The sequence below is a fragment of the Anas platyrhynchos genome, chromosome 3 (assembly GCF_047663525.1).
Source record: "Anas platyrhynchos isolate ZD024472 breed Pekin duck chromosome 3, IASCAAS_PekinDuck_T2T, whole genome shotgun sequence".
NCBI classification, from domain to species: domain Eukaryota; kingdom Metazoa; phylum Chordata; class Aves; order Anseriformes; family Anatidae; genus Anas; species Anas platyrhynchos.
Genome location: NC_092589.1, coordinates 84,489,600 through 84,611,495, shown reverse-complemented (window position 1 = coordinate 84,611,495; position 121,896 = coordinate 84,489,600). Strand labels below are relative to the sequence as shown.

Sequence of the window (121,896 nt, the reverse complement as noted above, 5' to 3'; positions counted from 1 at the left end):
CAGTTCCTTTTTACTACTACCTTTGGTAATTTCTTACATCTATAACTGCATTAACAGATACCTTGTGCAAAAGAGCAAACACCAGGCTTTTCCTTCCCATGTGGTTTGCAGAGTTTAATTAAGGGGAAGCAAAAAGGAGTTGAAGCTTTAGTAGCAGCAATGTAGAACAGAGAAAAATGCAGTGATACCTGCTTTAAAATATGTATAGCCCACTCTCCTTCTGTAATCTCTTCTCTAAAATTCTTGTTTAGTTCCTTCATTACCACTCAGTGTCTGCCACTTCCCACATTGCTCACAGTACTGGCAATACACAACATGTAGGAAAAAGGGTTTTTCTTTTAATAAAGTTTCTGATATATTGTATGTTCTGGAACAGATGGATCAGTAAATTGGTGCATCATCTTTGTGTCGCTGCCACTGTTTCTATCATAGGAAGTTTCAGTTGGCTTTTCTGAGCATTAGGAGTTTGTAGGTCTGCACTGCTGTTATTCTTCAGGGAAAAAAAGACTCTAACAAATTGTATAGCAGGTAGGTCTCATTTTAGTCTGAGGGACTGGAAAGGAGGAGCAGGAACAAATAGCCATACCAGAAAAAGAAAACAATGTCAGCTATGGCTAGTGGCCATTTCATGCTGCAAATGCTGTCATTCACCAATAATACTCCATATTACCAAAGCAATTTGTTTTTCCTTCCAGATACATTTTTATTGCTTTAGACCTCCCTGATATACCTTTTTAAGGCAAGTTGCTAACTTGCAGTTGTCTTACTAAGTTTGAGGAACAGAAGTTTAGGCAGCAGCATGATTTTGCAACTAGCCTGAAATAAGAAGGTGGTCCCCAGGATCTTGTAAGACAAGAATTTAGTTGTATACTTCCAAGTTTTCATCTGTGGTCATGGTGGAACACTAGATTAATTCCAGGAGAAGTCCTCAAATCAAGTTACAGTATGTTGAAAGACACAGCTAAAAATATATATAAATAAATCACAAATAAAGCTAATCAAAATGAATGATGAATGGGGAGACAGTGTGAGACACTACTAACCCCAAGCATTCAAAAAATGAGTAAGCTCTGAAGAAATACAAAGTTTTTGTGTTGTTGTTCAGACCTCTACAGTAAGCCGAGTTCATGGTCTCCAGGTATTCACCAGCCCCTAAAGCACTCATGCTTAAAGAGGAACTGTACATTTCTCTTGTGACTAGAGGTGCCAGCTTCAAAGGAAACCACCACACAGCAAGAGCTTGGGTAAAGGATACATCAGCTTTTTTGAAACCTGTTCTCCCCTCATGAAAAGCAGAGAGGAAGGGGATGGTTGCTGCCGCCTACAGATGGGAGCCATCCTGGGCTACTGTACAGCCTGCATTGAGACACAGCTAGTTGCAGTAGGACACAGACACATTCATGCTTGGGTGATGCAACTCAGGTGATACCAAGAACATTATGAGGAGCGGCTGAGGGAGCTGGGGTTGTTCAGCCTGGAGAAAAGGAGGCTCAGAGGTGACCTTATCATTCTGTAAGTACATTAAAGGAGGCTGTAGTGAGGTGGGGTCTATTCTCCCACGTGCCTGCTGACAGGACGAGGGGGAATGGGCTAAAGTTGCGCCAGGGGAGGTTTAGGTTCGATGTTAGGAAGAACTTTACTGAGAGGGTTGTTAGACATTGGAATGGGCTGCCCAGGGAAGTGGTGGAGTCACCATCCCTGGAGGTCTTTAAAAGATGTTTAGATGTTGATGTTTAGATGTATGGTTTAGTGGAGAACTTGTTAGTGTTAGGTCAGAGGTTGGACTCAATGATCTTGAGGTGTCTTCCAACCTAGACAATTCTGTGATTCTGTGATTCTGTGTTCTTATCTTCAGACCATGAGACAACCACTTCTTTTCCTGTGCAATGCAGATGCTATAGCTTCTTTTTTATGGGCAGCACAATAGTCACTTTTGTCTAGCCTTATGCAACATACTGAGGAAATTTGCTGGTTTTACTTCCCACAGTGCAAAAAAGCATCTTGATCTTCCAAGTTTGCTTTCTGTCCATCCAGGCCATCACATTGAGGTTTTGTCCCTTGAAACCTGTAGCTGTGTCCTGGAGAAATCACTGAACTTGGTTATAGCAAGGTTTATTGGCATCAAAGTGCACACAACTAGTTTGGCCTCACCTTAATTAGAACAACACACCAATGAACTGGTCTGAAGACATCTTGTATGCAGTGCTTGGTTATGACTGTCCTCTGAAGAAAGTATGCTTGCTTTGAGAAAGGATGCACAATATGGTGGTCAGAGATTTATTGCTCCCTGCATTCAGGCAACACAGAGCACATAAGAAGGATGAGCAAAGAAAACCAACTGGCCAGAGCCAGAGAGCATTGTGAGCCTTTCTGGACGTACATTTACAGAACTTGTTTAGGTCTTATTGCTCAAATACTGAGAAAAGCCAGGGACCTGCAGAGCCTTACAGGCTCATAATCCAGACCAGTCTGAATCCACAGGGTATGTGCATAAAAACAACTTTTCAATAGCCAAATTTGACAGACTCATAATACCAATGTTAGCAGCAAATAAGAGGGAAAACAAACAAAGAAACAAACAAACCAAAAAAAAACCTCTTAAGCAATGGCACTCCCTTACTGGTTGCACAACTTGGAAATTTATTTAAAACCCAGTTCAAAATTTCAAACTTCAGACCTTACTAGAGATGATCACGTTGTTTCAGTATTTTGTTCTTTATAAATTGCTTTAAAGCAGCCTTCAGTACTGCTTCATCACTTCATCATGGTACTAAAGCAAGAAGTCGCTTGTTAGGTGAATAGTATCAGAAAGACCTTAATATAGCTAAATTGTATGAAACATTTTCTCCTCTTTTCATCCTGCTGTAAGATGAACCTTAGCGCAAGCAATTCCTATGCCATCGCAGCTGTGCTAGCTCTCAATAAGCCATATAATGATACCTCCTGGGAAAGAAATCAGGACAAGTATTGTAAGCTCTCACAGCCACAACTATTCCACTAATATTCTAATTTAAGGAGATGAACATCTAGTGAAACCTTCCTAGGTGTTAAAGATCAAACAAGAGAATTCACCTCTCCCTCTCACAAGGACCTTCTCAATACTTTTTTCCCCCTCAAAGTATATTATTATGATCAACATCTGAATAATCAGAAAAACGGCAACAAGGTATTTACTTTGATCAAGGTGTTTATTGCATCTCAGAGGGCACACATGCACTGGGGTTTTCTTTTTTTTTTTCTTTTTTTTTTTTCTTTCTTTTCCATTTTTTTATTTTTTTTAAACTGAAATACAAAGAAAGAAGAGCCATTTTGAAATTAGCCTTTTATAGAACTTTCCCATTACGGTGTATGTTATCCCCACAGTAAATTCAGATACAACCACTTTTAATGGTACCATACATTGATTAAATAGTTAATTTGAAAGACTTCAGGTGAAGATCTTTCCAACCCAGTATGCTTTTACAGAGAACTGCCAAGCCACTTGTAACACTGATCAACAGTGACCTCATTTAAGAGTCAAGATCTTAAGCCAAGCCATCAGCAGAAACAGTATGAGAACAAATAAAAATTAAAGAAACACATTATGTACAGTAAAGGGCATGGATCTCTGGATCAGAATTAAATCTAATCACCAATAGTACAAAAGCTACTCACAGCGCAATTGGGGAAATGGAGAAAACACTAGCCTATGGCATACACAGGTAAGCACTAAATTAAGAGATGTACATAAGAACTAAACAGAGGTGAGTAACATCAATTGCAATGTTTTGACTACAGATATACCAAAGAGTGCTCTCAGATTCGAAATCCCTTAATGCCAACACAACTATGGCTGCTTTTTTTTTTTTCAACTACATTGAGAGAAACTGACCCTTTACTTATTTTCAGTGCATTTAGCAAGAACTGAAAGATAAATATGCCAATTTAAAATGCAAAAACTTAAATAATTAAAATATATTTTAAAACCAAAATGGCAATAAATATGATATTTCTTTCAGATATGATCTTTCATTCTTGGAAAATCATTGAAAAAGTATTTGTTATGGAAGTTTACCTTTATATTACTTTAAATTATCTTAACATATACAGTGCCACAAAAATAAAACATTTTTTCACGACAATTGAGATTCCTGTGACTGGAAAAAAAATGTATTCCACACAATTTCATAAGTGTTTTCCTTACTATCTGGTATTATCACACTATATTTTGTAACAGATAAAGGAGAAATTGAATCTTAGGGAAATTTTAGGTGTCCTCAAAAAGTTATATACATTGAAACCTTCAAAAAACACAGACATCGCTCCAAATGGCTCACCAAACAACAGCTGCATAATCTGCCCCTGTGGGATAGGTTCAGAAAAGCACTAGAAGGCATCAGAAACATACATCCATTGTTTAAATTGTAAAACACAAATAACCCAAGTACACAAATTTAGAGAGAGTAGGGATAACAGCTAAGGTAGTACACATTCCTAATGTTCACTTTCACAGCTGTGCTACACGTTTCAGGAGTAAGAGAAAGTCTGAGTAAGCGCTGGGTTTGGTACTGGTGGCTCACTTCAAAACTCTGAGCATCGATTTGCAGACTCCAAACTCACATTTTTGTCATCCAGTCAGAAAAACTGCAGCTGTGAAAGCAAAGTGTTAGATGAAAACTGAAATAATGAATCAAATAAAGCATGCTCTAGAAAAATTAAGGTGAAAACACCAGATACACGCTTCATTGCACCTCAGAGAGGTTACCAGCTTTCAGTAAAGCAGTCCCATAGACATTTATGAATCAATCTACTATAAATTCAAGCCGAAAGCAGTGAATCCCAGCAATAAAAATGCATCTCCACTTCTGGAAGTCTCCACAAAGCCCCAGGTACACCTTCAGTGTTGGGATTTGGTGACATGGACAAAGTGGAACCAGGTGGTATTTGCTAAGATTAGCTTGATCCCTTCTGCTGCTGCTAATTCAAGCATAGAAGCCTAGAACAAGCCTTAAAATTAAGTTATGGGTAGAAAGAAAAGGGACTTATAAAGAAGGCCTCAAAGATATGTAATTATTGTCTCCTCCTCACATGGCAAATTATTCTAGGCTTACTTACAAAATGCTTACCTCACTTCAGCCAATTGAAAAATAAAATGCAGAGGTGTTCAGTCTGATCTGATGTTTCTTTCTAGCCCTATTTTTTTTTCTTTTGATCTCTCCACACCTCTGATACAAAATTTGTTTCCACACACATGAGACCTGATATAAGATCTATCACAATTTACCAAGAGCTCTCAAAAGCAACCTACAGCTCCTGTAACACCATGGAACAAGCCTCTCTGGCACGGTTTTGCCCCCAGTATTTGTGTGCTATTATGATTCTATTTGTTTCAACATTAGTTTCATGAAAAAAAGCAAACCCTCAGATTGAGTGGAAGCAGGTCAAAGTAGAAATCATAGACTGAAGATAACTTTTCTGGTCAGCAACTTTCAGAAAAGAAAAAAAAAAAAGTAGTAAAGAGTCAAGCTTTCAGGCTAAAATTAAAAATACAGACATAATTCAGTTTTCTGCTTAAGCCACCACACTACCAGTGCGTGTTCCTGCCCATCTCTGAAGCTACAATTCTATCAGCCATGTTTAACCTACCAGACTAACCAACATCTGTGTGCCAGATATGTACTACAGCGTAACATGCAGGCAGCCACAGAATACCTTATCGTTTACAAGAAATCCTTGATGTTAAGATCCGCTAATGGGTCCTTTGTTGGAGGTTTCTTGGGACTCTGAGTAGCAGGAGTTGGGCTTGGAGAAAGCTAACAGATGCCAGACGGGAAGGCAGAAAAAAAACAAAGCAGACAAGGATATACAGTCATTAGGTAAGAATAGCTGGGTCTCGACACAAACACACTGCAAGCACATGAAGCTCTATGTTATTGCTAAATTCAGCATGTTGCCATTTTTCCCAAGCATTGTTTAATCTCTGTCCTTACTACAGAGCTAACAATGCTTGGCTGATGTAATGCACAAGGCCAAAGACATTGCATATACTAGTCAGCACAGCTGTAAATCACTCTCAGCCTGTAAGAAAGAATGCTGTTAGGATTATCAACCCAGACAGAGGTTAAGCAATTGTTAGATATTAAACACCAAGGCCCAGAATAAGCTGAGTGTGTGCTGCAGAGTACATCTGAAAATCCCAGCAACTGGCATTTAAATACAACTTGTTCTACATTGGTAAATCGTTCTCTCATCCTGACTTACTCCCCACCACTGCCACCTTACCCAGGACACTAGGCACCTTGATTACCACCCTACTCTGAGAAAAAAATGTGTCTTCCATAATACTATTCTTGATATCTACGTGAACAGACAGTTTAAGGTGGCAGGAAATGACCAAGTACATGAAAGGCATAGCTTTAATACCTACAACTTCTCAATTAGAGCAGTTTCAAGTTCTTCCCATGTCTACAAAGAAAACCCGGAGATACTTAAACAGGAATGTGTTTCCTTACTTAAGGAGTGTAGTTTGCTAGAGGATGATTGTTTGATTTAAGGTTTGGAAAAACAAAACAAAAACAAAACAAAACAAAACAAAACAAAAAAAAAGAAGGTTGAGTAGTTTTAAGTGTTAAAAATCATATTTTAGAGCCAGAGCATGAACTTCTACCTCCTACCTTATTTCAAAGATAAGATGGACTTCTGACTTGCCCAGAAGCAAAGTACTGCAAATAATTTGGTCCCTGCCTCCACTCTGGAAAGGGCCTTTCCTTTTCAGAGTTACGGCAAACTAAACTCTACTTTGGAGAAATAGCCTGGAACAGCTATCATGGCTTATGTTGCATCACCTAGTGGCCATCCATCAGCTAAAAGCTTTGCTTCGGTATGGATACTGAGTGCTACATTTCCAATCTCATTAGCTTCCAGTTAGAGGGAATCCTTGGTTCAACAGGATGGATGTCATGTCTCCATTCACTCAACCTACTTCATCATTAATTACTCCATTATTTTTTGTTATATTAATGAAGGACCCTGGCAGCTGGTAAGTCTGTGTTTCCTTGTTACTAGCCTATTGCATTTTGATAAGGGCAATCACACTACAATCCGTTCTTGAAGATTACCATAAATTTATTATTTTTTTTGATCCATTTTTAAGCCTGCTAAGATTGTACTCTTTGGTGGCAGCATGGTAAATAGGCAGCTGCATGACGTGGAACAGGCTGCAGGACAGATGGTTTTCTAAGTGACAAATGTAATGTGAGAGTACTACAGCAGTTCTCTACCTTGTTTTGGGAGCTAGAGACCACTCTGCAGTCATTCACTATTTTTTACCTCCTTATTAATAATCATCTTCTCAGATTATGTTGTTCTGCTTTAAAGTATCAGTACATACAAATCTGCAGGATAATATCCAGAGGTAACTTCTACATATATTGATCAAGCGTAAAACAGGATAGGTGACAGAAAAAGAGGCAATGGGAACAATCTGAAACACAGGAGGTTCCTCCTAAGCATGAGGAAGCACTTCTTTATTGTGCAGGTGATAGAGCACTGGCACAGATTGACCAGACAGCTCGCGGAGTCTTTGTCCTTAGACAAAAAGTGGTCTACACATGGTCCTGAGAAGCCTGATTGAGCAGAGAAATTGGACAAGAAGACTTCCACAGGGTCCTTCAAGCTTCAGCTATTCTGTGATTCATGCAGAATTGCTGCTAAGCAAATACCTTCTCATTAAACGAATAAGGAACTCCCTGCACACAACACATACCAGAGAATTCTTATGCACAGAAATTTATGCTAAAGATTCTCCATCTGTCAAGCAATTTAGAGACCCAACACATAGTTTAATTACTATGCTAGTTCTCTAAGAACAGGTTTGCTTTGGTTGTGTGTGTCCAAGTTTAAGTCCCCTGTAGATCTAAATATGTGATAGTCACAGTGTCGGCCTAGATAAAGTACATACTTTAAGTACATGAAAAATGAAGCATTGCCATGTATCTCTCACTTAAAAAAAAAAAAAGAGTAACTGAAGTTCAAGACCTTTCATTCACATTCTTCCACATTAGTCTAGGTTAGAGGAAAAATTCTACCCCAAATTATTTAAATTTGCACACTGCAGTGAAAAACTTGCTCTGAACTCTCCAATTTTATGTACACTATGGTAATTCATATTTTAATGCAGTCATTTTGCAGTGAAATAAACCCAGCATGCTACTAGCCTAAAACAGTTCAACTTGCATTTGCTAAGGAACAGCTTTCAAAGAACTTGAGACCTCAGCTTGCTCATAAGCAGGTCAGTTTTCTGTAGAATCCTCTTGGTGGGCTCGGAGGGAAGATGCAGAGCATACCTCTAGTAAACGTTGTCAAGCTCTGTACAGAATACAATTGTCAAACAGCTCCACTTTCAAGTTTACTCAGCCTCCCCCTCCCCCTCCCCCCCAAAGACATCTTGGATGTAGTTAGGTGCAGGAGACTTTCTGAACCTGTTCCATTGGTCTCATAAAAAGCAATAGAACAAAAAAAAAGAAAAGAAAAATCAAGGTAGTTCATGTGATCAATTGCAAGTCAGGCAGCTGACACTGCAAGAAATCCCATTTACAAACCTACAGCTAGAATTTGAGCTGAGATAATGTACACACAACTCCCTTCTAGCGATACGGATAACAGTTAAACATTCATCTAACACTAACACCCACCTGTACACCAGGGCCAGTGGCAGCTCCAAATGGTGGCCTCATCATAGGCTGCCCATACATAACTGGCTGCTGGGGCATCATGGGTACGCCTGCTCCTGCTGGGGGCTGTAAATTAAAGCAGTGTGAGTAGGTTACTGGATAAAGAAGGGAGAGCCAGGTAACGAAAGAAAGAGACTCACCATCCCAAATGCTGCTCCTGGCTGTGCGACAGGTGGAGCACCTCCTGTGGGAGGAACACCACTTGCTGGAGGCACGGCTCCTGTCTAAAAATAAAAATAAATTAAAAAAAAAAAAAACACCGTTAAAAAAAAAAAAGAAGGTAAGAATGTCTGTAACACATAATACCTAATCTCAAAACCATGATGCTTCTGAAGAATGAGAGAATTGAATCAGTCCTTACACTGATGTTCAGTTTTCTTCATCATAAGAAAGCCAATGTGACAGTCTCAATTCTCTCAATGAATGGAGTTCATTTTCTGAATACAACTCAAAATAGACCCAAGAAAATTCATACTTTTCTCCTTCTTCTACACAAGGTAAAAAGCATTCCGATTTTGTAATTGATAGCCAACACAGCATTGCACTTGCTATAGCACTGATTTTAATATAACTTTAAGCTAGCAATGCCTAGCTTAAGCAGAGTGTAAAGTTAAATGAAGTAATTGCTATATTTATTAGTTTCCAGTAAAAAAGTATAGTATTTTTATGCAGTGAGATTCATTTAGTTAAAAATTAAATTTGCACACTTAAACCAGAATCACAACTGTTACAAACTTTACACAGAGAAGTTGAACTTGTTATGCAATGGATTTTCAAATAAAACATAAGCGTGGAAAAGCAATATTTTACCAGGATTCAGGAAGAGAGAAATGTTAGTTTAGTAGTGGACATACAGCACAATTAAAACAGTACCTTTGTACTTGGCCACCTCAGTTACCTAGCAGCACCTATACATCATCCCTTTTGGTTCCCTTGCCTGTAATTTCCCATGCACAGTCTCCCTATGGCCTGGAAAGCAGGCAAGTCTCTCCTTTTTGCAGAAGTATATTCAATACAAACAGTGCTTAAACTCTTGCTAAGAACTTTAAAGAGAGGCAGGAAACATTCAAAGAAGGGATTTAAAGATGGTGGTAGGATTTTTAGGAACCTCATTACTGCTACCATGCAGCCTAATTAAGTATACTGGCACAATTTCCCAAGCTATTACAGAAGTCGTAATGCCATGACTGAGCCTCTAAATCCTGAACGCCTACCTTGAGTCAGTTATGTCCCACCATGCTTGCAGAGCTGTCAGCATGCTTACAGTTGACAGCACAGAAACGTCTCTGGATATATGCAAGAATTATTCACTACACAATCCACTTCTATAAAGGCTGCATTTAGTGCCCTTCCCAGTTTCTTAGGAAACATTAGACTAGTCAGGATAACCCATTCCAGATTTATTGAACAATAGTAATTGGTAAGAAAGGGTTGAATGCTTATGAACCTTTTTCCAGTTTTACTGGGAGCACTTCAATTATTGCACTATCAGTTCAGCTGTCCTCAAGCTAAGAACAAGATCTGGACATTTGGATATGGAAAGCAAGGAATAGAAAGACATGGGCTAATGACATCAGTTGAGCACCCTAAAGCCATCTGAGTACAGCCAAAGAACCACATTTTAGTTCAGAATTCAGTCCATCACATGCCAAGACACAAACTGAACCTCCTTTTGCATCAAAGTGCTCAGGTCATTCAAGAGAATGGGTTTTTGTGAAATTCTGCTGATTTTAATCCAGAAGCTGAAAGGTCATAAGGAAGGGAAGAAGTGATCAAAATTCAAGTGTCACAAATTCAAGGTTCAACTATGATGTGAAGGAATAATTCATTTTGGTCTTAATATTTACGTTTTTCTGTGGTTTTCAAAAACACCTAGGTGCACAGATGTAGAAGAAATGCATGTAGCATGCAAATTTCACAAAATACTATCAAAACCAGCATTCCAGAAAGGATAGTTACCTATCAGATGGTAAAACTACTACCAGATGAGACTGATATTACAGGAGTTAGAAAGTTCAGATAGTATAGGTCACCAGATCGTTCACATCTAAGTATAGCACAGATAGTTTGAAGCCATTGTTTTTGAGATTACTGAGCGTGAACAGTTAAGCACCCACTAGTACCATTCATTGCCTGAAGGCTGTCTGCTGAATGGACAATCCAAAAAGAGCCGTGTTAGGTAGCTTCTAGATAGTTTTAAGCCAGCTGTAATAACTGCAGTGCTGGTGAGCTGCTGTTAGTATCTTCATGTTTAGTAAGTATAAAAAGCGATCAAAAAAAAAATTTTCACTTACACTGTACAGTATTGTCCAGCCTCTCTATTAAGAAAAAAAGTTAACATTACAACTAATACATTCAATGAAGTATCAACCTCAGGGAATTCTTGCACCTTCCATTAGGTCAAGGAACAAACTGGAACATGCTTAGAGTTGCATTAACCTTTGAATGTGTCAGCAGGAACTGAGCCGGTCATGCTCGCCCTGACAGTCCTCTCCTTTCACCTCCACCCCACTTTTTTCCAACAGAGGCTGTTTTATGCCCTGCATAGCTTTGATGATGTATGACCTTTCTTTAGATTACCACTGTAGATCACTCAAGATAAGTTGCTCTTGAGCCAAGTTAGTGTCTTCGGGTATATTCTACAGGGGAATCTTAACCTTTCCAAAAGACTGATCTCACTGGGCTAAAGAAGCTACACCCTTCAACTACTCTAACAAAAAACATCTGGTTAGTCTGAATACCATGTAGTCTTTTGTTCTACTTCATTCAGGAAAGCTTGAATCAAGAACAAGCTTGAGAAAAAAATTTCTCTCCTTCCAGTACTTCAGCTTTGGATAAATATCATTGTGCCTTGGACAGTCTACCTGGACCTGGTGCTGGTCAAGACCTATAAGGGTAACCACACACTGTTCTTAGAAATGTCCACAGACATTAAAAGTATATGTAAAGTCATATTTTGTTTGTTTGTTTGTTTTGGAAAACACACAAAAAAAAGCAGTCTTTATTTACAGCCAGTTATCACTGGGTTCAAGTCAATCTGGTCTTAAAAACATTTCTTGACACAACCATATAATTTATAACAAAGCAAACTCTTTAGCTGAAACAAACAGGAGTAGTGTCTGCACACACATTTGCATAGTCTTAAAATAGTGAGGTTTCATACTGGTGGTATTGATGGATTAAGCACCTACCAATGGACCACTTGGGACGCCGCCAGTTGACCATGTTGCAGGTGCTACCTTTGGTTGCCAGTTGGCTCCTCCTGTTAGCTTTTTCTCTCCAGCATTCCACTGAAGATCTCCCCTAGTAGAGAGGGAGAGAGACAGAGCTATTCTTTGCATACCCTCACAGTGAAAATGAAAATCAATTGCAGTGTACGTTAACTTTAAGCCTGCAGCTACATTAGTTTATGGTATATGCAGTTTAAGTTATTAACAGAAAGATACACTTTTAGTACGCAGTTTCAAGGATTGTTAGTGGTAGACACCACTGCATTCTACACTGAAGTCAGTTACATGGTTATGGCCTTTGTGGTGAGAATTAAAGAGTTGTTTTACTTAGTATTGATTGAACGTAACATATTATTGCATATACCCTTGTAGGAAGTAGGAAGAGGGACTGCTACTGCCTATTCTACTGGGGCCAGGCAGTAGAGCTGCCTGATAGAAGTCTTTGAAAGGTCATTTCATTGCTGGAAATCTTGCTCAGACAGAAGAAGGAAGAAAGCATTCAGTTCTGAAAAAAGTTGATAGATACAAGAAAAACAAATCATTAACAGAATAAAAGGTCTGTTTCAAAACCGGGTTTTGCTAGAGGCTGCTTTATCCGGAATAAGCTACACTCTTTGAATGAAGTAGACTGAGGGAAGCTAAGTATGGGGAATAAACTTTATGATGTGTTTACTTATTTCCCTCCTATCATCTCTGCAGAGATGCAAGACATCTTGAAGTACACACATCATAAAATAGTCTTAGATACAGAGGAAGACTCAGCACAGAAGTAAGCAATTGGTTAGCTTAAGACAATCAAAAACAGTGTAATGTTTTCAATATTTCTTCTTGCAAAAAGAAGCTTTTCACTGCATGGAATCAACTTCTTTTCTATTTTACAAATATTCCAATGCCTACACGATAAGCACATCCAGCGTCTGTAAAAAGATAACAAAACTATTACATATTAGCCTAAATAATGAGGAGAGCTATTCAATTTATTATCTGGACAATTCATTTGGAAATCAACTACCCAATATGAAGACAGTGATTTATATATACATATATATTTTTAGAAACTCAGGTTAAAGCCAGCAAGTTTAAAAGCTATGTCAGGAACAATTAACATTAATTATTCATTGAATCTGTACAGAACAGAATACACTTCCCAGAATTTTTATGAAGTGCTTATTTTTGGGTAAGGGGGCTGGGAGGGGAGTACTGGCATGTGACCGATTCATTGATCCTAATAAAATGGAAATCAATGTAAGACTACAAAACAGACTTGAACATCTTTTTTTTTTTTTTTTTTTTTTTTTAATATATATAAATTATATATATTTAAATAAATGTTGAACTTACTTTTTTGAAGTGGTACCAGAAATTCCAAGATCTGAAAGTTATAAGAAAAAAAGAAAAAAGGAAAGTCACATGTCTAGTAAATTAAAGTGCATTAAAGTAATAGCTCACGTTTCATTGTACATGGGCTTATACAGAATAATGGCGTTCTGGCTATCTCCATTTAGACAGCACTAGCACAGCATAAGACACAGCTAGGTTTGTACAGGTGCTGGTGCTACTGATCTCTAGTTATAAAGGCTATCTCTATTATAGGAAAGAACCTGTTGTTGTTTAGCATTTCAAGAACATTTTTTGGGAAGTTCACTGTCTGAGAGACCATCTGTTCTTGGCTATTCTCACTTCACCCCACTGCTACTCCTGTTCTCACTAAGCAACAAGTCAGCTATTGCCTTCATGAACTTTTCTGACTAAATTCCATAGTGCTACCAGATGCTTTGGACAGTTTTCACCACTCCAGCTGTTATTACTTGGGGGCCCACCCATCAAGAGTCTGATGTGCCCGTTAGTGTCCCAGGATGCTCACATGTTACCAATCATACTTAGTAAATAGATCCTACTATTTGGCTCAGATTCTGGAGACAACGAGGGACGAGCTATGACCCCAGCTACCCAAATCAGGCCCTACTTCTGCCTATAGCTGCCCTGATCTTCCTAGGGAAATAAAAGGGCACTGGTAGAAGAAAGATAAAATGGGAAGCTGTTTGGATCTACAAACAAAAACTATCATTGTATGCCACATCACTTAAAACAGAAATGTGTCACTTACTGCCTACTAAGTTTGCAAGAGATGAATCAAGATCACTTCCGAGTCCTTTGCTTGCTGCTGAAGGAGTGACTGTTGCTGTGGCTGCAGGAGCTATAGACTGACCAGAAGGAACCATAGTTGGCATAAGAAGATCACCTAAGCCATCAAACACTGGAAGGGAAAGGAGAGTTGTTAAAGCATAGCAGCTCTGGTAAGAAAAACACTACCAGCCACTTTGATGTTGGTCAAACAAATATAGCACAGACAACAATGTCACAAGTCTTACCAAAACATAGTTTGACATTAGAAGTAATGCCAACAAGGGCATGCATGTCATTTTACTATACACTGAATGTACAGTAACCCTGAAAGAGCTATACCAATGAAAACTAATATGACAGGACATGCCTGAAAGCACTTTAATTGGAGAGCTGAATCTACAAAGATACAGCACTGCTTCCACATAACACTATTTTTCTTACAGACATCCTTAGAGAGATGTCAGATGCACACACATTTGTCAGGAGATATTCATTTAAAGGCTTTTAAAATGAACATCTTGCCACAAACACCAGTCAGATTTATGGCAAAGGCAGTCTTATACCTTGACATTTTATGGCAACAGGATTAAAACAGTCTCAGGATATTACTATTCACTTGCAAGCAGCGGGGAGTTAGGAAAGCCTACTAACATCTCATAAGATCAGAAGGAATGAGAACCATCCACACTGACAGAGCTAGTCTCCTTAGTCCACCCATCTATCTCTGAAACTCATTTTTTAGATCTCTTGAAGTCAAACAGCCTGGTACATCTCATGCCAGCATTATCTTCTGATCTGTATTTGAGGTACATGCTAATGTTAAGTCAACAGAAAGGGGTAGCATGTGCACTGGCAAGCAACCAAATAACCAACCACGCAGCAGTACTACTTTGACCTTTTTCTTGTAAAGTTGCAGAACTCACCAATTTTAAGTTTGTAGCAAGGACCCAGCATGGAAAGTACAGAATGGAAGAGATACAAACAAAATGATAGCAGTGATGAAGGTTTAAGCTTATAGTCAGGCAAAGAACATGACCTTGGTCTCAGTTTTGTGTAACTTCAGGTGCCATGCAAGCTTAAGAACAGCTTCAGCAGCAACAGCAAGATGACTTGGCTATATAATTGATTTACAGAAAAGTATTGTCCTTGAGTAATTCCTGATTTGTGCCATGAAGCGCATGCAAGGATGATGTTCAGACTAGTTTGGTTTGTACTGTCATGGTAGAATAAAAGATGGGTACAGAGAGCTCTTGGGCACACGCTTGTCTAAACACAACCTTGAGTTCTTCCAGCAGAGAAAGAAGAGGGAAATTGTTTTTATTGTTTGCATTCAGAACCTAAATGTGGTGTCATCAACTCATCTAACACACAAAACACATTAGGAAATTAATAGGAAGAAAACCTTCAGCTCACCTGATGCATCAAATGAACTGCCAGTCGTTGGAGCTGTTGTTCCAAAAGCTGCATCAAAGTTAGGCTGTAGTAAGCTTGTTTGAGCTGGAGTGACCGGGGATGGTGATGGAGAAGGAGCAATAAAAGACCCTCCAAAGCCTTGAAAAAGTTACATAAGAGAGATGTGGACATTAGAATCAGTCTTGATGGGCTGTGTTTAACAAAAGCTCAACCTGTAGAAGGCAGAATTATAAAAGGAGTGCTTACTAGACCATTGCGAACAGCTCGACTACACAAGCATCCTTTGTATGCCAGATATGATCCAAGAAATTTATGCTTTTTTTCAGGAGTTACCAGTAAAAATTTTAATGTCCATTGTTTAGGTATCTGCAGAGGCAGACAGAGTACACAGTTCTTCTAGTACTATACGCTACAGTTTTAGTTAAGTAAACTCTCAGGTAGAAAGCAACAAAAAAGAATTAGTTCAGAAAGGAAAGAGAAAGAGGAGTAGCCTGAGAAGAACATGATCACAGTTTAATGGACACAACTACTTTGGAATCCCAGTTCAGAAGGCAGTGTTTTAATCATCCAGTTTAGCCTCTCACTATCTTATAACATACTGGTCTGCCTGAAGATGTCTTCGCACTGCCATCTACCAATCCCTCCTCCTCCCAAAGCAGGATCAACAGTATCCACCAAATAAATAAATCCTAATCATGCAGATTCTCCAGCCTTTAGCAATTTATTCCCTTGCTTTACTATTCTTAAATTCCCTCCCTTGTCCACTATAAAATTTGATCTCCCTTGAAATTTAAGCTTATTTGTATTATCTACAGACTCTAGAAACTGTTTAAACATGCAAAGATTGTAAAAAAAAAAAATCAAACAAAACCAAAACAAACAAGCAAAAAAAAAAAACAAACAAAAAAAAACAGACATATGACACCTCCTCAATTCTCTTTAGTCTACCAGCCAGTCCTCTTTCTTATTCAATCTTTTATTGACTGATTCCTGACACCTCCATACTCCTTCAGTCTCTCAGCCTTGCTTTTTCCCAGCTGCCCTGCTGCCCTCGCATTAGGTGGATCAGTTCTGAGCTCACCACTCCAACTGAAACTATGATAATACATGAAGAAGACCATTGCACATTCTACAGGCTGTAATTTTCCCCCTATATCAGAGTAGGAAGCATATTATTTTCCCACAGCTGAACATAAGATGGTGACGTGCCAGTGCTCTACCACTGCCTGTAGCTTCTTTTCAGGGACATTCCTGCCTTTGCAGTCTACTGTCATTTCCTCAGTTAATCATCATCGCCCCAAACCAGAAGCTTGCATGTTTACCCATTTGAAAATCCTTCTTCAGATCATTTTCTCTAATATGCAGAGACCATTTTAAGTTCTCATCTGACAAATACAGCTTTTTTCATGTGTGAGGAATCTCATAAATTAAGGATGCTATTCCAACAATCCTATTGTTGAAATTAAATACCATAAAGACATCAGTTTAGAAGGGATTATCTAATTACATTTATTTTCCAATGCTGCTTTGACTTTTTACTTAAATAGTTAGTATCACTCACTTAAGCAGTCAGCTAATTCCTTTCTTCCTCATCTTTCTTCAACTTACATTTAGTGGTAACCAAACACCAGTTCAGTGGGGAAGAAAGCACTGAAGACATTCTAACCCCTTGTTAGTTTTTATCCAAAACCTCTTTCCATGATCACAGGGTCTATTAACTACAGCATATTATGCAGACATCTCACAAGCTGTGACAATAGCACATTTCCCATCTATGAAACCAAGCACCTCACAGACATTTAGCTACAAGACAGGTTAGCACTCAATGTAGAGGATTTATGCACAAATTGTGAATATCAATTATATCAAATGTCACTGTGATACCTTAAATCATCTCCCCCCAAATTATGGTTTCTCAGAGATTGAAAACTAAACACCAAACATTTAACAAATGTAGAAAGCACAGGAAAAAAAGTTTATATATGCACCTGATGAACCATCCCTACTTACAGGCAGATTCATATTTTAGAAGAGAAAGGAATTAATAGCTAATCCTGTTCAAAATAAAATCCTCAGCAGGGAAACGAGTGCTGTGCCATCACTTGGTCCTGGCTATATACCGGCAGCTTGCTGTACCATCAGAAGAAAGGCTTTAATTGTAAAGCTATGCTAACAACTACACTGGCCCTGGACACACCTGGGAAAGTTCAGCAAACCCAACTGTGCACTGCTGGCCCAGGAGAGCACAACCTGATTAGAAAGACCTCAAAGAACATCATCCTTCAGCTAAAGTTTGCCAGATTGCAGGCAGTGACACTTTGGTCATAACTTAAACTAGATGACTAGATGACTTAAACTAGTCCCTTTAGACTAGTCCCTAATCTATTGCATTGGATGGAGACAGGGAAGCACGAGCAAGACACAGAGCAGCCTGTTTTCTGCAGCCTGAAGTAAAGAGCATTTCACATGCCTCCATGAGCTTCCCTGGGCTTATTAGGCCCACTTCAGCGTTCTGGCACCAAGAAAACCTTATTACCCAAATCCTACTCTGTGGAAAGCCACGTGTTCACAGCTGCTAAATCGGAATCTGGGCAGACATAGTGGATCAGAGAACTACCCTCAGCTCAGCTCTCCAGGGTCTGTGCATGAAGCAGATTTGCCTCTGGGTAATTTAGGTTGGAAGGGATATCTGGAGACCACCCAGTCCCAGTCCCTGGTAAAAGCAGGTCTCATCAAATCAGGTGGCTCAGGGAGGTTTTTGGAGCACTTTTACAAGATTCTTAAATTCTACCACCTCTGTGGGCAGCCTGTTCTAATATCTGACCATCCTGGTGATCCTGTGCTCGGTTAGACCCATTCCGCCTCCACAAGGAATTTGGCAGCAATGTAATGACATCATACATCACTTTCTAAGCAGAATTTTATAAATGACTAAGCTTTTGCAAAGCCCTGCAAAGTGCCTGTTTCTCCAGCTACAGAACTGAGTCCTCCCCAGCTTCAGGTGAAATTTGCATGACAATTGGTCTTAGTTCCATAGCTTTTAGCCACTTGTACAATCTAACAGCAGTATTGGGCACAGAAGACATAGATAAGCTTTAACAGATTAAAATCTTAGTCATCTAGTGCTTGCACAAGACCCAGAGTGAGTCTGCAGAAACAGCAGCAGCTGTTGCTGAGCTGTACTGAGATACGTTGTCTGGACATCCCCAGCTGTCTGATTTTGAACTTGTTTTTAATTACACAGTCATGTAAAATTTCTTAAAAAAAACATGCCTTTAGACTACACACTGGGATGCATATGCATGCACCTTAATTGGATAGAAAGATCTAGAAGGGAAAAAGGATAGACTATTGCATTTATTGGCACAGTTCTATTTTTGTTTGCTGAGAAGCTTAGAGTATGAAGAAAAAAAAAAAATCTATCACCTTTTCTAAGTAAGCCAAGTATCTAGGCACTTACCTGACAACAGAACACTTAAGACAATGATGCATGGTGAGTATACTTGTAATACCGTGCATATAAACACTTAGTACAACGAAACATTCGTAAACCATGAAGGACAAACCTTCTACCACCACATGAAATCTAGACAATCTTAAATATAAAACTGGATTGCACTGCAGGCTATACATCTGCCATTATCTAGGGTGAACAAATGCTTAGCAATATGCTGTGATGTTTACATACCCTCTGTGTCTGCCAAACAGAGATTCACATATAACTTGGAGTATTTTGAATTTATGTAAACAACAAAAAAATATATTCACCCAAACAGCTTCAGGTCTGCTTGAGCATTCAGGCTTATGACATCCATTTTATAATTTAGGTTTTGATTTAATGTGACTCAGATTCAGAGAGCACATCGATGAAGCTTAAACCATCTGGAGCATAGTTCTTACTATAATTTAAGCTTAGTTATAGATAAGGACAGAAAATATTTTCTAACATTTGCATAAGCAGGATTAGCTTCTTCCTGACAACATCTTTGCACCCAGATCACAGATAATGCACACAACTAAGGGCAGCAGCTCTTCTTTTTGTAATCTTTTTTCCTTGTAAAATTACCGGTATGTTTCAGGACCTACTGGCTAAAGCATAATCTCCATCTTAAAGCCATCCACAGGCTGTTTAACTAATACAGAGAATAATGGAACCAGTATTAAAACCAAAGGAAGTCTTCTAACTTAAAATCCTGGAACTGCTGGTACTAAGATGTAACATGAATTTACACCTGTGTAAGCCACCAAGTAGCCAGCTTGGCAGCACTGGAACAGATTCAGAACACACGCATTATTCTCTAGAACACTTTTAGTTTCTTGATGCCTAGCTAGGAGATACCTACACATACAGCAGGTACTAGCAGTTTGTCACCGTCTAAGGTGGCTTCAGAATGTAAGCACCCATTTATAAGAACTCTGAGCACTTACAGCAGATCACATACTCAGATATCTCATTTGTGTTACAGGTTTCTCACACAGTGGGGAATCTCTCATGAGCATGCAAACACAAAAATATACTCTATATCAGAAACCAAGCCCCATGTAAGTCGACATGGGAAACCTTCAGACAGCAAATGACAACAGGGCCCATCGCACCTAGAATGGTTAGCTGTTGCATAAAGGGCAAACTTCCATTCTGGCTCAGAAATGGAGACAGAAGTACAACATGAAGCTAGTAATCATATACATTTGCTAAGGGTAACCTCCTGACAAATTCACCTTTCAGAAACATGAGGAAAAATGACTCAATACCTCCTTCAAAACAGACGTTTTCTCAAATCCCAAGAAAAACATGCTGGGATCTTGCTTTCTGTAAACTTCAAACTAAGATGGGGAAGAGTCATGACTGTTTAGCACAATTACTATATCAACTAAAATACATGGTGTATCAGGAATTTTGGAGAATGGTAGAAACAATTCAGCTGAAGTGGCTTAAGTTGTAGGATGCAGACAAGAATTTCACAGTTATTCAATCTCCTAAACAGGCATGAGAGTCTGATGCCACATTCAGCACTAGCATGAGCCTTATCCTATCCACTGTAAGGAGAGGGTCTCCAACAATTCTAGGCTTTTGCACTCAAAAAGGCTGTCTCCCATCACCCCACTCTCTTTGGCTAAATCCATGACTGTTTCTAAATCATTCAATTTTCTAACCTTTATGTCAGTAAACCGTCTGAATTACACCAAGCGAGAAATAAAGATGGGTTAGAAGTGATAGATAAAGAGCATAGCCTCCAACACTGTTTAATTCAAGTACTGCTACAGTCAGTCAGCGAAACATTATGGAACCACTACTATTCAGTAAATGTTAAAGAAAAATAAAGCTTGTGTAGGAAGCAGAAAATGAAGAGTAGGGAAAGAACATAATCAAGGAAGCTAATCTGTACTTTGGTATAATGCCTTTGATTTGCCATTACAAATCAAAGTAATTTTAAGAAATCTAAAGTATTAAGAAATCTTATGAAAAAACTATTTTATTTGAGTGTGAAAGCCCATTTACACCCAATGAACACAGAATATTTCACAAAGACAGTTTCTTAGATTTTGCATGACAATAAAGTGTTTTGTTCTGTTTTTTAATGAAAAAAACAAAAAACAAACAAACAAAAAAAAAAAAAAAAAAAAAAAAGTTCTTTATTACCAGCCAGTAGGTCTGCAGAAGCTGAGGAACTAGAAGTGGCCTGGGCTGCAGGCTGGGGTTCAGGAGTACTACTTCCAAAAGCATCTAAAATAAATTCCAGAAGGCAAAGAGTTCAAAATTAAATGCATAAATTCGTCACTTATTTTAAACAAGAGATGACATAGGACAACCATTTCATTCATCAAAAGAAGAAAATGAAAGTGCTTGACCATCTTTCTTGCAGAGCAGTACCATGGATGCAAAACTCAGGTGGAAAAAAGGAGATGCAACAAAGCAGTGCTTCAAAAATAGCTGTTTTTTCTATAGGGAAGAATAGCACTAAAGAGGATGAGATATTAGGTCAGAGAAGCTTGCAAGTCCTTTTATTTGGGCCTCTTCTCAGAAAACCCATAAAAACAGCATTCTAGGCTAGAGGGTTAACCTCTGATCTGACTCGTTCACCTCCAGAGTTTGGAGTAATTCCAGACAGAATTTACTGACTAACATTAAGTCTTTTCAGATGGATATTTCACTAATGTTTAGAAATTCAACACTTGTAAGTAACATTCATTTTCTACAGCACTTCTAAAGCTGGTTGTGCTCATCCTAATTTCCACCTTGTCAAATCTAACAAAGATCCTGTAATTCGGCTCTCTGGTTTGAGACAAGTCACCCTTAAATCTTTAGCTGCTTTGAGAAACGGAACTGACAGAAAACAATGTGAAAGTGCAGAGCTGCAAAGAACAAGGAAGAAAAAACAAAACACATAACATACTTTCATCAGGCCTCTGAGGAAAAGTGTCATACATGCATTGACTGCAGACAAACTGGCAAACTTAAGAACAACAAAATGGCAACAATGACAGCTCATTTGCAGTTCATTATTTTGCAATATGAAGAACTGGACATGTTATTCTTAGCTGTAATGCCAGACAGAAAAGCTGTAAGAAGGGAAAACTGCAGCTTTAGAAAAGCGCAAAGGTAATTGAGATGAAGTGATTCAACTCTGAAGTGGTGAGGAAAGAAAAATACCCACCACCAAATAGGTCAATCACACCTGAAGAATCCACCTTTGCTGGAGAGGCAGTGGGTAGAGGAGAGGGGGCTGCAAATGCATCCACTGCAGTAAGCACAGGAAATATAATATTTAGTATCAGCAAGGCAACAATGATAGCTAAATATTTCAAAGCCATGTGGGCTTTATCAGAGAGAATCATGGGATACATAAATTCAGGTAACGGTCTGCAGAACTGCAAAGTTTCTCACACAGCAACTGAACACTAGAGTACTTTAAAGAGTTGTTTATTACTAACTTTCTTATTCCTACAGCAGGATATACTCTCTCAACAGCCACATCACTTACTTGACATAAGTGTCAGCTACTTCATGATCCACATCTTTAACAAGTGCTAATCGTATGACGAAAGTGTCAACAAACCCACAACTTAGTTTTTCAGCTTAAAGATGTAAATTGACAATAAGTCTTATTTTTCACTCTTGAGGGGAAAACAATAAAATCAAAACCATAAGCCTGTGAAAACAAGCACTCACCAGATAAGAGATCAGCAGTGAGAGAACTCTCAGGCACAGGAGAAGCTCCATGCGGTGGAGATGAAAAAGCATCTTCCAGAAATGAAAGAAAAAACGAGGAGAAGTTAAGTATCATTCAATGAGTTTACACTATTACAAGGCATCAAAGCAGCAGGGTATTTGAAGATTTCTCTCTTTACCTGTACCAAAGAGATCTATGCTAGGAGTAGCATCTGGTTTAGGTGCTGCAGGTGCATCAGGGACAGACTCAAATAAATCTAAGACCAAGAACATAACACGTCTTTAACTCATTTTTGAAAGGCAGGACTGAAAGTGAACTTTCAAATTTTGCACAGCATCTTTGGAGTTAATAGGCTCTCTGGTTTGAAAGCCTAGCACATGCATGCACGCAACAATTTGTTAGTTCAATACTCCTGACAGATTAATCCACCAAAGAGTTAAAAACAATATTACCACCAAAGATATCTAGAGCAGGAGGAGCGGAGGTGGTGGCGGTAGCAGAGGTGGTGGCAGTAGTGGTAGTGGCAGTAGCTGTAGTAGCAGTAGCGGCAGCAGCAACAGCAGCAGCTGGAGAAGGAGTTGTTGCAGGAGCTGGAGTGGCTGCACTAGTTGTAGGGGTAACTACAGGAACAGCAGTCTCTGTTGGCTTCATAGCAAAGAGGTCCAGCTCGGGAGCAGCCTCTGCACTACCTTCGGATGGGGCAAAGGGGTCTTGTAAAAAGGAGAGGGGAAATATATGTGTATGCATACTTAGGATTAGTGAGGGAGGAAGTCAAAATCAAAGCAACTATCAGCTATGCACATACTGCAAATACACTCACGCACACAGATGAGGTTGCTCTAACATCTAGCCTACTTATCCAAACACGTTACTTATGTTTTTCCAAAATAAAGACCATCTGAAAGGCTGAGCAGTCTAGTTACTAAAGGGCAGAACTTTCAAAGGCTGTTTGACAAGGCCAAAACAGAAAGATGATGAAAGTACATCTAGTTTAACAGGTTACTGCTCACAAAAGTCAGCACTGCCAGAATAATTTATTAGCACTACTGAACAAGCACAAAGATATTGGAACTCAGAAACAGGCCATTTTGGTAAGCATGCTCTTCAGTCTAAGTTTATTTTTTGACCAATTGCAAGCACTAAAAAAATTTCAGAAAAACACACTGCCATGTAGTTTAAGGAAAACAAAACAAAACAAAACCAAGACAGCAAAGCAAGAGACCATCTAATGATATAAAACCCACCATTTCCTGAACATGCATCAAGAGCTGCTGCTACAGGGGTTGGGGTAGCTGGTGCTGCTGCCCCTTCTGTTGTTGCAGGGGCTTCCCCAGGAGAAGCTGCAAAGGCATCTTGGGTGCAGTTTTAGAACAGAAATTAAAAGGAAAAAGGATAAAGAGAAGAAAAATATAGTAAAAGAACCAAGTTAAATTGCACAGGTAGATCCCCTTATACAACATGAATGTTGTTACTCTGACAGCAAGGCAAGTCATGCAGCACATATGCTTTTTCTCCCCTAACCCCACACAAGCAGGTTCTAGACAGGATTTGAAGAAGGAACTTCTCTGTTGCCTGAAGTACAGCAAGTGTAAAAGGTATTATTCTCATTGTATAAGGGTTCAGAGCATCATGGTCATGGACTACACAAAATTAACTAACGAAGAAAGAGCAGAGGTATGGCAGTAAGTTAGTGTTAATAACAACACTGAAATTTCATGCTCAAAGCCCACAGTATGTGTGGTTAATCTGTACTGAAATTTACTTGCATAGTGCTCTGCACACTTCAGTGATGTTATGAATAACAATCCAATTATATTGGAAGAGATCTGTGGCTAACATTTCTGGCTTTTAAGTCAAGTCAGTCATGCAACATCTGAAAAATTGAACTTACTTTTTTCTTAACAGTATTGCAATAGGATCTTTCTGAAGTCAGAAAGACTGATTCATAGGTCATATTTACTCGACTTGCTTCTGACAGACCCAGAATTTCATCTTCACTACTGGCTAGCCATACTTAGTCTCTCCTTCTTTGAGGATCTAAGGCCAACCAGCCCAGTCAAGTCAGGGAAAAAACTACTTTGGGGTTTTGGAATTACTTGCTCACGTTTTGTTTGACTTACTTTTTGTATGCCAGTTGCTAATTGGAATGCTTAAACTTCAAGCTCTGAACTTTTACAACATTATTCCTAGGTTTAAACCACCATCTGTAGCTCTTAATTCCATGGAGTAGTCCTAATGGGCACTTCCATTTGGACTATCCTTGTAAGCAAGCACTTTCTTCACAAACAAGATGGTACAATTAAGATTAAATGGTTTAAGATGCTCATAAAGGCCGTTTTTCTACTGCTACAAAGTTAGCATGTTAAAAAAATCTGTTGGGGAATACTGCAATTGCAGTATCAAACTAGCATAGGAAAAAGCTTAACATGCTTTAACTGGAGTATCAATTTTAAAATGAAAACAAACATTTTAAAAACTAGTTTGCGCCAGTTAATCTAAAAAGCTCAAAAGAACATGCACTGGAACTTCAACAGAAGAGATCAAAGCCAACTATTCTTGTACAATAGAATTGAAATGAGTTAGTAGCAAAAAAAAAAAAAAAAAAAAAAAAAGAGGCCTGCTAATAAGCCATTTCAAATACAATTCTATTTTTCAGGTATCAGGGTTCAATAACAAAACTGGATGGCAGTTGTCCAAGTCAAAATAATAATTAGCCAAAAGTCACCTTGTTGTATGCATACCAGGCACTAGCACATACCCCATAGAAGAAATTCAACACAGAATTGGACTGAAGAGTTTTGAATTGTACAACTTCAGAATTTGATAGTAGTTGTGTGTTTGTTCTACCCTGGTAGCTTTCACATGGAACATCACCCTGGGTTCTTTCAAAAGAACATAATTCTAGCTACACATGCCTGTAGACCAACAACACAGAAGTCAGTAGACAGTACTTAATTATTTCCCAGCATGAGGGAACAGACTCAGTATTTTCTATGAAGAGGGATTTCAGAATGCACAGAGGTAGTAACAGCTTCGATGGTGGGATGACTTCAGCCTCAGAACAACACCTGTTCCTGGCACAATGTAGACTAAAGTTCCATGTGCAATAGCCTCAACAATTCAGATACACATGAATTGCTCCCAGCTCACAGACAGAAAGGAACAGCTAACCTGATACAGGCTTTACTATCTATTGCTAGTTCTTAATAGGGTTACAGTATTATTTTATTTATCATTGCGCTGGGGTTAAATGGTAGGTGGTGAAAACAACAGAAGCTCGTAATGGAATTTGAAAGAAAAACTGCATATTAGGAACTTCAAATATTAGTTACACTGAGAAGTTCAGGGGACTTCTGAGTGTAGAGACAGATCACAGAATGACACAATCACAGAATGGCAGAGGTGGGAAGGGACCTCTGAAGATCATCTACTCCAATGCCCCTGCTGAGCAGGATCTCCTAGAGCACGTTGCACAGGATGGCATCCAGGCAGGATTTGGGTATCTCCAGAGAGGGAGACTCCACAACCTCTCTGGGCAACCTGTCCCAGTGCCCTGTCACCCTCACAGCAAAGAAGTGCCTTCACATGTCCAGATGGAAACTCCTGTGCTTCAGTTGGGGCCCATTGACTCTCATCTTGTCCCTGGGCACAACTAAAAGAGACCGGCTCCATCCTCTCAACACCCTCCCCTCAGATATTTACACACATTGCTGAGGTCTCCCCTCAGCCTTCTCTTTTCCAGGCTAAACAGGCCCTGCTCTCTCAGCCTGTCCTCATACAACAGGTGCTCTAGTCTTCTCATCAATGTCATAGCTCTCCTCTGGACTCGCTCCAGTAGCTCCATGTCCTTCTGGTACTGGGGAGCCCAAAACTAGACACAATGCTCCAGGTGTGGCCTCAGCAGGGCTTAGCAGAGGGGCAGGATCACCTCTCTTGGCCTGCTGGCAACACTCTTCTGAATGCAGCCCAGAATACCGTTGGCCTTCTTGGCCACAAGTGCACATTGCTGGCTCATGGACCCAGACTCCCAGGTCCCTCTCTGCAGAGCTGTTCTCCAGCAGGTCAGCCCCAGCCTGTACTGGTGCTTGGGGTTATTTCTCCCTAGGTGCAGGACCCTGCACTTGCTCTTGTTGGACTTGATGAGGTTCCTCTTGGCCCATCCCTCCAGCCAGTCAAGGTCTCTCTGAATGGCAGCACAACCTGAATAGGTTGTACTACAAAGCACAGTTCAAACAAAAGGTTTTAGATATGTGCCTCCCAAAATGTGCTGCAGAGTTAATGCTTATTGAGACCTTTGTAGCCTTTTGAAAAATTCTGCTGTACCTGCACAGATGTCTTCTGTAAAAGTCTGGCACCACATGCAGAGATGGATACAACACATCATGGTGAATGTAACATATCACAGAGATGGATGAAGCACATCAACAGTGTCCAAAAATACTGTGTCTGAATTCTACTATTGAAATACAGGGCATATCAAGACATTTCTTTTATCTTTAGACTTCTCCCTCTCAGGAATGATTCCACTTGCACTTTGAAAACTGCCTGTAGACCAGGAATTCTTCACATTGGACATGTTAACTGAAAGCTTGCCCATTGTTCAGACTGACTTTTGCAAAAAGCTACGCTGAATTAACCCTGCATTTCTCATCTACTTTCCAAGTCTATGTTAGGTGAAGATGTAATGTTGAACTGCTGTTCTTCCTAAAGTCAAAGTCCAGCCACAGGTAGCATACAGGCTACCTACCAGCTAAAACATCAGTGATAACATGCAAGAGAAAAACAGTCAACATTAATTCCTGCAGTCTTTTCTTTTGATACTTCCAGCTTATTTGCTGCTTTTTTTTTTTTCTGTAGCTTTCAGTCTCTTTTTCCTCCCTTGTCGCTCCTTGCAGATTCTACATTCTTTCACCTGAGATCACTGTTCTTGATCCTTCCTGTACTGCACCTCACCACGAAGTGTAAAGCAACTAAACTAACTGAAACTAACTAACTAAAACTGTCAAGCCATAAAAAGTTAAAATCACCTGGCAACTACATTTCCAGCTTCTATCAGACCTTGAAGGTCAAATACCTGTTTATCAAGGTTAAGAATGAATGTCCCAAGACAGCAAAAGTGTCTGCCCAGAAGTGCCACTTCTTGTGATTAGTAGTCTTAAAGTAACAAGGAATGTTAGTATTGGGCATTACTTACAGCACAGGAACCTTCAGGGATGAAAAACAAACAAACAAAGAACATGAGTAGAGAAATGGAAGCTCAATATGGACTCCATGATTTTAAAAGGTTCAGTCCTGTGAGTGTCTTGAAGGTACTGCAAAAGAATCTTCACTGCTGAGCATACTCAAATCTTCCTTTGAAAGATTTAGAAGTTTCTAGAAGTTTCCAAATCTAGAAATTTGATGCTATTGTGAATAATAAAAACTTTATTTTTTCCTGTAGTGTTCCAGGAAAGAGTCAGTATTCATTTAATCATAATTCTAATCCACTTGCAAGTTTACACTGGTTTCTAGCTATTTAACTACAGATTATTTATTTTTAAGGTCATATAAATCTATTCTAAATTAACAATACAATTTGAAAGTGGAGTATCTAAGACTGGCTTACCCCCCACAGTCTACAGAACAGAAGTACGCACCACACGCTATGCATCTGAGTGGGTGCTCATGAGTACAAGCCTTGATTTCTTTGAGTAACCAATGCCAGATTCTCTCTTGTTCTTAGCAGTGTCCTGAACTGCTGCCTAGGTTAAAATTCTGAACTGCCTGATTCTGTGGTATTGGAATCTTTTCCATCCTTTTAAAACAAGGTATTCAGTAACAGTTCTACTCCTTCCTCGCAGCTTCTCAGCAATTTTACTGGATGTATCCTGAAGGCATCTGTTGATGCCAAACCTAAACAAAACTTTTAACTACGAACTACCAGTCTTTAGGAAATACCTTTGTTGTAAGACAGTTTGTATATGAGACCTCTCCAGCACTCCTGTCACTGGAAGCAATAGGTAAACACACCCACACAGAGAACATACAGTAAATTTCTGGAATGAAGTTCTGATACCAAGTAAGTTATTACTAATTCTTACATACACTGTCCCATGGGAAGTACACTTCACAGGAAGAGACAAGTAGAAAAATACATGGTTACTGGGTGATCTTAAATATGTTAGTAGTTTGTAATTTGGAAGATTTTTCCATCAACCTGGGCTGGTACCATGTTGAAAAGAAACAGTAATTTTTGACTTGCCATTGAGAAAACTCCTGCTCCATTAGACAAGAAAGCTGACAATGTATGGGGGAGTGGGATGATCCTTATTCTTACTTGAGTTTAGCAGCTATCATTAGAGACTAAAAGAGCATATCAAAAACAAAGGAAAATGTTTCTTATACATTAGTCTTATAGTTGGTATTCAGTACAAGTTCATTACCAATTCAATTTACTGTTATGCTGTGCAAACTAAAAACACAGATTCAAGAGTACTGAAATAGAGTAATTTCATCTGCTTCAGTATTATATTTACAGGAAAAATCCTAATGACATAAGAGCTCAAGCATGATATGTAATAAAGATGCAGGAAGCTGCCACATCCACCTTCTGCAGTGCAATAGCTATTTTTCCAGAAATCATAGTTACTGAATAATGTGGAAAAAATACCTGTTTAACCCTGCACAGACCTGCAAGCTAATGTTCTTAGCTGTTCACCGTAAGATACCTTAGTCTGAAGTGTATACATTTTTCCATTTCCAGACAGTTGGGCATATGCAAAGGACTCTATTAGCTAATATCACAGCAAACCAAAAGGTAGTTTACATTTCCTGTTCCATCTAGTAGCCAACATGCATGCATCTCTGGTAGAGTTAAATCAGAGGCCTTGTTTCAAATAGCTGAACTCATCTTGGTTCATCTACCTCATGAGTTGGTGCAGAGTACAAGAGCAACCAAACTAACCTCCAAAGAGATCCACTTCAGCAGTGGCAGCAGTAATAGTTGTAGTTGTAGCAGCAGCAGCTGAAGTAGTTGTAGTATCAGTAGTTGCAGCAGTAGTTGCACTAGGCTCTGGGGCAAATGGATCTGAAATCTGTGGCTCAGAGGTAACACCGGAAAGTGCAGCCAGATTATCTATATGCAACCACATAACGAAGATCAAACAGGAAAAGTAAGGGGAAGAGGGAGAGAGACCACAAACACTCAACTGCAAAAAAATAATTCAGAGCTCCAAATAAGGAGTCTTAACATTCAGAAGTCTTAGAAATAAAAAATACTACTCACCCTCTCCCAACAGGTCTAGCGATTGTCCATTAAAATGACAGCAGTATAAAGAAACAGACCAATTAGTAGAACTGCCAGACTGAAGATGTTCATTAGCCATAAGTTTATTCTCTAAGTGATATGTCTATTTTAAACAGTTTCACAAATGCACTTGATTTTCTAACATTCAAAGTTTTTCAAAATTATTGTTACATGACAAAGTTCTTTCTGTTTAATATCTCTGTCCATATCAGAATTGGTGCATAAATTCCATGTATTTGATAAATTCATATCTAATTACCAAGTTATTCACATACAAGTAGCATTTTTCACTGTTTCATTACAGCTGATTTTCTGTATTTTACCCTGCAACAGAGTGGACCAAGTAGTAACCTATAAGAGCTGGCAGGAAGGTCTCTTACCTTTCACTATGCCAGGGCAGAGCAAAAACCCCATTCTTTAGAGCGCTCAGTTCAACACTATACAAGTCCTCCCCTTCTCCTCTCCTCAAACTTGCGCTTGGCTTAGCAGTGCAAGAGTAGCACCAGAAGTTGACAGGCTTCTTTAAAGTTTATAAGTAGCTAACATCCCAGAAGAGCAATGACAATTTTAAATGCAAGCCCACTGGCCTAACTAAACACAGATTCAAGATTCTCACCAAATAAAAGTTTATTTGGGAACAGCAAAGCCCAGTGAACCCCAGTGCTCATATAAGTATAATAAACCATCAGAAGTAATTGAATTCAATAGAAATCAGTAAACAAACAAACAAACAAAACTATTACGCTATTAGCAAAATAAACTTAGATACCAGAGAACCTCAAGACAATTCTGTTTAGCTGTAAGTATTTGCTAGATCAGAGTAATCAGGTAGCGGTCAAAGTCAATGTTACAGTTATTAGAAATAAAATCTGGCTTATTGTTTTGCCAAGATTAGCTGTTTTGACCCACATATCAGCCATCAAACCCTTCACAAACCTGGCACCAAACCATTGCATTTGGACAGGTAACAGTTGGTAAATACAGTCTCAAGTTACTTCAGGAAACAAATCATTGTATCCCTACTGCTCAAAAGTATATTCCAAAAGGCAGACTGGTTGAGGTTCTTGTACTTAACTGACTTGTGGGAAAAATAAAAAAAAGTAATGGTATAGAAGAGCAGCTACTCTTTGAGGGTTTTTCCTACATTTGTGATGGAAGAAGCATATTATGCACAAACAACCACCCTTGTTAACACTTCTTATGAGGACTATGAGTTACTGACAGCATAATCAGGCTAGCTGTGTCCCAACTTTGTTTCCTTAATCAACTTTACAGAAGCCAATGAGCATCTTTGTTAATAGACTTTTCTATAATTTAAAGTCCTCTAAGACCAGTCAGATTATTGAGCCCAAAGGCAAGCAGAGGAAGTTTTGCCTACAAAACAAAACCAAAACCAGAACACACACACATAAAAACAACCAAGAAAACACTACATGCTGTAAAAATGTGAGAAAACTTGGCAGTTTGTCCCTGTTTACTAACCACTAGCTCAAAATTGCTCCTAGATTCACTGTACATCTAGCAGGGTCATGGGTTCATCTGATCCATACTGAACAGCCAGCACACAGTCTAGATGTTTATGTAGGAAGCAAAATGCTTTGAGTAAGCAGAGGTTAATCTTCGTAAGTTTGTCTTTATTTTACAGTACTTGTTAAAAAGGGACCAAGAAACCACATGCATGCATTTTAGTAACTGGTTCTTTGAGAAAGCTATATTTGAGACTCACTTCACAAGGTAAGCTACATCAAAATACCATTCTAAAAGAGTGCAACAGTATATTAAAAATGCAGCAGCACTCTGGTATCTCATTACTGCACACCAGGTGGACGCCTCACAGCTAGACTTGAAATAAACAGCTGTTGGCAAACTTCTACCTTTCAATAGCTTACTCTTCAACATATTTTTGTTACCCAGTTATGTTATAGATCTTAATGAAGTGAAATTACAATTATCCAGCACAACAACGTGTAGTTACTCTTAATATGGGAAGAACTAAAACCTATGTTTTATTGTGTAGTTAATATTAAAGTAAGAATACTGCTGTCAAATCCATGTTCTAAGATAAACTGCAAGGTAGTTCAAAGTAGTTCAAGTCTATTTGCTTTTATATCTGAGAGACATCTTGCAAGGGTACAAAAAGTACAGCAGGTTGAATTCTGTAATACCACAGCCTAACCTGCCTGCCAAATGCTTACCTTGCAGTATGCTGCAAGCAGCTTATTACCCTACCTTGATCTTCTACTGTTACCACGGAAGTGTAGGTTTCACAAGTTGCAGCTTATTTGCTAGACAACTTGTGTTGTACTCAGAAATATACAGGGTATACAACAGAATATACAGTGTACTGTATATACTAGTAAATATGAACCTACACTGAGACTAAGATTGAGAAAGAAGGACTGTTTGTTAGGGACAACCTGAATTCCTGAGGCTTATGTGACATTCAAAGTGCCAGTTTGATGCTGCCTCTTGAAATATTTGGTATTTATATCCTCCTAGCTTTTCTGAACTACAGCGATTTTTCTAGCTTCCTCCTCTTACTACTACTGTCTCACAAGTTCCCACATTAACTTTCTGTGTGTGAACAGTTTTGCGGATGAGGAAGAAGCTGAGGTACCAAGGAACCTACTGGTACACTTCCTCACAAATATCCTGCGTGGAAGTGAACATGAGGTTGCCTAGTCCAGCCTCCTGCTCAGAGGAAAGAAGAACCAACCAACCAACTCTGAAACTGCAATGTGTTGCTGTTACCCCTCATTATAATCAATTATCATTGCTAAGAAAACTCTGGCTCCACTTTGCAAGTTCCCTTCAAGTAGTTGTAGGCCACTGTCATAAATCCTCTTTAACCTCCTCTTTGCTGGACCACAGAGACCCAGCTCCCTCAGCCTCTCTTCTCTGTGACAAGAAAAAATTCTTTGCTTTACATCTCTGGATAGCCCCCTACCAAGATTCTCCACAGCTTTTCAAGAGTCTCCCTTGACTGCAAGAGCTCAGAACTGGACACAGTATTCCAGATGTGGCTTCACCTGCACTAATTAGAAGGTTCTGTAATACTTATGAGAGTGTACAATTTTTAATAAATGAATAAATAAAACCTCTTAGGCTCAAAGGTTTCCTCATTATGAAATAAAACATGAATGGACGTTTTTGTATTTTCACAACAAATCAATTCCAAATCTCAATTTATTCTTGTCTGACACGGTCTTTGGCAATTATTTAAAAAGTTTCTTGTTGCTGTTGTTGTTTTTTTTTTGTTTGTTTGTTTTTAAGTAAGCTTCCAGTGTGGTAACAGGTCATCCATAACTGAACTCCTGCCATCAGCAAAGCAGACAGATTTGAAGCTTACTAAGTAACCAAAATGCTGAAAGATAAGTCTGAAGTATACTTGAGGTTAGTAATAATCCTGGCCAAAGGAATAAAAATTGCTGTCCTTTTCTGTTGTGCAATAAGACAACTAGACATACTACTAAGCAATTTTTAAAAGTTTTCAGTAGTTCAAATGAATACACATACAACACCTCTTCTAAATATATCTACTCTCCAAAGTCTAGGTGTTTTGTCCAGAAACACAAAACAGATTGTCAGCTGTCAATTGTAATGTGAATCAATATTTTAAAATGTTAATGGATACTTATTCTGCATGAATGAGCAACTGCTTGGAAGTGAAAAAAAAAAAAAAAAAAATGTTAGCCAAGAAACCTGAGTTCTTCTGAAATGACTCAGAAAAGCTTGTGTTCCTGTACCTGGGGATGTCAGAGAAGGACAACAGTGGTAACTACCAGCTGCTAAGGCATAACTACAGAGAAAATAAGTAGGATGCTACCAAAAATCATGGAATAATTAGTCCCAAACCTCCTAGGAGAGGTGACCCTGTGGTCTTGTTTTCTGTATAAGTTTAGATTTCAGTTAATAAAACTGACACTTCTGAGAAAAAAAAAAATCTACAGATTAAATATGAATATGCAAAGCATGGTCTACATGACAACCATCACTACACTTTCATAATGAGGTTGCTGAGAGACAATGTCATTTTTAATGAGCTAAAGATGAGAACAGAAACAGGGTATGCAGAAGTCACTAGTACCCAGCATTAGCATTCATAATGGAATCAGCATGACTCAGTGTAGCATTCCTACCGTAAGAAGGCTAATTAGTTCATTAAGCTGCCACACAAGAGAAGATCTAAGACTGCACCACAGTGGGTTTACAACTATACTACTTAAATCATCATTTATTGGCCTGATTCCTTGTCCTCATAGAAGAGAAGTGAACTTTGCCTACATTTATTGTGGTCCTCTTTACCGCATCAGCTGGCAATGTTGTCTGGAACAGACACAGTTCTGTGTGCGCTGCACCACAGAGTTTAGATTCCAGAAAACTGATTCCAATCTGAAGACAGTTAGCCCTCTATTTCTATTTTCATTTTATAGCTCTAAACAGAAAATGAAGTTTTTCAATTGTTAAGGGATGTCTATATTAAGCGACGTCAGAGGTAACTGCACTTGCAGCAGAATCATTTACCACTGTTGGCATGCACAGCCTGTTAGACACATTTTTGCTTTAAAAGATATTTTTGGTTCTTCCCCTACTGGTCTGTGGGCTTTGCTTTATGAATGGAACAGCTGATGTCTGCCCACACCTTGCCAATAGACACGTGAACAGTTCTAATTCTACTTCCCCAACTATTTTAAAGTGTCTACCCTACCTGTTCACCTTCAGCCATTCCCTTCCTGCTCACGTTTAGCTACATAATCCTGCCCTCCCCCCAGCTTTGCAGTCAGGTCTTCATAAGCAGCTTATACTATTATGCATATCCCTAGAAAAAGGAGTAGTCCTGTTCTGCAAAGGAATGCCTGCCTGTCAGGTCAGCAGAACCCAGAGAGTGAGCTGGGAACATCCTGTGCTAGTACAGAAAGGGATAGGTTTCAGTTCAGCCAGCCAAGCAAGAAAAGGGAGATAGCAAAAAGAGTTGCTGATAGCCAGTTTTCTCTACCTCCCCATGAAGTTGCTCCAGCAGGGGCTGCTGGAGCCGCTTGCCCAGCAGCGGCAAAATCTGGCTGAAGATCCAGGAGATCACTGGATGGTTTGGAAGAGCTGCCAAGAAAGGAAGAGATATTAAATATTGGCATAATTTTTCTATTACAATCAAGTTTAAAAAAAAAAATCATGACTAGATTTTATGAATCTTAGAATTCAGGAATTAGATTGTATAAAGCCAGTCTTAGATTGGATGACCAACAGAACCATTAATATATATATATATATATATTTCACTGCATCAGAGCAGTGGTCATGAGCATGTGCACTACAATAACTGCCAAAGAACACGTTACATCTTCAATGGGCAACATTGGTGGTAGGTGAAAAGCTGGACTAGATGATCTTAGAGGGCTTTTCCAACCATAATGATTCTATAATTCTATTATTCTACAGGGGAAGTAACTGCTGCAATAGAAAATAGCTCCATTCTACTTCAATACATCACCGTGACGTGTCAGAAAACAAGAAACCTGCATTTCCAGACAATGAATAAACAAGAGGTAGAATGAGTTTGGTAAGACTTTAGTGGCTTAATCCAGCTGGATATTTCCTTAGGAAACAAGGTCTTTTTAGTTAGAACATTTAAATAATAAACTGTAGAAACTTTCTTCAATGAAGCGTTTCAACTTGACATTTAAATCAAGTTAGTCACATCTTCATACTTTTGGTTCAGGCTTACAACTTTTATATGTTTAGAGTTCTTTCTTTTCTGCTCATTACAATGAACAGTAGTGGTTTGTTCTGACTTGAACAAACTTGAAAGTATAGGTCAGAATTTCTCTTTGACCAAACTTGAATGTTGATTTCTGATTTCAGCCTCTCAAAATTCGTTTCATTTTTATGTGTTTTATTAACTAATTTGCACAGAAAGAAAAAGAAATCTTAATTCAGCAATTTTAGAAACAGTACTGAAGGTCAAAGACTCCTTTGAATTCGTATATATTACTTCAGTTTATTTGATTATAATTTTATGTTGTTATATTACGAATTATACAACATCACTACTATACTGAAAGCAAATAAGAGTAGACACAAACTCAGCGTGATTTTTGTTTATTTGGCTTTTGTTTGTTTGAGTTCATTTGTGACCTAGACTGCCAGAATTATCTGCTACATTCAATATTGCAAAGTAAGCGAAATCTTGCAGGCAAGTATCCTGTTACAAGTGTGACTTTGGCACCTACATCAAGTACAGTAACTCAAATATCCTTTTCAACTTACCTGACTGGAGCAGCTGTAGATGAAGTTGCAAAAAGATCAACTGGAGGAGATGTATCGATACTTTTTGCTGGAGTAGAATTGGGAGATGTAACAGTTGTAGCTGGAGAAGACTGGAGAAATATTTTAAACACACATTCAATATACCAGCATTTTTCTACAAATAACTTATTCACAGATTCACATACTTAAAAAGCCCAATTTACACATTAGGTCCTTTCATTGTGAGTTGTTCTTCCTTTCAAGAGAATTTAAGGAAGACTGGGCTATTTTTTCAGAGGTCTAGCAATTCACAAAACCTGAATATTTTATTTCCTCACTAGAAGTCACGAGTATGTTGTATGGTCATGGGATACATTCCTAAGCCAACATAAAACAGTCCTTCCTGTTCCTCTCTACCTAACCACACACAGGTCCCTGGTGCTTGTGATACCCATCTCTTCCCAGTGTAAATCTTTTCTTGTTCCAAGGGGAGCAAAGCAAGACCTCCCCAGAATGGTGGCTGAGATGAGGAACTGCAAGGAGACTCCTCCTTGAGATGCCTGGCTCAAGAGGAAATGCCTACTTCAGGTGCTCTGAGTGCATGCAGGGACACCAGCAGCAAGCCTCACGTTAGCTTTAGTCTCTTGGGTTTTGTACTTGCTCAGTGTCTACATAACTAACTCAGACTCATGCTCTGAGGTTGCATGACCTGCCTTTTCAAATCCCAACCAGGACAACTAACAGTGCATATGTATCAAAAGATTCTCAGTAAGTTCCAAGACAATTGTGTGCTCCTCAGCAATTGTATGCTGCCCCGTCCCTGGAAGTGTTCAAGGCCAGGCTGGATGAGGCTTTGAGCAACCTGGTCTAGTGTGAGATGTTCCTGCCCATGGCAGGGAGGCTGGAACAGGATAAGGTCTAAGGTCCCTTCCAATCCAAACTATTCTGTGATTCTATGATTCTAGACTCTCCTCAAGACTTTACTAAGGTCTGAGACTAGACTGGTCCAAATTCTTGACATAAATGGGCGAGAAGGGCTTCACCTAAAGTTGTAAGAACACTTCCTGAGTCATTATGTAGTTCTTGCTAACTGCTAGAGTGTTAGGAAAAAAAAATTAAAAATGGCATTTTTAAAAACAACTTTTGGGGTTTTGGGGAAGAAATGTTAGAGCTTTCTGTAGAATCAAGTATTGAACAGTCTCCCTCAGATTCAGAAGTTTTCATTCAGTTCTTCCTGTACAACACTTGTTACTGACCATACAGCTATGGTGTGATAATGTTTCAGGTGCAGCAGGAACCAGTATTACTAACATCATAAAGCTCATTAGTTTATCTGACACTCTAACCAAGCTGTTTTCACTGGCAACTCTTGCTTTGGATTAAGGTGAGCAGTCTCACTAATGAAGGTCAATTCTGACACTAGGTACATCAGATTAAAGTTTAAAACTATATTCATGTTTAGGAAGAAAAAAAGTCAGCATTTTCAAATAAAAAGCTGAAAACTGAGTGAAGAATCTGGAGAAGAAAGAATACATAGCAACTCTCTCACTGACAGGAAGATTAAGAAAGATATTGAGACAAAGATATGAGTGTCTTATTCTTTCTCAAAGCATGACCATGAATTCCCAGCAAAGCTGCTTAGCATCCTGCATTGGTAGCAGTATGGCACTTCAGATCAGCAAAGTGTTTTTATAAAGCTTTATTTACAAGGCCATTTAAAAATGCAACTTTGTTGTTCAGGTAAGGTCTAGGTGGCACAGTCTAAAAAACAAATCAGAAGATGGAAACTTAATTCTTTATGTCTTTACGTTCTAAAGCATATAACCTGAACAAGAATTAACTAGTACAGCACCTGGCAGTATTTACCTTGCTCAGAGGAGAAGGAGCCCCAGATCTACAAGAAGAAAAGGGAGTTTTGGGATAAGTACATATCTGTAAACTATGTTTCTGGTCACCACAACACATGCCAAAAGACCAAAAATAAAACATAACAACTGTCTTGATCTCTACAACTGCACACCCTCCCCTTTTTCAAACTTCTATGTGTCGCTTTAGAGAAGTAATGCAAATTGTTACTTCAAAGCATAAATTAATCTTTTTAGCTAATTAGTATCACAGAATTATTCTGCCTTTTAAATAAGCTCTACGGAATGGAGGAAAGGCAAAGATGCATGCAAATGTCTTGCTTTAGGGCATACAGAAGCCAGCAGGAAATAATTACTGGGGCAAAACACAGCCGTATTATAAAATCCTACAAGGGTAGCAAAGTAAGACCAATACAAAAGCAGTTATCTAATACTAGTCTTCTGAGAACATATAAACCAATTTCCTACCAGTCTACCATTCTTTTAAAGAAAGTCAGGATCACTTTAAAATAATATTTTAAAGTAGGGAAAAAATTAGTTGTGAAGTCCCAAGCTGAAGATTCTCCCACATGCAAGACAAATCACACCAATGTTAATCTATGCAGCCTTAATCGTAAGTTAGAACACGTCAGTGCATTTGTTTACTTTCATTATTATGGGGTATGAAAATACTGCTACTTATTTTTAAAGCTGCTTTGATCTAACAGATGAAAAATTACAATGACACTGATAATGAAAAGAGGAGTTGAAGTTAAAACTTGAACTAGTACTGAACTAGCATCCATCCTCTTAGGTTAAATCAATCGAATAAGTCCTAGGAGCTGTAGAACTGATTAGAAGATCTGGAATTAAGATAGAAACAACTACAAGTAACTTAGTAGCTATGTACAAAAGCAAGCAACAGTTTAGGTACAATTTAAAGAAGATAACAGTTTTCTAACAGTTCAAGACATCTTAAAAAACAAACAAGCATACCAAACAGAACCATAACCACATCTGCATGCAAGTGATATGTAAACATATATACTTACCCTTCACTAAATTGCAAGGGAAGCAACAGCAAAAGAGAAAACATAATTTTAGCTTAATCCTTCCTAGAGTTAGCCATGACAAGTATCTAGTAAGAAGATGCAAAGCCATTAGAAAACAAAACATTTTTGACAATAAAAGCCTTAGCAGTGGGGAAAAATAGTTCCTTCCAGGACTGCTCCATAGTTAATTTCACTTTGTTAGGAAAGTGTCCGCTTGTTCAGTGTCTCTCCCACACCCCAGTAAGATAAATAGTTGCTATTAAGATAATTTTGCAAGGGAAAGTAAAAGCATAGTCACCACAGCTTTTTTTCCAACTAAGTGACTAAAGGAGACTGGGGGAGGCAAACCTAAATATCATCTAGTCTCAATTTTTTAGTTTTGCCTTGCTACATTTCTCAAAATATATACCTACTTGTTGCCAGGTTTTTTTCCTTCCAGGGAGTTTAGGTGTTGCTCAAGGGTCTCCATAAGACTGCTAGGAGCCTTGAAAGCAAAGAAAAAGATAAACTTCTAAACACGTTACATTGACGTAACAGTACTAAAAACCTAGTACAAAAGTCCCTTAGGTCCACCATGTGCACACTCATGCTGTTACCTTATTTGCAACACTGAAAATAGTGGATTTCCATGCTAGAAGTATTCAAGCAAAGAGAGCTTTTGAAAGATGTGTTCAAATTCACAAAGAGAAAACATTTACCTCTACTAAACAGAGCCTGAATCTTACATCCAGGATGTGCTCATCATGCTTTGAGTCAGTTTTAGACATTGACAACAGCACAGGCATCCACAGAGTCAATTTTAATAGTAACAGGTTCTTTTTAGTTCTACTTTTAGCCAGATCTACAACATGTAATTTATGACCACAGGGTTGCATAATATTTGCATATCTAATCAGAACTAACTAAAAGTCTGTTCCAATGCCCATGAAAGCAGTTACCTTTGATTCAAGACCCTCAAAAATCACAATTCCACCTTTTACCCAAGTCTTCTCAAAACTATGCAGAAGTTACCAAGCTCAACAGGTAATGAAAATTTCAGAAAGATTACCATTTTAGATATTGACAAACATAAGCTTTTTCAAGCCTCTCTAATATTGGGTTTAATTTTAAGCAACCTTTTGTTGGAAATACCCCCAGGCATGCATTTGCTGTTACAATGGGAGTTAAGAAAAGTAGTCAAATGCAAACGACAGTGTACTTAGCTACTTCAGTATAAAAATAATGTCAGATAAGTAGAATCCTACAAGATCAACAAGCAAGGAGGAAACCCTTGAAAGATACAGTAGCATGTAATAGTAAGGTATTTCATCAGGGTTACCGTTTCATCATTGGTACAGTCTTTAAAAGGGGATTTCTCTTTATCAGTGTCTTTCAGATCAACCAGAATTCCTGACAGCAATACCTATGGTATTTTTCATAAATATTGTCTTTAATTTCAGTATATATGAATGCATCAAAAAAAGTTAGTTTGCCATGCTTGAAAACAGACTTTCCACTGCCCATATTTACATTACCCTAAAAACAGTTTTCTGGCTTGAGGATGCTTAGTACCTGCTAGTAGTAACACAGTTATGTGTACTTATAGCATCTGCATATTAATTTTAACATTAAACTGAGCAGTAAGGTAAAGTTTTCTGCATGTGTTAAGTGCTCAAAAAAATCCTTAACTGATGGCTTGAATTTAAATATGTCCCATGTACATACACAAAGCAGAAACATATTAACCATTACTACTATTACTACTATCAGAACCATGTTTATTCATTTTTAAATAGCATAACCACAAGAAAGATTTTGGCTAAAAACAAATGACTTTGTTCATCTTTTTCTTGCTGCTGAAGAATACTTAGCAACAAGTGTCTCCTTCACTGAAGAACAGATTCAGACTTCCATGTATTCAAAAAGGCTATAGCGTAAGAAACAAGTTGTGTCTAGGTAAGCATGTAAACGGAAAGCTATGTTTCAAAAATAAATAAATAAATAAATAATCCCACAATTATTTCCTCTAATGAACTGCAGCTCTACACAATTTAATTATCCTTCAAATACATTATTCACAGGTTTCTGAAAACGCAACAAGAAAACACGAAACTCATCTGGGAAGCAGAATTCACAGAAGCAGCTTTAGAAAATTTCTAACCAGATGCAACACTTTGGAAATTAAATATCATCTGGTATCCAATTTGTGACTCTGAACATTGCTTAATTTCTTCTAGATACTGCTTCTGTTAGATTAATCTATTGCTCTGCATCATGGGGGATATGGGTTCTCCACTTGCTATCTGGGGGAAGACTGATATGCTTTAAGATTTGCTAATAACTGTAAATGAGCCAATCTCCCTAGCTGCCAAGATGCTTTCTCAGCTTCCAAAACCTTGCAGCCAAACCAGAAAGTTCAAAGACGACAGCTATCAACTTCTATTTCAGTACTGTGACTGCTTGCTTGGATTTAAATAGATGCACACACATCAAATGTCAACACAGACAGCTTTTTGTGGAATAATACTGACTATTGCTTGTATTAGGAATTTAGGTATATCATTGATATTTTAGCTTTGTTACCTGAAATTATTATTACACATATTAGATGTTGAAATTCATTTTTATTTATTTCTCACTGAAATACACTGCCTAGATCTTGTTCACAATCTCTAGAGAATGTTGTGGATTAGCTTCAGCAAGTAAGTCCCAAACAGCAGCCTGTGGAAGAACAGTTATGCTGGACTATTTGAGATTTAGGTTTGCTATCAGATATCACATGTAGCAGTTGAGTAAATGTTTGACTAGATCATCTTAGAGGTCTTTTCCAAGAGAACCCATTAAGTACCAAGTTGGCTGAATGTCCTACTTCAGTTACTTCAGAACAGAGTATGGTATTCCATACACTACTACAATTCTGTTTCCTCAGCTGAAAACTGTGAGAAGAATTTATGGATTTCAGATGCTACAGGGCTATAAACATTAACAGTCTCCATCTTCATATCATGTCTGAGTTTCAGACTTATTATCTGGCTCTTCTAACCAAGAGAACCAACACTGATGCTGATTTATACCAGGTTTTCAAGAGACTTTACAAAACTTCATAGTCACAGGTTATTATCACTTAAGATTTACAACTGCTAAACTGCTTTGGGTTGCTCTTCTGTTCCTATTTTATTGGCATGGAAACTACCACAAGTCCAAAGTCTTCTGTATGAATCCTCTCCTCCAAGTAAATATCCTTTTCACATTAAACACAGAGCCAGGCACTCAAGCCTGTTTGCAAAGTATATTGTAAAATTGCCAGCACAATAGGTTTTAAGCAATAGCAGCACTGGTGAATTTCAATGTTCAAGTTTTATTACATACAGACACAATTCAGCAATCAAATCATGACTTCTGCATTTAAACTTAGAGTTTAATGTACCTAGACCAACACAGTAGTGCTATCACTGCTCTGAATTTCATCTCTGGTCCAAGATAGTGTCAGGATGAGATTATGAAGCAAGTCACAACACAATCTCTATGCTGTCTGTTGTCAAAGACTAAATTGCTCTACAGGCAGTGAGAGTCTGTTCTTTAGCAAGGAAAAAGCAGCACAGTTCACCCTCCAGCTGCAGGTTGGAAGCCATCATGAAAGACATTAATCTAGTTATATCGGTATTCGTAAAGAGATTCTGGCAGTTCTTGTCTTATTTACACATTGGGAGGGCTTTAAAATATTTTGTGGTGTGAATTTCTACAAACATTTAGACTCCTGGTATACTTATTAATTACTAAACATTTATTACACAGATCCAAAAAGACTACAAGAGAGGCTTGAGGCTTACCTGTGTAAGATCAGGGATATCACCTTTGTCAATTCCAACTTGCTGTGGATTTTTAAGAAAGGAGGTAAAATGTAAGCATATTGTTCCATGGCAGCAGGCATTAATTTTGACTACAACAGTGGCACGCTCATCAACCTACAATGTTTTTTGTCTTTAAAAAAAGACTACAAAGCTAGTATGTGCAGATGCCCACTTCTTTCCAGTAGCTATTCCATTACCTTCAACAACTTGCAGCAGTCTCTTTCTTCCGCCCTGCTAAAGTTCATACCCCCTACTGCAAATCAGGTAGGGCTTTCCAGACATGTATCCTTGTCTCAGAGGGCAGCATCGATGAACTGCCAAACATGTATTACTCAAAAGATACCTGACTATCCTAACAAAGTTTTCTTCTGAAATTCATCCAGTGAGAAGGTCCTAGAAGACACTGCTTACAAAATGTTAATGCTGTTTTTCTACCCTTCTCTCCTAGTATTTCAAAGCAAGATGAGGTGTCAGTCTGCAATCTTTTGTTAGTCATCCTGTTGTTTAAATATGGCTCTTCAAAGTGCCTGTTGGTTTAGCTTTTGCAAAAGAGCAAGCTTCACTGCAGCTACTAATACTGAAGTACAGGCAATGTAATCCCTGTCGTGTAAAGCTGACCTACAGGTGCTTGAAGTACTTCTCAAAGATCTGAAGTCTTCATGCCACCACTCTCTCCACAGTGACATCAGACATTACATGACACTCGGCAGTCTAGCAGGCTCCTTCATAAATAGTTAAACTACCAAAGAAACAAATATTTTATTCAACTCATTACTGCTGCCCTTTATAATGAAGCATGAAACAAGGAAAGTGTGCATCTTGTGCCAAGGAGCCAACTACCACAAATGAGAACCCAGCAAAAGAATTAACTAACCATGTAATATTTGTATTATCCACAGAAGAGAATGATAACTAGAATGAAAATCAGGAACTTTTCACTTTGCAGTAACTTATAGTTGTCTGCAAAGGCTTAACAAGGAGACATAAATTTTTTATTCTTATTCTTATGTTCAACCCTGCCCTAGAAACATAGATTATGCACTTCCATGAAATACTGCTGTGGTTGCAGTCATGTCATCCATTACATTACCAGGAAAGTTGAGGCTGGCTGCACAGTAGAGACATATGGAAAGCCTACACAGGGCTTACCAGTTCAAGAAGAGCTGAATAAGCAGATCCAATAATTTCTATACTGCCTCACATTTATGTACAGTGAGTCAGTTGCTTAACAAGTACAATTAATATTTTATATTGATGCTAAAATATTCACGAAATACTAAAGTGCCAGACTCCAGAAGACTGGAAGTCACTTACCTCTGCAACTTTAAGAAACTCTGATACTCTGGTCATTCGAGTAAGAAATCGTTTGTAGATTTCAAGAGCATCTTTACATTGTCCCTTTTTCATTTCAAAAAATTTCTCTAGAGAAATAATTTGGCAAATTTCAGTTAAGGTATCTTACATTAGGTCTGTATTCATCAGCAACTCTAGTTTTCAGGAAAACCATATTTCAAGAATATTGCACTCCATTAACATTTCTCTACCTGGACACCGATCTAGTGGTGTTCCTAGTCCTTAGTAGAACTCAGAAGTTGGACCTGCTGGGAAGCCTAAGAATTATATAGACTGAAAAACTGCACCTCAAGCAGCCACAACATTGTGTGAGATGTAAACCAGGTTTTTAAAGACAAATAATGAACATAAAAAGTAGCTACCAACCTTAAAATTAAAAGTATTTAAAGATACTTAAACATATATTAATATATTTCCTCTCCCAAGCTGTCTTCATTCTACCATAGAACAGTACATTTTCCCACTTAAGTAATTCCTTTAAGTTGGTTAGTGTCTGTTAACAAGCACAACTGCCACATATTTCAACCTGAACTCACACTTCAAGTAGCAGTAGACACTGAAATTTCAATTCAATCGTTATGCCCAACACATTTGTATCTGCTCCATCAGCTTTCCATGCCTATAGTTTCAATCAAAATACCTGGGACTTACTTTTATGAAGTATCATTATGAAATAACATTACAACAAGGATACAAGACCAGCATTTGAGCTTCATCTGTTTGCTTTTTCAGTCTTTGCAACTTCTCATTTTCCTCCTTTTCTAGTTTCAGCCAGACTTTTAGGACAGTCATGATGGCCAAGTATGAGCCAAGTAGGAGTTTCTATCTTTATAGACCAGCTGAAGTGCTCAAAGGTTTTAGTAGTTGAACCTTATTTTCTACAAGGTCAGTTCTATTTTCTGTAGTATAAGGCAGCTCATGGTTTGGGGATTCATAACAAAGCCACCTGCGGAGATTGCTTAAGGTGTGTTATGTTACTGATCACACCTAGTTTTCTGAGCTTCAGAACATGCTTGCAGCCTTGCACAAACATTGCAGGTTGGCTGTAAGGAAGTTTCTGGGATAAGACCCAGCTTTGGCCATCAGAATCTTATTCAGGAACATATTACTTCATATAAGGCATATAGCATATTTACATAGCATATTTAACAGAAAGATGAATCTGGACATTTTTAAAGAAATCAAACAGCAAAAGCTGCTTTGCTAAACTTGTTGGACATATTACGCAGGTTCACACAGCACTGTATGTTTCTTTAAGCATAGTGCTTAGTGATCAGTATCTTTAAACCATAAAATTTTAAGAACATATGGAAATCCAGCCTCAGATGAACACTAATGTATGAGGTTAAGGCTTAAAGTCTTGTCTCACTTCTCACTTCAGAATAGAACAGTCAAAAACAATGTATTGTCCATACGAAAGTTACACATACACACACCACAAAGAAGAAAAAAAAAAAAAAAAGGAAAAAAGTGAAGCAGATTTAAAACTCCTTTTTCACTTGCTTGTGGTATGTAAAATATAGACACTGGTTTACTTACCTAATAAGTTAATAACCCCATCATTGTAGCAAGCAAAAAGTTTGATAAGATCTTTAAACAGAAGCATGAATGCAGCATTTATGACACCATTTGTCAGTTCATTTGGATGAACCTACAAATAAAATACCAATTAGTTACAACAAATTTATCGAATGCAATCAGCAGTTTTACTTTATACCAGCTATAGGGTGCTGTTATTGATGGAATCAAGTACTGAATACAAATTTTCACACACACACACACACAATAAACAAAGTCTTTTGCTGTTTCAGTTAGGAGATGACAGTTTGCTTTTTTATTTCCGACTACTCCAGAACAAACCACTACAGCAGAAGAGTATCCCCAACAACAGTAAATGTCTTAGTCTTGACTTCTTCACAAAGAGGTGGAAAGCAAGGACACTTAACAAAGCTTTAATAAAGCTGGACAAAAGGAGTGAGTTCATAGTATTGTTTAAAAAAAGCCTCAGTGGTCTAGTAGGTAATACTGTTAGGTTAATGAAGTGAAGACTCTTCCAGTTCTCAGGTTAACTTGGGCAGAATATTGCTTGTTTATTAAAAGATCTCTTTTGTTAAAAAGAAGGAAAAGTAGAGGGAAAAAAAGGCTTCCAAGACAATTATCACAATTCCTAAGTCATTTAAGTAACAAAAACACATTAGTTAAACCATGTACTACTAAGGCTTTCCTCTGAAAGCTGTAGTGGGCTCTGTCTTCCATCTAGGAATGAGTCCTTCCACCCATCAAGAACAGAAAAAATTCAAGATTGATTCTTCAAAGATGTCTTTGCAATATTACTCTGTACTTCCAACTGATCCAAATAATTTTTATCCTTAAAGCAGATAAATAATACCACCAACATTAATAACATTGTAGATAAATTGAAGACACATTGCTATGAATAGACTAGATTAAAGTTTAGTCAATTCACATAGAGCTGAAAACGAGGTGAAAGTTTTAAGGAAGCAAAACAATACTTGAGGAGTTTAAAGAGCCTCCCCTTAAAAAGAAGCTGGTTACCAAAAGACAGAAAAAAAAAGATTCTTTAATCTCATTTTGTTCCACTTTTTCCTCTCACTGATGGAAAACATGCATCACTCCATGCTCTGAGTCAACCTTCCTCAACAGCCCTCACTTCCCATTCTGTTACCCTACAAGAAAATCCACATTTGCGCATTTTATACATATAGAAATGTTCCATCTTTTACCACACTGTACCTCAGTGAGACACCAAAAAGTGAACTTTTTTCCAAATAATGGGAAGATCTGTAAAGTTTTACCTATAAGGTGAAATATGTTATTTACAGTGCAGCATTTTAAATCACTGCTTAGTGTTAATGCTGGGTCAGCTTCAATACATACATCAAATTCAAGTAGTGCATCAATTTGTTCCTGTAGTATTGGCATACTCTTCAGTAGCTTTTCAGGAGCCATTGTCCTCATTACCCCATCAGCTCTGCAAGAGGGAATACAGATCAGAAGCCATGGCATTCTTTCTCTCTCTCCCTCCAAACTGATTTACTATCTAAATTTAAGCTTAACCCATTTCAAATAGTTGGAGCACTGCCTGATTCTCCTGCCTCCCTCAATATCACAAGAGCTGGCATGGAAAGCACTTCATCCAGCCACCACCCCTGAGAGCAGGTGAAGAGTTTTTATGTCAGTGATGAATGTGAGAGATTGATCTTTTTGTGGAAAGAAGACACAGAGTTTGAATAACTTGACAAGAAATATTATTGCAGAAGGGCTTAGAGTCTTTGTACATTAACTTTGTTATGAACAACTAATGACAACTCATTGCTGAGAGTGTTTTTTAATGACATGTCTATGGTCACTGAAGACAAAAATAAATAAATAAAAGACAACTCTATAGATAGTGGGTGGTTTCCTTTTTTTTCCATAAAGTGCCACAATATATGCATGTCAATAACTTAAATCAGGGCAGCCTTTGCTAAGAGCTTTTTACCATATGACACTTTCCTTTCTGTTCTTGGGTACTAATTAATTCCATTATTTCTTCATAATGCTATCACTGACTTTGAACTGCCTTAACAGTCCTGACCTTTATTCCAATGGGATCATCTAGTAGTTATGGACATGTAGCATTTCTTATTTGCAGCCCACAGTAGTTTTCATGCATAACCATTTTTCTCTCTGAATATCACAAACCCACTCAACAGCCATTGACCCATTCTGGCCACTGACAGGTATGGTATCTCCTATTCAGGCAGGCATACCACCGTTTACACTTATTTTATGCTATACTCTTAGGCACTTTATTTTGAGAACCAGAAATAATGTGTACAGAAGGGCTTTGCAGCAACACATAACAAGGCAGAAATCGAAGGAAGCCCAGCAACCCAAACTTACATTTATGTAACTTGAAGTGTTTGAAGGCACCATGTGACAAAGGGAACTTAAGATGTAGGACAACTGTGCTCTGCTGGATCAAAGCCTTCCTGGAATATCAATCCATCTAGCTACTAACTTTATGTCAAAAACTTATAAGTGATTCATATTCCAGACGGATTCAAAGGATTACTCTGATTCCTGTTACTGGAATAGCATCCAGCTACACTACAAAGCTGTTACAGTAGGCCATACACTGTCTAGCAGTTTGAGATAGCCGGAGATGAAAACCTAGAATTGATGTCTGTGTTAGCAGAATCCAAAGCAGAATACAATGCTGCAGAATACACCAAAACTGTCATATGTAACTCATCATCAGAAAGGACAACTTTAGCATGCAGTCACTATATAGCAACTATACCTTCAGTGGGTGTTAAGCCACTTACAGCATAGTTAATGCTTCAACAGATAATCAGTTGAAGTCAGTATAGTTATACTATCGTTATAGTACAGTCGATACTACAGTATAGTTAATGCTTCAAGAGATAATCTAGTGCTATGGAAGACCCAGTTAAGAGACCAAAAAATGTTCTGAGAAATACCAAGATGCTATTATGAGCACAGTTAAAATTTATTATTTTTTTTAAACACAACACTTGTGGCAAACAAAAACACAAGTTTACAGCTTTGTTCTGTTCAGTTTATAACTGTTTGCTAAGTTGCCTCCTAAGAACTTCAGGTGTTCACTTGATTTTCCCTCATAATTTGACATCTTTCTTATGGAAAGTGTCTGGAGTAATGAAACATCCTAAATATAGATTAAGAGCATTTCCTTCCACAAATTCTAAAACACAGCTTCCTTGCAGCACAATTCATTAAGAGTCAGATTTAATACCTAGAACTAAAAGCTCCCAGTTCTTCAAGGTACCTTAAATTAGTCTTCAATATTTGGCTTAGTACCCACAGTCTTTCTTCTTCATCTTGTGTAATTTTAACCAATTATAAATACCTAAGAAATCCAACTGTTTTGGTGTTTCATTGTGGCTAATAAAAGAATTGTCATTAAGAAAATAAAATTAAGAATAATGCCATAAATAGTTTTTTATGGGTCTGGCAACCCAATCAGTCTACATCTCTAAACTTTGCTTACCCTTTCTTCACTCTTGCAAAATCAAATGCCATTTGTCTGTAGGAAAATGCTTTTTCATTCAAGTATCTGCTATATCGCCTTATAAAGGTGGACATGTCATAACCTGAAAAAAACAAAAACAAAACAAAACAAAAAAAACAGGTACATGTTTTACATTTAATTTATATGCTTGTTTGGAGGTTCTTTAGTAAACAGTAACATACAGTCAGCATACCCTACAATATATAACTCCACAAACACATACTTCTGGCATCAGAAGACATCTTACTGCCTCTGAAAAAAATACGGTAGTGCAGTAGATTGAATCAATCTACTACTGCTCTTTACTACCAATAGTTGTATCCAATGCACCAATGGCAGGATTCCTGTGGAAACCTACTAGTGGCTCCTACAGAGTTACATGGTAACGTGGATTGATGGTGAAATTAGTTACCCCTCTCTGTAAACATGAAAAATGCCAATTTAAAAGAAAGATTATACTTAACTGGTATATGGCTTCTATGATTGATTTCAAATTACAACTGCCATTTTCCTACATACATCAGTCCCGCAAGTTCTTACATGGACCCTCAAAATTCCCCCAACTAGATTTACTAGAAGAAAGAAATTATGTCAGCATTCACAGATATTGGTGAAGTTGTTACACCAGAGATATTCAAGGCACATGATATTGGGCAAGCAGCCTCAAACTTCAATAGTCTTTAAGTCTATAAAATTTCTGAACAGTTAGAATTACACTCTGTTTTTTTCATTCAGTGCTTCTTCTTCTAAGTTACTGAAATGTATGCAGAATGCAACTGATTATCCTCTTTGTTATGGGTCCTTTTTTGCTACCTTCCTTAAAATCCACATCCCTCAACTTAGTCATCAACTGTATTTTTACATAATGTCTCTCTATGCTAAGCATCTCTGCCAACTCAGGCTTATTACTACCATCTTCTGATGATTCATTATCTATGACACCAGTCTGTTATCTACAAAACTAATGTAAGTTTAGAGAGATCAGCAAAGTACACAAAAGCATGCATGGAACAGAATTCACATTTGCCAAATACCATTATTGTTGAACATGCAAATCATGTTTTGCTTGGAGAAACAGAGGTTTAATATTATGGGGGATTTCTTCCTGCTCTATGTAACTATTTCTAAAAGACACTTAAGTCTTTTTGGTTTCACATGCCTCCAACAAGAGATGAAGTAACATGGCATTACTTTATTTTGCCCACTATTGTAGCATTGTACGAATATCCACCAACACCTGCTGCATTACAAATTTTCTCTCTTTTCTAGTAGAGCTGCCATAAAACAAGCTTTTCCTCCTTCAAATCAAGGAACAAGAAGATTTCACTAATACACCTTTCATTTTGCAGGAACTGAGAAACATTGTTGTGAAAGTATCCAGGAGTTCCCATTTCACTTGAGATCCTGTATTAAGTAGTTATAAAAATGTGCTACTGAATCATTTTTATATTATTAACTTCTTATGAATGGAGAAGCAAATTAACAATAGTATCTTATTTAGGATCTTACTAAGGTAATAGGCATGAGCAGGCTTACCATGAGATCCACTTTTGTCCAGAAAATTGCTGAGGTTGAACAATGTGTTTCTAGATGCCAGATACTGAATGAATCTCTGCAACACAAAGTTATTTCTTATCACAGGCTATATCTGAAGATTTTGTACCTCCTAGCAAGAAGACTACTTGTCTAGCTCCAGTATACACACATGAAAACCCAGATTTTTTTCACAGCCTACTATACTTTCCTCAAAACCTTTTTCATCCATTCAGATTAATTACTTTTAGCCTAAATCTCTTCTAAATATCTTAATGCATACATAAAAACAAATTCCGTACAAAATATTGATCAGAAGGAAGGAGCAGTAAGAACAGCTAATTCTCAGAGAGATTTGAGAAAGCATAAGATTTATTTGCTTGCAAAGCAGCATATCCAGGTGAGTCCCAGACTTATTGATCCGCCAGGCTTAGGCCCTCAGCTTGGCAGAAACCGATTTTAATAACTAGTAGGCCCCACAATGAATACCAGGACTAACAGATTGAAATATCATGGAAAACAAATCAGAGTGTTGGCCCAAAGTTGGAACATAAAAACAGGATGGGAGGAAAAAGCTTACGCTGCAGCATCAGAGAAGTTCATTGCAACAAATATTTTATATATTGCTAGGGAGGAAATGTTTTACGTTCATACTAAAGCACTGTGGTGGTATCATCAAACAACGATTTTGATTCTCTAGCTTAATGTCTTCAAAGCCACAAAAGGCCATTAATATAACCAGTCACCATGCACATTCAATGCACAGAGTGAGATGGGCCATCAAGGATGCTAAAACTCTCAGAGCTTCTCTTTAGATTTTGTTCATCACTGACAGAAGTCTCAGGTACTCTTTAATCCTGCATCACCCTTTCTTCAGATAGTCCACAAATTCTGTGACCATGTTGAAAGAGGCTGCTGCTTGCTATTAACAGTATATGTAATATAAAAAAAGATACAGATAATCAGCGGCTGCTAAAAGTAAGTTTGGAAGTTTGTTTCCCATAAATAATAATTCTTGCTCTTTTTTTTTTTTTTTTTTCTCTCAGGTCCTTACTGGTTCAGAGAGATGCCTTTGCACTACAAACATTTTCAGCTTTATGCTTACCTCATTGCCATGAACCATTAGATGGTGTGTGGTAACTAAGGCTTTGAATACAACCACCCAGCTACTATTTGTTGCTCGCTCAAAAAGCGTATCAGCCATCTGAGGAATATTCACATTTGTTTCATTAGTTGCTTGGATCAAGTCTGTAGGAGAGACAAAAGGAAGGTTTTAGGTGCTACAAATATGACAAAAAAGTTTGCAGCATGCCCAGCATCTCAGCCTATAAGGCTACACGTCATAGTTGTGATGAATAGCAAGTTCAGCACTTAAGCTCTACATTTAAAATATATATTATATACATCTTTGAGGTTATAGCAGTACATGCTGACAAAAACACCGATCTCTCCTATCCAAAAATACTAGCTTTCCAATAATTCTTTCCTGAGATATGCCCTAACCCTTCTCCATCTTCAGCCCCGATGACTGTAGAGTACGCGATGCCATGTGACTACTGCTTGCAGGTTTTCAAGTTAATTGTGACAGTTCATTGTCTCTGGATTAGATTAATAAGTATTATCAAATTCTTCACTTACAGACAGTAGAGCAAGCTCACTAAACCCAGACACATTAGGAAAAAGATGTATCACCAGAAACTGAAACTCTAGCCATCTCAGAGTTTAGAGTTTCATCAACATGCTACAGCACACCTCCTAGGGTCTTTACAGAACTAGACAGCAGAAGAGTGCATTCAGGCGTGCATTAATACCTCTTCAACTTTAGGAAAGGATGGAAAGATAGACATTAGCTTCTACTGAAGCATGAATCCTGAAATTAAGATAAATATTTTATCAATAGTAGTAGAGCCACTAGCATCTCTATCCCACCTCTACTGAAAGGACCTTTAATTTACTACACCTATTACATACAGATACTTGCTAGGTATCTGGCAATGACTTCCTACAAACTATTACCTAGATTTTGTGATGAAGTTGGAAACTGCATACCACAACTGCATGACTAAAACCTCTGTGATACCATACACAGCCCTGACTTCATGCAACACAAACGGCACAAAACAAAGACCTAATTGTAGAGCTGAAACTTAACCTTTGAAGACCTAAGTAAAAGAAGTTAAAAATTAAAAAGTTCAACTCCTAGACTAATCTGTATCTCTGTTACTAATGAAAATGGTTGTCTTTTGCTTTTCCTGAGTAACCATTGTTAATAATCTCCCACATATTTCCCCCTCCCCTGCCCCTGACTAGAAATGTTCATTTCACTATTCAAGTAATTCAGTAACAACAGATACTCTAAAGGTAGGCGTGCTATTCTGCGACTGATCCTTGTACACCTAAACTATGTGCACTTGATGCAAACACTATAGTAGTTCAGTTCACCAGGTCAGCAGGGTTTCCACTTGCTTTCCCTCCCGAGCACAACCTTATATAACAGAGGACATTAATGCTGCTAAGAGCAGAACGCCAAGGTTCAGGCTGCTGTGAAACTACCAAAACTGCTTCTGCAGGGCAACAAAAGTCCAGAGGACACTTCAGCCAACAGACTGAGTTGTGTCAGCTATTGAGAACCACCTTTTGTGATCCAATACCCGCTCTGCAGTACTAGAAACATTCAGAAGTTTAGTAACTCTTCTTGAAGCTTTGGCAAATGTTTTTTTTTTTTAACTTCTGTTAAACAGACTCCTTTAGATAGTAGAAACTTACAGCTCAGTCAGAAGCCTAGGAAAACCATAGTACTTGTGTTTAAAATTGTCTTTTTGAATGGGCATAAAAGTTGCAAGTTGTCTTCAGTTTCCTGTCAGTGGAGTGACCTGTTCAGAGCTACAGAGAAACCAAGTTTAATTTTTAAGTGTTTCCTTTTTTTTTTTTTTGATTTTTTTTTTTGATGTTTTGTTTGTTTGGAACACCTTCTGAAATGCGCTGTTAACTTCTGTAGTCTCAGCATTACTACCCTTGAAAGAAGCAGTTCTGCAGACTAAGTATTGCAGTAGTAAAGTCATACCATTGAATGACAGCAATTCAAGCTCACAGAGCTCTAACAATTCTCCTTGATCTTGCTGTAAAAACAGGCAAATCTTTTATTTTGCAATGCTGATTAATGAATTATAGAAGATTTCCATCAGTAAATGCCTTGATATAAGCCAAAAGCAGCTTGCTAGCTCTTTACCACAATCAGAGGTTTTGCTTCAGAAAATAGCTTTTGCCCTTAGTGTAAGGGAAAAATGCATCAAATTTGCAAGCTGTCAGTCTTAAGTTGCAGTACATAGCTCACTACAGAAAAGAGGTGGTATAAGTTGTGTATTCTGTCTGTGGGTGTTAGATAATGAAACCTAAGAGGAGTCCACCCACAGTAATGCTGGCATGGCAGGCTGGAAAGCACGATTCATATACACTGCTGCAGCACTGCTTATAAAAGCACTCAGTCATTTCTGATCCACTCTGAATCGCTGGAGGGTACGGCATCTGAGTCTGCAGCTCAAAATGTTTTAGGACATGAGTAATTATAGTATGCTGAGGAGGGAGGTATGATTAAATTTAAGTGTACTACTTTCAGTGAGCAAACCAAAAAAGAAATAAACCACACATGAAGATTTTACTTGTCATCTAAAGTGTGTGTGGGGGGGAATAAATAAATGAGTAAGTTAGCTAGTTAATTCTGTTCAGTCACCATGCAGAGTTAAGGAATTCAAGTTTCTGAGTTTTCTTTCTACAACACTGCAAAGCTTTTCTTAATTAGCAATTGTCAGTATCCGGAGCTACTGACAAGCATAGCTAAACTTAATGAATTCTGAGCAGAGTTTTTGTGGTGGCTAAATGGAATTTTAAGATAAGGGTCAGCAAAATTTATTTGTTTTCAATGTGACAATGAAGAATAGATATGAGGAAAAAGGAAAAGAAAAAAATCTAGAAACTACATCATTTTCATTAGATATGCTTATTCAGACATTTACTGTCAGCACACAATCTTAGTTTTCAAAAGTGGAAATGAATTCAGAGTCTTCTAAGCACGTCACAGGTGGCCTTGTTAATATGAAAGAGGTAATAATAAAAATTAGTGGATGAAGGACAGCCCATTGGCAGCCCTATTAAACAGTCTCGCAAAGTTGGTTCTGGTTGGGATACACAGGAATAGGATGAACTACAATTAAAGGAGACTTCCTCATGAACTTTCTAATACCACAAATATCCATATCAAGAACACTGACAGCTAATAACTAAACCCAGAAACTGAGTTTGGATACAAGTTACAGACAGAGTAAGAGTCTGGGAATTCTACAGCAATAGCAGCAAGTGCTTCCAGTGCTACTTTCAAACAAGTGTAGTTGTTGGAAAGTAAAGACCTATACCCTTCCCTTGAATTAATTTGTTTACTGCAGGAATATGTTTTGCAAAATTTTTGGTACAAATTGCCAAATTGTGGCACATGACTTCTGCTTCTTCTTTTCACATCTTGCTATTTTGAACACTCAGTCTAAAGATCCTTGTTTAAATTATATGTATAATTTAGACTTTCAGATGAAAAACTGATGTGTAACAGAAAGAAAAAAAAAAAAAAAAGGATGTCAATTCTTTGACATTAAATTAAATCTAAACACCAGCCTTTAAACTCCCTGATTAGCCAACTTTTTAACCCAGTCTTGAGATATCTGCAATTTAATCAGGGAAGAGAAGCAAGGCTAGAGTGTGATCAACACCTTCATTAATAACACGACAAGTCTTCCAACTTGAGGAAGATAGGGAGAGTTCACTGACAAAGATGGAAGTTAAGACAAGTTAGTTCCTCATGACCTGTGAATGATGTGACTAATTTTGGTGTTTGTCTGGGAGAAAAAAAAAAAAAAAAGAGAGAGAGAGAGAGAGAGAGAGAGAGAGAAAATAACAAAAAGACTCACTGTATTCAGAATTTCAGACTTCAATCTCATTAAAGACAGCTTCCTGATTTTAATGCCTTTGTTTTGTTTTGTTGTTGTTTTTGGAATGACAGAGAATCTACAACACCTTAAAAAACCTTCCTCATTCCTTTACATTTTCAAATTGCATTCCTAATCTCCAATTTTAATTTTATTTTTTTCTTTTTAACTTTCAATAATAGACAGACTTGGGATTTCCCAGTTCTAAGTAAATTATTCAGAATTTACATTCCAGTATATAGTGAAACAGAACTGTAGCACAAGAACACTGTTCAGGGGGATGTTGGTGCCAGGATAGCAAGAGCTACCAATTCCAGGTTGAATGAACATGCAAGCTTCCTCTACATCTGAGCTGTGTCGCACATTCGGTTCCTAAATTTTGTTGAATCTCTCTGACAGTAACCCTACCCCTCTCCCCTTCAACCTTTCTTACCATTCCATTGAACACCACAATAGATTTCCCAAGTGATTCTTTTTTTTTTTTCTTATAAGATTTTAAACACATTGAGTATACAGAAAAGGAAATGAAGGATTGCTCAAAATCGGGGCTAGTCAACAATGGAAAGAAGTGGCTTAAAGAAAGAGTTTAAAACCCTCAACATAAACGCTAAGTGGCCAAGTAACTGTAGAAGTACTCCCTTGCAAGACATTAAACCGTATCAGGAAGCTACTACACTGTTGTGTTAGCCAATGCAAGAGCTGAACTTCCAGGTCTACAGAAGGCTGGCCACAAAACAGCACCAAAAGCAGAACAAATTTATTGGCTTCTTTTTCTCCAGAAACTGCTCATGAGAACTTGAAATGATTTTAATATAGTTAGCTCCAACTATCAAGCAATCCCAAAAATGAGAGTCAGAAAGTTATCTCTGGACATAGAGTTTAGCATCTACTACTCTTTTCAGCCCCAGCTTGCCCTATCTCCAAACATACATCATAATATGGCCCTATGAAGAACTGCAAATCATGCTATTTCCTCCTTCCTCTCCAGAAGTATGCCTCAAAAGTTAAGCGCATCTCACCTTCAACCCAGCATACCTACCCATTATTGAAGTCCATCAGCTTCCAGAGATTGTCTACACTCTTTCATGCCTATGCCAACTCTATATACCTCAATCTTCCACAAAGAATGTGTTCTCCAGATATTATAAAGACTTTCCCTGTAATGCAGCTATAGTCCATATGACTACAAATATCTCAGGAGGCTACTACCTCCTCTCTCCAGCCTTACCTCACAGACCTCCTTTCCTAGCATGCTAACAGCCAAATTCATCCTTTGCCAAGATAACTGTTATCCAAATTCTTTCTCTCTGCCTCCTCATAGGCATACTCATACTACTCATAGTATTAAGAGTTTAGCACAAGAGAAACAGTTTTGTCTTCCCTATTTATCATATGAAGAGTCTGCAGAGAGACAGAGTAGATGACAGAGCACCAGAAAACTTCCTTCAGAGCTTCCTCCAATTATTTCTCAAATTAAGAGTTTAATTAGCCTTATAATCATCTTCTTATCCTACTATTCCTTTTCCAATACAGAAGAGCACCACTTTCTATATCATAAATACTTGATTTTGAAAACAAGGCTGAAAAATCTATTGCCTGTATACATTGCTGCATCTTATTCTAAGGCACTTTCATACAGTCTTCACCTTTCCTTCCCCATCATAACAAGGCTGTAAGTTATATGGGAAAAATCCACCCTAACTCATTAACAGCATTAAATCAGCTACATTGTACTTTTGTCCCTTTCAATTCTCAATGATATACATAGGGCTTTTCCTCCTGAGAGGTTCAGGTGCAACTCTCTTGAAAAGCGGAATTAAAAGCCAAATGTCAGGTAATTTTCTACCAGATCTGAAAGGGTGTAACCCTAAGTTGCTTAGCTACCTTAAGTACTAAAAATGGGGAAAAGGTGTGATAAAACTCTGTTAAAAATTCTTGCAATAATCAACCTAATGTTCCATGAATTACAAATACTTCCTGTTTAAAAGAAAAATTTCCCAAACTTATAGCATCACTGACAGCAGAAGAATGTTTCACCTTTAATATTTATATTTGAATTCCCTCCTTGAAATTAGTGCAACTGAAAGATGACATTCCAACCAGACCACACCGCAACAGCCTTGTCAAGTGACTTCACAGTGCGAATAGCCTTAATGATTAAGAACAGAATCTTTTCCCCTGTCCAAAGAAGTAAAAAGTTTACACTTGAACCTCCCTTGTACAGAATTCACTTACTTTGAATACCAAAGAATTTGTCTCAGGCAAGAATGCGGATTCAGCAAAGAAAGGGAAAGAGGAGAAATCTCTGCTTTTATGTTCCCTTCCTGCCTTCCAGAATTTCCATTTCAGTGCTTCCCTTCACACAAATCCTGTCCACAACTATTTCAACAGATACGTGTCTTTAGTAGAAAAATACAAGTAACAAGCAATTTTCCTTGCGTCAACAAGAAATACCAAGTTATTCTGGAGCTGAAAGTACCACTGCTCTGTTTTACTGATTTACTACAAATAGCAGCTGAGCAACATAACGCCTTTGGATTTCTTGGACATCTCTTGGACATGTCTTGGACAACTCTCAACAGCTTAAGATATACAAAAATGCCACTTGTATTTGGTCGACACCAAGTGATAAGGTTAGTTCATAAAAGCAATTGCTTTGGAGAAATGCCATTCCCCATCTTATCTTAATACAGCATCTTAGAGGAGGAAAAAAAAAATGAACAAAAACAAACAAACAAACAAAAAACACTACTACTATTAGAAGTAGAAAGCCTTGTGTTAACCATTTTTTGCTAAGTAACTTTTTTGCATTAAAAAAATAACTTTTGTCCGTCATGGCAAGTCTCATACCTCATTCTACAAGCCAGCTCCTTCATCAGTTCAAGCCTAGAAGCCTTAATCAAAACACACATTCATTTACAACAGTCACAACCACAACACACATTCACAACCACAGCCCCATTGGTCTCTGTACTGCCCTGTACAAAATCCTCGGTCTTGTTGCATACACAAAAACAAGTTTAATGGGGATATATTTTTGCAAGATTATTTCTTAGAAGTATAGAAGCTAATAAGGCCCAGTACCGTTACTGCTGCAACTGAATACCAGAATTCCAGCTGTGAATATCCTTCCATGAGGGTGAACAACACCTTACATTACCTGTTGGCTATATCAATTCGTAACTCTTATTATTTGTCTGTTTACTGAACTATCAATAACCACCAGCTGCAGCTTTTATCCAGAACAGCACAGCTACACTGGAAAAGGAAGGATTCTGTGTTTGCCACAGCGGTATGGGGTCATTTACTGTAATCTCTGCCCTAGAGCATTTTCTAATTAGCCTTTACATGTTGTGCCGATCGTATACTCCAACCATATCTGGCAGGAAAGTGGTAATCAATGGAGGCATGGTGCACAAGCTATTTGAGTTACCATGCTGCCATCATTTTTATTCTGAGAAGAATAAACTCTGTTTAGTGCTTTCCACCCCCAAGAAGATCTACTTTCCTGAGAAAAACATTTCAATTTAATAAACGTCCAGAAGCAAAATTTTCACTAGCCTATCAACCCTGCCCAGAACAGCAGTTTGTAATTCACTGCAAGTCTGAATTAGACTGAAAATATATTGGAAGCAGCCTGATGTTTTAGCTCCATTGCTTAGCTGTTGCACACTGAATATACTGAAAAAAATGAGGGTGGGGATGAGAATGTGCAAGCAACTTCAGTGGTATGTTAATTAGCTACTGCCTGCCTGATAGAAAGAGGTCAGCTGAGTAGGCAGCCCCAGTGGCTGACAGATCTAACTTCCAATAGACAAATAGGGTGCCACACTTTTGCAGCTGCTTCAGCAGGATTCTTTTAAGAGTCCAGATATTTTGTCAGTGGACGTCACATGATATAACTTTCAGTATAGACAGCCTGAAAAATAACCCAAAATGACCAATGTGTCTGTGCACCATTGAGCTGTCAAGCACCACATTCTGAGAATGGGCTGAAATTCTTAATTGTGAATGAAATGTGCACAGCTATGTAGACGGTCCCACTGAAAAAAATGTATACATCTACATGAAAAGAATATCAAGTGTAATGCAAACTTGTCCATGTAGTCAGTGCAAGAGTATGACTTTATATTCTCCTTGAGGTGTACTGAAGCATAGTCACATTAGCAAATACTTTATAACATGGATGTAAACATTTCGATCCATTTTGTCCCTTATCTGTAAGGCAACTAATAAACAGACAGTAAGAGTTCCTAAAAGCAGAAGGCTGCCTCAGATGTGAATGCTGCACCTTAAAACAGGTTTTACAAAGCTGACTGACATCCTTCGGGGTTAGAAGGAGCACCTTCTCTGTGCTAAAAGAACAAATACAACAGGGTGAAACTGGACATGCAATTCCTTGATGATCAGTTTCTTACACTACAGGAGTTAAACAAGAATGCTCGCCTTCTGCCAGCCAGACAGGGGAGTTTAAGTCTCAGAAATGTCGAGAAACAAACTAGCAGCAGACTGTACACTTCAACATGAACCTGTAGCCTTTCACATACTGCAGATCTCTCAGTGTTGAAAAAAAAAATCTGCTAATAAACTCAATGAAATATCCACCTGAGAAATGGAAGATGCAGTTAGGATTACTAACATTCAAAAGAAACTGACAACAGTAAGTTGCTATCTAACAGCTCAAAGCCACCACTGCATCTGGAAGATGCATTTGCGACTGGCAGTGGAAATCTCATATCAAGCTACTGACGAGTGGGGAAGGTGGAACCTGTCAGGCAGGCTTAAATCCAGTCAGCAAAGCTTCGTGCAGAGTCACATCTCTAGACTGGAATACCAAGAAGTGTCAATTATACTCCTAAGCACACGACGGAGGTGAGTTTTGAAAGGTAACTTTTCATAATACTGCCTAAATGTTTTCCAGCCTCAGGGTAAACAGGAGGAAGTTCTTTAAGATCACCTACTGTAAACATTGTAACTTTTGCCTGTTAGTACTCTTGCCATTCACAAATAGAAGAACAATTCAACATTTGAATAAAGCTTAGCAAAGCCAGAAAGACTCAATGTGGCTTAGAATGAAGAAACACGTCAGAAAGTCATAGGCAAGGCTCACATATGAAAATAGTTTTCTGTTTTAGGAGCCAGAAACTAGGCATCACTCATGATAAATTGTACATGTTTTCAAAATACTGGCACACTAGATATGCTGACTTCCTCTGGCTTGCTGCCCCTTAGCAGAATGTACATTCTCCTATAAATGGGTTTAAATGAAGTTATAAAAGTTGGATTAAGAGCTATAGGCACAATTACTGTACTTTGGATTCCAGAATCATGCAGTAAGCTCCAAACCCAAGCCTCCATTTGAAAAGGTTGGGTTTTAAAACTCCAGGGTTGCTAAAGAACCGATGCAATGATTTGTTAAAGCTTGTGTCTATATTCAACCTCTATATAATGAGAAACAGCAGCCTTCAGAGTCAGGAAACAGGCCAGCTGGCTTCCCCCTTTCATATAAGTCCTACACTCTCCAAAATGAGAAGTGAAAGGAAGAATCCCTTTAAAAACAGTTTGAACTCCCATTTAAGTGTATCTATGTGAGCTCTTTAATTATGTGTAAAGATGCATGCTCTAGCTAGTGAAGTCCTGCACTATGGCAAGATCACCGCCTCATTTTGAGGACCTCCCCAGAAACTTGTTGACTTGCATAAATTTTAAGGGTGTGGGCGACAAGTCAGTATGTTTTATTCATGCTTTGAGCAGTCGTGTCTTCCTCTCGTTTCTGTGGAGTACCATTTTAGAACATTCTGTAAACTATCAGATAGACTTAAGTGATGTAAAGAAACTATGCCAGAGCCACAAGAGCCTGCCAGTCTCTGCAGGCTAACAGCTGACCATCTGCTATGGAAGCATCCGCTGCCATTGTGTCATCCACGCTTGTGCCAAGCCAAGATTCAGTTTGAAGTGATCAAGTACACTGTCAGTTGTCGTGCCGTGGTCTTATCCCACCTCTTTAGCAAAGTTTAAGGCACTTTCTTGAAAGGGCATGCTCTTTGGTCCTGTAAGTAGATGATAGAACAATCTTAGCTCAAATGGACACCAACTTCTGAATCTAGCCTTACCCGTGTTTCACATCTCTACCATAACATAGTATCCTAAACACCTATAGGGAGGTGGGGGGAACAAAAAAAAAAAAAAAAAAAAAAAAGCTAAAAACAAAACCAACCAACCAAACAAACAAACAAAAAAACCACTGCTTTCTTATTCACCCCTACCTTAAGAAAGTAAAGAAAAAGTAAAACCACCTTGGCAAAGTACACAGCTCAACTGTCTGTGACCCAGCTACAGCATCAGGAGTTCCTGCCAACTTGCTTTCTACCTATGGTAATTTTGCATATTGGCTTATGACCAAAGAAAAGGTTGACTGTCACGAATCAGACTGAAGCTGCAGATGCATCCTGTCAGCAACTTGCAGTTCTCAGTACACATTAGGAGCAGGGCGTACTTTCCTGGTGGCCTTCAAGCATGGCCACACCTGTGTACTCACACTATCCCCTCTGCAAATATCTTAGACCTTTGATTTTTATCAATAGCTAGAAAAAAAAGAAAAAAAAAAAAAAAGAGAGACTCCAGCAACCCAACGGACATACTGTCTCAGCACAAACAGCCAGAGTACAGATTACACAAATATACAACATTAGTATGACATCAGGGCTCTTCAGCATCCAATTCCTTTCATTAAACTAAGTTGAGATACAGATACAATCTAAAACAAAGCATGAAATCACATTACTCTGGACAGGGAGGAGAAGCAAGAGGGTATTTAGGCTTGGTTAGTCTGGGAGTCAGTGGTAATATTGATGCCATTTGCTATATACTATGCCTAGGAATAAATTGAAAACCTCAGACGCGTCGTGAATTTTCCAGCAGCATAGAAAACACTCTAGTATTCAGTTCTAGTCTTCCATGTACGTTCATGGTGATATGGTCAAGTCTTCCAAGGCTGATGTCCAATACCATTTGTGTCACTAGTCCAGGCTGCTGGTATACTCCCTCTCTAGTGGACTAGAACTTTCAACTGTTTCAACAAATGTTTCACAACCTGAAGAGATGATTTTTTATGAGCACAAGGAGTTTACTGACTACTAGCTATGAACCCACCCTTGCAAAACTTACTTCAAATTGTTTTCCAGAGAGAAGTAAATATGATCAAAATAGCAAAATTAGAAGTATTAAAAACAATTTTAAGGGTCTAGCATGTGGTTTGCAAGGCTCCAGAAAAAGCAGACAACCATACTCTGCAAAGTGACAAGCTAGCCTCTGCCAAGTATTCTGATTGCCTTCCAGCAATTGCCAACATCTGTTTTATTCAAGCCATCGAGCTCTCATCCAAGCAAAATTTTGGCCAATAGGGAAGCTAACCAACCATGCTGAGTCTGATGGAGTGGGATACTCTAGCATCAACTCACCAATGAAGCTTCACACTGCAAACCTACTGGTACTGCTGACTCAGGGGAACACAGATACTGCTGCAAACCCTGCGCTAACAATCAGTGCCTGCAAAGCTCCTAGCAAGGCTTCTTATATCATATCATTTAGTTTGAGTTCAGGGTTCAGACTAGTGCTAGATTACCCATTCTTTTAGCATACTGGAAGTCCCATGCTGAGATTTCAACCCCAATTTCCCAGATTGCTTTATTCCTTGCTGTTCAATTTTCAAGGTATTTGAAACCCATCTCTCCAAACCAGGCAGAATATTATTCCTAATCTGTATTGTATGCATTGAAGTATGGCAATTCAAGTTTCATTGGATACTCATTGGTGCAACTGATTTTACGCCTTTATTATTTTCCCTATGCACATAACAGAATTTGTCCTTTTCCAACCTCGCCAACATTCTGATCTGTGCCTTGAAAATAAGCTCCAAAAAGGAACAGCACATACGAAGTTAATGATACTGTTTGGAACAATTGACTCATCTTCAGACTATAGTAAGACTAAGGGAAAGGATATAATGCCTTCCCTCCATTCCCGAAAAGATTGGAGCCAGCTTGTTCAGCAACACCATATGTCTGCAGCTGACTGCAGGAGGGCTTTCCTTTTTTTTTTTTTTTTTTCTTTCTCCCCCTCAGGGATAGGGGGTGTACGTGGCACAGTTTTGGTAGTGGGGGTGCTGTAGGGGCAGCCTGTGTGAGCACTGAGTGGTCACTTTCACAGGCTATGTGCGGGGGATATCTGCTCTAACACCAGAGTGCCTCCTGTTCCACCTCTGACCTTGGTGTTCCCTCTGTTTTTTCTCACTTTTTTTCTCACCTCTTCTTTACTGCCTGGGCAGTGGTGTCTGACTTTTCTTAAATATGTTTTCCCAGAAGTGCCACCAGCTCAGCTGTGTTCTAAGACAGTGTATTGGGTTGATGTGCCAGAGTTTTGGTAGCATGGGGGCTGCAAGGGTGGTCTCTGTGAGCAGAGCCCAGCAGCTGCCCCAGGTCAGATCAGAGCCAGCTTCAGCTGGCTCCAAAATGGACCTGCTGCTGGCCAGAGCCAAGCCAGGGAGCAATACTGGGTGGGCTTCTTGGAGAGAAGATTGAAGGAGGGTAAAAAAAAAAAAAAAACCTGCTGTGTGACAGCACCTGAGAGAGGAGAGGAGCGAGAAAACTCCTGCACGGGGCCCCGTGCTGGAACAGTTTGCCCCTGACGGATGGACCCCATGGTACGGAGCCGTGTGGGAGCAGTTCTTGAAGAGCTGCTGCCTGTGGGCAGGCCCTGCAGGCTCAGTTTGGGAAGGATGGCATCCCATGGGAGGGACCCCATGGGGAGCAAGGGCAGAGAGCGACTGTGAGGGAGCAGCGGGGACAAAGCATTGGGGACTGGCCGCACCCCCATTCCCCATTCACCTTCACTGCTCAGGTGGAGGCAGTGGAAACGGGTGGATGGGGGAGAAAGTGTTTTTAGTTTCACTGGTCTAGTCCACTACTGATAGGCAATAAATTATATTAATTTTCTACAATGTGTCTGTTTTACCCATGACAATTGTCAAGTGATCTCCCTGTCCTTATCTTAGTCCTTGAGACCTTTCCATTGTATTTTCTCTCCCTTTCCCTTTGAGGAGGGGGATTGAGAGAGCTGTTGTGGTGTAGCTCAGCTGCCCAGCAGAATAAAACCACCACACAGGTCTGTAGTGGAGCTGGCTGTGTCTGGACAAGAGTAGCTTCTTCTGACAGCAGCCACCCTGCAGCCCCCTGCTGCCAACACTTTGCCATGGATATCCAGTGCTGGGGGAAACATAAGAAAGATAGGGAGAGTGTCAGCAGCTTCACGTATTTTGAAAACGCAGAAAAATACCAGATGCAGGTGTGCCTCTGCTATATTACTATTACTTCAGAAGAGGAGACCAGTGGGGCAACAATTCTCTTATTGGTTACAATTTCCTCTCAATTCAAAGACTGTTCCCAGTAGAGCAGCTTCTCGGATCACAAGTGGGCCTCAAGGTAGCAGAGGACTCCAAGGGGCTGGGGGGAAGTATCACCCACTGCTGCCGTTTTCTCCATGCAGCAAAAAGCACTAAAGATTAATAGCATCCAAAATGCAGCGTTATCCTGGCTGCTGGCTGCTTTTAAGCACTTCAGAGGATCTTTCAAGAAACAGAGACATAGGTGGATGGACCAACCGGTCCAACAGAGTACTTCCTTGGAGACTACACAGAAGTCCTCACTAGTTGGACGGGCCCAGGTAAGGTGCATACAGAAGACAGAAGGTTTAATAGCCAGGTCAGGAAGTCAGATGCACAGATCAAATCAAACCACAGGAAAAAAGAATACAGATTTTTTAAAATTATTTTTTTTTAAAGACATTCAATCACTGCTGCCCAGGATCTAGCAGAGTAAATACTACTACGCTGTGATGAGACATATTCAACTACTAAATAGAAGTGATGAAAACTAGGGACTAGTCACTGTATTATCACTCTGGTCTTTCAGGAGAAGAAAAAAAAATCACACATCTTTTTTTTTCATTTGTGCAGAACTAGAAAATGCAAGACTGCATTTATGTAAAAGAAAAGTAGCCACATGTCATACTGACCGTTTCATGAACAAAGGACTGCAAAGAAAGCTGAAAAGGCATGGTTACTCCATTATCAAGGTCTACTAACAGAAGTCATTACAGCAGAAATGCCTTATTTGTCCCCAGACTGGTCATTTACAACCTTGGCAAAGCACTTTTAACTGAAATATTTTGATGGCTGTTGAAAACAGACTATGAATATGTCTTCAGCTGAGGGAAGGAGAGTAGGACTTAACAGAATCACAGAATCACAGAATCACAGAATTTCTAGGTTGGAAGAGACCTCAAGATCATCGAGTCCAACCTCTGACCTAACGCTAACAGTCCCCACTAAACCATATCCCTAAGCTCTACATCTAAACGTCTTTTGAAGACTTCCAGGGATGGTGACTCCACCACCTCCCTGGGCAGCCTGTTCCAGTGCCTAACAACCCTTTCAGTAAAGAAGTTCTTCCTAACATCTAACCTAAAACTCCCCTGGCGCAACTTTAGCCCATTCCCCATAACAATCTAGTTTTATCAAGTTACACTGTTTAGATAAAAGAAAGTTTAATATTACACTATTTACCCACTCTTCTGTTTCCTATCCTCTCTTTCCTTAAGCATTATACCATAAAAAGACGGTACAGTTTTGATGTGCAAGATCAAGGAATCCCACCCAAGTTTCAACCTCTGAATCCTAAAATCTGTCATCAGCATGACATCAGGGCTTCCACCCAGCTTCAAACATATTTTTAAAAAAGTATTACTTGGCCAAGTCTTAGCTTGATTAAAAGGGCAGCCTTCTGACGGTGATGCCTTAAAAACAGTATTTAAGTGGGACCAGGATGGGAACTAAAAGCTAATGTCACAGAAATATTCAAGATAAACTACTCTAAAAAACCTCCATGTTAGCTCTCCTTACCCATGACAGATATTTGTATTCCTACTTAGGGATCTACCCATCTCCAAATGATGTAAGTCTTCAATACTGTTTTGAGAAAGGAAATGAGAGAGGTCCACAGAAACAGAGCAGTATGCAACATGGAGAGTGATGACAACTCCTTTCAGGAAAAAAAAAAAAAAAAAAGTGCTAATCCATTACCCATTACTGAATGGATTACTTAAGTAAATAACTGCTTGCTTGGAATTTTTCTTTCCCAGCGTGAAAAAAAGAGAGATTCACTAGGATGTCAAGAAAGAATTCCCAATGCAGAGTGCAACCCAGCTGTGACAACAAAAACAAGACACTGTACTACAACTGATCTTCAATGATAATTTTCCAAAGCCTCTCTCTCATATATGGAGTCTATGACAAATTATTTTTGTATATCTCTATGTACTTTAGTAGTTTCATTAGCAAAATGTGGAGGATCAAATACAGTTTGTATAGAGATTCTTTTTTTTTTTTTTTTTAAGATAATCCACAGCCATCAAGACAAAGCATCAACCATACTGCAGAGCATTGCAGTACTTGAATGTCTGCGCTACTCCCTTCAGAAAAGGGCCACAAGAGCCAACAGACCTGGAATGCTCTCCAAATCATCACAACAGCAAACAACTTCTGAAAGACACACTCAAGTAAATGTTAACAGGCACCTTTGCTGAGTGACTGAAGATAGCTCTGCTGGCTTCCACCTTTCCCAAAAGCCAGCCAGCAATATGTAATTTTGTAATCACACACAGTAATGAGACAGAGGTTTCTAAGACTAACCTGTGGGAGTTTATATTTACTGAGCACAGGAAGAAAGCTTAACTCTTTGCTTCTGAACAATCAGCATTTCTGTTTCAATGCTGTAGACCACAATAATTTAAATTCCTTAAGGTCATCCGCACAGTTTGAAGGATAAAGGCAAAACACTGCAAGGACAAGTACCTGTATCAGGAAAATACTGACGGCAGCCCTGCATTTCAGTTGCCAGTGTGAATTAAACTATAAATCTCTTTTTAGAGCCTTTGTCAGCCACAGACAAGTATGCTAAATCAGACTTGAGATGGAAATAGATAGAATCATAAAGTCATAGAATCATTTAGGTTGGAGAAGACCTCCAAGATCATCTGGTCCAACCTTCAATACATTACTGCTCCTGCAATATACACCCAGGTCAACTCCATAGCCACTGAAAATTCAGTCCTGGTCTTCATCTGCTTTGTTTTCACATTTCATAAAAGTCTCCTGGCTTTTGATCAGGCCTCTGGAAGGGCCTTCTACCTTACAAGAATTACTTTAAGGAAGTAAGGAGGCATTACATGGTCTTTTTAGACTACACACTCCAGAACTTCCTCCTGCTGCAAAACAATTCATTTGAAAAAACATAGTCAAGGAAAATCCCAGCCATTTTGATCCTTCTCAGAATCAGGAACTTGTTACAACCAACTACACATGTAACAGCCTCGCTGGTTTCCACTTCACTTCCCTAAAAGAAAAATCACTGGTCTGTTTCTGAGCTAAAACCTTTATAAAAGGAGCTCTGTTCAGATTTACTTATTTTTTTTTCTGCTCTATCATGTGTTTTAACATTTAAAAGTTAAGTTACGTCCTTTCTCTGAAAGCTTCTCCCTGTTGATAGCATCAGAGCCACTACATCCAAGTCCAGAAGCTAGCTTTTGCTTGCTGCAGACAATCAAACTCTCACTAAAGCATTAACACGTCTTTCAGAGCAATTCTGAGAAGGAAACTTCTGTGTCAGGCTCTAAGCTTGCCCTCCCAGCTGAATTACCATAGCTCATATATCTTTAACACAGCCCATATATACCTCACCCACCCATTCCACAATGGCCCTTTTCACTGCTTCCAGAAAAATCAAGTTGCTAATCCCCATTTCACCATGTAAACACTTCCCTTGCTTGCTGTATCTCATTGTAATTTATTACACACAACACGATTAGCTGAGGGAGATGAATCAATATCATTGTGCTAACTTTAAGACCTCTGTTGGAATAAAGAAACTGCGGCAGGGGTGATAACCGTTTGGTAAGTCCACAAGGATCAGAGCTGTGTTGTTAATTGCAGCACCTTGCCCCAAACCTTCGCAGCATCCTAGATTTATGCTCTTCTTCTCCCCACAGAGACTTGGGAATTTATTTAATGCTACCTAGCACTACTTCCAGCACTTGCTAAAAATTAACTACTATGAGAGTTGGAATTCAAGAAAGTGGTAAATCTTAGTAATGAATATTAGTGACCTAACCATACTTTAGGACTTCTGCATTACATAACAAGTCTGTGCAGCATCCAGAGTCCATGCCAAAGGACAGCAGCATCCATATTAAAGCCTGGACTTGCAAGCTGCACAAGTACAAAAAGTCACACAAAGGCAAACGCTCAGCAGCTCAGCTTTTGTTCATAGAAGACACTTGATTCTCTTCTCTTCTCGACACACATGCACTCACGCTCAAATTGTGCTGTTTACTTGTCAGAGCAAGTTGCCTCTATGTAAGTTCTACTCACACACACACAAAAACACCTTGTCATCTGCCACCTTTCTAAAAATCTACAGAACTAATACATTCTGTAGAAAAGTTATGAGGACAGACATCATGTCCCACCCTCATAGGATTATCTAATTCGTGTTAAATAGTTGATCTTTCCATTTAATTTACAAAGCCCAGCTGCTAAGCAGGACACCAGAAGATGGTGGCCTGGTGTCATGTCACACAACCTAAGACGCCAAATAAAATTACAGAGATCCCTAAGGGCATGGTACTGCCACGCTGACAGTAGAATTGTAGCTTTTAATAAAGCACAAGGTGACTGGAGCGCAGCTATCTTCTCTCGTATCTAAAGTCTTAGTCACTGCAATCCTTCACACCTCAACTCAAAACTTATCTTAAGGCACTGGCAAGTCTTACCTTGCATTCCCTTCTCCACATTTTCATACGCTACTTAACCAACTGGAAATGCAGCCAGCCACGTGACTCGGAGCCTGACCTCCATCGAGCAGTACCTCCTGCATGCACTGAGGTATTGCTCTTGCAGAGGATGAACTTTTAATTTATGCTCTCATTACAATGTAAGGCCCATTTTCACACTTCTTCACAAGATATACATCAGAGTTCAAGGAACTGCTTAACAATTCACAATTCTAAGGAGATGCCTCAGGTCTCAGAGCCTGAGAATATTTTCTCTTCTAAAAATGGACTTGATTCTTCATTTATAGCCCACAGTTTTGAACGTGTATATCTCCCACTGACAAAATTCTGTCTTTAACGATACTGGATAGTTAAATGCTCAACTCTTGCATACAGCTTGGAAAACAGACGATAACACAGACAAGGATGTATCTTCCCAGGAAATGATCCTTTCTCTTCCTCCCATACATCTTACATGTAGGTGGGTATGAAATTGCATAGAATATGACAGGCTTCAATCTCCCCCAGTCTCATTTTCTGAAGTAGTCATATTAGCACCAATATCCAAGCACAATCCCTTTCCAGACCTTAATATGGCACTTGTAAACTATTTCTGCCTCACTTTAATCCTGCCCGTTCCAGATAGTACTTTTATTTTTAGGTGTGTAAAATATGTGTATATATTAATATTACACAGACACAGCATTGCTTTAATTACAAGAACTAAGATTCTTTAAAAAAAAACTAAAGCTTCTAGTAACAGATACAGTGGGACTGTCCATACACAGCCTACAGATTGAGAAGTGTCGACAGCTACCAAACATCAACAGAGGAGATATCAATAACCAAGAAGTTTATATTCAGTGGCTTATCTACACTAGTCAAAGGATATGTTTTAATATACAAAAAAAAGTGAGACTATATGATATTAAGACAGCTGATCTATTTTAACAACAGTTTATGCTCAAATCAGTCCTCAGTCAGTGCTGCTTACATCAGCATCTCATCGCCATATATAAAGAGTACATCAGCCTGAAGGCTGACATGTGGGATGCCACTTAAGGGGTTAGCTCTGAAGCCATTAGCACCAAGATCTGGAGTTATTTTCCAGAAGTAATACTACTTCCTTTGAGGAAACACAGCATCATCAGAATTGTATTTACATGCACCTGCACCAGCATTACTTTGTAATGGACAGCAGCCAAGAGACTTCATGGTAAAAAAAAAAAGCCCTGCTTATCTTTACTTGAAAGCATTTCTTACCATGTGTCCCTAGCATTAAAAAAAAAAAAAAAAAAAGGAAAAAACACTTAGTTTTAGGCAATATTAAAACCTGCTGTTTCTATATTGAGTCCAAAGCAAGAGAGAGTTACTACTGGTAAACAAAGCCAATTAACACCATGCAATTAAGTACTTTCACCATCCTAACTCCTTGGTGTCTCCAAGAAGGGGCTGACAAGTGAGTGGGTTGCAAAGAAAGAGAATTGTCAAGACAAAGCATTACTAGCTCATCGCTTTATAAGAAACATTTTGACTTCAACCTTGTCTCATGCATTAACTAGCTCATGCAAGTCCGGAATAGATTAAAAGTCTGTGAGACAAAGCCACCAGCCATCTTCAATAAGAGATGGTAGAAACCATGAAGACTGACCATGAAGTTGCTCTCAGATATTTGGGACCTCAACAACAGCCCCTAAACTCTCCAGAGGCTGTTCCAACCCACAGCACAGTGCTATAGGACTCCCTGACCATTCCAACATGCCACCACCTAATGGAGACGGCCTCGCTCTTGTCAGTGCTTGGCCAGCTCCTGGCACAGCGTCACTGTCCCTGCCCAGCACCATCCATCGCTGGGGAGGCTGAGGGAGGCAGTGACAAGCGTGTGCCCATTTTGCCATGGGTCTGATCCCCTCCGCTCCCTGAAGGGGCTCAGTGCTGGGAGGCACGCTTTGCGCTGCCTTCCTGGCTAAAAGGTCAAGAGGGAAAAAAAAAAAAAAAAAATGGCTGAAAGAGCGGTATTATGCAATGTGAGGAGAAATGCAATAACAACTCATCCTCTCCTGGAGATTTCTCGTAACCCTTTCGATCCGCGAGCTGGATTACAGCAAGCACGGCAGCCAAAAGGCTCGCAGCCCCGTTACGGAGCCCCGCAGGCAGCCTCCTCAGCCCGGGGCCTCCGCTGCGGCTGGGCAGAGGGATGCTTACAGTCCAGGTGCTTCTTCTTGGGCCCCATCACTTCATGCGTGGTGGCTTTGCAGACGGCTCTGGCTACGGCTGATCCCGTAACGCTGTACTGAGCAGCTGCGATGCGATCCGTCAGCGTCTGACCCGACATCTTCGGTTCTCGCTGCTGCCTGCTCTGCAGAGGCGGAAAACACGGGAGGGGAAGGGGCTAGGCCGGCTGTAGGGCCGGGGGGCGGCGGGGGGCCCGCGGCCGCACAAAGCTCCCTCGGCATCCCTCCCACCCCCCCCGGCCCCGCCGCCCCGTTGTGTAAGCCTTTCTGGGGCAAAAAAAAAAATAAATAAAATAAATGGTATTTTAGACACCGCAGGGAGAGGAGGGAGGGGGGGGATAACGATAAGCCCGAGATGGAGCACAAACAGCGATGAGACAGGGAGAGGGGGGGGAGGAAATCGACCCCCCCCCCCCCCCCCCCTCCTCCTCCTCCTCCTCCTCCATCACCTGCCCGCAGCCTCCCGGGCGGGGGCTCGGCACGGCTCGGCACGCCATGTTCCGCCCCCCCGTCCCCGTTTACCCCCCTCCCTCCAAAGCCAAAGGTGTGGGTCTCCATACAGCATCCCGGCGGGCTCCAGCACCGACCTGTCCGTGTGTCCGTGCGTCCTTCCCTCCCTTCCTCCTGCCGCCGCTCCCGGCCCGGCCCCGAGAGCCCCCCCGGCGCGGCGCGGTGCGGAGCGGAGCGCTGCGGGGCGGTGCGGGGCGGTGCGGGGCGGGCTGCCCGCTGCCCCCTCCCGCCGCCACCGGGGATGCGCTGGGCGTCCACGCCCGGCAGCCGCCGCCGCCGCTGCTGCTTTTGCTGCTGCTGCTGCTGCTATTTCCAGCCTAATCCTCCCCGCAGCCTAATCCCCGCGTACTGCCGCAGCAGCGCCGCCCCCGAGCCCGGTGCAGGGGGCGGAACGGAGCCCGGCGGTGGCCCGGCGCAGTCAGGTGACAGCCCGGTGGCAGCCCGGTGGCAGCCCGGTGGCAGCCCGGCGTGCCCCCCGCCCATCTTAAAGGGGAGCCCCGGGGACGGGGGAAGGGGTAAAGGGAGGTCTGGGGGCCCCTAAAGGCGGTGGGGTGAGGGTAAAGGGTGGGGGGGATGCGGTGAGACCCGGGGTGTCTTCTAGAGCTGGCCCGGTGAGAATCATCCCTCGCGAAAATTAAAAAAAAACAACAAAAAACAATAATAATAATAATAATAAAATAATAAAAAATAGAAATAGTAATAGTAATAGAAATAGAAATAAATAATAATTTAAAAAATATAAAGATAAAAATAAAAACAAAACGAAAAACAAAAAGAAACACAAACACACACACAAAAAAAAAAAAAAAAAAAAAAAAAAAAAACACAAAATAAGAAAAAAAAATAAAAATGACGAATGCAAAGCACCTTGCACAAATGGGGAAGTCCGGCGGAGCCGCTGATGCCGCCTCTGTCTGCGGTGCGGTGCTGTGGATAAGTCTGGAAAGGATTCGCCGAGGTTTTCCCCAAACTGCACGCGAACTGGGTGTTAATGATTTGATCGAAGCTGTCCTAAAGATGCCCCCTGAAGGGTTTGCTGTTTGATACCCCAAAGATCCCGGCCCCAACGCCGTGCCACGCTAGGCAGGGGACGCAGGGCGCATCGCCCCCAGCAGCAGCAGCCCGGGGCTTGTGCCGTGTCATTGAAGCCTGCCAGTGATCTGCCGAGCCTTCGGAAATGTGGCGTACATATATTAACATAAATCGTCTGAACTTAGTTTGGGAGTGAAGTGATTTAGGTGGGTGGGGCCTGAGTGGAATGGTGCTGGTAGCAATTACTTCAAGCTGCTGTTAGAACAAATCCAAGACGACGACGTGCGTGTTATTAATCAGCCGAAAAACCCGGTATGTACACTCGGTGCAAAGATCTGTGCATGGGAAGTGATAACCGAGTCGTGTGGCATGCAAAGACACACTGCACCATTTTCATTTATCGCACCAGGAACACAATACTGCCTAGGGACTGTGCTCTGTGACAGTATGAAACAGCAGCTTTTTTACTACTCCTTTTTTTTTTTTTTTTAAAACAAACAAACAAACAAAAAAAAAAAAACAAAAAAAAAACAGAGATTTTAAAGTCATAGGTAGCCTGAAAGCTTGGGATTCCTCTTATAGCAATGCTCAGAAGTTCAGGTTCCTTTTTCTATGGAAAATCTCTTCCTAAATAACTGTTCAAATGGTGCCTGTGTCCACTGAGGAAAAATGTTTGTATTCTCAGGCTTTCAATATTTACTAAATCTCCTTCATTTTTGCAGAGCAGATACAAACATTTGGATTTCCAGATTCAAATGCTTTCTCATATGCAGTGTTTGAATATGGACAGGGATTTCATTTGGAAAAACACGTAATGTGTATGTTACTGACTGCTGACCAGAAGCATTAGGTACCCGAAAAATTTGAATATTCTCATATTTGAGAATTTGAGCCTTGAGTCTCATATTCCAACAGTGAGAATGGCTATAACCACAACGTCCATGTTTGTCTGCCAGCTCTATTCATCATCTTTAGCATTATGATAGCATACTATTACTATACAGACAAAATTTAGTAACGTTTCATTTACCCTAGAAGTGTTAATTTCCATTCATAGAAATTCAGCATTAATGGAGTGCTATGGGGGAGCTAGAAGCGTGTATTTGTGCAGGCATACACATAGTTTTCCCTGTGTACTTCACAGTCAGTTATTTATGTTGTAGTGCCAATTGATACCAGAAGAAAGAAACAGCTGGGAGCTACGGATACTTCATGATCCACTACTGGCATTAAGAATGACTCTGAACTCTTCTTGGTAGCACTGACAAGAGTGTAAATGTCTTGACTTTAAAAAAGATGTGAGGTTTCTTTTCAACTATTAAACTACAGAAGAAAAAAAAAATGTTTCAGAGTTTGCTGATTTCTCTCAGCAGAAATTTAGAATAGCTTCACTTGCTGCAAGTAAAGTAGTTTTCAACTTTGCAGTAGAGAAAGTATTTAGTTAGTGATATAACTTTCTATTAAGGTGCGTATTCTGAACCAAGCTTAATGTGAAAGCCTGGACACTTTCTGAATCTGTCCTTATTGTCACGAGCAGTGTCAGTCACTGAGAGTCTTGGCTGTACCACCAAAACCCATGATTACTAATATTCAGCTCATTTTATATTTTTGCATTGAAAAAAATATTTAAGTAAAAGATAAATTGGATATTCTGTACTATTACCATAAAATTTATGTATTGCAAATTGAGTTTAAAAGAAAGGACTGAAAAGATCCTCCAAAATTCTTGTTATAAATTGGCATGTTGCTAAGTCATGAGCTGGAGTATGCAAAAGGAAAACACTGCAAGATTTTTTAAATACAGAAGCATTTTTAAGATGTTAAATTAGTTCATCTCCCATTACTTGTACATTCAGCATCAAATAAGGTGTGCCACGAATACAAACAACTATGAAAGCATGTCATATTTACATCTGCATCATGTTTGGTCAGTACAGTTCTACATGAGGTTCCTCTGTTCCTCTTGTTACAGTCAGCAGATGGACTTCCAGTGACCACTCCATACAAAGATTTTCTTGAGTAAAGCTGGGAACACTTGACCCTGAGAGGTTTGAGAGGTATTTCAAACAAATCTCATCCTCAGCTAGCAGGTTGCCTGAACTTCTTGAGCATGATGATTTTTCTAAAAAGCTAAGATGCTTTAAAAGGGTGAGACAAGTAGAGCACATCAATAGTTTTAAAATTCAGAGTAAAGTGGTATGACCTACTATATGACCTCCTGGAGCTATACTGCTTTTGGATTTTAACACACACACATACACAACACACACACACCAAAAACACATTTGTGATAAAAAGCATAGGAAATAGGAACCATCCTGTATAAGGTGAGACCATGGGGGGAGCTGCCCAGGCCTACGTAGATCTGGGTTTGGGGTTGCCATTTGACCAGGTAGCTCTACATAGGGTGCTGAGAAGTCCCCTGGTGAGCTGGTTCTATGAACCCCAAGTCAGAGCCCAGCTGATGGGATGCACAAGGAGGTCTAGCTAAGGGCTATATAAGCAGCTGGGAGGGTTTCTTACTGTTAAGAATAACCCAGAGTTGTGTTTTATTTCTTAACTCTTTGTAACTGTGCTTTCAACTTCATAATGAAGACCCTAAAGGAGAAGATATACAGATGACAACAAAGCTGAATATCCTTTTTGAGACAAATGCTCAAAAATTATTCTTAACAGATTTGGAAATAACTAGAGAGAGTTGGTCTGCGTTAATCTCACCTTCAGGCACCTACATGGAGAGAAGGCATGTCTAGAGGCTGATTCATCGCACCCGGCAGCTGGATTATGAACCAGAGATGCCAATGTCTTTGATGATGCATGTAGGACTCTCTATTTCATGCATTTTGTGTTATTTCCTTGAATATTGTGCTCATTTTGGGCCCCTCACTAAAAGAAAGATATTGAGCTGCTTGAGCATGTGCAGGGAAGAGCAACAGAGCTGGTGAAGGGACTGGAAAACTAGGGTTATGAGGAGGAGCTGAGGGAACCAGGGCTGTTTAGTCTGGAGAAGAGGAGGCTGAGGGGAGACCTTATTACTTTCTACCACTGCCTGGAAGGAGGCTGCTATGAGAAGGGTCTCAGTCTCTTTTATCAGGTGATAAGTGATAGGCCACACAAGGAAACATCCTCAAGTTGCACCACAGGAGATTTAGATTGGGCATCAGGAAGAATTTCTTCACAAAGTGGGTGGTCAAGTGCTGTAATGGGCTGCCTGGGGCAGTGGTGGTGGAGTCCCCATCCCTAGAGGTATATAAGAGACATGTGGATGTGGCAGTAGAGGACATGGTTAAGTGATGGGGATCAGTAGGTCAGGTTGGTGGTTGATGGTCTTGAAGTTCTTTTCCAACCTAGACAGTTCTATGACTCTATTTCTGCATTAAGTTTTGCTTACCATCTGATCTCCTGTTTCCTATTTTTTACTCTTGGGTCTTCCAGTTCTCCAGCTAGCTCTGCTGCCCCTTCCTCTTGCCTTTGCAGCCAGGCAGAGGTTCAGGCTCCATCTTACCAATGCCCATGCCAGTGGCATGCCCAGCGCTGTTGCTTCGCTGCTGCTTTTATGGCCAGTGGTACAAAACAAGAGCTCCTGGAGAGGCTGACTGTAACCATAGTGACAGTAGCGGACCTGAAAAAATCTGTGTAGCTGTGGTAAGGGGGAGAAAAGGACTTTTCAAAGGAAGTACATCCTCCTGACTTTGTGCCAGGTAGATGGAGCCAGGTATATAGCAGTGTTCTCCCTCTTACCTGCAGCAGAAGTTGCAAACCACCAGTACCAATAGATGCCAAAACCATGAAATGCCCAGGAGTTTCTGTGCTCTGCTGCTCAATATAACCTCATCTCTTGCTCTTGTGCAGCTTCTGTCCATGACAATTCACTCAGCCTTTGTATTTCCTCTCATTAGGGCAGCTGTCACAGTAGTAACTGATAGCTGTGGCAATAAGCACCAATGAGAAATTAAAGCAGGTTGTCAGTTTTCCAGTCTGAATGATGGGCCAAGAAGTATGCAGCTTGGATACGTTCATATGTCCAGAGCAGACTGTTCATTAAATTTGAATCATTTCTCCTATGCATGAATTTCAGACTTATCCAGTGTGCTGGTTCCCACAAGGACAACCTTAAAATCTGTCTAATATTAGAGGTCACGATTGACTGATGCATTAGTGGACATGGCCACCCACATCACAAGGTCAGCTTCTGCTGCTGAAGTTGTTTTTGGATCAGGCCTGGCAATAACACAAAGGTTAATAGATGAGAAATAGGAGAGACCAGAAATGGGACAGAAGTCCAGTCATCATGAAACTCAGTGCCCATGAAACTCCTCACTATTTATTGTTTCCCTCATTTCATTTCACATTCTCTGTCACTTCTCCAACATAAAAGTCTGGAGTTAAGGAGTCATTGCACTTCCATGCAACAGATTCAAACCAGGCTTAAATAAACATATACACACACACACACACATACATACATAGCCTTTTCCCTTATACTGAACATTTATCTTATTCTACAGATTTATTTAAACAAGTCTGTGTACCAAAAATTACCTGGCTTGCTGCTTCATTAGGTGGTGTGTATTCTAATATATTCAATAGAAATTGCAGCTTTGCATTGACATTAGACAGATGTGAGAATTAGTTTAAGGAAGTCCACAGGTCAGCTTGAATACAAATATTTAATATTCCATTGAAGCTGCTGATAGTGGGAAGGGGAACATCTGTCAGATAATTTAGGTAAGTCATGCTAGGTTTCACAGATATTAGCATGAGATGGATTTGCAGTAGTATACAGAAACAGATAATTTCCTACTAATTGACTTTTAAAATTTATTACTCATTGACTAATTGACAGCTCTGTCTCTGAACACAAAGTAACTCTGAAGGAATTGATCAAAGCCGCATCATTTCCTCCAAGAGGGAAGGATGCTACCTGAACTCAAATTCAAATTTCATTTGTCTGTATGCCGTATTTAACAAGAATTTGTGATCTTTGGAACAGAGAACAGACTTTTTACCTACCTTGGCTTTGTAAGCAGTAAGTTTTCCTGTTCAAGCAAAAATAGTTCGTCTCCTTTGGTAAAGGTACATTGTTTTGTTATTCATGCTAACAAAGTGTCATCACTTTTCTGCCAGTGGGGAATTGCTGTTTTATTAATATCTGTAATAATTGTACATTAATGCAACTGCAGATGAATTCTGGCTAGGGCCATCGTGTATAGCACTAGGGATGCTTGATTGACTGTCGCTTGGCTTCTGCCTGCCCCACTAGTGCAAGGTCTGAGCTGCTGTAGCTTGCGCTGTGAGTAAGTGGCACAAGTGGCTGAAACCATGGCTGAGAAAGAGCAAAGGTAGCATCCAGGCACACAAGATCCTTTTTCTCTTTGGCCATTTTCCTCCTCTCTATCTCTTCTTCCTATTTTCACCCTTTCTCACAGACACCATCAAAGCCAGTGTTGCCCCAAATAATGAGATAAATCCCCAAGGGATTTACATGAGCAAAGCTGCAGTGTATGATTCCTCTGGATCAAATTAGCAAAGACTTGCAAAGGAGAAAGATTTTCTATACTCTTAGAAAAAAAGAAGAGCCTGTCAAGAGAAGGCAATTTCATTTCTTTGCCGTGCTAAATCAGTAAAGCATAGCTGAGGTCCTGAAAGCTAAGCCTGGTCTCTCGCTGACTGTCGGGCTCTTGACAGCAAATGGAGGTGGCAAACTGTCCATGTCTGCAAAAGGGGGAATGCTGCTAAACAATAACTGTAATGTCCTAATTGTTTTCCTGTAAATTGCATGCATTTGCAGCATGTTTTTATTTTGTGTGCTGTCAGTGCGTGTAGCAGCTGAATGACAGAGAGTAGTAGGCAAAAAACTATTTAGAAAGTGAGCTTTCAGACAAGAGCAACACACCAACTGCTGGAGAGGCAACAGTGAGCTCTGCCAGGTGACATGCACTGCTTATCAAACTTTTATGCGTTGTAGAAGTGGGCTTTAAACCAAATAAGAACTTGATGTGTGATAGAAAGAAACTGATCTACAAGTAGGAAATTAATGGGGTTCATTATAACGCATTTTCCTCATAGTCAGTGGATGTTTAATAACACCTAAACCTCTGGACTAAGCTTTTGACCATGTGCACCCCATCTGCTGCTGCTCTGTGTTCAGACATACACAGCTGTAAGTACTACGAGAGCAAAGTATTGTCAGTCTGCTAAGAAATTTCTGAAGTTATAATTTCAGTGACACATTTGTTCAGTAGAAGTTGAATAGATGTCAGACTCATGTCAAATAAAAGTACAGTTTTCAGCCCAAAGGGTAGAGGAAGTTTTAAGAAAAAAAAAAAAGCACATGTATTTAAGCAGGAAGGAAATTATAATCTGTACAATTTGTAATACTTTTTGACCAAATTCCACCTCTGTTAACTCAAAAAATAATAATAATAATAAAAAGCCAAATTAGGTAATTAGATACTTGAATGAATGCTAAAACTTACATATGCAGATATGTATGTAATAGTAAATTTTTCATACATTTTTAACTATACTTAATCTTTTAATAGTTCTGGTGTATATGGTTTGCAATGCACATTATAATTTTGCTAAGACCTCTGAGCATAAAGTTCAGCCTCGTTCTTCAGCTATGCTTCTGAACCATTAACGTGACTTTCTAAACCTGAGGTTGCTCTTTAACCTTATCAGTCCACCCACAGGAAGACACTTTTGATTATACTGGCTTCCAGGGGCAACCTAAGGACTGTTCTGGTGGTGGAATGTGATCAGTCAACTCCTTCTTGACTTGATACATTCCACTTTAACTGGTCTTGCATGATGTTGACTGCCACAACCATACAAAAGACTAAGCCCTTCTGATTTTGGATTGCATGGTAAACTGGGATCATTACCAACACTTTAATACAGTCAAGTGCATATATCTGGAAGCAAATCCTATGAGATTACTTGCTGGAACGCTTTTACTCTGAAAAAGGATTAGGGGTCATAGCAGGCAAACAACATATCTGAACTTCCAGTGTGATGCTGTGTGGATAGACCTGGTCAGACTTACAGCTTTATAATCAGATACCAACAACAGGACTGGGGAGTGATTTTCATCTCTTTGTATGACATGGATGACACTGGTACTACAAAAATAGTAGGCATAAATAAGGCATAAATCCCAATTTCCATGTCCTCTTCTAAAAGTTTTGTTAAAAGGGATGAAAGAGTTAGAGGGCTCTTGCTCTCCTCTTCAGCTGACGCCTCATGATAGACATATGGACCAGGGCCACAGGCTGCTTTCCATAAAGGGAAAGAATTGTTATATTCCTCCAAATTTGATAAATCAATTGCTAAAAGAGGAAGCAGAGAAGGACAAATCATTTTATTGTCAGGAGCATCTGAAAAAGGTAGGCTTTTATTTAATGTTATTTAATTGTTATTGTTGTTGTTCTTTTCTGCCCAGCTGTAGATGTGACAGTACTATCAACACACTTATGGATAACACTATAGACTCTTCTTTGTGGGCTCTTGGACCCTTGAGCTCATTTATTGTCATGAACTGACTGCTCCTTTGCCAAGCACACCCTATTCTGCCTTTAGAGGAAGATTTTGTTTTCCCCACCCTCCCATACTGTGAAGCACTGGTGTGCAGAGCACACACGGCATCTCATGTTTCAGACCCAAGGAGGGATATTATCACTTTTCTTCATCAGTACACCCTTTCACATAGGATGGTTGGTTAAAGCTGCCTCTGAGCCAAAAGCGAGGTTTTCCATCAGCTTTCAGAGAGGCAGGATTGTACTCGGCCTTGTTCGCAGTCTCCAGCCCTGTAATGCACAGTGACTAATATCAGCCTCACTATGCAGTCTTTTAATGACCACTTACTTGGAAAAACTTTATATTCCTGTGCAGAAGGAAAAAAAGACCAGTCTTATCTACACACACACCATGTCAGTGAGTGTTTGGCATGGGCATTGCCCAGTGGAGCCCCGAAGCTGACTGCTGCTCTTCATCCAGCACCTCCATCCAGCGCATCCATGCTCGCTTGCCTGTGGAGCATTTCCCATTTCTCTTCTTGTATCCTTTGGATATAGGGTGATTTTCTTGTTTCATCAAAACTGCTTGTGCTTGAACAGAAATCCAGAAAACCAGTCCTCTACTTCTTAAAAATCAAAACTACAAAAGCAGTCATGGATTTGGCACTGAGTAGACAGATTAGTTTATGTTATTCGTAAGACAATAGTAGGAGTGGTTCCTTGCAGGCTACTCTGTTAGGCTATCGTGAGAAGGCATAATTTCCACAGCAGGAAATAATTAAGTTAGTAAACTAAAATATTACTTAAAGAAAACATATCAAAGTTAATTTCTCTTTGAATTTAGTCCATTTGGGAAAGCACAATGTTGACAGCTGAAAATATACAAAAATATACAGAATATAATAGAGGGTGTTTAAACATCATCCTTAACTAAGCCAAACCATGTTTAGACTGCTGCTTTAGGAGGAAAACCATTACCTGTTAATTACTTTGTGTTCAGAAAAAGAGCCAAACATTTCCTGAAGCCATGTTGAGTTCAGCCTATGAGAAGAAAGAGGCCAACATTACTGAGATTTTTAAACATTGCTTAGTTATTTGATGAGGCAGACTATTTTCTAGAAGTGCCAAATGCCAACTCTCTCCTGGAAAGTGGTAGTACTCTAAGTATTTTGCAGTTCTGGGAAGTGCAGGTTTTTTGTTTTGTTATTGGTTTTATAAAATGTATTAAAGTTATTGACCCTGTATCAGATTGGAAACAACATATGTGAGAGCTAATATTGATCAAAATTTGGGGTGAAGCAGGGAATTCAGGGCTAGAAATTGAAAATATGATGCTATTAAGAATGAACACTTAAATATGTAGCATGTGTCTTTTGATCAATAAACGCTGGTTCCAATAAGTAGAATAGCAAAATGATCTCTAGGAGGGAAGTGGCTTAATAATCAGATACTCCCAGAGTGAGGTCTCATAAAAGAAATCATAGCAGGGCCAGCAAGAGTTGGCTAAAAATTATTACAAATACTTATGCTTGAAAGAGAGGAACAGCCTCTAGAAGCAAATACAGATCAAACCCAAGATGTAGACAGAGAATGCCTAAATGACCATGTTAACTGGTCAATTATCTGTATGTCTGGGTGCATAATTAAGTGCCTATATGGAAGACTGAAAAAAACAACTGATCCAGATCCAGCATGTCTCATTTCCACGTGTTACTAATAGAAAAATCATGGCCATTATTGAATAGTATTGATTGTTGACATTTTTGCTTCACAATGTACTTTGCTTTCTCCTTTATTTCCATGCCGTCCTCCATTCAAAGAACTCCAGGTACTTCACAAATGCTAATTCACCCTCCCGACTGCACTGTGTGGAAGGTAAGTATTATTAGCCCCAGGGACTGCCTTCTCTTTATGTCGAGGAAGTGCTTACCACATTGCTGGCACTGTTAGAGACCTCACAGAATAAGTTGTTTATGGTGCCTGGCTTACCCAAGGAGCAAAAGTAATAAAGGGTTATCTCTATTCAGTGTGAAATAATTCTGCTAGTAAACCTCTAGGCAGCTAGTTTAAAAACAGGCAGGATAATGCAGATCAGTGGGAACAAAAAAAAAAAGAAAAAAAAAATGTCATAGAGAGAATATGTATGTAATACTATACTCCACTTATATTTTTGTGTGCAAACAGTATTAATAGCCACAAGGCCACCTGTGTGTGGCTTTCAGCTGTGTAAATAGCAACTAATAAGTCTTACTGCTGTACTTGAACAGTGGAGAACATGGAAGTTTATCCTTCTGCATCTTTCTTGGCTTTACAGTGTCAGGCTTGGCAGATCAGGACAGAACACTCAGTATTTGTGGGTGTTTCATCTGGATGAATAGGACTGCTATAGAGGGAGTCTAACCGGCTGCATAATGCTAACAACCTTATATTTATATGTATTTTAAATAATTAATGATATGCATTTATGTCTTTCTAATAAACATTCATAGGAATAAACAGCTTTTTCAGTATAACATGCAGGATTTTACATTGGTTTTTAGTTACACTTAATTTCACTGGGATTATAAAACTATCTGATAAATTCTTATCAAAAAGACAGAACGTAATAAGTGTACTTATTGTTTCCAAGTGACAATATTATTCAATGTCTCAACATAGTTAGTAAAGGACATCTCTGATTTATTTTATTTATTTATTTATTTAGGAATTTGTGGAGCACAGCACACAAAAGGAAAGGCAACAGAACATGCTGGTGGGTGCATATGGTATATACTACCTGTTTGTTTGCTGTAACCAAAGGAATATGTATCTGGAGTAAGTGCATTGAGCTTGTTTCCACTAGGAAGGGAGACCAACACTGTACCTCTGCAGTAACAATGTACTTTAATACTCTTGATTAATGGTGGTTTTAACGGTGTCACTAATGATAATGTGGCCAAGCCTGACTAACTTAGTCTCCTGGACTTTCTTTTCTACTAGGAAAAAACAGTGCTTCTCAGTAAGGAATCATACATCATTCTCTTATACCTCGAATATATGTATTTTTTGTACATTACTAGTAGTATCATCATGATTTTATTATTATTTATTTTTATTTATTATTATTATGGTTTTTGTTTGTTTGCTTGCTTTTAGTTTTTGATATGGATGAACTGTTCTTTCTCTTTCTTGGAGAGTTCACTGCATCCATCATGAAAGTTTGATATCCAGAATGCTTGGTAGTCATTCTGATCTCCAATAATGACTTTGGAATAGATGTAATGAAGTGGAATAACTCATTTAGATTTCATCTTGTCAACATCATTATTAATTTAGAACACCCATATTTGAAGATTAAAAGTATCTGTTTACAATCTATGTTGGCAAACAAAGAACTAAGCAGAATAGTGGGGCTGGATTTCCAGTCTGCAGCCACCCTTTCATGCTGCTCCTGTCACATCAAGGATCTGGAAGCCTAACAAGATCATCCCACAAGTATTTCTACTGGCATAAAAATAATACAGGGATGGCACACTGTCTTTTGCCAGCCCTCGGGTGGGAATGATGTCTGATGTCAACCATGAATGGCAGTGATGGAGGCACTGCAGCCCCTCATCATGGTTTTTCTAATATATATCAGGCACCAAAGATAATTTAGTGGTCATTGCAATGCACCAAAGAGACCATAGCTCAGCTGTATTTAAGAAACTAGGCCTAAATTATGTGGTAAGCCTTTATTTAAAATTTCAGAACAGTTTGTAGAGTTAATTCGAACTATTAGAGGCAACCATAGCATTTGAACTGCTTGGATGATGATATAAGACAACACAGGAATGCCCCTGTATGCTCTGATCTTTAGTGTATTTGTTCTTTACTGCATTCAGACATGCCTGAAATGTTATAAAACTGCTCAAAAAAAAAAAAAAAAAAAGTGAAAAACAGAACCAGAACTCTTCAAGTTTGCTTTTCTACTGTGCATTGGCAGGAAAATATTGTGAGGTAATGGCTATTTATCCAAATAAATCAGACACAGGGAGCCTCGTCTGTGCATCCCTTGCATGCTTAAAATTCTCTGCAGTAGTTACCTGGGAGGGATAACGTCTGATTACCTAGTTTTATGGTTCAGCCATGTTTTGGCCCAGTATTCCTGCAGAAAAATTTCATAGAGATGCTTTATAAAAGCATGGAAAGTAAGAAGAGGGTGTATAAATATATAGAACATAAAATGTTAAAGTTTGGCAGATTTTCTGTGTGTATTCAATGCAAGTTTAAAACAAGACCCTTGGTCCTATGGACTTGATTTACAATCAGAGATCTGAATGACAATAGGTGCAAGACCTAGCGTGGAACTCTGTTAGAATGATGATTCATCTGAGACAAGGTTGGGTTAAGGAAGGCAGAAATCTTCATGAGAATCTAGCATATTCTCTTTATGATGCCAAATCCCATATAAATGCAGGAATGCACGGAACCCAGATACAAAAATGTTTTCATTACAGTTATGTCATTCACTTTGCTGCAGAGTTTAACAAAACTTCCAGAAATTTCTCTCTTTTCAGATCTGGAAGTAAGGATTAGTTACAACCTTTGCTATCAAACCTGACACTTAAAATCATGGAACAATAAAAATTCTCTCTGAAACTCCCTGAGCCATCTTTAAGTTTTGCATTAAAGTTTTCTGATTTGGAGCAAGTGGATGAGGTGGATTCCTTACATTGCTAAGCACTTTTTGTTCATAAACTTGATTTTGGCTCATGTTCAATCCACAGCATCAAGGAACTTCTTCTAATATTTTAGGGCAAAATTAAATATCTGAGATAGCATATAACAGTTCAAGTGCATACGCTTTTTTTTTTTTTTTTTTTTTGAGCAAGGATAGCTAAGCATTTCTTCTCCATATAATAACCATAGCAAATAAAGAATTAGTTAATGTTTTTGGGTGACTCAGGTCATTAGATTACTGTTCTCCCCAAAGAACAATACTAAATTATGAAAAGAGAAAATCAAGCAGGGTGTTCATTAAACAAAATAAAATTTGCACTGAACTTCCTTCAAGCACCCACTCATGGGACAAATAAAAATGTCTACTTAACATTTAGTGATCTAAAAAAGCCAAGTTGAGTCATATTCAACTTGAATTAGTTGAGGATACTTTGGGGATAGTTTCTTGAGAGGAGGTTGCCTAAACCGTGAAGACTTTCATATTGCTTTTTCCAGTACCTAACTTGTGATATGTCTTAAAAAGAGCAAAGAATATGAAATGTTCTTGGAAAATAATAACTGGGAAAAATGGGTAAAAAATGAAAAGAAGTGAGACACTTGTAAATGGGGAACATAAGATCATTGCAGAAACATTACTCTCCAGTCATCAAAAGGGTGGTGTCCTTGTCTTTGTCTGTTTCTATATTCTATAAATGTCTTCAAAGTTTACAGCTCTATAAAAGTGATTCATCTGTTCAAATGTGGACATCTATCTGAGCTATTTATCTGCTTTTTAGCCAGGAAATGGCACTTCTGGGGTTCAATCCATCTTATCATAACGTAGATGTCTTCACAAAGATCAGCTGAATACTACTAATTTCCCCCTCTTGACAATAAAGGAAAGCTGGGTAACCAGCTCACACACAAATATCCATGGTGTGGACATCTAAAGTGACCTAAGATGACTCTCAGTCCTGGTTAACCAGCGTAATTAAATCCCTGTGGACTTTACTTCCCCGTTAACACCATTATTATCCCTGAATGAATGATGTGCAGCAGAGAGGATGGGATGGGACCTGTGCAGCTCTTTGGGGCACTTGACAAGTATTAGCTCTGGAAAGATCATGACACAGGGGGAACACTTCTAATGTCTTTGTGTGCTTCCACCAGGGATTTCAAGAGTGTACCCAGTTCCTTATAGCTCACAAGTTCAGAGGCCTATGAAGTGCAAGATGAGCACCTGGTCTTCAGCAATAATAAAGGCTTCAGGCTGTGTCAGAGGTCATGGAACATGACAACTGCTGAGCTGCTGAAAATACTTCAGAATATCTTATTTTCAGTCCCCTTTAAAAGGAAAATAGATTTTAGGGGTGGGGGAGGAATTATAGCTCTCCACAGATTTTGAGTAAACGGACTTTGAATATTCATCCTTGGAAATGAGTGGGAGAGACAAGGAAAGAGAAGTGAAGGAAATTCCCTCTGTTTTGCAGAGGCAGATGGAGGAGAAACAGGACATCTGTTCCTGCAGTAGGCTGCAATAATGGCCACTTCCCTGGAATAGACTGTCAGGAAGGTTTCTGACCTATTTGTGCCACGTCCTTTTATCTCCTGCTATTTACATGACCCAGTAATAGCAGAGCAGAGAAAGCTGCTGTGATTTAGTCCGCTGCCTACATACCTGCTTCTGAGACTCCCCTCTCCCATTGCTCAGGCATCTCACCCCACCCTGTCCATAGGATACATAGCTACATAGGATCGGCAGAAGAATTTTGCCTTAATAATACCATCCCATTCCCTCCAGAAGTAGACTTCAAAGTTGCATACTTCACTAGAAATGCAACACGAAGGTCTTCACCTGGTGTAAATCAGCAGGATGCTATTAAGAGTTAATTTATCCTAGGAGAAGCAGCTGTCTGTGATTTTTTTTATTTTTTATATATATATATATATATTGTAATGAAGCTGCTGTCCTAGTTCAGTGACCCTTAGAACCCCTGGCAGCTCTGGTGCCTTTTAGCTAGCAGAAGAAAATTTAGTGATGGACTGTGTGTGTGCATGTGCACAAAATCCCCATTGCAGGTTGTTGTGCAGGTTTGCACCAATCTAGTCACCACATCTCATGGGCAGTATATAGGAGCTGTATGGGAAGCATATGAAGATGTACTGCACAGCAGCCCTCAGTGCTTTTACTGTGCTCATACAAACTTGGAGAAAAAATCCTTCTTTGAAGAATAGAATTGAATTGGCTGATACATTGTCCTGGTTTCAGTTAGCACAGAATTAATTTTCTTCCTAGTAGCTGGTGGAATGCTGTGTTTTGGCTTAGGATGAGAAGAGTGCTGATAACACCCCGATGCTTTAATTGTTGCAGAGCAGTGCTTATACTAAGCCAAGGACATCTCAGCCTTTTGCTCTGCCCTGCCAACGGGCAGGCTGGGGGTGCAGTAAGAGCTGGGAGGGGACAGACCCAGGACAGGTGACCCAAACTAGCCAAAGGGGTATTCCATACCATCTGACGTCATGCTAAACAATATATAGGGGTGGCTAGCCGGGGGGAGGGGGCCGGACTGCTCGGGGTTAGGCTGGGCATCGGTCAGCGGGTGGTGAGCAATTGCATTGTGCATCACTTGTTTGTACATACTATTACTTTCGTATTATCACCATTGTATCATTATTATTATTATTGTTATTATTATTTTTGTTATTATTATTTTCCTGTCTTATTAAACTGTCTTTATCTCAACTCACGGGCTTCACTCTCCATTTCTCTCCCCCGTCCCAGAGAGGGAGGGGGGAGGGTGAGCGAACGGCTGCGTGGTGTTTAGCTGCCGGCCGGGTTAAACCACGACAGCCTTTTTGGCGCCCAACGTGGGGCTCGAAAGGTTGAGATAACGGCAGATCTGATCAGAGTGTGTTAAACTAAAATTGGTGTAAGAATTAGACCTGCTTAATAGTCACTTGTCATGATGCTGATTGCTTTAATCTCAACTCTGCTGCGCCTGTTTTCCAAATTGAGTATTATAGTACATTATTTTCCGTATTTTCTCTCTGTAGTGTTGTTTATCCTCTCCGGGCCCTGGTTTCAGATCATTATGGTACTGAGTATTATAGCAATGGCTTATGAGACGATAAGATATCTGGTCATGACTCTAACTTGGTATTTATACTCAGTAACATCGTGGACTCTGTACTTTGGAAACAGTATCTTGGGAACTATTAGCAATTATACCTATTGTTTTTCTCCATTAGAGAGTCAGTCTGTGGAGGGAAAAGGGGAAGATAATTTTTCTTACTTGATTACTCTCCCTTTCTCCTTCACCACCCCTGTATCCTCCTGGATCACTCTGCCTTCTCCCTCAAAATATCTGCCTTCCTCCTTCACCACCCTCTTATCCCCTGAGCTTGTCAAAATAGCTCTCCAAGATATTGAATATTATTGGGATACTCGGAATACCATAGTCTTGTTGTTCTGCCTCATGAATGCACTTCAGATTCTGCTTAAAGTTAAACAACTACTTGGGGAGCTCATCTGGAGATCTGCCCGGAGGCAGGATAGTTGTGGGTGGCAGGGAGTATGGGCGGATATGGGCAGGCATCTAGAGCAGTTGGCACCCCCAGTGTGTTGGAAATTCACCCCTGAGCAATGGCAAAATCCTCAAAAACTGGCAGAATGCTTGAAAAAAAGGTGTCATGATGCTGGCAGTTCTAAAGTAACACAAATCATTGTAACGTGCTGGGGCCTGGCTCATGCCTATCGAGCTGCCATTGATACTGCTATCAACTTAGTGACAGACCCTGCGGCCACTCCAAGCCCTGTGACAGATCCAACGGCCACTGTGACCCCTACGGTGGACTCGGCAGCCGCTCCAGATCCGGTTCCTGCAGCCGCTCCAGATCCGGTTCCTGCAGCCGCTCCAGATCCGGTTCCTGCAGCCGCCCCAGTCCCAGCTCCTGCAGCCGCTCCAGCTCCAGCTCCTGCAGCCGCCCCAGTTCCAGCTCCTGCAGCCGCTCCAGTTCCAGCTCCTGCAGCCGCCCCAGCTCCTGCAGCCGCCCCAGTTCCAGCTCCTGCAGCCGCCCCAGTTCCAGCTCCTGCAGCCGCCCCAGTTCCAGCTCCTGCAGCCGCCCCAGTTCCAGCTCCTGCAGCCGCCCCAGTTCCAGCTCCTGCAGCCGCCCCAGTTCCAGCTCCTGCAGCCGCCCCAGTTCCAGCTCCTGCAGCCGCTCCAGTTCCAGCTCCTGCAGCCGCTCCAGTCCCAGCTCCTGCAGCCGCTCCAGTCCCAGCTCCTGCAGCCGCTCCAGTCCCAGTTCCTGCAGCCGCTCCAGTCCCAGTTCCTGCAGCCGCTCCAGTCCCAGTTCCTGCAGTCGCTCCAGTTCCAGCTCCGGCCGCTACTCCAGTCCCAGTTCCTGCAACTGCTCCAGTCCCAGCTCCTGAAGCTGCTCCAGCTCCAGTTCCTGAAGCCGCTCCAGCTCCAGCTCCTGTAGCCGCTACAGCTCCAGCTCCTGCAGCCGCTCCAGCTCCTGTGGCCGTGTCAGAGAAACGAGCTGTAGCAGTGCAAGTTGACCCTGCAGAGGGTATTCCAATCCCTGTAACGGGGTCAGAGAAACGAGCTGTAGCAGTGCAAGCTGCCCCTGCAGAGGGTATTCCAACCTCTGTGGCAGACCCTGTAACAAAGTCAGAGAAACGAGCAGTAGCAGTGCAAGCTGCCCCTGTAGAGAAGGTGAAAATATGGTATAGAAATTCAAGTCGTTTAGAACGCAGAGAGTCTTCTGCCAATCCAGGTAAAGCTTCTGCCAAAACTAAGTATAGAGATGACGAAGATGATGACGACGCTGGGCCATCAAGGATTCAGGAGGAGGAAGATGAGGATGCCGAAAGAGCAACAGTAACTACCCGAAGCCTAAACGAGCGCGAGCTACGAGATGTGCGAAAAGATTTTGGTCGCTGTATAGGTGAGCAGCTTGTCACCTGGCTGCTCCGGTGCTGGGACTCTGGAGCCAATTGTGTGGAATTAGACGGCAGGGAAGCTAGACGGTTGGGATCCCTTGCTCGAGACGCCGGCATTGACAAAGCAATTGCAGATGGAGCACAACCCACCAGCCTCTGGAGGCGTCTCCTCTCAGCTGTGAGGGAAAGGTATCCCTTCAAGGAAGATATTTTATGTCTACCAGGCAAGTGGACCACTATGGAGAAGGGAATCCAGTACCTGAGGGAATTAGCCGTACGGGAAGTGATTTATGAGGATCCAGACCAGAGACAAACATCCAAAGATCCAGATGAAGTCAAGTGTACACGACCCATGTGGCGGAAGTTTGTACGGAGTGCACCATCATCATATGCCAGCTCATTGGCAGTAATGGCCTGGAAAGAGGATGAGGAACCCACAGTAGATGAAGCGGCTAAACAACTCCGGCAGTACGAAGAAAGTCTCTCCTCTTCCTTACAGGCCTGCGTCTCAGCTGTGGAGAAACTTTCTGAAAAGGTTCACCAACTTGAAGAGAATCTATTGTCCTCCCCACCTGAACCAACCAGTGCCCACCGACCAAAAGAGAACACTTGGGAGAAACTTTCTGAAAAGGTTCACCAACTTGAAGAGAGATTATTCTCCTCTGCACCTGCACAAAGCAGTGTCTCAGCTGTCAGGGGTAGGCGTTCACCCACACAAGGAAGACGATATGGTGGGTACTCACCCCGTGCCACCCTATGGTTTTACTTACGAGACCATGGAGAGGACATGAGAAAATGGGATGGAAAATCTACCGCGACCCTAGAGGCACGGGTACGTGAGTTGCAAAAGAAAACAATCAGGAAAAAAGGATTCTCCGAAAAGTTTGCTGCTCCAACTTCCAGCAGACAATCCTTCAAACACAGAAACGAAGAAGATTCTGACCAGGATTAGGGGGGCCCTGCCTCCAGCCAGGGGGAGGAAAGGGACAATCGAGTTTATTGGACTGTGTGGATTCGATGGCCTGGCACATCACGCGCACAGAAGTATAAGGCTTTAGTAGACACCGGTGCACAATGTACTATAATGCCATCGAGCTATAAAGGACCAGAGCCCATCTATATTTGTGGAGTGACAGGAGGATCTCAGCAGTTGACTGTATTGGAGGCTGAAGTGAGTCTGACTGGGAATGAGTGGGAAAAGCACCGTATTGTGACTGGCCCGGATGCTCCATGTATCCTTGGCATAGACTATCTTAGAAGAGGATATTGCAAGGACCCAAAAGGGTTCCGGTGGGCTTTTGGTATAGCTGCCTTAGAGACAGAGGGCATTAAACAATTATCTACCTTGCCTGGTCTCTCAGAGGACCCCTCTGTTGTGGGGTTGCTGAGGGTCGAAGAACAGCAAGTGCCAATCGCTACCACAACTGTGCACCGGCGGCAATATCGCACTAACCGAGACTCCCTGATTCCCATCCATAAGCTAATTCGTCAATTGGAGAGCCAAGGAGTGATCAGTAAGACCCATTCACCTTTCAATAGCCCCATATGGCCAGTGCGAAAGTCTAATGGCGAGTGGAGACTAACAGTGGACTATCGTGGCCTGAACGAAGTCACGCCACCACTGAGTGCTGCAGTGCCGGACATGCTGGAACTTCAGTATGAACTTGAATCGAGGGCAGCCAAGTGGTACGCCACAATTGATATCGCTAATGCATTTTTCTCCATCCCTCTAGCAGCAGAGTGCAGGCCACAATTTGCCTTCACTTGGAGGGGAGTCCAATATACTTGGAATAGGCTGCCCCAGGGGTGGAAACACAGCCCTACCATTTGCCATGGACTGATCCAGTCTGCGCTAGAGCAGGGGGAAGCTCCTGAACACCTGCAGTACATCGATGACATTATTGTGTGGGGTGACACAGCAGAGGAAGTTTTCGAGAAAGGGAAGAAGATAGTCCAAATCCTTCTGAAAGCCGGTTTTGCCATAAAACAGAATAAAGTCAAAGGACCTGCACGAGAGATCCAGTTTTTAGGAATAAAATGGCAAGATGGACGTCGTCAAATCCCAATGGATGTGATCAACAAAATAACAGCTATGTCTCCACCAACTAACAAAAAAGAAACACAGACTTTCCTAGGTGTTGTGGGGTTTTGGAGAATGCACATCCCAAATTACAGTCTGATTGTAAACCCGCTCTACCAAGTAACCCGTAAGAAGAATGAGTTTGAATGGGGCCCTGAACAACGACAAGCCTTTGAACAAATCAAGCAGGAAATAGTCCATGCAGTAGCCCTTGGGCCAGTTCGAACAGGACCAGATGTAAAGAATGTGCTCTACACTGCAGCCGGGGAGAACGGCCCCACCTGGAGCCTCTGGCAGAAAGAACCTGGGGAAACTCGAGGTCGGCCCCTGGGGTTTTGGAGTCGGGGATACAGAGGATCTGAGGCCCGCTATACTCCAACTGAAAAGGAGATATTGGCAGCATATGAAGGAGTTCGATCTGCTTCGGAGGTGGTCGGTACTGAAGCGCAGCTCCTCCTAGCACCCCGATTGCCGGTACTAGGCTGGATGTTCAAGGGAAGGGTCCCCTCTACGCATCATGCAACTGATGCTACATGGAGCAAGTGGGTTGCACTAATTACTCAGCGGGCTCGAATAGGAAACCCCAGTCGCCCAGGAATATTGGAAGTGATCATGGACTGGCCAGAAGGCAAATACTTTGGGATATCATCAGAGGAGGAGGTGGGTCGTGCTGAAGAAGCCCCACTGTACAACCAGTTGCCAGAGAATGAAAAGAAATATGCCCTGTTCACTGATGGGTCCTGTCGTATTGTGGGGAAGCATCGGAGATGGAAGGCTGCTGTATGGAGTCCTACGCGACGAGTTGCAGAAGCTGCTGAGGGAGAAGGTGAATCGAGTCAGTTTGCAGAAGTGAAAGCCATTCAGCTGGCTTTAGACATTGCTGAACGAGAAAAATGGCCAGTTCTCTATCTCTACACCGATTCATGGATGGTAGCAAATGCCCTGTGGGGATGGTTACAGCAATGGAAGCAAAACAACTGGCAGCGTAGGGGCAAACCCATCTGGGCTGCTGCATTGTGGCAAGATATTGCTGCTCGGGTAGAGAACCTGGCTGTGAAAGTACGCCACGTAGATGCTCATGTGCCCAAGAATCGGGCTACTGAAGAACATCAAAACAACCAGCAGGTGGATCAGGCTGCTAAGATTGAAGTAGCTCAGGTGGACTTGGATTGGCAGCATAAAGGTGAATTATTTATAGCCCGATGGGCCCATGACACCTCAGGCCATCAAGGTAGAGACGCAACATACAGATGGGCTCGTGATCGAGGGGTGGACTTGACCATGGACGCTATAGCACAGGTTATTCATGACTGTGAAACATGTGCTGCAATCAAGCAAGCCAAACGGTCAAAGCCTCTTTGGTATGGAGGACGATGGCTGAAATATAAATATGGAGAGGCCTGGCAGATTGATTACATCACACTCCCTCAAACTCGCAATGGCAAGCGCCACGTACTTACAATGGTGGAAGCAACCACCGGATGGCTGGAAACATATCCTGTGCCTCATGCCACCGCCCGGAACACCATCCTGGGCCTTGAAAAGCAAGTCCTATGGCGACATGGCACCCCAGAAAGAATAGAATCAGACAATGGGACTCACTTCCGAAACAACCTTATAGACACTTGGGCCAAAGAGCATGGTATTGAATGGGTGTATCACATCCCCTATCATGCACCAGCCTCCGGGAAAGTTGAACGATACAATGGCCTGTTAAAGACTACCTTGAAAGCAATGGGCGCTGGGACGTTCAAAAACTGGGATACGCATTTGGCAAAGGCCACCTGGTTAGTCAATACTAGGGGATCTACCAACCGAGCTGGACCTGCCCAATCAAACCTGTTACGTACTGTAGATGGGGATAAAGTTCCTGTAGTGCATGTAAAAAATATGCTGGGTAAAACAGTCTGGGCTACTCCTGCCTCAGGAAAAGGCAAACCTATTCGTGGAATTGTTTTCGCTCAGGGACCTGGATACACTTGGTGGGTGATGCAAAAGAACGGAGAGGTCCGGTGTGTACCTCAAGGAGATTTAATACTGGGTGAGAATAGCCCATGAACTGAATTGTACCATGTTAAATAGTATATTATACTGTATGTTATCACTACCATGATTGCTATAGATGACTAATTAGAATGTATGGAAAAGAGTGTAACCTGAGCATGACATAAATGGTATGGAATAAGGGGTGGATAGATGTCCTGGTTTCAGTTAGCACAGAATTAATTTTCTTCCTAGTAGCTGGTGGAATGCTGTGTTTTGGCTTAGGATGAGAAGAGTGCTGATAACACCCCGATGCTTTAATTGTTGCAGAGCAGTGCTTATACTAAGCCAAGGACATCTCAGCCTTTTGCTCTGCCCTGCCAACGGGCAGGCTGGGGGTGCAGTAAGAGCTGGGAGGGGACAGACCCAGGACAGGTGACCCAAACTAGCCAAAGGGGTATTCCATACCATCTGACGTCATGCTAAACAATATATAGGGGTGGCTAGCCGGGGGGAGGGGGCCGGACTGCTCGGGGTTAGGCTGGGCATCGGTCAGCGGGTGGTGAGCAATTGCATTGTGCATCACTTGTTTGTACATACTATTACTTTCGTATTATCACCATTGTATCATTATTATTATTATTGTTATTATTATTTTTGTTATTATTATTTTCCTGTCTTATTAAACTGTCTTTATCTCAACTCACGGGCTTCACTCTCCATTTCTCTCCCCCGTCCCAGAGAGGGAGGGGGGAGGGTGAGCGAACGGCTGCGTGGTGTTTAGCTGCCGGCCGGGTTAAACCACGACATACATAAGCACCAGGGAAGATGCAAGTAGTGGTGTGTATCTCCAGTGAAGTCCCTCACTGTGTAGGAACACCCGCTAATTACAGGACTACAAAGGAAACAAGTTATTCTTTGATGTGAATAAAAGTTTTAGAACTTGAACCTAACAGAATACCCCAAATGTCCTTAGATTTCCTTTTCCCAGTTTTTGAACTTGCATAAAAGTAGAAGACATAGATCATCACAATATACACTGCACAGATATTCTTGCAACAAATAGCTAAAGCATAATCTTTCAGAGCTGAAGACAGTCTTCATTTCATTTAATGTTTCTCTCTACAATTCAATACCTTCTATGACTTGAAGATGTATTTGATTTTTGACTGATACGGATATAGCTATATTTTTTCCTTTAATTTATAAAAGCAATGTTTTCACTTCTGGGAAGAAAAGTTTGTTAAATATCATTCTACCTTCTGAAAAATCTTTTTTTTTTTTTTTTCCCTACTGACAGGTGACTGACAGAGTACATATTTCATTCCAGATTACTGTGTCCTGTTTCTGCAAGAAAATAAACTGGTGTTTGATCAACAGCTAGCCAACATTCTTGCTGTGGGTTTTAAAGTCACACTTCGATTTTATACTAATTCTACTATCAAAAAAAACATTATGAAGCAATTCCTGAACACAAACCCTGAACTCAGCCCAATTTGTGAACATGTGGGAGATACTAATCTTTTTTTTTTTTTTTTTTTTTTTTTTCTTTTTTTAATTAAAAATCCATAAGGACAAGAAAAAAATTAAACATGATTTACATAGTTGTTCTTACTGATTTTTGTTTCTAAGATCCAATTCATTCTGTCATTGGTAGAATCAAATACTGAAAATATAGATCAGTGCAGTTGTTGAGATAAGGGCATTTATATTTAAAGTCATTAAAATAAACTATAATTTAATTCAGCAGGCTAACAGACAGTAAAGGCCTGTTTGCCTTACTTATGCAAGTTACTACATTGCAATGAGATTAGTCACCTAACATAAGTAGGAGTTGGTTCTGTAATAAATCTGCAAACACACACGAAAATTTCAGTTAATACTAAAATACCATTTTTAGCTTGCTCTAATTGTGCTTCTTTATCATTACAGGAGTCTCCTAATAGTGACAGTTTTAACCTTGTCTCTCTTGCTGATTGAGAAGCAGTCAGAATGCCTTTTTTCAGAGCTTACTATTCTCATCAGTTTTACTTGAAGCTAGACTAAAATAATAATAATAAATTTGAGGAGAGCTGGTTAAAGAAAGCATCGTATCGAATCTGGATGGCTCCCAGCAATCTTAATTGAACTGAGGGAAAGTTTCCAAATACACCTTCTGTGTTGGCTGGCTGCCTTCAAAGTTCTCTAAAGCTAGGGGAAAAAAAAGAAAAGAAAAGAAGTTCTTCCTCTCCAAATTAAAACATACTGTAAAACAAACAAACAAAAAACTACTAAAATCTGTTGTATGAAGTTAGATCAGAAATAATACAAACCAGCTTACTTCACTACAAGCTGGCATCATAATTAAACTGTGTTATATGTCTGCTTTGGTGTTGGACTAGATAGCAATGTTCTAGTTGTTGTTGCATAATTTTTCATAGGGTTAAAACGGATTTTCTAAAGCATAAAATCTTGTTCTTGTCTGTAAAATCAGTAAAGGTATTGGAACAATTTCCTAGTGATGTGGAAGTCAGTCTGCAAGATCTGGCCCCAAGCTAGAAGCGACGCTGTGGATACCTGGAAGCAATTTAAGAGAGACAGCTGGTGGCATCAGAAGGATCGGCTGGAGCTTGTATTATTTTATCATCCAGAGAGAAGATCAAATGGAAATGTGACACTCTGTTGAGCCACATTGTCACTTCAAAATATTACCCTGCGGCCTGCTGTGGCCACAGCTCTGCTCTGCCTGGCTTCCCAGCACCAGCTCGAGGGAGATGCCATGAGTAATGGCTATGAGTAAAACAGTGCCCATTTTGGAATTGACAGCTGCTGTCAGCTCTGTCAATGGGATGGGGTTTTTGCATCCCTAAACTACTGGGGAATTCCCCCTGGTGACATGGAGGGCCTGTGGGAGAGGCAAAATGAAGGAAATGGTGGCAGAGCCCCACAGAGGACAAGTTTCAGGCAGCACAGCAGTGGTGTGTGCCACCGTGCTCACCACCTCTGGGCACCTCTGCCAGCCCAGCCCTGCTGGTGGCACTTTGCCAAGTGATTTTTCATAGTAAATGAGCCTGAGAAGAGGAAGGCAGCACAAACAGTACGTATTTAAACCAAAGGGGCATTATTCATTATTATCTATACCTGATGTTTCAATCTGTTTGTAGCAGCAGGCTGATTACCTCCCATATACATAATTCAGTCTTTTTTTCCATATAAATGACAAGTTCACGAGAACTGCTATTTGCCGTTGGGTGTACAAGTCAGCTGAAAAAATAGTATACATAGGACTAAGTATGCAGAGACCAGTAGTAAAAGAATGTCAATGCTTTAAAAGAGCTATTCAACCTCTTAAAAGTGAGAAAGTTCCAGAATTAGGAGAGACATGCATGCAGCTCAGCTGTGATTGCAGTGAGCAATGCCATACCTAATGACACAGTCACATCTTTTTTCCAGTGCACTCTTGCCTCACTTCATCTGGAGGATGGGCAGTCATCACTCAGCAGCAAGCTAATCAAATATTCCAAGTTCAGTGGGCTCAAGCCTTACTTACACGTTATTAGCACAATTATTCAAATTCTCTATTGAATTATTAATCTCCTCATGGGATTTACTATGATGATCTCTTTGCAATATTATCACTGTTTACCCACATTGATTAATTTATCCCTACAGTTATTTTTTGAGGTTATTATTCCCTCAATTTATGCATGGGGAGCTGAGACAGGGAGACCTGAAGAGCAGATGTTAAACCCAGAATTATCAAGTATTGCCTAAATACCAGAGCCCAATTTTAGAAGCTTAGAGCCTGATGTGTGTGTGGTTTGCTTTTCTTTTTCACATGTTCAAATTACAGCTAGTAATTTTAAGTGCAGCTGTTCATGCTCAGTCCTATTCTAAATTGAGACCCAGATGTCTCCCATTGGGCCATAAGAAAATGAAAAATGACAGAGGCAGGGATAGACTCAGTCTCTCCAGGGCAGCATTCAGTTGCCGGCAGTCCCCTGCCTCAATCAGTGCACACTGTGTAACTTGTGGAGTAAAGCAGGAGTCACACTGACAACAGCTCTCCTGGCTACATGACGCTGAAACGCACTTTAATTACATGACTGCATATGACTTTTTCCACAGTTATTTCCAGCTCATCAGTGCACAGAAAGTATGATCTTCATAAAAATAGCATAATACATGTAAACTTTCATTCTAGCATTTCCCAACAATCGAGAGCCTGGCTTTGCAGTCTCTTCTACTTTATGCTGCCCAAGCCTACTCTATTATGTCAGTGCACTAAGACCTTGGGGGCACCTCTATGCACAATATTGAAATTATTTCTTCTTAAAATGTGTAATCTTCCTTTCTTTCTTTTTTTTTTTTTTTTTTTTTTTTTTTTTTTCAGAGTTATGCTCTGGATAGGAACAGTCTTCTGGTGAAAACCCAAGGCAAGGAAGTAAGAAATTTAGTTCCAGAATCAGTTCTGCTGTAGACTTCCTTAGTGACCTTGGGCACTCCCTATTCTTTCTGTCATTCCTTTTCATCATCTCAAGTTTGGGACTAGTACAAGGTCTGCTTCAGGGCACTTCTGTGAATTTCAACTCATTAAGCTTGGTAGAGCATCAGATTCTCAGGTGGAATGTGATATGGAAGTATGAAGCATTATGCAATAGCATGTTGCATTAGAAGTGTGAAACAAAGTGATGTTATGAGATACAAATTACGGTATAATTTTATGAAGAGATAAGTCTTTATAAATTCTTTGTCTGTTATACTACTTATCTTTATTGATATCATTATTTCTCCTTAACCTGGCCATGACAATGAAGTATCAAAGCTCTGATGGCATGTCCAGCATCACTTCCTGGCTTCAGAATTGTATTTATCCAGAATACTGAGAAACTTTTGCTTTGACTGGGATGACTCTGAGTCAAAATAACATTTTGCTATACTTTTATGTATTTAACATCCTGCTTCTTGCAAATTCTTTACCTTTTCCATTTCTTTCTATAGCCTTAGCTTCATTAGTCCCATAGGAGCTTTGCATACAGGATCATGACCCCATATATCCAGTTTTTCCGTGGAACTGTAACTTGTTGATAAATATAGCTGTGTGATTGCCACCCTTTTAAGGACATTTGACTGGTTGGCTGGCTGGGTTTTGTAAGGGCATTTGGCTGGCTTTCTGAGTATGTTTAAGCAGCATGGAATACCAATAAAGAATATTTAAACAGGAATGAGAACAAGATAAATGGAGCATTTCAGAATTGTTGTCCTCAGGGATTGTTATCAAATGTGAGTGTTTCTAATGAGGTCCTACATGGGATGCATGGCTGCAGGATATGCAATACTCCCTTGCATCTGCAACTAACCTGTGCCACCCCTGGTCTGCAGAGGACAAGGACTGACCATATGGTAAATAATGATTGGGTTGTTATACACAGTGACCTGAAAGATTTGGTTAACTGCACCAAAATGTATTTTAATACAGCCATAGTCGTATACATCTGAGAACAAAATATTCAAACTCCCTCTAAACAAGGGAGATGTGTTCAGGAATGGAAGAAAAGACCACAGCAGACAAGAATCTAAACATGAGAAGTCAACACCACATGTGGTATGCTCGGATGGGGTTGTAACAAGTGTGGGAAGAGAATGCTGTAGGTGGAGCTGGTGAGATGAATATTTAAATACAACCCAGAGTCCTTTGTAAACACTTTTGCATGATATTGGAGAATTAAAATAAAATAAAATAAAATAAAATAAAATAAAATAAAATAAAATAAAATAAAATGCAGGCAAAAGACACAGAAACAAAATATTTTCTAGCAAAGGGTCAGAAATTATCATAATTATTTGGAGTAGTTGAAGAGTTTTTAAAAGAGATTTAATTACAGTGAATCAGCATCTTCCTGAACAAACAGGATAGGTAGGATAAGTCTTTTTAATGTGAAAAGGAAAACTATAACAGAAAATGAGTGTCTGGAATTTCAAACTGGGCAAGCTTAATAGGATAAAATGTAGGGGGATCGTAACAGATCATGGGAACATATCACCACCAAGGACAGTGGTGGATTTTCTGTCCCTTTGGATTCACAGCTTGGATGCCATCTGGAGGATAGGCAGTAGTCCAACACAACATCAATATCAACAATATACAGGACTATCTAATGATCCCTTTTGGCTTGATACTCAGGGAACTGAAGTTCAGGGGAGTTATGCCATTGACTTCAATAAAGACAGGATTTCATCTTCTGTTCCCAAGGCTTTAATAATGAAAAAGGTATTAATTACCTCTGCTCAAATGAATGGAGGCAGAGTGATGTGCAATACGGTGGAGTAAAGCTGCCAAGAGGAAGCAGAAATGAAGTAAATTGAAAACATTTTTCTTTTTAGTATGAGTATTTTCTGCATTTCAGCTGCATAGTGAATTGCAGCTGAAGCACATCTGTGTGGTCAGTTCTAATAATAGACCACTTCTGGGATGTAACCCTGGGTACAGCATGAACCAGGGCTGTATCACAGGCTTTGCAAAGCAGCAGATGAGAGGGGAGATCCTAGTGATCCAGATTTCACTGAAGGAATGGATGCAATTTTGGTAATTGAAGACAAAGTTGTCAGAGATGGGGCAAATTGAAGGTCATCTGCATTCTCAGTGAAGGGAAGCAGGATTAACAGCAGTGGATAATTCTGGGTTTCGGAGATGACTGTATCTCTGTCAATGAGCCAAGTGAAAAGATAGATTCTTCTGCTTCAGCGGGGTTGTCTATTGCTTCAACTTCAGAAACTGGCTTATTTGAAAAGCTGCATTTAAATGCCTTGCCAGAAGTGAAGCTGCTGGCTATGTGCTAGTTTCTTTTAATAAAGACATGTTCAAATGTACAAATCTGCAAATGTTTTTCCTTTCTATCTCTGCAGTATACCCTGTACACAAAAGGCTGATCAGCTATTTAACCTCTTTCATGTTTAAGAAGAGTTTGAACGCTTGCTGACATTCTGGGTTTAAAGGTCAAGTACAGCAAATCCTCTAATAACACTACCGTTATTGAAAGCATGCTTTTAATTTTCCTGTTTTCATTTAGATTTGCATTTTGAGGCATCTTATCATGAAATGCAAGCAGTCCAGCTAAGGTACAAACATGATGCAATAGAGTATCATAAGTGAACCTGCACCCACAGGCAAAACCACAAATGTAAAATGTCCAATTGATTGGAAAGTCCATGAAGTAAAGTATCCTACGAAGGGATTTTAACATTAAATATTTAAAATATCTTTGATAGAAAATAAGTACAATAAAGCCATTAGAAGAGCAAAAAAAATAATGATCGGTTTTATATTTCAGCTCTTTGAAAATATAGTTCCTTATGTGAGCATGGAGAGAGAAAAAAAATCATGAATGAGTGGGTTCCAGATTAGTCAATCCTTCCTGGCACATGCCATTCTTGTTCAGAAAATCCTTTAAATTCCAAAGTGAATTTTTAACAACTGATTCTGGAACAGAGCTTATGAATGCCCCTCTGTCTTAATCATCTAAACACAGAACTTGGTCCCATTGGTCTTTCTAGGGAGACAGGAGACATTAGGAGATGGTCCATGGCATCTAAGTTTGTCTTCTCTTCAGGGATGACCTATGCAGGAGTCTAATTCAGCTAAACAGAGAAAGAGTTTAGGAAGACTAGACAGCCAGCCATGAAAACCCTTCCTTCCTCTTCTTATAGTTCTTTTGTGTGAAAAAGGCAAAAATGGGTAGACTACATTAAAAGCAATACTGTGAAAGTCCCAAGGACATTACATCATTGTACAACCTACTGAGTCTCCACTAGAGCTACAGATCCCACATTGGATACCCTTGTTCAAAAACAAATTATAAACTCTTTTTGACTGTTTCTGCCATAATTTATGATCTAAAGGATTCACCTGGTCTCAATGTCTCTTCATTTCCTGTACTGGGTCTGGCTGGGATGTTAACTTTCCCTGCAGCAGCCCATACAGTGCTATGCTCTGCACTTGTAGCTGGAACAGCAGTGTTACCACACCAGTGTTGTGTCTGCTGCTGAGCAGTGCTGGCACAGCATCGGGCCTCTCTCTAACCCTCCTAGGGGGTGGGCAAAAAGGGAGAAGAGAAACATCACCAGGGCAGCTGACCTAAACCAACCATTCCATACCATATGATGACACACTCAGCAATAAAAGGTGGAAACAGGAAGAAGAGGGGAGCGGTGGGCTCTCGTGAAAACATTGGTCCTCCTCCCGAACACCGGCTACGTGCGTTGAGGTCCTGCTTCAAGGACGTGGTCAAGCATCGCTCATTTGTGGGAAGTAGAGAGTAATTTCTTTCCTCTGCACTTCCACATAGCCTTTTGTTTGTTTGTTTGTTTTCCTCCTTTTTTTTTTCTTTCCCCCTCCCTTTTCCCCTTTCCCTTTTTTTTCCCTTTAGTTAAATTGTTTAGTTCATAATAATCTTTCTTGAATTATTATTATTATTTCCCTTTAATTAAATTATCCTTATCTCAACCTGTGAGTTGTTCTTTGCTTTACTTCTTCCCCTCCTTATCTAAGAAGGGGGAGTGAGAGAGAGGTTGTGGTGTTTAGATGCCTAGCATGGTAAAACCACTACATCTCCTTATTCAAAAACAAAGAAGATTTTCCATCCTGTTGAAATAAATGTACTTGTCAGCACTAACTATTAGAACCTTGTCACCTGGAGAAGACTAAAACCATCGTTTCAGAGTGTGAGTTGATGAGGTTGACTGTGATGTTTATTACCGTTAAAGTAATTGCAATTATAAAGTTTAAAACATTATTTCTTTGACTATCTACTGATCAGCCTGATTTTCCAAAGCCAGATGTTTCTTCAACATTTTTATACACCATTCCTAAGGCAAAGACAATGCCAGTTCCCCCATACCAACACAGTCATATGCACTGCTGAAGTTCATTGCTCTTTTTTCTTTTTTTTTTTTTTTTTCTTTTTGTCAGGCAGGAGGAAAATAATAGCATGTCAGAAAAATCTCAGTCCAGCCTTCTGCCTCCAGCTTAAATTGGAAAATAAGAGGATACTTGAGTATAAGTTCTCTTCAGAAATTGCTATGACTATTAGAATAATAGGGGATAGTTTTACTATTACTGACAAAATTCAGACACTCTTGACAGTGCCATATGCAAGCCTATTTCCTGTACTTTCAATATTAGAAAAGACATCAAAACTCTGTATAAGTACTGCTGTAATGTTTCATTTACTCACCTTGAGAAGAAAAGGTCAAAGTGCTACAATATTTCTGTCATTTGACAGCTTAATCACACTAAACCCTTTCTTCCACTGATCTTTTTGCTCCCACTTTTAGTATATTCACAATTGGTTTTATTTCCTGTTCAATATTCTTTAAAATTTTGTATGCCAAGGTTACTCGTCTGTCCTCCCCCCCCTTTTTTTTTCTCCCCAGCACCATATATCCCTTTCTGTTATATATATCTCTCAGACAGCTTAGATAATTAGCATTATTCCATTACATTTGGTTCCTACAGATGCTGGAATTCTTGGTGGTAATATCTCTTGAATTATTGGTAGCCATATCTCTTTCTAGTTATTATTATTTTCTAAAATAATATAAGAAAGCAATTTATGTCCAACTGGTGAAGTAAACATCACAAATAGAGAGTGTCTTTCAACTTCTGTGCCTTCAAAATCCTGATTAATAAAATTATGTCTCTTATATAGCCTATAGTAACATTATTATCAATGTAAGGCAGTTGATCCTAGTCAAAGCATGGGAATGTACCTCCCATCCCCTTTTTCTGGCTCACAGAGACACACATGTACGCACAACTTCATCACTCAAGTATTGCACAGGAAATCTGCCTGAAGTTGTCAGGAGATGCACTGCATGAGTAAACATAAGATGGCTGGAACTAGAGGTATGGATATGTGGGCAATTTAATAGTCACTTGGCTATTAAAATATCCATTTATCTTTCTTCTCTTAAACTTAAACCTCACATCCTAAACTGACTAATTGGTACTGCAGCCACTAATTATGCCAGTAGAAATTATTGGTGCAATATTATGAGTAATTGGAGGAAATTCTGAGGTCTGTTTTATACAGAGACCACGCCAGATGGTCTCATGTTGTCAGTAGTTCTGAAAAGACAACAGTACAGTCAGTGGGATTCAATTCCAGGTCAGCGCACCTGAATTTAAGTGTCTACCATTGCCCATGTGCTGGTTTCTAGAGCTTTTTGAACATTTCTTGGATGTCACGGTGGGCCACCAGCTCCTGTTGCAGAAGGGACTGGGTCTCCTGCAGGTCCTGAGGTGGATGAGTCAGATACAAGAGGTAATCGTGGATGGCACAAGGTGCCTGCAGGTGGGCACTGCATCCCGCTCCTGCTCTCTCTCAGTGGGAGTGGGAGTTTGGATGCTTGGCCCGTGTATAGGCCTAGGCATAGAGACACCTAAGTGCAGGTGTTTGCATCCTTCCCCACAGGTTGTCTCAGAGATACGCATTTCAAGAGGCTGTTTATGCTTACCCAGAACTGGTCCTTGTGCTCTAAGTTTCTCCAGCGATACTTCGGGAGGCCTCAAAGCCACCCATAAACCCAGAGACAAACAGTGGGACTGAGCTGAAAGGGAGGAGAAAGGAGACACAGACTTCTGCCTGGGGATGGGAAGGCCTTACAGGCAGCAATGGGTACATGTGCCTGCCCTTGCTGGTGCCACCAGCTGCCTTCTCCACCAGAGCTGCTGCTGGGATGGGTTCAGTGGGCAGCAGCACCGAGATCACTTGGAAACAGACATGCTGGACAAGGCCGAGGATATACAGCACTGCCAGGGCCTCTGCTTAGCCACTTGATAGTTTTGAAGTCTGAAAGACAGCCTTGTGAAGGCAGGGGCATGGGCAGAGCACATCCCTCTGAACCAACAGGATGATTTCTGTCAGTGGCACTGACTGGTGCCAGTCCTTGAGGATTCAAGGAAGGTAGAAATGGGAATGTCATAGCAACTGATGTCTGTAATTAAAACATCATTCATGTAGAAAAAAAAATGGTGTATTTTCACCCTTCACAACGTTTCCTTTTCTTCAGTAAAGTTTTCTGTTTTCATACCTCAAATTAATATACTGTGCTTTGGCTACAAAGACCAATCTGAAAAACATTTAGTAAATTCAGAAAATACTAGTAGCCTCTAAGACCTTGTTAGTGATGTACAACAGCTACCAAAAAAAGTGATGGATGATTATCTGCATATATTTTTATATTATATCCACTTCTATATTGTATATCAGTGTAGTTGCTGATCTCACTAAAACAGATCTGTATGCTTGCCTTCCTCAAATGATCCCAGCATATGTGAACGAGTTTCAGTATCTGGCCGTAGATGGCACCAAATAACCACGAGCAGAGCTTCTTGCTGCTGGAGCAGCCCGGCTGAGGCTGCTGGCTTGCTGCTGAGCCCAGGGGTAGCTCCAGTACAAGTCCGTCTGCCATGCCATGAGGGGCTAGCAAGGTCACAAACCCTTCTGAGACAAGATTCTGCATATCCCCCCCCCCCCCCCCCAAAATCAGGTAGCCTTTCTGAGATTCACAACTATTTTTTTCTTAATTCACTCCAAATCAATCACTGTTAATTAATTGTTAAGTGGGCGGAAGTGAGGGGATGGAATCTCTTGAGAAGGGGCGATGGGTCTGTCAGTGGTGTAGGCAGTAGTTCTGGAGGCTTCTGCCATTGTTTGTGATCAGCATAACAGGGAGTCTAGAAAACAGGCGACATGGACCCTGCATTGAGATATCAGGGCCCTTCTCACTTCATGGCCTCACATTTCACACTATTGCCTGTTGTCTTGTCTAGCACTTCTCAGGGCACCCTTCTTCAGATCCTTAGCTCACCTGCAAGCACAGTTCTGTTATTCTCTCATCCCTCTTTTTCCTTTCCTCCCCCTCAAGGTATGGCTACCCTGAAACTCCCTTCATCGTACCTGCCTTGTACAGTTTAGCTAACACTTGTTCCTTCTGGAGGGCTTATTAAATGCTTTGCAGAAGTCCAGTCAGGCCTCTCTCCTTTCTGAAACAGGTCATTTATTTTGTAAACAGGAAAAGGAGACTAAGATGAAACAGCAACCTGCTGTACCAACACTGTAGGTTCATTTCTGGTTCTTTGAGATAGGAATTTATCCCCAGTCATACCTTCTGTGTTTTGATTCAGGTCTACAACTCTTTGCAAACATAAATTCACATATTGAAGTGAAGTTTCGCATATCCTCAGTTAAAAACAAAGGTTGGAAAGCTTGCACATTGGCCATATATGAGAGGGCATTTCTTTACTGTGAGGGTGACAGAGCACTGGGACACGCTGCCCAGAGAGATTGTGGAGTCTCCTTCTCTGGAGATACCCAAACCCCACCTGCACAACGTGCTCTAGGTGATCCTGTTTGGCAGGGGGGGTGGACTAGGTGATATTCTGAGGTCCCTTTCCACCTTGGCCATTCTGTGACTCAGTGATTCTGCTTTCATAATCCCTGTCTCTGATGTGCAGTAATTCATCTGAGAGGACTGCTTTACTTTCATTACATTTCTATTTCATTTTACTTGATGAATATTGACTGAGAGAATTATTGTTTCTTGGACTAAGAAAGGGAAAGTACTACATGGATATGGGAACAGGATGGGCAAATTTATTTTACAAACAGAAACTCAGATCTTTAAGACCCTGTTCATCACAGATCTTTCATTAAACATGGACTGTAAGCTCCAGAAATAAAAGATTGTTTTGTGTATTCTGTAGCACACTTTAGCTATGAAATCAATAGTAATTCTACTGGGCTTTATCCTCAGGTTGAACACAAATTGCAGAACTAGAACATAAAAATGGCTCAATCAGCTCAACCTAATAATTCAACAGGATCTTCATCATATGAAAAAGTAGATGTACAGGGGAAATGTAAATGATTATTTATTTACACCTGCAGCTTCAAGGAATCTGCCTCCTTGTTCTGGTTCATGTTCTGCTTATATTCAGCTCATCTCAACACTGCAGTAAAATGCACTTTGAGAAGTTTTGTCTAGTTAAATAAATCAGGGTTAATATCTCTTGTTGGTTACACATTTCCTATCCTTGACATCAGTTTCCTTTGACCAGATGGTGGTAGTGGCAAAGCTGATGTCTCAAGCCTTCTGACTAACGCTAGTATCCATTTAAGCAGGTTAATAAATTATATGTTAAGATAGATAAACTGATATTCAAGGTCAGATGCCACAGCCTCTTCTCTCACTTTGCACAAAGTAAGTTGTTCTGGGTATTCTTCTAGTGTATTTGCTACTGGTCATACATGGCTACTGCAAAATGTCCAAATACCAGCAGTATTCCATGCTCACAAGATTTCTGTAATTCATATTAATATATTTCCTTCCTTAAAGTACATTTCTCCATTACAGACCAACAGAGAGAAATGTTACTTGCCAGCTAACTACAGGAAAACAGAAAGGAGAGCTGGGATAAGTGAACTGGCCACTACACTTACACAAATCTCCTGGAATTAAACAGACATTTGCATTCCTTCTTTCTGATTGTTTCATAATATAACAGCAATTTTATTTTACAGCTCATTCTGAACTTCATCTGTCCTTCCATTTATTTTAGCCATTCAGTCTTCTGTTTGTTTGGTTTTGGTTTGCTCTTCTGCATTACCAATAACCCCCTCTGAATTAATTTCATACAAACAAGGCAAAACATTTTCATCTTCCATTTGGAATTTTTTTTCTATCATCACCTTTACAGAAGTTAAACCCAAAACAGAGCAACAGACAAATTCTTCTGCCTTCCTGCAGATCCCAAGATTCCAAATACCAAACTAATGCCTTTTAGACAAGATGAATGTTACCAGTTTTCCAAAACTTATCACCACTGGGGGTAGCCTCATATGACCACAGGCATAGGCAGGTAGGAAGTTACCAAGATCCTCAGCATGTGGAAAATGAAAAGTGTTGCCTATGGGATACTAGAGGGATTTGGAGCATGTGCTGTTGGTGGTGTGAAGGGTGTTATTTTTTTTCCTGACCTTGAAGCCTTGAAGCATGAGATTTGATTATAATCATTGTCCCGTTGCAGAGCTGCATAATTTATAAGCATCAAGAGCACAACAGCAAGTTTCCTTTTCAGTATAGGAGCCCCCCAGTGGATGTGTGGGGTGTGCTCCTGATTTCAAACATGCATGCACACGCAGGCACATGCACTCTGAGTTTTCTCTGCTGTACCCCCAGGTGGGATGGAGATAGATAACTCATATAAAAGCACATGAACAGCCTCTGTTACTTTCCTGGGTAAAGTGTTTAATCATCCTGTTCTCTTTCTGTAAGATTAATTTTATCTAAGCTCAGTTCATAATTCCTGGACCACATTTTGCTCTTACTTACAAGGATGAAACCACCCCCGTGGTTAAACAGCTTCTCCACGGGAGGTTATCAAGCCACCTTCCAGCTTCCTCTGCCTATAGGATTTTTCCTAACCTCTGGATGATTTCTGGGTATCTTCTCAAGGGCTGTGCAGTGCAGGAGCTCTCTCAGACATAGTGCTGGTGGGGCAGGTTTGCTTCTGCACTCTCAGGACACCTCCACCCCAGGGTACATGACAATTGCTTCTCTTGTTTGCAGCTGCTGAAGTGGTCAAGCACTGTGATTTCTCTCCTCCCCCTTGCTTCCGTTTTTCACTTCCTTCTCCTTGGATTTGTTCACTTCCAGCATACTGGAAATGTACAGAAATAGACTTCTTTCTTCTTCTTCAGTGACTGGATCTTCCATTTGTAAATGTTAGAAAAATCCTTTGTTTGTCACATATACATATTCCCCTTGTTTTAATATTACAGATGAATACATTGATATATTTCAATGTGGTTACAAGATCTCCTTGTATATTTCCTTCCAGATATTTGGTGTGAGATCTCCAGGCTCATTAAATTTAGTAGATAATATTTTACATTCTATCATTTTACTTAAATAATGAAAACTTTATGCCAGCTGAAAACTTATTTCTGTTGTTTGTTTATTTGTTTCTTTCTTTCTATCTCTTTTTATTTATTTATTTATTTATTTATTTATTTTTACGTACACGGAGTGAGCAGAGAGCTTGTGCTTTCAAACCTCCTAAGTCTATGGAGAAAATCTGAGCCTCACATGAGATCTTCATCTGAAGGCTTTCACACACAGGCTCCCTGCAACTGTGCCAGTGTTAGGGGCTGTCTACAGCACTGCGCACCCATGAGTGCCTGCCACATTTACTGACACACCCAAATACTCACTGCAATTTCATCTTCATCTTCCCCTTGTGAAGGATCCTACAAATCAAATTCCCTTTCATCCCCTACATGATATGCAGCTTTTTGATCTGCATCCTGATCAGCTACAATGTGATTCACTAGATGATTTTCTAAGCTCTGAGAGCTGCATGGAAAGCAGCTCGTCTGTTTTTAATACTCTAACCGCTGTTTAATGACACACTGTGCCTTTACTCCCCCCCTGCTCTGCAGCTTTTCTCTCCCCAACACTTAATTCTGATCTTCAGGGTGTATTTAAGCCCTACAGAATTTAGAAGATTGCAAAGCATTTACTGCGTATCTGAGCAGTAATTGCATTACCAGTCTTGTTTTCTCTCCACAGCTATTACTTATGATACCTATATCAGACCGTCCCCTAGAGAGCCTAATTGGTATTGATGTTATTAATGGCTGTGGTTCAGGAACTCTGCCTCTCTGTTGCAGTAGGGCATTTTGCTCTCAGATTGCACCAAATACTAATTATCATTTTTACCTTATTGAATTTTAAATTGCATAAATGGGAGAGGATTATTTAAATCATTTTGCCTTCGGTGTGGTAGCAGACTCCCTACATCTAGCTTACATCCATTGCTGGGGTGGATTTGGGGGAGAAATCATCCATGTACAGAGACCATAGCCACAGCAGCCCTGAGCAGGAGGCTGCAGCTCCTGCATCACTCAGTGCTCTCCAGTGCTTTCCGCACGAGCTACAATCACCTTCAATTTTTTCACACTTGTCACATTGAACAAGGAGAGACAGGATTTTTTAATTTTTTTTTTCCTCTCAACTATTATTGCTGATTAAAAAGCCCAGCAGAAAGCTGGCTGTTTCAGGAAGCTTCCCTTAACCTGCAGAAAAACATTCACAATATTATGCGAGGGGGCTGAGGATTGGAGGGGAAGGCTGGGGAAATGCCAAATATGCCAGTTGGGGTATATATAACTTGTACAGGAGCTGCTGCAGCATCTCTGTGAGGATTCCCTTTAGTAAAGGAAATATTATAGCCCATCATCCGTTTGTCCTGCTACACAAGACATGGACAGAATAGCCCTGACACACACTGGAAGGTACTTTCCAGGCTGGACTTCTCAATAGCCTGTGAGACGATAAGAAAAGGGCCACTGGAGGCTGCCTGGGTGTTGTTCAAGAAGGCACACAAGTGGAGGAGACAAGGGGCTGGCTGGCTCCTGAGTGTGCTCCTGTTCCCTCGCTGCTTCGTTTCCATAGGGAGCTGCTGGCTGCACAGAAACAAAGCCAGGATGGAGAATTGGAGGTTTTGGTGCAGTTTCCCTCGTTTTCTGCTGAGCTTACTGGATGGAGGTGGCTGTTTGGTATTTCTGAAAATCAGCCTGGAACCCCAGCCAAAGGTCCAGCTCTGACAGTGTTAAAATTCATCATCTGGTCAATAAGACAACAGGTTTCTTCTAGCCTAATTCTGTTTCTGCTTGGTTTAAGTGTTTGGTTATGTACTGTGTGTAAACCAAAGCAACAGCTGCTTTAGCTGAAATGTTAAAATAAAATCTAAAGGCTTTCCACTGGCAGTTGGTTTTCTAAAAAAACATGCTTTAACCATATTGTCCAGAATAGCTTAGCAGGTAGATAAAATCATGTCCAGCCAAGAGAAAGGGATACACTCACATATACTACTCATATGTACTAGTACTTATATGCTCACAGACACTTAAATCTACTACTTAGATATTATTTTGGATTTAAATTACCTGGCAGCATCCTTTTAGCTTAATGTACTTTTGTGTGAGCTTACCTCATTTTTACTATGTTAGAGCAACCGTATATAATCCCTCCATTCTTTTAAGTAATCTCACATTCTGAAGTAAGTTATATAATACTAATGGGAAATATTAAACATGAACTCCTCCCATTTTTATAATTAAGAGCAGCTGAAGAGCAACATAATCATAAACATATAAGTAAAGGTGAGTTCCTAAAGGAACCAAGTCAGCCCTTTGAGGAACTGCCAGAGCTGGGAAGCCTCACCCCCACTGGATCCTTGCACAGGCTGAGAGCAGTTCCTGGTCCTCCATTCCCAGTTCTCCTTTCAGCTGAGCAGCTGAGCAGTTCTGTTAAAGTATCAAAGAGACATTGCATTGAAACAAGTAAACATCACTACTGAGCCTTTTAGATCACTCTGCTTTTTATATATGATAATTACAGGTTCCCTAGACAATCAGGGATTCAATAGACGCAACATTAACACAAGCCACCCATGTGTTCATCGTGCAATAAAACTGTTAGCGTACATTTGGGAAACTACTGCTTGTATTATAAAGCAAATCTGTGAATGCACTTGTTTTGTGTGGGAGCTCCTCTGCTCCTCCTTCCATGAGCCACAGAGGGGGCAATGAAAATATCGAATGAAAGACCTTGCAGTCTGAGGAGAGAAGGGGCATTTCCCTGGCTTCTGATAAGAAATGCAATTAGCTTTCTAAACCATCACTTCCTTCCTTCTGTGGGTAGCATGGAGAAAGCAGATGTTTACAGTGATCAAGTAGGGTCATGAAAGAAGGCAAGTGACAGGGAAGTTTTGTCGCCAGATCCCTTCAACAATGCAATGGGAAACCCACAGCCTGCGCTGTGCTGCACCTGAAACGACAGGAATCCCCACAAATGCCTCGTGTGGAGGGTTAGTGCTGTCTGAAATCAAAGGCAGCTGCTTTCAGTGAGCTGATCTGAGCATGGGAAAAATGATATCTACTTGATGATGCTTCCCCAGGGGATAATCACGTGGGAATTATAGCTGTAATGTGGTAGAGTTTATTTAAAGGACAGTGCTTTACTTAAAGGATATGAGACCATAACTCAGGAGTTAGTCTTCACTGGTGGTTGGTTATGAACTAATGATTTGATTTCTGTAAGTTTAAAAAAATAAAAAATAAAGTTAATCTCTAAGGTGTCTAAGCTAGTAAAGCACGAAAAGAAAATAAGCATTAAAGTACAGAGCATGCTAAACTGAATTATGCCTAAAAAGCTTTTTTAATCAAAGGCCCGCTGTAAATAAATCTATGCTAGAACAGGCTGCATAGATATTTCTGTGGCTTTCTGCATGACTGAAAAGTAAAAAGGATGGCTCCTGACTTGTAACATTACAGAGCTTCAGCTTTTGTTGTCTTACATGCTCCAGTAGCCCTGTGAGTCCGGGTTTCCACTGAAGTTAACTAAAGGAGATTTAATCACAGGTCTAAGACCTACATTTTTTCTTCCACCTTAGACTCAGTTAGGTTTTGATTTTTTCAGAATCCTTATTTCTTCTACTTCGTATCATGATATACATAACACATACAGTTGTACTTGCACAGCCAGCAAACCAGAAGCCTGACGCTTTAATGATTGTGACAAACACAAGATGATTAAACACCTCAAGACAAAATGCCTGTCAGGGACCCCCAAAATCAAATTTCTCCGGATGTTGTTTTATTTTGTGCTATAAAATCTAGCTGAATGAAAACAAGGTCTTTGTTTCTTAAGACTTTGTTTCCTTCCACTATTTCTTTCCTCTACTGAACCACAGATTGTAATCCTGTTTGTCATCACAAGTTGTCGTGGGAATTATGATATGATGCTGTTCTCACTGATGGCAAAACTCATTTTGAGTTAGGATCACAGGCAACCACATTGTGTAATCTTTTTCCTCAGCTTATATGATATAGAGTCAGCCTTAAGGTATCAAATGGGATAGAGTAAAACATTCAGTTCTCAACTACAGAAAAGAATTAGGAAACACAATGTTCTAGACATAAGAAATATAATCTCAAATTGATCTGCTCCTGTCTGAGATTTTTTTGAGAAGTGTCAGCATCCCTTACTTACAGAAAGATACTTTCTTCAGCAGGCTCAGAGTATTTGAATGTCTTAAGCGAAGCTCTTCAGATTTCAGACAAAACTAGAGGTTACTAATGAAAATTTGGTCCCTGGCTTTCTGCTTCCTGAATAAATATTGTGCAAACCATCCTTTAGGATCTGATGGAGCAAGAGAGGTGCTGGCACCGTTCATCCTAGTATGGTTCGTGGAATTCAGGGGGACGTTCTGGGAACTGAATGCCCTTGTTATAATTTGCTCTCTTGTCAGGGTGTTACTGTGGTTTTGATATCCTTTCATCCTGAAGAAGTCTTGATCATATCCAATCCCAGCCACTGGCCACTGTTGCCTTCCACTGCACTTTTGTTTAGTCAATATTAGCACAGGCAGTGAAATTTGGCTCATAAGGAAAAAAAAAAAAAAGTTCCAATTAAAAAATTGGAAAGAAAGAAATCAAGGCATCAATAACTACGGTTATTTTTTTTTTCTTATATACACAGAACATCTGTATCACAAAGGAGAGGTTTTATGAGAAAAAATATACAGGGTATCATCAGGTGCAACACAATGATCTGCAGATTTCCTACTATGTTTTTATGCACCTGGAGCAATGAATGTACTTTCAATCTATTTTTATTTTACTTTATGGAAATATACAACCAAAGAATAATATTATATAAAGTCTCCACAGGGTATGAGAACACATGAAGCTCATCCTCTATAAGATTCCTCACCTTGAGTCTCTTCACTGATGCCCAGCAAAAAGACAGGCAAGCCTGTGCCTGCAAGAAATCATACCTGAAACTCTGTTCTTTCCTTGCCTGCTTTTGTGCGTTCTGTTGGATGAAGGTACAGCCAGCTCTGCTCAGTGAATTGCAGAGGTTATCAAAATACACTGTAAACCTTGAGAGGTTTACAGTGAAGAATAGAAAATGAAAGGTTTTATACTAACAGTGGAGATAATGAGGGAAGAGAGTCAGACAGCACACACAGCTTCTTTTCTATACTGATCTCTGGAGAAAAGGTGGGTTATTCTGTTACTGGAGAACTGCCCTGAGTTTAAATTTGGAACTCAGAAACTGTGCAGAAACAAACTGATTATATGGAAGGTGAATGAGCAGGAGAATAAGGTAGAGTCAGCTCTGAGACCCACCTCATCAGTGACACGGTTGGCAACGGAAGATCTCAAGGAGGAAAAAAGAAGACATCAGAAATGCTCCAGTAGAAAGAAGTCTTCTAGGCAAAGAAAAAAAAAAAAAAAAGCGACATATATTTTTTGAGCTATAAAGTAGGTTTTAACCAAACTGGTGGATGAAAACCTTGGGAACAGCATGTCTTTCCTCCTCTCAGGACAATCACAGCAGTGGACATAAATTACTCTCACACATTTGATAGCAACCTCCTGACACAGACAACAGAGGCGGTTTTGGTGGATACCCAGTTTTGGGGTCCTCATCCGGCCAGTCCAGCACCTCAGCATCCTCTCTGGTCGCTCTTCCTTGCAGGTGTTTTTCCATGTGTCCCCCTCTGTACACCTTTTCCCCCGCCTGATGTAGCAGATCCTGCAGAGAGGGTTTGGGTTCCTACTGTCCTCTTGTGACCTGTCTGTCTCTGCAGATTCAGTAGATGTTTTCCTCTATTTTATGGCCAGTGAATCTGGAAATGCTTTCCTAGACACCAGAAAGCTTGTCCTTGGGAGAGTTGAAAACCTTCCTCCCTCCCCCATCAGAATGGCCTGTTGCCTCCTGATTAGGTCATTTTCTGGGCAGATTGAAGGCATAAATTTCAGTTCCTCCAGCCCAAGATAACAGTTAAATAGATATATCCTGGGCCAGAGGTCAGGTGGGAACTCCCAGCTGTTTTATAAGAATCACTAACCCCTTTTGGATGGTAAATAAGGCAGATAAAAATTATGAGTCCCAAGGCAAGTCTGCCATCTACCTCACCCAATCCTCAAACTTAGCTCTTCAAATATAGTGGTTTGTTTTTCTGCTCAGCTTAAGATACACAACTCTATGGACATGAATAGGAAGTTCCTGTGCACATTACATCGACAGCACTTCTGATTGTAATATAATTTTGACTTTCAAGAAGGCAGGTCAGACATGCAAATGTAAAAGGAAATGATTCTGACGATAACGATAAGGACAACCAACTAACAATGGCGTGTTTGGTGTTTAGCTCATGTTCCCTACGACAATGGCTTGACAATAAAAGGGAACAAAAGAAAAGTGATGGATGAGAGTAGAACTTTGAGAGGAAACAAATTATAGCTGCAAACAAAGAAAGTAAAATAATAGTGAACCTTTAAACCAGGCAGCACTTTCCTGCAGAAATTATGTAACACAAAATTCACATAGGCCAAAAAGGTTGGTTGGTGAACTTATGTGTATTTGTAAACAAGACATAGTTCAGAGTCAATGAAAGGATAAGGACTAAATGGACTTGAAGGAATATTGATGGGTCAATTGAGCCCTGAGCACACATAAAACTTCAAAGACTTATTTAAATAATATTCCTGTCCTGTATTTCAAAGGAAAAATATTCTTGGATGCAAACCTTCCCCTATTTTCAGATTTTGCAACACAAAATTTGCCTTTTAGCATTGGGACAAAACCAGACAAATATAAAAGCTCAACAACAGGATCTGTTTTTGTTGCATCCAGTTTGAATGAAATAGAAGTAATAAACAGTATGTACTTTATATAAATATGTAGCTTACCAAATTTTATAGTATTTACAGAAGGGGATCCTACACTGAAAGAATGGTGGTGGTGCAGATAAATATAACAGGTTTTACCATTCCTTTCAGAAATATAGGCAATAGGAGGCACAAAGGTAATTTTTTTAAAGGTAATGAAAACCACAAACATCTCTCTTATTCCCCAGCCTTTCTCCATTTGTAAGCTGAGTAAAGAGATAAGAGTAAAGAGATAAGTTAAAATTACTGAACTTGTGATGAATCATAGAGCCAGAGTGCAATGCACATATCCCCACAAGGCTCCAAAGCTGCCTTTCCCAAAACCCATTGGAAAGCATCACAGACCATGCACCAGGAGCTCAGCCATGGCACCACTGATGACCCATTGCTCTGCACTCTGACCCATTGCTCCCAAATCCTGGGACCGAGTTTAAGAATGAAGGGCTGCAATGCTGCAGCTTTCTGAGCATGCCCTAAGAATGGTCTCCTCTGAGGCCTGGTGGCTCCAAATATGTGCCATCGCATGGCACTTCCACTATGTCAGTTACGGAGATGCAACCAGCTCTGCAGAGAGAGATCTGGGAGTCCTGGTGGACATCAGGCTGACCACGAGCCAGCAATGTGCCCTTGTGGCCAAGAAGGCCAAGAGTATACTGGGCTGCATTCAGAAGAGTGTTGGCAGCGGGTTAAGGGAAGTGATCCTGCCCCTCTGCTCAGCCCTGCTGAGGCCACTCCTGGAGCACTGTGTCCAGTGCTGGGCTCCCCAGTACAGGAGGGACATGGAGCTACTGGAGCAAGTCCAGAGGAGGGCTACGAAGATGATGAGAGGCCTGGAGCACCTGTCGTACGAGGACAGGCTGAGAGAGCTGGGCCTGTTTAGCCTGGAAAAGAGAAGGCCGAGGGGAGACCTCACCACTGTCTATAAATATCTGAGGGGAGGGTGTCGAGAGGATGGAGCCGATCTCTTTCAGTTGGGCCCAGTGGCAGGACAAGAGGCAACGGGCACAAACTGAAGCACAAAAATGTTCCGGCTGAATATGAGGGGGCACTTCTGTGCTGTGAGGGTGACAGAGCACTGGGACAGGCTGCCCAGAGAGGTTGTGGAGTCTCTTTCTCTGGAGATATCCAAAACCTGCCTGGATGCCAGCCTGCACAAAGTGCTCTAGGTGATCCTGCTTGGCAGGGGCATTGGACTAGGTGATCTTCAGAGGTTCCTTCCCACCTCAGCCATTCTGTGATTCTGTGCTCATATGGGCATCTGAAATTTGTGGGAAACACTGCCATGCCACTGCTGGCCCTTATTGATCCACATACAAACCCATACATAACTACACACATGCCTATGCACATATGCCTTTGTAAAGCTGTATAAAATGCAGATGCAAACATGGACAAAACTAACTCTGGCCCCTATGAACTGTGTAGGGTGAGGCTGTTAAAACCTTAAAAAAAAGTAATCTACCCCATGTCACCGGGGAATATCTGCAGATTAAAATTCTAGCTACTATGATCTTTGATGGAGAGAAGGATCAGGGATATCGCAGTCTTTATTATTATTATTATTATTATTATTATTATTATTATTATTATTATTATTATTTATTCTAGGAGGACCAGTTAGAGGCTTCTCAGCAAAGGTCCCCCCCTCATTACCACATTTCCTCAAATAAATCATTCCATGTATCCACACAGAAGACTCCGCTTGTACAATGCAGAACAGCAGAGTAAAATTATCTTCCCAAGTGAGAAGTGTGATTAACACTTGTTAGAAAACCTTTCAGGACCATTTGCAGAAATGGCTTAAGTTGTGTTGTTTGTGTTAGCACTCTGAACTATTCCCAGGCTGAGACCAGATCTCTGTGTTTGCTCAGGCATGAGGGGAAGTGTTAATGTTTACTGAGCCAGAATGCTGTTGCTTAAGGAGCTTAATTAAGTTTATCGTTCCTGGCTTATGGTGCCTCAAGACAAGTCACAGAACGCACTGAGCCACCAGAAAGAGGCAGATAAGCACAGCACCGTTTTCCATGTTTTCTGAGTAACGACTGCAAAGAGAGGAGGCGTTGGTCAGAAACTAACACCAATGCTGGTAATGTTTTTCTTACCAAATTCTCACTGGAACAGAAGAACGTGAAAGTGGAAATAATTGAATTGAGCACTGCAAGGCATATATTTCGTCTCAGTTAAAGATATTTGTCATCGTTGCAATAATCAGACGGAGTTGCTGCACTTCATGCAATTAAGAAATAGTTGGTATTTGTGTTTATTCTCCATTTACAAATGAAAGCCCCTGGGATACAGTAACTGAGCTGGAGCTGTTCATCTTGAATTCAACACTTGGAATCCAGCCCAGTCCACAATAATCAAAGGTTATTACCTGATGGGCAGGGCTGGAGAAAATAACCACCCAATTTTCCCTTCAGCTACTCTGTGTCTTTGGTTAGGACATAGGAACCTCTACCACAGGCAGGGCAGGCGCCTGGCCAGCCCACCTGCAGGCTCCAGCCCTGGGAAAACACTGATTCTTACCCTGACTTTCTAAGCCAGACAGGATAGCCAAGTGATCGTATTTAATACTCTCTGACATATCTGTCTTATCTGTGTCTGATCCTTTTTAAAACTTCTCTGTGCTTTTGGTCTCTACTGCACCCTGTGGCAGTGTTTCTCAGTACAATTACATATTGTATGGAAAAGCATCTTCCCTTCATTTTAGGACTGCTACATGGCAATTTTATATGATGGTTCTAGATATCACATTATGAGAAATGGTTGTTTGCTATCTCTATATCATTAACAATTTACAGGTATCTAACACACATCTTTAAGTAACCATTTCATTATTTTATTTTATTTTTTTCCTAAGCTGGAGAGTCCTGTAATGTTTACTCTCCTTACCCAGATGTTGTTTCCAGTCTCTTATCCTAATTGCTGCCTTCCTGTACCTTTTCTAGCTATACTGTATTTTCTTTTTGTGACAGTGGAGCAATATTCCATGCAATAATCATCAGAGTTTCACCATAGGCTCATAAGGTGTTACAATGACAGCTTTTGTTTATGCTTGATTTCTGCATTTTAACAAGTTGTTGATACCTTAATCACTTTGAACATTGGTGTTGTGTCACTTCCACCTGTGCAAGACGTATTTACTCCCTCAAACATACAATATTTACCTTTATTTTATGACTCCTGCCATTTGCTTTTGACTGGCTTCATCATTTGTAAGGAGCTTCCTTCTTCAACTTAGATTTTGCCTTTAATCTGTGGTTGTTTTGCAGCTGTTGTCACCACCCAATCTAGACACCAGCAGTACAGCCCTGATCATCAGGTGGCTGTATCATGCCCGATGTGGCTCCCTGAAGAGGTAAGTGTTTTGTAGGAGCTCATCCTCATGAGCTCCTTGTCACAGGGAGTGACAGGCACTTACGTGGGGTAGCTCACTCCACCTCTTTGGTGCTCTGCCTTGGGATGGGGTGCAGGGTCCTCAAGATGTGCCTACCTGACCTCCAAGAGCAGGACAACTCGTTTGTGCCTGCCATTTCCAGATTTCAACCCAAATTAATTTTATGGCACATTTTTGTTCTTATCAGTTTAAAACTTAGTGCTGACTCCTCCTCTCAATCTCCTCTGTTATTCAGATATATTTGCACTCTGGTATTATAGTATCCCACTGAATATCTTCCAGCAAGTTTCCCAGATGCCTATTATTTCAAACATTTAAAGTTAAATGTGCTAGTTCATTCATCTCAGTTCTTTGATTCCTGGCATTGACACAGAGCACTTTTATATGGAAACTTGATCTAATCCATTCTCATATGCCCAATTTTATGTGGAATGTTTGCACCAACCACTGTTGATTCCTATCTGCTTTTTGTCATTTTCTCTCACACGTGCAGTGTTTCTGCTTTTACCCTGTAGATGATGAGTCACTCCAACTTGTGTGCTCTCTGTCATCTTTTCCTCAATTCTCCATTTAAAATCTCCTCTATGGTCTTCTTTTAACCTTAAGTGCTGGCAGACTCATTCCACTCCACATTTCAAGTTGTGGTTTTCATCCATTTTCTGTCTGCCTTTACCCTGTTTACTGAAATAATGGTCTATGAAAACAAAGACTCTTAAACACAATGCTCAAGATGTTTAGGGAAAAAGAAGTCTTAACTGATAAATATGAATGTGTATAATATCCTCATGGGAAACCTAACCTTAAAAGTCCAGCCCAGGAAGAGAACAGAGACACGTGGTGAATCTGTCCATCTCACTGAGACCATGTGAGTTCAGTTAGGAAGAACTGCAAAAACAGTTTGTGCATAATTTATGGAAAATAGAGATATGTAATTTTAAACAAACAAAAATTTAAGTATTTTACAGCCTGTTCAAAGACCTATTACAAAAATAAGGAAGCATGCACTCTCATGCAAAGGTGAATCTTTTTAAGTAAATGATTTATTGAAAACTCTATTCTCAGCTCCCATGTTCAGCGAGGCATGCTATTGAGCTGAGCTAATTTCTCCTGTCACATGTGCATCCTGTCTGATGAAACCATTCCCCCAACTGTCGCAGTGGTTTGCACAGGCAGCACAGAAGCTAAGGACTGCGAGAGCCGCAGGAACAAACCCCATGTCCTCCTCCTCCAGGGAGTTCTCCCAGAAATCTTGTGCTACCTCTGCTTTCCATCCTTGCTATTCCTCCAGATTTCTCTCACTTTAAGAGAAAATGCCATCTCTATATAAAGCCCATGAAAATCACAAAGCTGCTCCTCCTGCCACGTATCTCTCCACCACCAGCCACCATGCCAAGCTTGCCATAGGCACCTAGAGGTGTGCTGGAGGCGGTGAGGCCGGTGTCGTTTTGTGAACTGTCCTGGTGCTGGGCTAAATCAGAGAGGCTGCTTTTGCAGAATATTCTTGGTGTTCCCTCTCCCATTTCACTATGCTATGGACATATAAACTATGGACATATGAACAAGGAACTATGAAGCCTTGTCAAGCCAATACTTCCCAGGGACATTGCTTCCCCCGAAGTACATTTGAAATTCTCCAGAAGATTGAAGCTGTTAGTATTGACGTGAGATGTAGAGTGAGAGCAAGGAACTGAAAACTGCATGGAAATTCCTATACGTGTATCCAGAAACCCCTGGAAATTTTACACTTAAATATTATAGCACTAGAACATCTTTACCTGCCACAGATTCTGCCCTGCACCTGCTCTCCTGCCATGGGAAAAGAACAATGAGGGAGAACAGAGACAGCAGCAGGAATAGAAAGAGAAACCAACTCCTCAGAAAAATCTCCATCAGTTTTCTCTGAATAAATTATTTCTTGGCCTCAGTGTGGGAATAAACAAGCACGGGTCCTCTGCTGTTTCTTTGCTTTTGGATATAAACGGTATCGTGAAATGCATCTCAGCTCTTCGGCTCCTTGAAGAAGTTCA

The 121,896-nt window shown here is 40.2% G+C and overlaps 1 protein-coding gene across 9 annotated transcripts; it reads right to left on the bottom strand.

The window, feature by feature from the left end:
* Window positions 1–3,169: 3,169 nt before the first annotated feature.
* SNAP91 (synaptosome associated protein 91) lies at window positions 3,170–73,654 on the bottom strand. Of its 9 annotated transcripts, XM_072036234.1 has the most exons (30): window positions 73,318–73,654; window positions 71,912–72,065; window positions 51,955–52,097; window positions 50,853–50,928; window positions 49,296–49,398; window positions 47,159–47,252; window positions 45,800–45,911; window positions 44,222–44,328; window positions 42,887–42,928; window positions 39,491–39,561; window positions 38,048–38,075; window positions 36,203–36,312; window positions 34,935–35,035; window positions 29,918–29,932; window positions 29,597–29,767; window positions 23,898–24,005; window positions 23,106–23,363; window positions 22,832–22,909; window positions 22,653–22,724; window positions 22,138–22,221; window positions 21,123–21,206; window positions 15,482–15,619; window positions 14,049–14,198; window positions 13,283–13,313; window positions 11,903–12,014; window positions 11,006–11,029; window positions 8,852–8,935; window positions 8,673–8,777; window positions 5,692–5,792; window positions 3,170–4,629 (listed from the first exon to the last, which is right to left on the bottom strand). In XM_072036234.1, exons 2-29 carry the CDS (start codon window positions 72,039–72,041, stop codon window positions 5,700–5,702), a joined length of 2,724 nt encoding a protein of 907 aa, XP_071892335.1. In that variant the 5' UTR covers window positions 72,042–72,065; window positions 73,318–73,654; the 3' UTR covers window positions 3,170–4,629; window positions 5,692–5,699. The 9 variants fall into 9 exon arrangements, with proteins under 9 accessions (XP_071892335.1, XP_038033128.2, XP_071892336.1 ...); XM_038177200.2 differs by lacking the exons at window positions 11,006–11,029; window positions 73,318–73,654 and adding an exon at window positions 72,528–72,784; XM_072036235.1 differs by lacking the exons at window positions 23,106–23,363; window positions 73,318–73,654 and adding an exon at window positions 72,528–72,784.
* Window positions 73,655–121,896: the final 48,242 nt, after the last annotated feature.

Coding starts and splice junctions, on each gene's coding strand:
- SNAP91 (XM_072036234.1), bottom strand. CDS start 72,041: ATGTCGGGTCAGACGCTGACGGATCGCATCGCAGCTGCTCAGTACAGC. Junction 38,076..39,490: donor GGAAAAAAACCTGGCAACAA/GTAGGTATATAT, acceptor TTCTTCTTGTAG/ATCTGGGGCTCCTTCTCCTC. Junction 36,313..38,047: donor CTCCTTCTCCTCTGAGCAAG/GTAAATACTGCC, acceptor ATATTTCTCCAG/TCTTCTCCAGCTACAACTGT.